Raw genomic sequence first — 101682 nt, 5'->3', positions numbered from 1 at the left:
TGCTTTAACCCTCAAATCCTGTTGTCTGACTGACACCAGTTCATCCATCTCGTCCTTGTGGAAAATCTCCAAACTTAGAAGCCCAAAACCAGATACAGTATTCTGGGTGTGTCTTAGAAGTACCAAATACTTCTACAGAACAGACAATAGGTCTTCTATTACACCGTTATGTTCTGTTATGCTCTGTAACACTCCAGAAGATGTAATAAGGATTATTGTCCTCTTGGGCTGTTTTTACATGCATCTCCTTGGTATTTTGAAATTTTTTCCTACTTATGTATGTGAGGCAGGAATTGATCTAAGATGAGGATGGTCCCTTTCTCCTTCACACCTCTATTGAGAGTGAGAAGAAGAGAGGAACTGATAAAAGAAACCAGCAGCAAAACCACATTGGCACAGTTCAGCAGAGAGATGTCCTCATATCAGTTTGGTAAAAAAACAGTTCTCCGTCTCCTGCACTGGATAGAAAGAGAAGCAGCATCGTGTTATCTCACATTATATGCTGGTTGGCTTCCTATCTTACCTTTTGAAGGTTGTCCATATCCACCACATAGCCCAAATAGATAATAGAGTTTTGTATTGATGTCAGAGTAAACCTGTTTGCTCACTGAGGTTTTCAGGATACTGTGGTGGTTTTACCCTGGCTGGGTGTCAGACACTCACCAAGTTCTTCTCCCCCTCCTAAACTGGACAGAGGAGAGAAAAATATAACAAGAGGTTTGTGAATCAAGATAGGGACAGGGAGATTGTTCAGCAGTTAACATCATGGGCAAAAAGAGACTCAACTTGGCAAGAAATGGTTTGATTTATTAATGAACAATAAGAACAGAGAAGGGAAATGAGAAATAAAACTGAATTTTAAAACACCACCCCTCCTTCTTCACAGGACTTTCCTTCCTTCCCCTTCAGTGGCACAAGAGACAGACAATGGGTGTTATGGTCCATTCGTTACAGACGGATTTTGCTGATGATGATTCTCAGGGGGAGGCCTCATCACACTTCCCACTGCTACAGTGTGGGGCCCCTCCCACAGGATGTAGTCCTCCATGAACTTCTCCAATGTAGGGCCTTTGCTTTTGCATGAACTGTGCCATCATGGGGCCTCTCATGGGGGCAGCTCCTCACATCCTGCCCCACCATGGGTCACCCACCGGGAGAACAGTCCTTCAGGTACCGACTGCTCCAGCCTGAGTCCCTCACAGGATCGCAAGTCCTAACAGCAAACCTGCTCTGGGGTGAGCTCCTCTCTCCCCATGGACTCCCAGGTCCTGCCAGGAACAGGCTCCAGTGTGGGCTACCCACAGAGTCACAGCCTCCTTCAGGCATCCACCCGCTCCGGCCTGGGGTCCTCCATGGGCTCAGGAGGATCTCTATTCCCCTGTGACCCCCATGGATGCAGGGGCAGAGCTGCCTCACCATGGGCTACACCATAGCTCACAGGGGAATCTCTGCTCTGGTGCCCAGGCACCTCTTCCCCCTCCTTTGCCACTGACCTTAGTGTCTGTGGAGATGTTCTTCTCACATTCTCACTCCCTGTTGTTGTTGCAGTTTAACATCTGCACAGCAACTTCCTTCCCCTTCTCAAATACATTATTCACAGAGGCATTGCCTCAGTCAGTAATTGGCCAGGCCTGGATCAGCTGTGGGGTCCAGCTTCAAAATGACTGGCATTAGCCCTGTCAGCTACAGGGGAAGCTTCTGGCAGCTCTTTGTTTAAAGAAGCCACCCCTGTAGTGCCCCCACTACCAAAACCCAGCCCAGGCAAAACTACTACAAGTGCCTATAAAATAAGATGCCACTAAAACATAACTCAACAGAAAGATAGTGCCTGTGCCTGAATGATACTTGGACCCCCTACCCTCCAAGTCTTAAGCATCATATTGAAGGTGGAGAGCAGAGCTAAAGAGAATGTACTAGTCTGTCCTGGATCAGATCCTGCACAGGGAAGCCTGAGAGATTAGGCATTTTGACGCTTACAGACCTTTTAAAATCATAACACACAGCCTTTTCACACAAATTAGGGTGGGTCCTGTTTGCATAATTTTGATTTCAGAGATGAGTTAATCTCACAGACAACTTGTTTCTGCTGCAGATTTTATCCGTTCAGCACATTCGATACAGGATCAGAGCTCAGGCTGCTGAAATTGTTGCAAGGTGAGTTTTGAGGGGAAGAAAGGAGGAAAAGGGAAGTGCAATTAGAAAGGTAGCTGGACTTTACTGTATAATTGCTCCTGTCTTGTTGGGTTTTGGTAGAGTTACGACAAAGCTTTATAACTTGAAGGGAATCTTCGCTTCTCACTGACCCTTCAGATCAGAGGATATTTAATAATTATTTGTTTTGCAAATAATACAATTAAACATCCCTCCCCCCTGCAACCCTCCTGTGCTTCTTGCCCCACAAAGCTTACAGCCTGACTACCTTCCTTACAAAAATGCACCCATTCATTATTTTCCCAACACTACACAGGATTAGAGCACCCATTTTCAAGTCTTCCTTTTGAAATGAAAAATCTATTCAGGACATCCACTGCTTCTTCACAAATTAATTAATTTTTAATTAAACTTCTCTAAGAAATTAAGTTTCCCTTTTTGCAGTTAAATGAAGGGCCGTGGGGCATTTTGACAAAGTTGCAGCTTTTCTCACCTTTCAAAGGGGAGAAATTATGCTGAGTCACTCATATTCAGCCCACTGAATAATGCATGGATGTTAATGACAATCCAAAGTCCCAAGAAAGAGACAGAATGTATTTCCACAACTGCTTTTATTTTGAGAGGAGTGGAGGGGGGGGGGTGGAAAATCCATTTCATTTCAAGAAGCCAAGATGCAAATCACAGTTTAGAAGACTCTGTGAGTTCCTGAAGAGGTATTTGGAGGTGGAGTGGTTTTTTTCTGGAATTTCAGAAACTGCTATCTAGACTGTCAGTCTGTTACTGAATTTTTCCTCCCATCTCTTACTGATGCAGAAGCACTAATACTCAAAAATAAGTTCCTAAACAGCTTGTGCTTTCACATAATTCCCCAAAACACAGGGACCAAAGAAGGAGGCAATCAGAGGTGTGGGCTACTGAGACAGAGGAAGCTATGGGTAATCAAAAGCAATGAGACTTCGAGAGTCGTAAGGCTCTGAAGGGGACTTGCTCTTACGTTACCTTTACAGCCTAGAAATTGTCACTTATTAAAAGAGGGTTTTTTAACATAACACCTGAGGCTCGTGGCTACAACCATAGCTTTGGTTAAATTGACATTTTAAGTCACCTTAAATTACTTTGTATTCAAAAAGTAGAAAGTCTCTTCCTGCCTTGCCCCAGCACAGGACCACTCCAGTGTGAGGGACCAGAGAGGCAAAGCCAATTGAAGCACAAAATGGTCTAAGCTTGGCAACAGACAATATCTAAATTAATTGGGATGAAAAAACCACTGAGTAGTGGAAACATAACCTTTCTGGCTCATTCCTTGACTTTTACTGTCTTTCTTCAAAGAAAAGGCAGCATAATATGTCTCTAGGATGAAGCTCATTTTAGCTGAGAGTTTGAAGGAAGAGGTGGAGATGTGGAGTTAGGAACAGACTATGTTCTCCCTCTCACCTTATGCTAAGCCTTGGGACCAGAAAATGGAAGTGGCGGCAAAACGGTGGGTGGTTAAATGGTGCAGAGTTGAGAATGGCCAGGTCGTGTATGGCCAGGACATCAAGGAAGAGAGAGTTTGTCCAAGACCCATAAAAGTCCAAAAGAGCCATTTGTCCTGGGACCAATAGATTGACGAGGAAACAGTGAGCTCAGATGTCTCCAACTAGTGAAATGTCTTTGGTGGAGAAGTACAGGAGTGACTGAGGAGAGCTTGGAGTGTGGGAGAGAAAAGGTACCAGCAAAAGGGACTTCCCAATGCCTGCACTTGAAATATGAGTCCTTTCCTCATCAGTAAACAGCAATTGTAATCTTTGGCAAAGTGTTTGGTCTGAGACATTTAACGCACCCCAACTAATTCCCAGGTGCAAGTCCGGAGTCAACATAGACCGAGAACCATTCCCAAGGGGAAGTTTGTGGTGGGGCCACCAGGCTTTGTAGGTTACATATGTAAAGGTATGGCCAAGATGATGCCCACTGCCGTGAGGGTGAGACAGTCAATGCAGTTTTGTTTCATAGCACTGGTGTAGCCACAGATGTGTCCCAGTCTGGGACACAGCCCACAGAGGAGCGTCCATGTTGCTCAGCTATTACTACAGCATCCAATAGCTCCCTGCAGCCTGTCCTTCCTCTTGACTCATTGCTGAAACAAAAAGACTGGCACTGGTTATCTCCACCGGGTTCTGGCTCTCCCTCATTACCATCTATCATTCAGCATTTTTTCAGTTTGGTTCTCTGAGGTTTCCTGCAATTCCTCACTCATCCTACAACTTCTATCCTGCATGGGGCTTCTTTATTAGCCACCTCCTTTCACACTGTGCTACAACCACTTCCCACACAACGTTGTACTGAACTATAAACCGTAAGCAGGTTTACCAGGGTCAGCTTCTCTCATCTTTTTTTCATAAGTAAGCAAGTTCATAATCTTTCATTCCCTCTGGGTTTACACAATTATATCAGGATCAGCCTGTCTAGTCCAAAGGCCAGACTCTTACCTTGGAAGTCCCAGAAGATGCCAGATCCTCAGCAGACTTGCAAGCATTTGTACAAGTGCAATAAAATGCATTAAACACAAGTCCTCCATGCTCTAAATGTATTAAAACCCAGTTCTTCATTTCCTTTGAAAGGTAAAGGATGTCACAGAGAATTTGACCTTAGCAGACCCATAGGCTGTGCTGCTGTGCTCCATCTTCTCAGCTATTTTTGCACAGGTATATAGACAAACTCAGGTCTCTTGCAGACAGCTACCAGTAAGTTGTGTGACCAAAGCCCAAAAACCCTAAACATTAAGTAATTTTAGCAGCTGCAAGTAGCTCAGGACTTTTACTATCAGTTTGAGATCCCTTTCCACTACAGCTGAGCTTTGATGTCTCTTCATCTGGTTTCTTCTCTGGATGTCTCAGGGTAGAAACCACAGCACCTCTTCCATTTTATGTAAACCCTGGGTACCTGTGCTTCGGTGGAGCTACTTCACATCAACGTGGGTGTGATTGGATGCTAAAAAATGCAAGGAAGGGGTGGAATAAGCTACATCTGGTGTGCCTGAGCTTACATGGAAGCAAATGAGAAGTAGTTGCACTCAAGCTTAGGGGGTTGCACTCGAAACCAGCATGCAGCAGGAGTGAGGACATATCCTGACATTAATATGTTAATAGTAGTTCCACTCCTTTCTGAAGTACTTGGGGTGAAGGACTTCTTTGTGGTTTTGTGTTTGTAGGGAAGCTGTCAGGGGGCATTGTGGGGCCCTGGTTGAAGTCCTCTGGTAGTTCAGAGGTGATAACATTACCTACATTGGCACTAAAACGTTGGTGGTGAATCTTGGTCTTGTCTACACTTCTCCAGGCTCTTCGTGTGGTGTTGGGAATCATTTAACTGCAGGAAACACACTGGAGCCAGCTAAATCCAACCTCATTGCTCTCGCCTCCCTTTATATCTTCTGGAGAATAGGGTAAGTAAGACCAAGTAAGACAAAGGACAAATGGTATTATTTTAAAATAAATAAAAATTAAAATAAACTGACTATATCTGGAGATTCTCAGACTTCTGCTTTGACTAGAGGAAACCTAAATAAATTAAGTCAGTCTTGGATTTTTAGACTGTGCCTCTTTTAGCAAACTAGGAAGCCCCAAGGCACCAGTACTGGAGCACTATTGTCTACCCTGATCAATAGTACGGGTACTGAGATGGGTTTTGCTTGTTCAAGCAGCACTGGCCAAGGTGATTCCTGTCTGTGTTTCAGGAGTTTGCACTGATCAGGATGATTCCCGGAAGGCAAAGTAGGTATGCTGTCCTATATAAGAAGTTTAATATTATTATTATTATTATTATTATTATTATTATTATTACTATTATTACTATTATTATTATTATTATTACTTGGGCAGAGAAGGGACATAGTAATAGTTACCTGATTAAGAGTTAAACTCTTGAGTGCCTAAATTTAGGTAGGATAGATAGCACCCTACATTTTTTTTTCTGTGATCCTAAGACAAATGCCAAGGTTTATCGTGTCATTTTCACTACAAGAGCATTCACCAGTACTGTGAATAGAGCTGTGCACAAATTAGAATCAGGAAGTGGATCTCTGCCCTTCAGTTCCCCAAAAATATTAGCAATAATGATGATAAGCAGTGGCGATGAATGATTCTCTCTCCTCTTGCCTCCCTGGATGTCATTGTGCCTGTTTCAGGGCTAAGCACTGCAGAACTGGTGTTGTACCAGTTCTAACCAGGACGAGGTACACACAGTCAATTCCTGGTTTCACTATTTCCATGACATGACTCATTTTTGGACGTCCAACCTGAAGAGTGGCCAGGACACGTGTCTCCAAGTGCAATCAGTGGGCATCAGGCTGCTATATCCTCAAGTAATTAAGATCTTTCAGATATTTCCCAGCAAAAAGCATCAAGAGAACACTGTACTTCGTCACCACATCAGTTTGTTAAGCACTGCTTTGCCTCAGTTCTCCAGTAAGCTTGGCTGTGCTTTTACCACGTGTTGCTGCGAATCTTCCTTCCTGGCCAAATGTCTTCATCTTAGCAATTTTATCTCCCAAGGCTCAGCCTATTCCTACAATTTCTCCCAAAAGAGGTCAATCTCGTGCTCACCAATGCTTTAGGATTCTGCAGAGAATAATGGACGTTCCCAGGACCTTTAAGAGAGGAATGATCATTCTGGTACTGCAGACAGGTTAGTCAGAGCTCACTGAGGTTAAGGGACTTGGCAAAGGGCAAGTGGTGATTTGGTGGCAGAAGCAACACTGTAATTGTGGAGTCCTGACTCACTCTATTCATAATGACCATCTGCCATAGACAATGCAGACTTTAGGGTGAGGAAGTGGATCCTGGTTTCCCTTCAGCCTCCAAACACATGTAACCCTGTTTTTTAGACATGTTGCCTAGTTGTGTAGATGTCATATTGCTTGGCTGAAAGGTACAGGCAAAATCAGAAATAAACAATTCAATTATCTGTATCGTTCTTGCAGTTTAGGTTTTCATCATTTGTTCTTCAACAAAAAGTTGCCTTTTTAGAAAAAAAAAAATATTGTAAAAACCTTCATTTTTTTAAATGAAAAATATGTATTTTCTAATGCAGTTTTGATTTTGAAGACAGTAATCTATCAATCATGTGTTTATTGAAAAAATCTCATACTTTTAGTAAAATAAAATTGTTCACCAGAATATAGTTAATGTTAAATAGCAAGGGCTTAAATCATAAAATCACAGAATGGTTTGGGTTGGAAGAGACCTTCAAAGTTCATCTAGTCCAATCCCACTACCCATGAGTAGTGACACTTTCCACTAGACCAGGTTGCTCCAAACCTCGTCCAACCTCCCATTGAACACTTGCAGGGATGGGGCAGCTACAGTCTTTCTGAGCAGCCTGTGCCAGGGCCTCACCATCCCCAACATAAATGTCCAACCTAAATCTACTCTCAGTTTAAAATCACTGTTTCTTGTCTTGTCACTATAGGCCTTGGTAAAAAGCCTCCCCCCATTTTCCTTACAAACCCCTTTATATTATGAAAGTCTGCAATAAGGTCTCCCCAGAGCCCTCTGATTATTTTTGCCTTCAGTTGCCTCTTCACAGTCTGGGAAGAAACCACAGCTCTTCCCAGCTCTGTTTCTGTGATCCTACATCTCTAAACACTGTTGGTTTTTAAGATTACAAGTATTTTTAATTTAATTTCCTCTCACCCTCCCTCAAATATTTCCCATTCACACAGGATATGGTAGGAACAGTCTTCAGCATTAGGAGATAATCCCATCAGAAATTCTGAGTGGGACTGATCATTTGATCTCAAACGTCCCAGTAATATCCTTTTCTCTACTGTATATAAATAGTGTCTCTCAAGCCAATGTATATTTTGTAGACATTAGAGGTGAGTTTTATCTCACCTACCTTTAGCTGTGTCTGCACTGAGATCCAAGGCCACTCCCAAACTTGGGGAGATAAATAACCTACTCACTCATGTTCTTTCCTTCCTTCCTTCCAAACAACTCCAATCTTTTAACCACGTAAACACCCTTCAGTGCAGAAAGGATAACCATTTTACAGGCTGAGAAACAAGGGTAAGAGGGATGCTATGATTTGCCCAGAGTCCTATAGCAGGTTGTGGCATGACAAGAAAGCTGCATGGGAGAGTCTGACCCATTCTGAGTAATTCTGTGTCATGCAGATATCATCCTTTGAAGAGATTACCTCAAAAGTTTTCTTGCATACCAGGCACTACTAATAGGTCTTGCCCAAGTGAATGCTCTTGAGTCCAGCAGTACAGCTGTGTGCATACTATGGCCATATCCTCAGAAAGAAAAAGCATTACAGTGTCTGAATCCAACAAATATCATCAAAATTATCTGACCTTCACATCTTTGGGACTTCTTCCATGCCCTCAGTTTAGATTAAAACTGACCAAAAGGCTTACAAGTAATGGGGAAACGGACAGCAGATGTGGATATAGTGATTGAAAAGATCACATTTCCATAGCTCTTTTAAAATTTTTGGTTTTTAAAATCTGAGAGTGTTTGCTAAACCAGAAAGTTTCAGTTGGGAGTTTTGTATTTTCATTATGTTCTCTCTAACATACAAAAACTAAATAGGTCTTCATAATGGTATAATAAGGCAAGGAGAATGAAGCCAAACTTGAACAAGAAACAGTTAATTGCAGATAACAGAAAGAAATACAGTACATGGGAAAATAAAAAAAAAGGTCACTTACAACCCTACCATTCTATGATTCTATGACATTTCTATTCTCTATGGATTTTCTAGGGCAGCTTGGATGATGCTATAAAACCAGATATTTTTTAAAAGAATATGCAACATGTCTAAAAAAAAAAAAAATCAAACCATTTCACTCTGACTAATCAGGCATCACTTTTATTTTTCCTTTATGCATTTGGGCCATTAAAGGGGAGAAAAAAGTGTAAAAGTTGTGCAAAATGCATTTTCTTTTTAAGTGTACTTAAGGGAAACTAAGCTAAACCTAGAGTTTCTTTGAGTTTCTTTTTTTTTTTTTCCTTAAAAGGATGTTTTCTGCAAGGAAATCATCAATGGAAAATGTTTGACCAGCTGTACTCTTATCTTTAGATCTGGAAACACATGCAATACATGGAAATCCCCACCTCACTTGAAGTTTCAAGGGGTTGACTGGTTTTTGTGCTCATACTTCTTTCAATATGAGTAAGTGTTCCAGTATTTGCTTTTGTTTGCTATCCATCCACCCCAGTTCAAGGGAAAATAGAGGAAAATTTCCCCTTTTGCCACTACAGTACATGATCACTGTGCAAGGATCTCTGAAGTCTGTCCTTGTTCCCTTTTTTGCAGTCCCCTGAACAAGGCCTCAGTCTTGGCTCCTGCTTTCCTCTTCAGGGAATTTTAATCTGGAGATTAACTTCCAGTATGCAGGAAATAACAGAGATGACTTGGATATATCTTGACACGGACTGGCCATCAGAGCTCAGACATTTGTACTGTTGTTAGTGTAGTCCTTAGCTTGGTTTTGGCCTATGCCTGTTGGTGTGAAACCAAAAGATCCCTGTTCCTAGATCGGGAGTTAGCATGGCCCAAGGACCCTTCCTGGCAGGTTGTTTAGATGCTCTGGAGAGAGTTTAATTGTATGGACTTTACTAGACCAAGTCAGTTGACCATCATGGCAGATCATGGACACTGGACCTGCTTAGACTGTCAGTAAGCAACTGTTTAGGTTCATCATGGAGTGGTCTTGGTCTTTTTTTTCCTGTGAGGTTAATGACTGACATGCATTTGTGTGCCACGGAGCAGAGTAGAAAAAGGTTCTTGACCTTTGGTGAATGTTGTCCTACCAAAATCCTTGTCCAGCTGCTTTACTTGTCAAAATCCTCCAGGCAGAAGTTTTTGATATCCAGGCTGTAAAGAGGATCTTTACACAAGAACTGGTTTAACAGGTCTTTGGAAACAACAGCCTCCCATCCTCTCTCCACCTCAGGTAGGAATTGCAGGAAATAATAACAAAGGGGAAGAGGAGATTAAGTTACTTTTTCCAGTTGAGTGAACATCAGTTGATGTCAACAGCTCTTTTTTTTTCCCCCTCAAACCAGAGTACCATAATAGTGTGCATTGCCAGCTGTAGGATTCTTGCACACTCATTTAGGCCTACATTCACTCACCTTTGGGCATACAGCTAAGGTCTCTAAAGGATTTTAACTGACTAGTCTCCCTCTGGAGTCCATGAGAAGAGCTAGCCACCTCTGAAGACCTAGGAAGAACTCAAAGCAAAAAGATCATCCTTAAAAGACCCTGAGGTCAGACCTATCCTAGCCTGGAGGTCTGCATATCTCCATATGCCCTCTCACTGGAAAATGGCATAGATGTACAGGCTGAAAAACATCATCACCACACTGCTCCCCTATAAGACCCAAAAAAGCATCCATGTGCTGCTTCTGCAAAAAGTAGTGAAGATGGAGAAGGATAGTGTCCTGGAGAAAGTATACAAAACACTGGAAGACCCAGAAAAAAAGATGAGTATAGTAGTATAACCTTCATGCATTGGTGCAGCACTTGAAGCAAACTGAAGGGACTGCAGGTGGCTCCAACCCTCTGCCATCAATTTGCTCACCTTTTTGTTTTTCACTTAGACTATAGGTGAGGATGAGATCACAGAATTGCAGAATCTTAAGGGTTGGAAGGGACCTCAAAAGATATGGGACTTAACTTTAATGTAAAGACATCTGGGTTTGTTTGCCATCCAAAAGTATTGAGTTGTGAACTCCTTGTGTGTCTCTGTTTTGTTGCCAAACCTCGATAGTGGGAACTAATCTATTTGAGGGGGACTTCTGATTCCTGATCACTGTACCTCCTGCCTATGTCCTGCTGTTGTCTCAAGAGAGTAGCCCTCTCAGGTGGAGCGGTGAGTGCAAAAAGCCTGTAAGATTTGTCTTTTCTTCATGTAGTCTGGACTCAATTTCCACTTCTGGTTTTATTCCATACCCCAGCCATGAAGTGTTGATAATGTTTAGGAAAAAAATCACGTGTGTAAATAATAATAAAAGAAAAAAGAAACCCAAAAACTCCAGACATACACACACACATACACACACATATATGCATGCAGACATGCTTCATCTTGCATTGCAGGTTCTAAGCCTGGGAGCAAATCACTTGGGAAATTTAATTAAACTTTAATGAGGTACTTTGATTTTTGGGCCGTATGCCTAGTGGAATTAATGTACAATGAAGGGGCGTCTCGTCATGCTGCTGGCAATATCTGGCAAGATTATGTAGAGCAGAGCATGTCATCCTACATCACCTTTTGAACTCTGGAGAAGAGCAGGGAAGAGCAACTAGGAAACTCTAATGGGTCATTTAATTACAACAGGTCCTTTGCGTGTGACTCCTGTACATTGAAGAAACTCCCTCTGAGTTGCTTTTGAGACTTTTCAGGAGGCTGGGGAAGACAGGCAGGGAGGTGGTGGTAGGCTGGGTGGTGAGTTTCCTTCTCTTTTTCCTTTGAGTAGACTGGAGCCTGGATTGAAGGGATCTCTGGCATGGGAGATCCTGGGAGTTCTAGCTGTGGAACAGGGACATTTGTGGGTCCTTCACAGGACTCTGGTACAGTTACCCACTAACCACAGAAAGGCACTATTTTGTTACTAGTGTAAATATGACTCCTGTTTCAAGTGAAGGATCTATTCAAGCCCTGTTAAGTCACCAGGGAAAGGCAGTTTTATAACGTAAAGCTAGGCCTCTGTTTCAGAAAGGATCTGTCATAGATCCCATATGGGATCTCCAGACATCCCTTACAACCTCAACATTTCTAAGAGGCTGCTGCACCAGGCTGAATTGGAGTATCACCCACCCCTGTCTTACAAGATCCCAAAGGGACTGAGACACTGCATCTTCACCAAAGTATGTTACCACACAAGACTCCATACAGAAAGGGCCTCTTCTGAAAGAGACAGCCCTCTCTAGGCAGGCAGGACCTAGGTGAGTCTCACATGCTGGGAGAGAAGAGTTGAATCAATTACAACGGAGAATCATAGGATCATTAAGGTTGGACGAGACCTGTGGAGATTTCCTGTCCAACACTTTCCCTGTTCAAAACAGGGTCAAGTAGATCATGTTACCCAGGACCACAATGAGTTCACTGTCTCCAGGATTAGAGATCCCATAGCTGTTATGGGATCATGTCCTCAGGCTTAACTACTTCCAGATTTTTCACCTGTTGCAGCACGTGTTCATTGCATTTTATACTTTTCTGCACACCTCTCAAGTGACTCTGTCTTCTCTACAGTTCTTCATTTGGTAGCCAAAAGTAGCAATGAGATGCCCTGAGCTTTGTCTTCTCCAATCTGAACAAACCCACATTTCAGGCTCTTCACTTCGTCTCAGACGTGTGTTTCAAGAGGATTAGCAGAAAAGATAACCCTCTTTTTGGATCTGTGGCAGTTTGTCAGCAAAAAGCAACTCTAAAAGGAGAAACCTTAATCTTCCTATGTTTCTTTTCCTCCTTTGGAGATTGGAGGATTCGAGAAAGATGTGGTCAGTGGTAAGGTAGAATTCATGCATGAGATTTTCCAAGCTTACATCCAAACCACTTTTGAGATCCTGGAGATGAGACTCCGGGAGAAGACATTAGCCTTGAAGCTATCTCTTTCAAGGTAACCCTAGAGATCCCAGTTTAGAAATACAGTCCTGCTCTGCACTCAGTCATGTCTGTGTTATAATCAACAGACATAAGACAGGAACTGGAAAGTATCTTCCTCAGAGGTGTAGAAGGGACAAATATTTTCAGTTCTAGGCATCACTTTTATCATTCATCACCAAGATGGACTCCTGGGAGGACAAGAGCGTTTATTTGGAAGCTTGAGTGTCAAAGACATGTCAATCCTTGCTGCGTCAGGACACTCCAGACACTCCAGCCTCTAGCCAGGGCTCTGGTTTTGCAGCAGGCATCGGAAAGTCAGAAGGTGAGTGAGCTCTGTCTCCTCGTGACTCTCAGCTACCACAGGGATTTGGGCATGTCTCAAGATGGCCAAACTGTAATGAAATGTCAGGCTGCTCTACAACCCCACCAGATCCTTCTGTGCACATTATTGTAGATCAACTCTCTATTGTAGAGCCACTCTCAATGAAAGATCTTTTACCTCCTCTGATCTTTTTACTCCATGTCAATGAACTGGAGCAGTGCTGGGAATGTCCCAGAAATACAAATGCTTAATGCAAAACACCAGGTGAGCTCTTGAAATCTAAATAAGATGGGACTAAAACAGAAAGTTACGTCTGTACATGCCAAAGGATCATGTACTGTGTTCTTGGAAATCTGGAGGCCACCGAGCCAGTAGCAGTATTTCCTGGCATTTCTGTAACACAATCTACCCAGTCTTGTAAAAGCAAGTTAACACTATTTTGTGCTCTTCACTTTTTTCAGCAAGGCCCATTCATTCCTGCTTCTCTTCTCAGCAAATAAAAACACTTCTGTGCCCTCCAGGCAGTTAAGGATTCTCTGTCATAGAATCACAGAATCGTTGAGATTGCAAAAGGCCTTTAAGCAATACCAGTTGGCCCTGGGCAGCCTGTGCCAGGGCTGGACAACCCTTTGGGGAAGAAATTTTTCCTCAACTCCAATCCCCTGGTTCAACTTGAGGCCATTTCCTCTCATCCTCTCACTTGTAGCTTGGGAGTAGACCAATCCACCCTCGGCCACAACCTCCTGTCAGTGAGTTGCTGAGAGTGAGATTTCCCCTCAGTCTCCTCCAGTCTACCATACTCCAGTATCTTGAGATCTGAATGGAGATTGATCAGTCAGCATGCAGTATCTCAAGCTGATAGGCAACTCCTCCATCTCTTCAGTTCCTTGCTTCACTGAGGTCCAAGGAAATGGCTGAGTTTGTGAAGAAAAGAAGGCTCAGATCTGGGCATCATGTGAAGAAGGAACAAATCCAGTACCTTCTCATGACTGAGGGCCTGTAGCCTAGGTTCAGCCATTTAAGTGATGCCTCTGTTGTAATGTTCAAGTTTGGAGCCTTGCTACCCTAGAATCTCAGTGGAGACAGCTGGGCACATCTGTGAAGTAAATCCCACCTTAAATCACCGATAAGACTTGCCCAGATCTGTCCAATCACTGAGGAGGGACCTGGCAGGCTCAGTTAAATGTTAAATGTTGAATGGATGCATGCAAATCTGCCTGTGAGCTGAAAGAGGCAGTGGTCCAAGGGAGGTAAACAAGTTCACGTGCGATCCTGCAATGTGATCATGCAACAAGTGCCTTTCACTGCATGACCACATCATGGGATCTCCTGCAACTACAAGGTCTCACATAATGCCTGGCACCTGAAAGGAGTAGGGAGATTGCATAAACATGCTTCCAGCCTGATATTTCCTAATCCCAAGGCACTTGACTATGCAACTGCAACACTTCTTCCACCCTCCTGTGCATGAGGGAGAGAAGTGGGAATGTTTTCTAATGTTGCAAGAGCTCAACAGACAGATCCATCCAAATCCCACTCTATCACTACATGAGACAGCAATGTGCCCTCATGGTCAAGAAGGCCAATGGCATCCTGGGGGGCATCAAGAAAAGTGTGGTGAGCAGGTCAAGGGGTGTTGTCCTCACCCTCTCCTCTGCCTTGGTGAGGCCTCATCTGGAGTCCTGTGTCCAGTTCTGGGCTCCCCAGTTCAAGAGCAACAGGGAACTGCTGGAGAGAGTCCAGCCCAGGGCTACCAAGATGCTGAGGTGACTGGAACAACTCTGTGAGGAGGAAAGGCTGCGGGACCTGGGGCTGTTCAGCCTGGAGAAGAGCAGACTATGGGACGATCTCATCCACACTTGTAAGTACCTAAAGCGTGGATGTCAGGAGGACAGGACAATGCTTTTTTCTGTAATCTCCAGTGACAGGACAAGGGGTAATGCATATAAATCTGGAACACAAAAACTTCCACTTACATACGAGGAAAAACTTGTTTGGTGTTGAGGTGAGGGAGCCCTGGCCCTGGCTGCCCAGGGAGGGTGTGGAGGCTCCTTCTCGGGAAGTTTCCAAACCCACCTGGACATGTTCCAGTACTGCTTAATCAAGGGGAACCTACTTTAGCAGGGGCTTGGGCCGGATGAGCTCTAGAGATCCCTTCCAACCCCCATCATTATATGATTCTATGACTGTCCAAGGGCCCCAGCATTCATTTGCACTCATAAATGCATAGGATCAGAATCAGGGGTACACACAGTTCTACAGTGACCCTCCAGTGATTTGTAGCATGCTCTGTGGTATGATTTTGGCATAGGTGAAGTGATACTGATACAATCAATGCCCAGGTAAGTTTCAAGGTGAGTAAAGGTCAGGGACCATTCAGAGTAGGCTGTTTGGATGCTGTTGTCCTCTTTTTGGAGGCTAAAAGTGTTTAGTAGGAAGGATGGAACAGTTGGGCTCAGAGTTGATTTGTTTATTTTCCTGCATAGGTTCATCCACTTGAGCTCTCAGGGCCTCTGGAACCACCAGGGCACAGTGGGAGTCTATGACCTCTTTTAGGTCAGCTCTGAAGAGGACACATATACTGCTGAGACTTTCACCCATTTGTGCTGACAGCTGTGGAAAAGGAGACCAGAGAGGCTGCTTTCTCCAAGCCATGGCTAGTCTGACCTCTGTACTCTGGCTTGGCCACTCACAGGCAGCCCTTGGGCTGTTGATCCCTCTTTTGTCTGTTTTCTATTAAGAGCCCTTGGCCCTACAGTATGGTCATCCCTACCTGGCTCAGCAAATCCTCTCTCCCTTTCCCAGTCCATTCTCCACTCTAGAAGGTTGCTTCCAATAGCCTGGTACTTTTCCCTTCCACTTTCTGGTTCCTCAGTCAATGTTTGTACTTCCAGTCATGCTCTGTTCCTTCGCAGCCCTATCCTTCCTTGACAGAGCATTGTTGTTCACACCCACATTCTCTTTCCTTTGGTGCTTTCCCCAGCCTCTTTCATCATTTAGTCCTGTCCCTAGCACCCCAATTCCTTGTCTCCATCTCACTTAGACCTAGTCCCACCCCCAGCCTCCCACTCACTGTTCACAGTGCATGCCACCATTCCCACACCCACCCAGCATCGCTCAGTGTTCCCTCCACCCAGTCTCCCCCTGTATAATGATAGTTTAAAGCTGTTGAAACTCCACAACACAGAAGTCTTCCTCTGCAGCACCCGTCCCCAGTGCTTGACAAATAGTCCTGAAATGAATAATCAGCAAATCAATGCTTGGCACTCCTGAGGTAGACAGATATCCAGAGAGGAAGACTGAGGTCTGCAGCCTGAGAAAGAGGTGGCTGAAGAGGTGGGATATGACATATGGTAACAAATTCATATGTGGCCTAGAGAGGGTAAAGCCGGGAATAACACAACTGGAGAAACAAGGCATCAGGAAAGGCTGCAAGACCTGGAGGTGTTCAGCCTGGGGAAGAGAGGACTAAGGAAGGACCTCATCAACACTTACAAGTACCTTATGGCTGAATATCAAGAGGATGGGGCAACACTTTTTTTCTGCTGTGTCCAGCAACAGGACAAGGGGTAATGAATGTAAGTTGAAACACAAGAAGTTCCACTTAAATCTAAGGAAAAATTTCTTTAGTGTTCAGGTGAGGGAGCCCTGGCACAGGCTGCCCAAGGAGATTGTGGAGTTGTCTTCTCTGGAGACTTTCAAAACCCACCTAAACTTGTCCCTGTATGACTTGAAAGCAGGGAGTCTGTTTTAGCAGGAAGTTGGACTGGATGATCTCTAGAAGTCCTTTCCAACCCTGACCATTCTATGATTCTATGAAATGAGCATGGCAGGTGTCAGAATCACAGCAACAGGAGGTGGTTCTTCATACAGAGCGGGGTCGTAAAGGATGCTAAAATTTTAAACCCACAACCGAGCAATTGTATGGAGGAAATCCCACTGAGTGTAAGTCAAGACAGAGAGATCGCAAAGTTTGGAGCTGCAGCTGGTCCAAAGAGAGAGAGGTGCTGGGGTGCATCATTACTCTTGCCTCATTCTTATCTTTAGATAGGCTTTCCTTACCCTGTCAGAAACATCATGCACACCAGGTTTGGCCAGATGTGGCCTATGTATATACATATGTGTCATATCCCCTCTCTGTGTGTATACATATCTATCTCTGTCTCTGTCTCTATCTCTATCTCTATCTCTATACCTATACCTATACCTATACCTATACCTATACCTATATCTATGTGTTTATCTTCCATCTTCTATCAATGAGAGGAGTAGGTTTGGGAATATTGGCCCCTCATGGTGCTCCTGAGGTCAGAGACAAATTAGACCTCAGGCTTTTGCTACTCTGGAGAGGTCTGAGTAGTGACTATCTTTGTGATATTGTGTGATGCTCAAGACAAGAAGTCTGTCTCCAACAGCAGAAGATCAAATAGCTGGTCCCAGGTCAGGGGTGCTGAGGAGACTGTTTTAAACTAAAGGTTTTCAGTATCCTCCCTGGATTTTGGCCGAGGCCCAGAAGGGCAGAGTGGAGACTTTTTTTCTTGCCAGGGAAGCAAATCCAGCCTTTCCAACTCAGGCTGCAGAAAAAGAAACCAAATCAAAAGGAGTGTTGTTTTTTCTCAAAACAAGAAAATAGGGGGGTAGTGATGGTAAAGAAGGATTTTTAGTGCCCAGCAGGGCAGTGGGATCTGCCATCCCTGCTCCCTGGGATGCCAGGAGGGAGCAGCAGGATCGTGACTCAGCCCCCATGTGAGTGGGTTTCCTTCCTGCACCACCAACCCAGGCTTCTGATGTTTTGTTTGCTGTGAAGCTCTAGGGGCCAAGCAGGAGCTCCTGGAAATCAAAGGGAAAGAACATCTTGGGCTTGCCGAGGCAGGGTGCGTCCCAGCTGGCAGGGGGGTGGGAGGGGACATTCAGGGTGCTGAGGGAAGAGAGATGAGAGAGCTGGAAGGTCTCTAGCTTGAACGTTCTTAACCCCAAACTCCTTGCACGCAGCAATGCTCCTCAGATGCCCTACAGCTACTGTCTGAGAGCCTCATGGACTCCCCAAGCTAGGAGGAGGAGGAAAAGAAGGGGCTTCCCCCTTTCTCTTTTCTTCTCGGGGTGTCCTCCAGTCCTGTCTCTGCCTCATTGGGTGAGAAATAGGACCCCCAGTAGCCCCTTTTGCATGAGAATAAATTGGAGTGAGGAGGCAGCTCAGGTCTTGTTAGCCACCCTGGATGAGAGATTGACAACAGATTTTCGTCTGTTATCAGACAGCTATTGATGCCAAAGACAAACAGTTCAATCAGAAGTTGTTTAATGATAGCAAAAAAACACCTATAGAGTTTCTGATAGTGCCCAGACTCAACTATTTGGCCCTGAGGTCCCTGTGTCAGTCTAACTGCATTCAAACCAGGTGGCCACATCCAAAACCTTCCCTAGGGATGTCCTTAGCTACCACTACCCCAGAGCTGGAGGAGGACTTCTTGGTCTGGGCACTGCTATGCTGGGGAGTATAGTGATTTCACAGTGTGGACAGTTGCTGTTTGAGAGCTGGGGATCTTCCTTGTCCTGTTTTCTTGACCAATGTGAGCCTAGTGCAGTCTTTCCATGTCCCTTCCCATGTCCAGAGATTACCCTGAAGAAATACCAGCCTTCGGGCACCATGAAGGTTTTGGATTGAGCCCTGTGGATGGTCCTAGAAAGTCTGCAAGAGCACCTAAGATGGAACTGAAAGAGGAGGATCCAGAGAGCACTGGATGTTATTGATATATTGACAAAAGATGGAAAATTATCCCTGGAAGAAGATCCTCCTTTTTCTCATTCCTTCCAAATCCACAGTACAACCTCTGCCTTCTGCCCATCTATCTGGGCACTGCTGGGCCGTTGGACCCAACTTTTCCACCTTTTTCCCTCTTATATAATTTCTGTCTCCCTGGATGACAGAGTGGGCAGGAGTCAACCCTGGATCTTCAGCCACAGGGGCTGATGGGGGTATTTTTGTCTTCTCCCTTGAAAGGGCTCGTCTGAGCAAGTCCCTGCTGGAGGCTGGATCCTTTCCAGGGGGGCACCAGGAGTGACATGGTGGACTCGGCCAAGTAGTTTGCCACCAAGGTGACTCTGGATTAATGCTAAGGTTTTCAGCATCCTCCCTGGATTTTGGTTGAGGCCCAAAAGGGCGGTGTGGAGACTTTGCTTGCCAGGGAAGAAAATCCAGCCTTTCTCACTCAAGCTGCAGAAAAAAGTCCCAAAGCCTACAGGGTCGAGTCTTCACTGTGCAGCCCTGGGGATCTTCTCCCCAGCTCCTCCTGCCTTTACCTTGGCACTCTCCCATCCCAGCCCGTCCAGTCTACCCACAGCCCTCCTGCTCTGGGGTCAAACCTTCCTCCCTTGTCTCCCACCTTCATCCCCTCACCCTTGTTTTCACAGAACCATAGAATCATAGAAACATTGCAGTTGGAAAAGACCTTTAAGATCATCAGATCCAACCTCTCCCCTCACAGGGCCAAGCCCACCACTAACCCACGTCCCTCAGCACCTCAGCTACACGGCTTTGCAATAGCTCCAGGGATGGGGACTCCACCACCTCCCTGGGCAGCCTGGGACAGCGTCTAACAGCCCTCTCAGGGAAAAAGTTCTTTCTCAGCTCCAATCTAAATCTCCCCCGAGGCAACTCGAGGCTGTTCCCTCTTGTCCTATCATTTGTTACCAGGCAGAATAGACTGAGCCCCACCTTGCTACAGCCTCCTATCAGGGAGTTGCCAAGAGTGATCATGTCTCCCCTCAGCCTCCTTTTCTCCAGACTAAATACTTCCATCTCCCTCATCTACTCCTCATCAGACTTGTGCTCCAGACCCTTCCCCAGCTTTGTTGCCTGTGTCTGGGCACACTCCAGAACCTCAATGTCCTTCTTGTACTCAGGGGCCTAAAACTGAACACAATATTTGAGCTGTGGCCTCACGAGCAGTGAGTACAGGGAGGCAATCAGTTCCCTGGTCCTGCTGCCACACTATTGCTGATACAAGCCAGCCTTTTCCCCTCCCATACGCAGCCCTGGGGGAGCCGAAGGATTGTACACAGAGGGAGAAGTTATTTTTCCTTGACATAAACATCCAAGCCTTTCCTCGGCCCCTTCGCTTGAAACGTGGAGGTAGGACCTGGACTCATAACATCCGGCAGCAGGGGCTGGCCTTATCTGCCAGGAAACACTCAGCTCCGGATACATCCTCCCCTGCTCCCGGCACCCCAAGCAGATCCCATTGGCAATGCCGGGCAGGAAACCACTCAGCAGCTTGTCTCATTCCCTCCTCTGGAGGAACGGGAGGGAGGGACAGATCCTGTCCTCCCCACAAGGTGCAGCAGGGTTGGGAGTCGGAGTAGGATGGGGGCAAAAAGAGATGGAGGGGGAAGGTGTTTGCTTGTGAGTAGAAAGGGTGTGATGGGGGCCAAAGGGGGTTTTTAGGGAGGTGACAGTGGTGAGGTGGTAAGCAGAGGCGATGGTGAGGGTCTCCCATAGGCTCTGCCACTGATCTGCAGGGCAAGATACCTTGGTCAAGTGCCCTCACTTCCTTCTCTGCCTCTACTTCCCTCCCCTTCTTCTGCTTTGAGAAGGAAGATTATCATCTCCCAGATAATTTAGTAGCAGCATCCAGAGCCTTCACATGAGGTAGAGACCCCTTGGTCCTGTTCAGACTCTGGATAAGAGACAACTCATGTCCCAACACCTGACAGGAAAAGAGTGGCAAGGAAGGGAGTATTAGCTCTGTTTTACGAACAGAACACGGAACAGCCACACAGCTGGTGGTCATCAGGGTCTGCCCCTGCTTGGTGGCACTAGGACAAGCAGAGGTGGCTAGTGGAGGCCTGTAGTCCTCCCCAAGGATGGAGAGGAGCCCACCACCTGTTTAAGGGATGCAAAGGAAATCAGCCATCGTGGGACAGCCAGAGCATGACACACTTCAGCTCCTGAACAGCCTGAATCCCAGAGCCATCCGGGAAGGTGACCTCATCATCCCTCCCAGTGCTCAGCACATGACCTGCACAGCCACAGGGGCCAAGGGTTGGCCAGGGCCACCGGACACCAGGGGCAGAGGACTCACACCCTGGTCACCTCCTGGCAAGGAGATACCCTTGTCCTAGCTCAACCTAACACCCCTGAGCAGGAGCCCAAATGTGATGTGAGGTCATTTTATCCCTTCCTGTTGCCCTGATTTGATTTTCCTGCTGGTTCCCAGCCCATCAAAGCAGCCCACAAACCACAGGCTCCTCAACCTGCACAGCGACAGCCTTGGGTTTGTGGATTTGGATGGGGAGGGAGAAGAAACATGCCTAGGACTGATAAGAGACCTGAGAGGACACCTCATCAACACAAGTACCTAAAGGGTGGATGTCAGGAGGACAGGGTGACACTTTTTTCTGTGGTGGTCAGTGCCAGGACAAGGGGTAATGGGCATAAGCTGAAATACAAAAAGTTCCACTTAAACACAGGGAGAAACTTGTTTGATGTTGAGGTGAGGAAATCCTGGCCCAGGCTGCCCAGAGAGGGTGTGGAGATCCCTTCTCAGGAGGTTTCCAAACCTGCCTGGACACGTTCCTGTGCCCCCTGATCGAGGGGAATCTGCTTGAGTAAGGGCTTGGGCTGGATGAGCTCTGCAGGGCCCTGCCAAACCCCACCATTCTGCGATTGTCCTGTTCAGTTTCCAAGCAAAAGAGGTTCCTTCTCACGTCTGTTAGCCACATATTTTCTGTCTGATCACTACAGCAATTCCCTGCATCCCAAAAATGTTCTGTGGGGTCAACCCATAGCCTGCATTTTTCATCCTGCCAGAGAAAGGGCAGACAGCTCCATTCCTGAATTTCACCCAGGGTGTCCTGGGAGGTGGAAGCTATCTGCTGCCAATGTTGGATGGATGCCTGGATCCATCCAGGGAGCCACACCTCACCTTGGCTGTGGCTCTCAACACCCTCGGGGGCCCCAGCTCCCGGTTGGGGCCTGTAGCTGTTCCTGACATGCCATGGGGACATGCTCCCACCTCTGCTCACGTGGCTTCAGGTTGAGCAAGTGGGGACAGGCTCTGCATCTCCATGCATCCCAATCTGGCGGGCTGCTTGGGAATGGGATGCACACAGAAACTCCTTTTCCTTGGGGAAGCCAGCCACCAGTTTCTCAACCAGCTCCTCTGTCCATCTCTGGACACGCTCCAGACTCTGTGTCCCCCTGGGAGTGAGTGGCCCAACACTGAACACAGCACTCAGAGTGAATAGCCTGTGTATTCACAGGGTTAAGTCCTTGGGGTTAAGTCAGGTGCACTTCCCAAAGCAGTGTCGCACCACTTGGGCCCACAAAGTGGAGGAATGGGTTTCCCAATGCACTCTGTGATGCCCACCTATGTGTGTTGGCTGGAGGGGGTCTCCAGAGGCCACTTAACCCAATCTAACCCAACCCAACTGGCTTGCCTTCCATAAGTTACTTCTCTCTGACTCAGGGACCCCATGCTCCCAGAAGGTGGGAGGCTACATGAGTATTTGGGGAAGCACCAATATACCCCTGTCTTGTGCTTCTGGTCCTCCTTCGTCCCCTACAGCTCTCTCATCATACACACTGCCTCTTCCTTTTTCTGTCACTCAGACATCCAAGCTCAGCCTTGGCCATGTGCTGGTTTCTGTTTTAGGGGGAACAAATGGATATGTTTTGGTGTCCTGCTGGCACTATGGACTCTGGTGGCTCTTCCACCAGCAGAGCACAATGGTATGATACTCAGCCAGGGCAATGTTGCTCTTTTAAGAAGCCTCCAATAGGGCTGGAGGGAGGAAGGAGTCACAAGTCTGTTTGGCCTCTCTGCCCGACAACCTTGACTCGTGTGGGATCAGGATCATGCCAACAGCACAAGCAGGGCTGGAGAAGTCCTGTTCCTCAAACCTCCTGCTCTGTCCATGATCCCTGTGGTATCCCAGGTGTGAGGGATGCTCTCAGCTCCCCAGCAGCACATACAAAACTTTTATGGTAGGAGTGCCCTGGGTGCATGTGTCCAAACCTGGATCCGTCTTTGAACCATCAAGTCCAGTGACCTGTATCCATCCAAAGAGGCTGTTAGAGGGCATCCACAACTCGGCACTCTGTGAATGTCCCTTCCTGCCAGATCTGCTGCAGGGGCAGCTGAGAATGGTGTAATAAGTTTTGAAGCTGCCTTGGTGAGGAGGCAGAGATCTCAGCTGTCCAGGCCCCTCAGTAAGATCGGTTTTCAGTATTGTCACCAACATACCTGATTTGGAGTTGCATTTATCCCCTCAACAGGATCCTCTTTCTGTTAGTCTCTTCTCCCTAGTAACGAGTGATAGGACGAGAGGAAATGGGCTCACATTGCCTCAGGGGAGGTTTAGACTGGAGCTGAGGAAGAACTTTACCCTTGAGAGAGTTGTTAGACATTGTCCCAGGCTGCCCAGGGAGTTGGTGGAGTCCCCATCCCTGGAGCTATTGCAAAGCCGTGTAGCTGAGGTGCTGAGGGCCATGGATTAGTGGTGGGCTTGGCACTGTGAGGGGAGGGGTTCGATTCAAGGAGCTCAAAGGTCTTTTCCAACCAAAATTATTCTATGTTTCTATGATTCTATAATTCTAATTTAATGTCTGGCAAGAGCAGGCTATGATGTTTATCCACGGACTGCAAGAACGATGACACTTCCCTCTTTGCTAGCAATGCCTGAAGGCCACTACTCAACATCGACCTACAAGAGAGGACTTGATGCACCTCCCCAAATTTGACCCACACTCCACTTCTGAGGCCTCATTGCCTCAATTTGCATTTGCACTGAGGACCTTTTACATAGCCCTCACACTGTGGAGCATCTTAAATTGTGCATCAGCATGAACTGTGAAAGACAGCCCTAAATACAAATAAAATCCATGCACCAGGCACTGGCACTCACTCTGTAACACACCAAAGACAAAGCTCTGCCTTCACTGTAACATCTGCATGGGATCTGGCATTAATAGGCCAGCTTCATAAGTTCATAAAATCAGGATCAAGGCCCTCAGGGTGCCTTGTTGCACTTGAGACCCATCAGAAACAGTGAAGGCATGCACACACCATGCCTCAAGATGGCTTGTTAGAAAGCAATCCACAGTTTATAAAGATAACCACAAGATCTTTTTTATTTAAAAAAAAAAAAACCCATGAAACAAAAACGGGAGTAGAAAAGTTTGGCTGAAAATACCACCAACAAAAAATAATCATCAAAAAAGAGCACTTGCACAGGAAATGTTTCTGGTTTGAAAACCTTGTCAATAGCTACAGCAATTTAAATCACATAACAATCATCATATCAAAACTTATTTATTTAAATTAAATATTTTATGCAAACTCATATCTACACTCATTCAAAATGCATAGAGTAACACACACACACACACACACACACACACACACACACACACACAAACATAAAAAAAGATGGAATGCATCAGCTTAAAAACCAGTGAAGTTGTGGGTTTGGGTTTTTTTAAAGTATTATTTGCAATTATTATTAATATATGTTCGGGACTGAAACCAGAAAATCATAGCCACACTACTAACTAATCATTACCAAGTGCCATACAGTAAACACTAAGATTAATCATGTCATATAACTGATTTAAAATAAAGCTTCATCTTTATGAAAAGGAAGAGAACTCGAGCAATACAAAATCCGAGGAGAGGAATAATAGAAGGAATAAATCATTGTACAGCTTTATTACAAGCAATAATATGCCAGAGTTAGAAGAGGCATTGGGCACTGCAAGCTCAAAACTGAAACGTTTGCCTTCAAAGGGTGTTTGATTTAAACCAAAAAAATGTGTCTGCTACATCATCACCTCTTTGCAAAAATGCTCATCCCAGGACCCGCTCCCAGCCATCCTCGCTTCAGGAATGCTTTAGCTGTGAGGCCAAGGGGAAGTCATGGAGGGGTGGATCCGGCCAGATCCTGCCTTTCCTGATCTCACCCTCCTCTGGAACGCGCACAGGCTGAACAGCCTTGGGGCTGGCTGCCCCCCTGCAGTCCCTCCATGCAGCACCAGGGCCAGCCTGGCAGCATCCCTAGTGACCCATCAGTGATATCCTATTCCTGGTGTCCCATCCATCCCCTCTGGATGTCCTGAGGGATGAAGCCCCCAGCTCGTGGTTTACAGGCAGGAGCATGGGGGAGTTTAATCCCCGTCGGGGTGCAGTCAGGTAAGCCACGGCAGCCACAGCAATGCCGACACCAAGAGCTGAGAGCGGGGCAGAGCACAATTGCAGACCATGTGCCCCTTCACCAAAATCTCCCCTCTTCCTCTCCATCCCTGCCTTTTCCCTTTCCAGGGAGTTTTTACGTTGCTGGGACTTAAGACCTGCCGTTTGTGGGATGCTGCCACCCTCCCAACTCCAAAGCAGAGCTGAGGGTGCCCCAAAATGGGAAGCAGCCTTCCCACGCTCCCAGGACCACCTCTGCTTTGGAAGAGGGACCTGGCCAAAGAGCTTTGGCATTGGGAAATCCCCCTCAGGCCCCGTTCAGAGCAGGGCATCTGAGGCTTTGCACCGGCTGTGAGCCGACGACCCAAAACCTTTACCTACGCCACCAAGGAGACTCCACGGCGCTCGCAGTTCAGACTTGGTCACTCTGAGGGGCGGTGAGCCATGTCCCCGGGGAGTAACACCTCGTAACACTGCGTTGGGCCCTTCCTCAGCCGGTCCAGGTGGCCCTGGACAAGGCTCTAGGAGACACTGTAGTTATTGTAGTAGGTGGCCGTGGCATCGGCGAGGACGGAGATGAGGCTGTTCTCAGAGGTGTGGGAGCTGCCAGAGGTTCCCGGGATGTGTCCGTTGACCAAACTCCCGCCATGGTGATCGCCATGGCCGGAGTTGTTGAGATACTGGTCGAACTCATTACGGTCCATCTCCCCCAGGAGCTCTGCTTGGCTCAGTTGGTCCAAGGTGTCAAAGCCATGGTGGTCAGGCGGTGGGGAGAGCTGGCCCAGGTGGGCATGGAGGCTAGGGGGGTGCAGAGAGGGGAAGGTGGGTGTGTAGTAACCGGGAGGAGGAGGGAGGGGAGGACAGCTGGAAGCTGTGGGAATCATGCAGGTGGCTGGCTGCGGTATGGGGCTGAGAGGGTGGTGGTTGCACGAGAGGGAGCTGCCTGCATACTCCGGGGAGTAAGTGGCTCCAGAGAGGTGGGAGCGATGATGCTCGTCAGGGCAGGGCGAGGAGAAGAAGCTCTGCTCGGGGTCTATGGCATCCAACGGAGACATCTCTGGGGGGGTGGGCAGCCCGTAGGGGTACGTGTCCATGCTGGTGCTGCTGCTGCTGCCTGGGGCCTCCCGGTACCCCCGGACGGGTGGCAGCCCCGGGCGAGGCGAGTACTCACCGGGCCCCTCCTTCTCCCCCCCAGCCCGGCCACACGCCTGCTTCTCCGGCATTGCATTCTGGTCCCTCGTCAGGCTACCCAGCAAAAACCCCGCGTCCACCCGCTTGCAGATCCGCTTCACCTGCTTCTTCCGCCGGGGACGGTATTTGTAGTTGGGGTAATCTTGCATGTGCTTCACCCTCAGCCGCTCGGCCTCCTCAACGTAGGGCCGCTTCTGCGAGAGGCTCAGAGCCTTCCAGGATTTGCCTGAAATGGAGAGCAAAACTCCCCTGAGTGCCCATGGAAGCCACATACGGCAAGGAGGAAAGGGAGGAAAGAAGGGAAAGAGGGTAAAGGGGGTTGCTTCTCAAAGCTTTGCAGGCACACAACCCAAGGGTGAGGTAAGGAGGTTCCCAACACACGCAGAGGACGCAGCCTGCAAACTCTGCAGAACAGGATTATAGAATCCCACAATGGTGGGGGTTGGAAGAGACCTCTAGAGCTCATCCAGCCCAAGCCCCTGCTAAAGCAGGTTCCCATCGATCAGGGGGCACAGGAACATGTCCAGGCGGGTTTGGAAACCTCCCGAGAAGGAGCCTCCACACCCTCCCTGGGCAGCCTGGCCCAGGGCACCTTCACCTCAACACCAAACAAGCTTCTCCTCCTGTGCCAGTGGCACTTGCTGTGTTTCAGCTTGTGCCTGGTACCCCTTGTCCTGGCACTGGAGGCTACAGAAAAATGTGCTGCCCCATCCTCCTGATGTTCAACATTTTAGATACTTCTAAGTGTTGATGAGATCCTCCCTCAGTCTCCTTCAGGCTGAACAGCCTCAGTTCCCACAGTCTTTCTTCATAAGAAAGATGCTCCAGTCCCCTGATCGTCTAGGTAGTCCTGCACTGAACTCCAGAAGTTCCCTGTCTCTCTTGAGATGGTAATGGGGAGGTGAAGAAGGGGAGTATTGAAGCCACTGTAGGTCCACTAACTGCTCCCATCCCAAGTGCCCAAACAGCATGGGGGTTCAGGGTTATCTGAGCCTCACTGCAAATAAACCAAGGCAAATAAAGTCCGCCAGCTCCCTGGCCTGATCTGGCAATGCCTCTCTGGGGTGGAGAGCCTGCCTGCTCAGCGGGGATGGTTGAGGCCATGCCTGGCTGAGCAGCAGGTCAGGACGTGGCGTGTCTGGATGTGTCCCAGCCTGTGCCCTGCTGGGACATGCACCGGAGTGTACGGAGACCTGGGCACCATGACCTGACTGCTCCCTGTTTAAGATACACAAAATGTCTCTGAGACCAGGACAGAGATGCAGTGCTGGGGCAGGGCAGGTTGTATCCCATGGTGAAGCTACCTCAGCCTGCTCCTCAGGGGAAGAAATAACGATACTGATCAAAGTGTTTGATGCCTTTCCATTGCCAAAGAGACAGCAGAAATAAAACTGATATAAAGCTGAGATGCTGCAAACCCAAACCACCAAAGAAAACACCACAAAACTGTCCAGGGAAACACAAACTTTGGGTAAGAGACTGGACAGCAAAGCTGTGTTGCAATTTGGGCAGCTCTTTCTCAGGCTGTCTGGGATGATTATTCCTGTTTGTCCCCTTGGTTTCACAGAAAAAAAAAAGGGAGGAGGGGATGGGGAGAAGTGGGACTTAGTGGGTGGGAAGTAGGAAACAAAATGTTTGTGTACTCAAAATGGGTTGTTACCCTAAAACAGCAGAAACACACACACACATCCCAGCCATGCAATATTGGGGTGGGCTAGAGAGTTTGGGGACAAAGTAGGATGGAAAAGACAGGACGGGAAAAATTTGGGGGTCCCTCCTTGCACAGCATCCAGGAATCTCTGGCACTAGGAGCATGAAGTTTGCAGCCCTGAGGGGTCTGCACCTGAGGGGTGTCAGGGTGTGTTCTGGGGTGTCTATGCCCTGGGGCCAGAGTTTGCACCCCACAAGGCAGCCCGATGGACAAGTACCTGGACAGGCTCTGCACCCTGTGGTGTGGCTGTGTAGGTGCTCATCCTGCCTGTACTCCATGCCGATGCACGCACCTCGGGATGCTAGCGCCAGACCCGGACAGGGCTTGTATCTCCCGGAGTGGCAGGAAGGGTGTAGGAGTCCCCACCTGGGTTTGCACCTCCAGGGACGGCCGATGTGTGCGCGGGCACTCACCCCGAGGGTATTGAATCCGGACAGGATTTGACCCCATGAGTGTCTGTGTGGGTGCACGGCTGCCCACCCCCAGGATATCGGATCCGGACAGGGTTTGCAACGCCGGAGACTGGCCCGATGTGATGCAAGGACGTCCACCCTCCTCCTCCCCAAACCCCTCACTCCTCCGCTCCTCACCGAGCATCTTGCTGAGCTCCGCGTTGTGCAGGTCGGGGTTTTGCACGGCCAGACGCTTCCTCTCGTCCTTCGCCCACACCATGAAAGCGTTCATCGGCCGACGGATGCGGCTTTCGGAGCCTTTTTCCCCCGGTGGACAACGCGAGGGGGGTCCCGGCGGTAACCCCTCGCCCATATCCCCTTCGAGCCGCTCCGGCCAGGGGTAGGTGCTCAGCAGCGCAGCCATGGCCCTGCACCCCCCGCCCCCCCCAACCCGGCCCCGTCCCCGCCTCTGCCCGCTGCGCTGCCCTCGGGGTCCCCGCGCAGTCCCAGCCTCCCGCCCGGCCTCCCCCGTATTTATGAGCTCCTTGGAAAAAAAAAAAAAGCCAACCACCTCCTCCAATGACACCGAAGGTACTCGCTGCTCCTCCTTGTTTGCAAACTCCTCAGCCCCGGCCAGGATGGCGCGAGGAGAAAACTTCTCCCCACCCTCTGTCCGGCACCCCCCAGGGGGAGGGGGGTCGGTTCCCCCCAATGTGTGTGTGTGTGTGTGTATGTCCTTCTTTTATTATTGTTCCTTTTCTTATTTTGACCATTGGAGGGAGGAAATGGCCCCTCACTCCCCCATTCCCGGAACAGCCTCAGCTGCCCCCAGCACCTCAGAGCCCCTAAAACTTAGAGGCTGGAGGGAAACGGCAGAAAGAGGAGATGAGGGCACCGACTGAAATATTTTCTTTGGAGTGGCCTGGAAAGAAAAGCGGCCCCCACAGGAAGGTCCCCATAGGGGTGTGGAAGGTGTCCCCATAGGCGTTCAAAAGGTGTCCTCTGCAGTCCCCTCCCCAGGCTTTGGCAAGCTGCAGCACGCATTTGCGAGGGAAAACCAAGGCAAGGGGCCTGGAGGCAGGTACCCCTTTCGCCCACACCCCCTGCTTTAACCACTAGTCCAGGCTATGCTTTGCCACCTCATGCAGGTTTTCACACAGTTATTCCAAATTCCCAGGTCCCTACATATGGGATGGAAAATGAGACACAGTGAAGACACCGGTAGGTGCTTGTGCAGCCTGGCTGGGCTCCTGAGTGAACTTAGCAGGCGCCAGACAGGGCAGGTGAAGGGGCTGGGCACAGCCCAGAGAGACTTACAACATCCCGGGTCGGGCCCCAGTGCCCACCCCTGGGACACCGGGAGATGAGGGTTTTCAGCCTTTATGTTGCTGCTGCGTTTTGTGGAGCTCTGCCCCATCCTGCAAAGCCACCGCGGCCCGGCTAGGATATAAGCACGGCTGCCATGCAACGGTATTTCCCACTAAACCTAGTTTGGTACTGAAGCGGGTAGAAAGTCACCCCCGAGAAGTGTTCCCCCCTCCCACCGCCTTTAGGACGGATCTCCGCGAAGGCAACGGGACCCACAGTCCCCAGCCGGACGCCCCCGCCCAGCTCATCCCTCCAACCTGCCCCCCGCCCCGGAATATATTTAGCCGCTGGATTCCTTTATGATTCTGACCCCCTGACATAGGCTGCGGAGCTGCAGCGGCTCCGCTTTGACGGATGGTGGATTTCCTCCCCGCGCTGCCGGCGGGACGGGCTGCGAGATGCGAAGGCATTTCCTCGAGCTGCCCGCCGCTGCCCCATCTCACCTCCAAACGAGGGAGAAGGCGGGGGAGGGAGGGAGGGAGGGAGGGGAAAAAACACCCCCGCGCGGATCCCAATCCGGGGTGTTTGTGCAGCGATTCACCACGTGCCTGGGTGTTCCTATTGACTCTTGTCAGATTACAAGTGATGGAGGGAGCAGTGTGTAAATGTAAACTGCAAGGGCTCAGAATCCGCCCGGGTTTCCTGGTCTCTCCCTTTTCTTTTGGACAGGAGTAGGATGGCTGCAGCTCTGGTTTGTCGTGGGGTACAGCAGTTTGGGGGTCTGGAAAGCTGGACGTTGCCAACTTCGCTCACAGCAGAAGCAGCAACTTTTCTGAGCTTTTTGCCGGGATCCGAATTAAAACCCCGCGGAAGCAACAACATTTTCCAAAGGAACTGATTAAATCTATTAAGCTATTTACAAGTGGGCTTGATCAGAGCTGCCGTTATCTGGGAATACAACAGGAAGGCAGCTTCTCTTAAATCTAAAAGGCGCAGGAGATTTCCTGGTCTCGGGACAGATTTATAAACCCTTTACACACACATACACGCCGGCAGGCACATAGCAACTGCCTTTCATCTGAGGTTTGGAGCTGTGCACGCTCCTGGGGACAGCCCAGGCAGTCCCAGGCTTTACAACAGCAGGCTCCAGCTCTCTCCCAAAGTCCTGTCGCACGCCTTGAAGTGCCAGGACGGGGCAGGGAGGGAGGATGCCAAGCCCTCCATCCTGCTCTGAACAGGTCTCCTGGGTGCATTTTGCAGATGGGAGTTGCCACAGAGGTTGGCAGCAAGAGGTGGGGAAGAAAGCCTATAATAAAACCCTTAATATCCTTCTTTACAAAATTAAATAAATTCCCTTTAGTGGAGGCTGAAGTACCTTGAAAAAAGAAGAGTGCCCAAAGTTGCAAGGTTTTATTTTCAGTAAGGTGTTACACCACTCAGTCTTATTTTTTAAGCTTCAGGATGCACAGGGTCTGGATGTCAACATTATTATAAAACCTAATGGTCTCTCCACTCAAAGCCCTGAAGGCCAGAAAAATTGTTAGCAGTCCTAGTACAACAGATGCCCTCAAGGGAAAAGGAACAGATGGATTCCCCTCTTTGACACAACCCGTGGCAGGCAGTGCCTCCATCCTGGACTGCTTTTCCAGGGTGTGGTGTGCAGGATGGGAGGAAGGGTCTGGGGGAAAGAATAAAGGAGATCCTGCAAAGCTGTGTAGCTGAGGTGCTGAGAGACATGGGCTAGTGGAGGGCTTGGCACTGTGAGGGGAGGGGGTGGACTCCATGAGCTTAAAGGTTTTTTCCAACTGAAATGATTCTGATTCTAAAGTGCTAAGGAGGGATGGAACCTCCAGCCACCTCCTGCCTCTCCCTGGAGCCTCTCAGAGCAACTCACCGGTTCCTCCTGGTCCTCGCTGTTCCCTCTGTGTCATGGAGGTGACAGCATTTGACCTCTGCTGGGGATCACAGGGACAAACCATCCCCTTCGAGATGTGTGCTGGGACTCCTGTGTGACTGCAGGACAAAGACACGCTGCAAAACACTTCTCATTTGGACTTTCTCCCACGCAGCAAGGCAGCACCTTCCAGGTGGCCCCCACACTTCATTTTGTGTGCAAATAATAATAATAAACACTTCTCTTTTTTTTCCCCTCCCCTACTCCTTTGGCACCTGGCATTCTGATTGCATTAGTAAGATGGGTTTCATTCTGCACCCTACCTAAAATGCTGGTTAAACCTGTCCTGGAGGAAGCTCTGCATTACATAAAGACAGCTGGGGCCATGTGAAAATGCCACCTTTTAATTGCAACCATATTGAGGTAATTAGCAGCAGGTTGGAAAAACTCATCTTTACTTTATTGATGCTTTACCTTCCCGATTCTGGTGCAACCTGTATCTGGGGCAGAGAAAGAAGCAGAGCTCTCCCAGGGCTTTGAGAGCAGGGAAATCACAAGGAGCTAAAATAGACTGAACAGACAAAGGGTGGAAGAAAGCTTTGTTCTCCCTGTTTCCACGGATGGGGAACAGTGGCAGCAGCTCCCCTGGGATGGGCAGAAAAGCTGTGGCTGAGCCTGGTTTTCATGCTGCAGACGAGAGACCACCCCCTCTCTTTGAAACATCCCCTTTTTGGCATAGATTTGCCATCTGGCATTTTACTCAGTGGGTTAATTTTCACCAATGCCCCCCCCCCCCCCCCCGAGACATTAAAATGTGTGAGAAAGTGTAAATCCTAAATTAGCTCAATATTCACATATTCCTTAATTATTAATGAAACTGTGGTCTCCAAGGGCAGGGTTTTTTTTTGCAGAGGCAGATGGGGGTTCCCAGCAGAAGAGCCATCTCTCAGCAGCGCAGCTCCCAGTTGTTTTGCCACTGAGGCAGAAGAGCCAACCCTGCCCACCTCCCTAGGTCCACCAGCCTTTCCCCAGGGACTGCTGCTGGGACCATTTATTTGCCAGGAGGAGACACTGGAGCTTTTATACAGACCACAGCAAAAAATGTAGACACACAAACACACAAAAAAGAAGCTAACATTTTCAACACACTCATGCTGCTGAATTCTGCTCTTACGATTGTTAAAATGCAGCTTTAACATGTACAAAATCAATATATAAATAAACATAGGTTAAAATGGACTTGTACAACTCCTCTCTTACATGTTAGAAATTGTAAAAATGGATTAAGGTGAGAAAAAAAAATAGCTTGGAGTGGCTCAGAAGCAGAACTTAATCTCTGACTTGCCAGGAAATCAAGCTTCAATTTGGGTTTGGAACAACCTCCCTGCTTCTACCACCATGAATGTTTGTTCTTTTTACCATATTCTCCAGTCCCACACCCCTAAAAGTTTCCCTTTTGGAAGCACAAGTTTGCTAATCCCTGCATGGGATCGGTTGCTGTCCAAGTGCTCTGTGAGGCTCAAATCCTTGGCCACTAAAACCCTTGGTGGCAGCAAACCTCACATGGCCCAGGAGCAGCATGAGAGAGGAGAAACTAAGAAGCAGGAGAAACTAAGCAAAGGGCTGCTTCAGGCACTACCAAGTCTCACTCCCTTTGAGGACACAGCACTTTAAGATGTTTTTTTAATGCCAGGCGCAACATTACACAGTGCTTCCAATAGGCCCTGCGTGGTTTTCCTCTCTTCTTGGAGCTTCCTTCCTCCCTTTAGCGCTGGCAGGTTTGGAGGTTTTGTGACGTGAATTGTGCCTTTTGAAGGTGGATGCCTCAAGAACTTCAAGAACTTCAATCGTGTGTGTTTAAACAGGAGAAAATAGTTTAATTATGTCAGTGCGTTCAGCTAATTTTCTTTGTCGCAAGCTGATTTGTTTGAAAGAAGGCAGCACCAGAATTGCTTCGAGGAAAACTGTGTTAATTGAACAGTAACTGTCCCCAAATGCATTTCTTAAACCTCAAAACTCATGCAACTCATTTCAACTCAAGAAATTTCCACAGACATAAGACTGGCAGCTCTGAAATCTTCATGGGTTGCCTTGAAAGCTGTTTTCAATAGCAATATGCAGCGATGCTTTAAATTAACCCTGGTTGTCACTACTTCTGCTTTACACTGGTTGTGGGTAAAGCACTACAGGTAATATGTTTTGGAAAGAAATTCAAGGCCCCGTGCCGGTTCCACACATCTCGGCAGCGTCCACCAGCACCATCTCCCACCCTTGGCTGGGAGGAAGGCTCTGCAGCATTGCCCACAGCCAGATCAAACCACCTGAAGCCCATAAAGCTCAAGCAGACTTTGGACCCATGCCGATAACAGACAAATTTTACATGGCCTCGACCTTCAAGGATGGAGTTTTGTGCTTGCAGGTATTCACAAGCACAAAAGTCAGCCTATAAATATTGCTGTTCCCAAAACTGCAAATGCAAATCCTGGTGCTTTGGCACCAAGAAACCCCTGCACTGACAGTTAATTCCGAGGCTCAAAAGTGAAGAGTGTACCTGCAAGGAACAGAAGTCACTCACCACAAACCATCACCTGCCGAGGCTCCCAAGGCAAAACGGAGAGTTTTCTTCTGTGTCACTGGTGACCGGGGATCACTAAAATCCCAGATGTGTGCACCATTCCCCATTTGGAAGTGAAAGCAAGAGTGGCAACTCGAATTTTGCTTTCATTTCCAGGTGATTACGCTCGGAGGTACCTCATTTTGTGCTGAGTAAAACAGACAAATCCATGACATGTTTTTAAGTCTCCTTTCCACAGAAACGAAACCAAGTGACTTTCTCAGTGCTGACATTCTGTTGATTTCACCAGCTGGGTAATGACACAATTATTTGTCTTACGCTTTCTAAAAAAAAAAAAAAAAAGACCTTCTTGTCAAATCAGAGTTTGGTTAAAACAGGACTCACAGCCCACTATAAATAAACAAACAAAGAATTATTATTTATTACTTTGAAACACGTTGTTTCAATCATCTGCCTCACTGGACAGCATCTGGTAAGAAGAGTTTCTCATTGAGCACCTCAAAATTGGTCGACCACTAATACACACAGAGCAGAGCACCTAAACAAACTGCTCGTTTCAAATACTCATCTGTTATGATTTCCACACCCCTAAACTCCATATTCTGCTCTTTCTCCTTCGAGCTTGAGGCACATGAAAATCCCACTTCCTGGGATACACTGAAATTTCCCCTGCTCCTTGTGCACAAATAGAGAATCTTCTACTTGCAGCTGACGCTTCAACCGGAGCCCGATTTCAATCTTAGGTACACTGTACTTAATTGTAGTAACACCATAAATTTAAAGATTTATTCCTGGTTTTATTCTTTCTGTAACTAACCCTGGAATTTGTCCAAACATTTGTAAGAATTAGCACACAGAAACTCATGGAAGATTAATAGAAGAGAACAAACAAACAAGTCCAGCAGTATTTGGAGAAGGAAACCTTACTCCTTGACTAGCACCTTTTTAGATTGAAATCCCAGAGAGACTCTAAAGTTTAGCTGCTTGGGAGTTTAAAAAAAAAAAAATCCACTTAAAACAAGTCAGACTTTTGGCTTCTACTAAGAAACCAAAATCTAAACTTGTGGTGAGTCAGAAATGAGATGGGCTGCTTTGCAGGGGACCCATAAAATTTAGGATGCTCCAACATAACATGAAAAACTCTTTTGCTGTCTTTTTCCACAGAGATTATTTTTTCACCTCAAGCATGGAGCTTACTGACATGCAGTTCTACAGCAATCTTGTCGTATTAAGTGGTGTTTCACTTAAGGAAGTCAGGGACCAAGCCCAGCCACAGCACACATCATAATGGCTAATATTTCTGACAGTGCCGAAAAGCAAATGCTGTAAGGGTTAAAAACTGCTGGCAGGACAGCTTGAAACACAGAGAAAGGCATCTTGTTCTCCCTTTACAAGAAGTAAAACACAGTAATTCTGCTGCAATGAATGAGAATGTCCTGAGGGCAAGAAAGGTGCCAGTTGCAAACCAGGGTGTCTTAAAAAAGAGAGCTCAGTTGCTACCAAAACATCTGAAGCCATGAGGGCTGTGTGAGGCAAAGCTTCTTCCACTGGACAATAAAGGCAAAGCTTCGGGAAATCTTTTCATATTAACATCTGCATCTTGACAATACTTTTCAAACCACATTCAGCAACTCAGCTGAGCTAAGACAATAAAAACCCCCCAAAGTACCCATTTTATTCAGCAGAGCAAGCCAATGGGATGTTTTGGATTTACAGTGATGAAACACGGCCAGCCCCAAACCCAAACAAGCAGCTAATGGACTTGGATTGTGGTCAGCTCCTCTGGATTATGCCATGACAACAGGCCGGCTCTTAGGGTTCTGCTGTCACTTTGTGGTGACCAAAGCAACATCAGAACCAGACTTCACCACAGTGAGTACTTCTTCCCATCCCACCACTTCGCTTCCAAGCTCACCTGTCTCTTCTGACAGCTCTTAGCTGAGCAAGATTAACATGACAAAATTCATGCTGAATGTTTTAAGACTACATATAAAACTGCTTATGGCAGTGCTGAGTCCCAGCATTACTTGTATCCAGGTTTACAATTAGAAATAAGCTGCAGGTTTTCAACGACTAAGTGGCAACACAAATTCATATGACCAGTTATGCTCTTAAAATCTATTTGGTCTCCCAATTACAGGAAAAAAACCCCTTGTTCTATCCAGGACAACTGTTTTAATGACAGGTGCATCACTGAAGGTACCCTGAATATCACCTGGGGACCAAAGATGTAGGTGTATTTAACAGAGGCGCGGCTCCTTCAGCTTTGCTGCAAAGTCACAATTGCTTGACAATAGTTAACAACTGGGTAGGAAACAAAGGGAGATATTTTTATTTAGTTCTTTAGTACTGACACTCAGGTGTAAACCTTTAATTAGAATAAGTATTTTGGCAAGAAACAATGTTCATTTCACATGGGAAAGGAGACCAATGGAAAAAGAAAAATTGGACACAATTTTCCAAGAGTCAGTGAAAAAAAATATACACAGCTTTGCAACATCCCTCCTGTTCCAAAAGCAGAGATGTGCTATCAAAAGTGAGAACAATGGTGGCTTTCATAATGTAAAGGCAGTAGTGGGGTGAGGTGGTTTTTTTTTTTAATTCCTGATTGAGAAAAACACAGTCAGTGTGAGGCAGCAGATAATAAATAAGTCACTGCCTTTCACAGTCTTAACCACAGTGGTTAAAACCAGGCCTGATTTTACTTGCTGTTATCCGACTTGGAGCTGCACCAGAGTGAACCTGGGCTGAAGGAGGCACAGGGTCTGCTGTGTTAAAACATAGCTCTTCCATACTGGAACAGGCAAAGTCTAATTGTTTTTTTATGAAAAAAGCATCCCTGGAAGTGTTCAAGGGCAGGCTAGATGGGGCTTCAAACAATCTAGTTTAGTGGAAGGTATCCCTGGTGGCCCATGGAAGGGTTTGGAATGAGATGAACTTTTAAGTCCCTTTCCCACTCAAACCATTCCATGACTCTAGGATTTTAAGTCCTGCTTTGCCTTGGCCCTACAACAGGTGGATACCCTTGAAACATGTTGGCCTGTCATCATGTTCTCCCTTAAAAGAGCTATACTTCAGCACAGTCTGGTTTCAGCTGGAGGCAGCACAGTCTGGTTTCAGCTGGAGGCAGCACCTTGTGCTCAAGACTGGATAACAATGGGATGTCTGGCTGGAGCATTTACGCAGACTTCTCTAACACACTAAAGTTCAAACCACCTCAGAGTCCCAGCTGGGCTCTGAAATGGTTAAACATGCTTGCAGTGCTTCTTTTTCTTTCTCTGCATTCCTTCCACACACTCATCTGTCTCCTCTTTCTGCTTTTTGTGTTTCTTCTTATGGCGTTTCTTTTGCTTTGTCTCACAGTCCGTTATGCCGAGATCTTCCTCATCAGTTCCTCCCCTATAAACTTCCCCGTTGCCCACATTTTGATCACAACTAATGTGTTCCTCTTTGTGTTTCCTTTTCTTTTTCCCTGAGTGATGTTCATTTAACGGAGCATCCAGTTCCTTGCCATTCAAGCTACCCATCTTATGTTGCTTCACTTTCAGTTTCTCACAATGCTCTGTACCCTCTACCTCATCTCTCTTCTGCTTCTTCTTTTTCTTTTTGACTTTGGTTTGCAGTTCTTCTGAAGGCTCCAAAGTTTCATCAGCTGTTGGGCAGGAACTGTCTACCTCTGCTTCTGTTTCCTTCTGAGGTCCCTTCAGTTTTGCCATGCGCTTGGCAAAATATTCCTGGACAGTGAGAACACTCTTCACTGTATTGTAACCATCTGCAGGCTCAGATGGACAGTGGTTTCTCTGCTTCTCTTCCTGAGACTCTGGATCCTTCTGCAAGTGAACAAAGAGGAGCAGGAGAAAAAGTCAGAAATAGTGGTTTTAAACACAACGGTATTTTGCTTTGGCGCACTGGTAAGAAAAAGTAAAGACTTGGGCAGAAGTGAGAGGCTGCCCTTGATGCAGACGGTAGAGTCGGTTTAGGGAGAAGAGAAGGCAGTATGGAAGGCAGTAAGAGAACACAGAACAGCAGATTCTCTGTTGTTTTGGATTTCTCCCCGTTTATCCACTCCCTTGCGACTCATGCAGAACATGTATAATACGATCACACTCGCCCTATTACAATCACTTTGCAAAGACACGTGTCTCTACAAGACAGAAAACAACATGAAAATAAGAATGCAGTGCCATCTACTAGCCTGTGGCATAAAGGAAATCCCATACCTGGAATATCTCTACAGCAAAGTGCAAGAACTTCTGATATAGGGAGCGATCAGGCACTGATGCATCTCTCCCATCTTATCTGATCTTTAGAAATGTTTGTTTCGTAGCTGGTTTGCTGTCACTGTGTCCTAGGTGTTGTTATTTAAACACACTCCATTTGATCGCACGTTATCAGATGGTAAAAAACAACATCGCAGGTTAGATCTTACAAGGCTGCTGCATACACAAAATAAACAGCTGCTGAATTCTTAGCTGCAGGTGAGCTTCTATAAAAGGCGATTACTACCTAGAAAGTAAATATAAACCAAAAAGGCAAGGGCAGCTACGGAGCTGGATGTTACGTACGGCACGAAGAGAATCAACTCTGAGAAGGCAACAAATGCAACAAGACAAAAACACATAATTTGTTAAATTATCTGTGACTTAACAAAATAAACCAGCCAAAAAGGCAGCTGCAATTCAGCCTCGTTTTCACGGATACCGAAGCACTCCAATATAACCTTGTGGCATAGCAAAAGGCACAAGTGACTCCTGGAAATGTCCCAAATTTTACTTGTATGAACTGCAGGAAACCAAGCACACCCCTCTTGATGGGAAAAGCTAGCCTACAACACACTTCTTGAGCGGGAGGTAATCCACAGCTATTACAGTCAAACGTGGTGAGTCTGACAGAGATACTTCACTGTTTTTCCATTCATAAACACACAGACAGACATGAGCATCCACTCTACCTAAGCATCTGAACTGACTACAAAATGCAACGAAATGAGAGCAGTAATATTTCACGCTCGCCTTCCATAAACTGATATGGAGGGAGAAGGGCAGCAGCAAACCGGGAGATATAAAGCCACTTATCTCACCGTTTTACAGTTGTTGCATGATGGTGTGTAGATAAGTGATCTGGCTCTCTCCAGGGCATCATTAAACTCGCTAGCTGAAGTGGGGCTTACGAGGAAGGTTTTGCAGGTCTGACTCCTTATGCACCCATAACCTTTGCTCACATGAGCAGGAATGCAAGAATTTGTGTCATTAGTGATGCATCACGAGAAGCGATTTCCTCATACATCTGCTTTCAAGAGAGCTGTTCCAGTGGAACGAAAGTAACCCTACACTTGAGATTCCAGTAACATTTGTGTGGGCACTCAAAAAACTAGGTACTTTTTTTTTTTGTAGGAATACCTTGTAGTGTACCTTTGGGTTAAGTTTGGGAAGTAGCTGAAACGATTTGAGTTCTGGCAAAGAAGTCTACAAAGAGATGTTGAACGTGGAGGGAGGGGAAAAAAAAGCACTCGGATCTATACACATCTTACACACAGAGGTTACGTTTGAAAGAGGAGTTGCAGCGGAAGTTTGATGAGATAGGATCCACAGAATAAATGAATTATGTTTGTAGTCGCTCTCTCCTTAGTAAGATACACCTCTCAACCCAAGCAAGCTGTGCTAGCGCAGATCAAAAATAGATGCCCTGCTTAAAGCAGAGTTAAACAGGTCACTTTCTTCTACTTCTACCCATTCAGGATTTTGACACCTTGCATTGCAAAATGACAAACAGTCTCCCAGGTTTTCTGCTGTAGATGGCAGCCAGAACAGTTTCCCTCCCCACCCCAATATGTAAAACGTACTTGCAACCAGAACACCAATTATCCCCTGGCCAACCAGGAAAGGATTTTCTCATTCCCTTGGTGACTTCAAGTCCTGACAACTTAATTACTGTAATTGAAGGCAAATATTACTTGAACTCTATACATTTATTTTATAAAACACATTAGGCATAAAAAAAAAATGTTCCTTAGGTTAAGCTGAGGAGTTCAGAAAGTATGCATGATCCCAGAAAACAGGAACCTTGCTCAGAAGCTCCTTTTTTGATAAGAATTTTAATAACCACGGGCCACTGAACACAGAACTAACAGGGCATGGAGACAAGCAAAGAGGTGCCAACCCTAGAAAACCTCTCAGTTTAGGAAAAGCTTATGTGAAACCATAAATCACCTGGAAAGGCTGTTAAATGCCAGAAGTGTTCCCCCTCCCATGATGTACCTGTCATAGTAGCCATGGGAACACCATTGAACTCCAAACATGGGTTTTCTCTAACCTGTCGACAGGAGACTCACAGTTTATGCAATTCCTCCGCTGCTTGCCCCAACACACCCATTTAAAAGTTTCAACCCACCCCCCCAGGTATACATAAATGTGTCCTGTGTTGCTGCAACTTTTGAAAAGCAATTTATTACACAAGATAAAAGACAAGAAAGAAACACTCCTGCTCCAAAGAACCGATCATCAGAAGAGGGAAAAGCACAATCATGCTGTAACTGGTGGGAGGACTGAAGTTTGGGCTTTGGAGGAAGTACGTTTGTCCACACCACGAGTTCCAAAACTGCCAACAAAATTGGGCTGAGAAGATGAAGTTAAAAGAAGCTGGGAATACTGGCCTCTAGAGAATTGAAGGGATGGTCCCAAGCAAGAGAAAAGGGCTGCTAGAAACACAGTGTGGAATGATTAAGAGGAAACAATAGGAAAATTCAAGAAGAGGCTGGGAAGTGTGCGGGAAAAAAAAGATGAAGGTCAATTAGAGCCAGAAGTCCTCTGTAAATATCATCTGTTTATGTAATTAAATGTATGGAAAATAATTTGAAACACATAAAGCACTGCAAGTACTACTGTGGCGCTTTTTTTTCCTGCTGCTTTCCTCGCCTGAGACACAAAATGCTGATTAATCATCAAGTTAGCACACTAAACTTAGAGTATAAAATCCTGGTTCCCTTCATTACTGCAGGATCAGGATTGCATCTCTCAGGCATCAGCCACAGGGTAGCTTTCAGTCACGGTTATTTAGTGAAGAAAAAACATAGGGAATTACAGTCAACTATATAGGCAATTCACATCGCATTATGAAAACAGTTGGTCAACAGTAGAAGTGGAAAGTATTTAGACACCTCATGAAATCAAATTAAATCAAACCCAAATATCTTTGGAGATTTAAGATCTTAGGTTGAAGAATTAAAATCAAAAAAGAAGAACTGCATTTACATGTTACTCTGGGAGGAAAAGTCAGATATCATCAAAGACAGAGGTTGCTTGAACATAAGCCACACAAGCAGGTTAGATTCATTCAGTGAAGCTTCTCTCCTCTTCAGAATGCTAGCATTTCTTTCTTAGCACTTAAAGATGAGAATAAGATTCTGTGATAAGGGAATAAAAAAAATTCTACTATCCAGACTCTATCACACACAAACCATGATTACTTAAGTCAATTTCACAGGTCTTTCCTTCTTCATTTGTAAATGAGTGGGTACTAATTCACAAGCAATTTTATTAGGTCAGAGTCACAAAAATGACAGAAGGGGTGAGCATAAAGGCAGAATAAAGTTAATTTCAGTGGATTCTCACTTTAATTAGAGAAAATGGGCTAGATGAAGTGAGTAGAGGCTAGACCTCTAGCTTTAGTTATGAAGCAATCACATGATCATTCAGAGCTTTCAAGTGCAACAGCTCCTTTCTGCAGCCTGGCTGAACTATAGTAACTAGCTACTTTCTTGTTGAGAAGGCATAACAATAAGATTAATATAATCCATTTCTGTTTCTACCACTTCAGATCCTCACTGCAGAGGTGTGTTGGTATGACCATCTTGCAGCGCACAAAACCTGACAGGCAAGAACTGAGGGCATCCCTGTATCTTTCTAAGCCAGGTCTAGCTGTGATGGGGAGAGGCACAGCAGCTTATTCATGAAGAGTCACTCTGGAGCTTTGCAGGCATGAAGGATGACAGAGTTTTGCTTTAAGGAGTTGACAATTTAAAGTTAAGTATGAGCATAAACATTTGGATTGGGATCAAACACACAAGAGAGTGAACAAAGTCTTGTAGCATGATGAGTTTAAGTAGGATTAAACCAAATACATGCATAAATAAGGCCATGTACTATCAGTTCTGAAGTCAACTCTGGCAGAAGAACAGGTACCCAGGAGGCGTTTATGTTTTCAGTTTACCTGATTAAGATTGGTATAGTGCAGACAGCATCTTACAAAAAACTAACAACAGACTTCCAGTACAGAATGGGCTGATGCAAAGAGAAAAGGGGACAATTTTCCCTGTGCTTATGAGGAAGAGGACAAGCAGCAGCAGATGCCAATTACTAAAAAGAAACTTTGCTAGCAGGAGAAATCTACCAGTACATATGTGAAGCCTCAAGAACTGGGAGCCTCAACCACTGGAAGCAACTCAAGACTACTATCAGGAAGGTGTTAGGAACAGAAGAGATGAACTCTGGAAGCATCTTCCAGCCCTGTGATGCTTAAAAACTTAAACAGGGATTTGACCCTCATAGTAATAAAGGGTTTAATGAAAGAGACGAAAAGCAGGAACACCAAACCTGGAAAAAAATTGTAAAAATTCAGGTCACCTACAATTTCCTTCTTTTGTTGACCCTGGAATTCACCAGGATACCTCACATAATGACAGCGAGGTTTAATTTTGCAACTATTTCTAGTGAGTGCCAATACAGCAAGAAATCCACTTATGGGAAATGGAATGCAAATCCTAAATGTCTAACACCTGGCTGGGCTGTATGACATGATAGTACTTTTTAAAAGGACACATTCCAATTACTACAGGGAAGCACTTTCCCATTTGACTCCATTAAAATAAATTCTGTGCTAGAATACACTGAAAAATCAGCTGCTATCTTGTAGTTGAGTATTAACTACTGAACTCCACCAGCTCTCTTACCCAGCAAGGACAAGGAGAGAGGAGGTTAGGAAGTAACTAATGGAAAGGGGACAAAGAAAAACCCTTAAAAAAAAAAAAAGCAACTGTATGGAATTATGAAGATCCATTTTTGCTACACCTGCCTCCATCTGCGACTACAAAGGAAAGAGCAGTCAGACTACTCCTCTTGCAATTAAAAGCAACAAGGAATTTTATTGTAGTAAATCTCTGCCTAGAATAATTTTGAGGTTAGTCACAAAACCCCTGATTGGCAATGATCTCTGGATGTCTTTAGCCCAACCTCCAGCCTGGAGAGCAGGACTATTGCCAACATCAGACCAGGTCAGCTTTCTGTAGTGGAGTCGTGGAAACCTCCAGGGGTGGAGGTTCCACAGCCTTGGATACCTGTTCTGACACAGCACTGTATCCTAGAGGGGGTTTTATTACCACATAACAGCACTCATTCATTCAACTTGATATATCTATACGTGCTTGGTTTTCAGGTACATTTACATCGTGTCTGATGACTCCATTTTTTACTTTAGTTTAAATTCTGTACAGATACATTTCTATTAAAACTCCCTTCAAATTCTCCCTGTTTTATAATTACTATTTTATATTTCTAGCCAAAAGCTCATCCCTCAGCAAGTGTCCAATTTTCACATTTTCATTTCTTCTTATAACTCACACATTACTATTGCTAAAACAGAAAGCCATCATCTCTCTTGCTGAATGTAAACTCTAGGTATCCAAAATGTCATTTGCTGGTCATACAAACCATATATTTTGACTACTGTACAAAGTACTGGATCCTAGCCTGTTTCCATCAACAAAACATATAATATGCCATAATACTCAGCCAGGTTTCGCCTTCAGTCTGAAAACAACAGCATAACAGAAAGCAACAGGGTTGCAAAAGTGCAAGGGATTAAGTTTTGGCCAGAGATTTGACTACAGTGATAGTCCTGGGGATTCATTCCAGCTGTCATTATCAGAACTTGGTCAGTCCTAGAGTACTTACAGTTACAATATTAGCAGTTACAACACCTATATGTCTAATGTCAGCTTGGGAACCCTGATACCACGTTGCACAGAGCATACAAACTTCCTCCTACTGTTCTTAACACTTTTAAGGGGGAAAAAAAAAAAAGGTATTCATTTAAGTTTTAGCAAACAAAGTCAGCAAGTAAAATCCACGAACACAACGCAGCCTGTGAGAGGCAAACGGGAGAATACAAACAGCAGAGATAACACACAAGAGGTGCAGAAGACTCAAGGCACATAAGGAAAGAGTTAAAAAATCAGCACACTGCAGAGAAGAAAAATCCTTTTCATATCTTGAAAGAGAAACACTTAGATATCCTTGTGACATCTCATTTTGCTCCAGCTACAGTGCTGAGGCCAGCAAAACCTCTTTTCCTTTGCGTTTCCTTGCAAATTACATCTGTGCGTTAGACTGAATATAAACAAAACTAAAGGAAGAAATTTCCCCTAGGATCTCTCTATTGGCACGACACAGAGATACAAACAGTGACTTCATCTTCCCAGAAGCACCTAAATCAATTCTACCCCTTCTGTTCTCACCTTGAAAAACAACGGAAGCAGGGTCCGGCAAAGCGAGCACAGGACTGGGAAGGTCACGTTTCCCAAGTTCTCTTCCCAGCTGGTGGGAAACCCTGAAGCTCCCTCCAGCTCTGGCACAGGCTATCAAACATGCCTTATCAACGACATGAAACTCACAGCAGAGCTAAGAGCTTCATTAAGTGTCTGTGAAGTGCTTTGTGATCCTTTAAGGAGGTACCACAGATGTGCAAGGCACTATGCAAGCACTGAAATAACCCCACTCACCTGACAATGCTACATGGACTATGACGCTCAACAGAAAACAGACACATCGCAATTTCTGTCCTGCAACACACCTGTATGTAACCAAACCATCGAGATACTCTCAAATAAGAGTATTTTAAAGGAGTGGTCGGGACGATAATCAACTCAGCGTGGACTGGGCTTTTTGTTCTGCACCCATACTCTACATAGAATCATAGAAGGGGTTGGAAGGGACCTTTAGAGATCATCTAGTCCAACCCCCCTGCAGAAGCAGGTTCACCTAGGATCAGGTCACATAGGAACATGTCCAGGCGGGTCTTGACGACCTCCAAGGAAGGAGACTCCACAACCCACCTGGGCAGCCTGTGCCAGGGCTCCCTCACCCTCACAGTGAAATAGTTTTTTCTTATGTTTAAGTGGAACTTTTGTGTTCCAGCTTCATCCCATTACCCCTTGTCCTGTTGCTATCTACAATAGAAAAAAGGGATGTCCCAACCTCCTGACACCCACCCTTTAGATATTTATAAATGTTAATAAGATCTTCCCTCTTCTCCAGACTAAACAGCCCCAGTTCCCGCAGCCTTTCCTCGTATGAAAGATGTTCCAGTCCCCCGATCATCTTGGTAGCCCTGTGCTGGACTCTCTCCAGAAGTTCTCTGTCCCTCTTGAGCTGAGGAGCCCAGAACTGGACACAGGACTCCAGATGAGGCCTCACCAGGGCAGAGTAGAGGGGGAGAAAATGTCAGTGCCTTCAAAAGCCCAGGACAGTCATCCCAGTAGCGTAGCTGTCACTCGTGGCAGTAGTACTGCAAGGCACACTCAGAAGCAATCCAAGTCCTGCCATTCCCTGAACACTCTTCATTATCCCTTTGTAATGTGTGTGGAATAGGCAACTGCTGTTAAACCTTTCTAATCAAGATTCAGATGATCAAAGTCTTCTTGATTACTGAGTTCAGGATTTCCTCCCATAACCCACAGGTACAGAAGAAACTGAACAGACTACATGAGAAGTAACAATAGTCAAATTGTGAACAGAAGTAAAAGTATTAACAAGGGCTCTGAAGATTTAAGATGCCAAGGCAAGCCTCTGAGATAAAAGATGCAACAAAAATCATTGGAAGTACCCAGAGGAGAGAAAGGAGTTCTGGTTATAAGGCTGACAGTAAGTCAGTCAGCGTCACGGTTTGGCTTCTGGTGGAGGAAATTATGTGTACTTTGAAATCCGAAAAAAACACCTGCTTATGCAAAAACATCATTTCTATCTCTTTTCTAATAACAAATGTAGAAAAGCGTATCAGTGTGTATGTAAACAAAGTGCTTCTAGGAGAATTGGAAGGAGATAATTTAAATGGTCAAACCTTCACTCCTTTCCCCTTCTCCTTAGAAAATGCTTCTCAAAAGGAAAACGCACACTTAAAACTCTTCCGTTTCTTGGTTCTGGGAGGGTAATATGCCAGAGGGCTGATCCACGTATGAAAATCAGACCTCTGTGCAAGGGTACAGACATTTCCTGTTTTTCAGCACAAGCAGCGGCCAAGGGGCTGCTGAGAAATAACTTGTGTTGCTTTTTAGTCACTTAAATGTGCCTTCATCATGACTTGGTTCCTTAGCTCAAAGCAGGTGCGAAGAAGTACTTGCAGCACAGGAAAATGAATCAGAATGTTACAATTTAGAGCAGCACAGACCATAAATACCAGCAGAGCCCTCCTGCCTGAAAGCATCCAGATGAAAATGCAGATGCAGAAAAACAAGACAAACACCAAGAATGAGAACTGAAAGCTGAAATACAACTGCATGGATGTGTACATACAGTTTTTTTCTTCTTTCCCATCTATAATGGTCTGAAGAATGGAGTTTCTCTGACAAAAAGGCATTATTTTTTAAGTTAATATGGATCTTATTCTTGTCTTCAAGAAGTCACACAGTATAGCCTTGCTAACCAAGTGACTAACTAGCCTGACTAACCAAGTCAGGCACAATCTCCTTGCAGCCTTCTTTCATATATTCCTGCATTTTGACCCATTGCTGCCCTTGGTTTCGATGCTTCCTTGCACAACTATTCTGACAAGTCAGCTCCTCAGATCAATTAAAACTAGCACTCCTCCTCTACCCCTACAGACTAAGACAACTCTTCTACATGCTGCTTCCTAATGCTACTCCATTTTCAAACACAGATGTGTTTAACCATATTGCCCATGTCCTACCTTACCCTTTTACTATCTGATATGTGTAACATCCTGCTCTTGTTCTGTCCATCATTTTACTGTAAGCTCTCTGGGGAAGCAATTAGCCCACATGTGTGCAGCATATAACATAATTAACAAATAATAACCACAGAGAAATGTAGGCCAAAAAAGCAAAGTTATCAGAGCAACATTTCTGCAGAGACTTGTATTGTTCTGTGCTCACTTGCAGCGTTAGCTTCCAAGTTCCTGGAGGCAAGTATTATACTCCAAGCAGCATAAAAGCAAAGGTGAACACCATGCTTAAAAGAAGACCTAAGACATTCTGACTTTATTTGGATTTTTCCACATTCATTAACATTACCAGTAGTAAGTATCTGCACAGAACACTAGAGTTCACAAATTTCAGAGTTTGAGGTGAAAAGCTTATAATGTCATTCCAAATGAGCTTTGGCAGCAAAAGTATCAAAGGAAGGAAACACAGGATGACTGTAACCACGAGCAAGATGCAACACAAACTTTGTAAGTGACATCATTTAGTATGGAAAATCTGCTTGAGGAGGCAAGGACAGAACCTCTGTTCTTGGGTAGTCATGTCCACAATCCACAACAGCTAGTAGGAAAGGGCAGCAGTTATTGCTGTCCTAAAAGGGGAAGCCTAGGAACTCCCCCTTCTTTCAGCAGGAAACTAAATAGATTTCTCATTCCTGAGGCTACCTGCTGTACGACAGGCATTTCAGCTTATTGCCCACTTGCTAGAAAAATTGAGTGTCCTCGGTATCCCTTCAATGCTGTCTCTATCCCCTTGATATTGACATACAAGTTTGGCTGTTAAGGTGCCAAAGCAATTAGACAAAGGTTTCTAGTAACACTAAAGTAGACATCCCACTTAATGAAGACCTGAGGAGACGAGGAAGCATAAGGAAGGATGCAAAGGGGAAGAAAGGAGAGGGGATCAGTTTGGAGTGGTTACTGGGTTGAAGAAAGATAACACTTCTGATGTACAGAGAAGGAATAATATTCAGGAAAGAAGAGAGTGAAAGTATGAGATTACATCCTCACATTTCTCAACCTTGACTATGTTTGCAACGGTGACTGTATTCTGAAGTACTGATTTTAGATCCAGCAAGAGTTCATCTTGTCTTGAAACAGCAAATTAAGGTGGTCCCTACTGAGAAAATGACAGAGAACAGAACATTTCAGCCACAAAACAGGTGGAAAACTTGTCATAAAGCAGTTGGCGCTACTTTATGGGTAATCCCTGGAGACTACAAGTGCCAGCACGACCTATGGAGCCTTGTAGCCTGAGCCAGACAGAGCACGTACGCTGTGACCTGTAACAAAGATGCCGGCTTTTCACGGTCAGTTTGTGAAATCTGCAGCCTTTGGAAGATCTTTGGCTCTATTAACCTGGAAAAACACCTCACCTGTTTCAACCTATGTAAGCAAGCCATTTGAGGAGAGAATAGCTTAGATAAGCACATACAGTACCTACATTACCTAGGTCTGCTTCAATGCCGAAGAAAATCTTAACTGTCCGAGTGAAGAAGACAAAACTTCTGATACAATACCCGTAGGACATGTAGAGAGTTTGTACAGTCAGGGTCTTACCTCAGCTCTTCTGCTCATAGACAATCCATCTCTGATCTCCCAAACATTAAAGGTGAAAACATTTAGTTTATTTGTGTTTCACATCCGTATCTATTCAGACTGCTCTTGGGTTTATATTACTTTCCTCTCCTGGGAGTAAAGAGCCTCACTCTCCACCTTCAGACCCCTCCTCAGACCTCATTTCCTTTGGCTTGCTTTCCATAGCTGACCTTTGTTTTCTGCTCTGCTTTTCTTGCCTCCCTCTGACTCCTGCACCTCGCAAACCATAGCCTTTATTTCACACCATTCTTTGCTGCTTCCCTTCCTACTTTCTTTTTGTGTGTGTGTGTGTGATGGTTGCTTCTGTAATTTTGACCTAGGTGAGCTTTAAAACCACACGTGTCTTTCATTATGCTAAGTATTACCTTTATGGTGCTGTACAAAGCTGTAAAAAATGTCAATGAGAAAATCCCCGTGCCTGTAATTCCAAATAAATTTCCTAGGATTTTATTATTAACACTCTGTGTCAAGCCCTGAGGGGAGTGAAGTGCTCCATGGTTGCCCAGTGAACCACACAAAAACACATAACCTGTGCCTCAAGGGACTTGCAGGATAAAGCTAGGAGTGGGTATAAAACACTACAAAGAACTGTCAGGTAGGCAATCCCACAGGCAGCGCGCATGTCCCAAGCCAGAATGTCTCCGGGCATGGGAGCTTTCAAAAAGGAGTGGGAATAGGATGCTTACCACAGATTAACAGCAAACTGCTCCAGGAATAAGCAGCAAAATTAAAGGGAGACCCAGGAGGCAATGTCGGATTAAAGGAAAGACCAATTTGTTCCCAAGTCTTATTTGCTTCTAATTCTCTGCTGTCTACAGGCAAGCAAAGGCAAACGGTGTAACACAACCACTGTCTCCAGTCCCGGAGCCGTGTGGTGGGCAGCTGTACTGTTGAGAGAGAAGTGACATTGGTTGGAGTCTCAAATCCTTAGTAGAAGGCTTGGAGTAGCTCAGGCAGCACAGAAACACTTGCTTTACATTGAGCACTAAAAAGGTAAATAAAGACCATTGCCCAACAGGCCTGAGTGGCCTAGCATTTAGGAAGAGCCCAGAAGCTTTAAGTTTTTTGTTCACTCTCAATTAGACTCTAACAATCCACTTTGCTTTACTTCCTTTCCATCAATCAATCATCAATCAATCATCCTGCTACCCTGTTCTCCTTTCAATAGGTGAGCCCTCTGCTAATCCCTTTCTGCTACCTGCCAGAGCTGGGTGGTCCCTCCATCTTGATCCGAACTCCATCAAGTGAGCCAGACTCAAGACTCAGTAGTGACTCAGCAATGCCAGCTCAGTTTTATTCCTTCCCTTCATTTCCCCACACTTAGCGCCATAAGAAAAGCAGGGGGGGTGGAGCCAGAGTTTTTAAAGAACTCATTCCGAGCACTGATGAAGGTCAGGGCTACTCCAAGATCTGTGCTACATGTTTCATGTTAGAAAAGGATAGTTGTAGTAACCCTAAGGCAAAGCAACTTGGCTTCCTGTGGCTTTGTATCTTGTGGCTGGATGACCCCATATCTAATAAAGTGCAAGTTCTGATAGAAACTGTTCCTGTGGTTATGGCATTCGTAACGGCTTTCCTCTCTGTGGATTCCCTGATGTCTAATAATACAGTTGAGCGCAGCTGGGAAAACAATTTTTCTTTCTTTTTTATGTGACAATTTATTTTCACAAAGAGAAGGAACATAGTATTTGTAAGGCTGCTGTTTGCCTATGTAATGTGGTTGCAATCAGTGGTAAGGGTTGGAATAGACAAACAGAATGATCACATACACATAACTGACCTGGAAACCAGGCTAAAATTCAGGTAGCAGTTAATGTAGTTGAAATGATAGTAAAAGAAATTCACTGTTGATAAAGTCATGCACTTGGGTGAAAGATAACCTAACATTAAATTGTATAAAACTTAGGAAGTCAGGACACGTTCCAGCAGTCCATCAAACCTGCTAGTGACTGTTCCGCACATCTAGAATGTAGTAAACATTTGTAGTTGCGCAACTTTTAAAAGCAGAATACCCCACAGATAGAGGATAAAAAGAAAGTTCATGTAATGCTGATTAGGTAAGTCCAAAGTCTCCAAGAGTGAAGTCGAGTCTGCCAGGGCATACCATTAATGCACATTCACCCTACCTTTACACCGGTTTCTCAGATGTATCTCCTTCATGAGAACATGACTTGTGTTAAAAGGTAGGCATTGATTTAAGATGGAAGTGAGGCTCAGTGAGAAATGAGAAAACAATGACAGCATAGACCGCTACTAAAGGTTTAGAATAACTGTCTGATTTTGTGCTGAAGCAGATAAGCGGTCACGGAGTATGTTCCACCACCTCTGCAGCACAGGAAGTCACCTCTGGAAAAAGAGCAGTAACATACAAATGGAAGCAGTGAGGGTAAGGTGCAAGTGGCAACCATTAACACAACCATTTTTGCAGCAATCAACACCTCTTGAAGAAAAAAAAGAATCCACGCTAAGTCATAGGTGGGAAGCAGCCAAACCCGTCACTAAAAAGGAGGAATTGTTCAATTATTATTCTGGATATGAGTATTGCAAATGCAGGCACTTACATCCATGTTACAACCTGTTATCAACCACAGCATGCTGAAGGGATTAAAAGCTAACGTTGCACCACCATTCCTCTTAAAACTCCTGTGCCAGGCCAAGGCCTTCCGATTTCTCAGCTTAAATCTTCATACAGTTGCAGCATCAGACTGACTTCTCTTGTTCCTAATGAAAGAGGTGATTTCGCTTCCTTTCAAGGAGCTACACTGTAAAATACTGATTAAAGTGCAAACTGCCCACAAAATTTAAAGGAGAGGGAAAAAGAATACAAAGTGGAGTACAGAAGAAGATGTGGCTCAAGGGGAAAATCAAAGCAGAGAATTCACCAGGAGGTAGAGATGTTATCCAAATGGTTAGTTCATTAGGCAGAAAATTTGACAGTGTATGAAAGCTGTACAGTAGCACTTTTCGTCAGTGTGTTCTTCAGGGCAGACCTTTGTCTTTATATTTGTAAAACACCAATTAATATCTTGGGCAGAGTACGAACATTAAAACAAAGCAGCAAAATAGAACCATTTGTATATCCTGTTACGCCTGGAGTCACCAGGACAGATTCAACTCTCTGGAGAGAGCCTATATTCTTGTTTCTCTAATAGTCTTGCCCGTGTGTGCAGCACGTCTGTAGCAGCTAAAAAAGCACAAACTTTGATTTATCTTTGTGCTTCGGTTCAGAAGGAGTTCACCACAGGATGCCACGCTGGGAATTCATGTTATGCTTTTTGTGTATGTGTGTTCAAGCTAGCTTTAAATTAGTAACAGTATAACTGCAGGAGCAGAGTTCTCTGCAAGCTGCAAATCCCACCTAAGGCCCTGCTAAACATTGCACAAAGCCAGTCATCCCTCCTTTCCTCAAGTGAAACTGAGGGGACCTGTTACACATCCTCTGGGAATGTTTGGGAGTTGAAAGACTGCTAGAATGGTACTGAAGTGGAAGGAGCCAGGCTTTTCCATCTGGTTGGATTGAGAAGAGTTCCTGGCACAAACTATCTCCAGAAGTGCTAAGTGAGGTTTGTCTTGGAGAGAAACAGCTCATTCACCTCGAAGCAGAGTTTCGGGGGGAATTTCCTTATGTGGATGACTGGTCACCAGCATCCATCCATGAAGGAAAAGGAGGACCAAGTTATATCAGCAAATGCATACACAGTAACTCAACAGAGCTTAATCTGAAGCCATCACAAGCTTCCCTTTCAACCTGCGCTATCCAATACAGCATCTTCCCCTGCTTTTCCCTTCCCATGCATACTTTTTAAACCAGAAAAGCACTTCAATATTATTTAACTCCCTGAAATACGTTCAGAGGAAAGATCAGACACAGCAAATATCTGTTGGTTTGGGGTCATGGTATTGGTTAAAATGCCATACTACAGATTCAGAGTCTGAGCCTTTCCCTGATTCACACTAAGGGCTCGTCAGGTTGTATGTGCTCTAAGTAGAAAAATGTCAAGTTAGACTCAGGATAGAAAAAAACCCTGAAAATATGCCATCTCTGTCTGGCATGCCAGAACTCATTAAAACTCAAATCAAAACTATAAGTAGGAATGCATGATTTGGGGGTTACGATTCCTATAGCAAATGTCAAAGATTGGAAGAAAACAAGTCTTACCTCCATATTCTACTCCCGATGGTAAAGAAACAATGATCTCAAATATAAGCCATAGAGATACATTTTTTAAGAGTTAGAAAAACCTTCCCATGTTTAGTCAAGAACACAACAGACTGCACAGAACCTGTGGAGTTCACGTACAAGAGGCACCTATTTAGTGTTTCTTTTTTAAACATACCCATTGAGACTCAGACAAGCAGAGCTGATTCTTCTTAGAGAAAAGATGATGGACTCAATGAGCCCTTGAGGTCTCTCCCAAACTTACCTCCTATGAAATTAAATCTAACACACAGAAACAGGGAAAAGATAATTGAGTGAGTGAGAAATGGTCCCAGATCATCTTGCACCTTGTCCTGACCAGCTCTGGTGGACAGCAGCTTGGCAACAGGAAAGGGTGAGATTTTATAGGTCTCATGAAAGAGTTAAATATTCCAACAGGTAATACCTGAATTTTGAAAGAATTTGGCCACCAGAACTACTTCCCTGCAACAGTTCAAGAAGCTGCTGCCAATGTTAACATCAGAAGGCAGATACTGACAGGTTTTTTTTGCCCAGTCAGATGCTGGTATTGACACTCATTTAGAAGAGCCAGTTCAAACACGCACCAAAGGACATTTCCTATAGCAACAGCTTCTCAAGTAACTAAGGAATTTACCGACAGTCATGAAATCTCTGGCAGGAGGGGGGAAGGTGTTGGGGTTAGCTTCCTAAATGTCCCGGGGCACGGAAAAGCTGATGCGACTCATGTAACAACGGTTCCTACCACACCGTTGGAAGCCTGGGTAGTTTGGGATATGAGTGACAGCCTCTCCAAGCTGTGCAATAGGCAACAGGAATTACTGAAACTTGGTAAAGTGTCCTTTCGGACTGTGGCCAACTGATGTGGAGGATAGGTGATAAATTACAGTTACAAGTCAGGCTCCTGGTGAGAGGACAGATACTTCTCACTGAACCAACAGCTACTTGATTTTTTTCTTTAGAACTGAAGGCAAACAGTAACTTTCTTTACATAGGAGTTACTGACCAGTTGTTACCACTCTAAGCAACAAGAAGTATCAATTCTATGATACTTCAAGTAACAAAGGTGCAGGTAAGGAAGGGTGGGTAGAACTATGATCCAAACTTCTGGCTCTGCATTTTATACACACCATCTAAACAGTGACAGTGTAACTCTGTGCTAGTGCACAAGGTAAAATTGATTCAGAGCGAGGAAGTTGCTTTAATTTTGTCAGGTCTAATGGAAGGGTGAGCTATGTGTGGTATGTTCCCTTGCAGACTGGGATCTTCACGCTCACTGCTCAGACCAGTTCCCAGCTTTTCAGTCTTTAAGAAAAGGGGATTTGGATGTAAGGGGATTTGGGTATAAGCTTGCAGCTGAAATCTCAGCTCGGGCAGCTCTGCTTCTCAGAAGACCCACATCAGCATCTCTGTGTTCAGATTTTGCATCCAAAACTACCAAAATTTATGCCTTCAATCCATCACTCGTTTTAAGGCTGAAGAAAAACCTTAGTCTCAACAAATTTAATTTTGTCTCAGATTCACAGCACTTTAGGAAAAGATTTTGCAACTTTCACCAGCAGTCCTGCTTTTGTCTTTAAATCAGAGCTGGAAATAACATCAATCCTGGAGAGCTGGTGGCCATGTAGGAAAGACAAAGTAAAAGGCTCCAAGATGATTTTTTTTAAATACCAGAAGAGAAGGTCTGGATAGATAGTTGAAAATCTGCTGTCAATGACAGATTAGCCAACTCTACAGGGTACAATTTGCATCTGATTCATGGGGACTGGAAGAGAACTAGAAAGTTGAGATTATAATGAGATTAATCATCCAACCCTAGGGATCCTATTCATCCTGCTGCTGAAGGGTCCTAGAACGGCTTTGTACTATCTAAGCTGTATTTAGGAAGTAATTTGGGGTTCGCTGGGACAGCAACATATCTGGCTGGAAGGAGGGAAGAGATAAAAGTTTGCTGGTTTTCCAATCAAAGCCAGCCCGTATCAAAGTTATGTGACCACGAGCTGAGATTAAGGACTGTAGTAAACCTCAAATTCCAGACTAGAGCTGAAAAGCTTTGAGATTTAATGCTAATAATTCATACAGCTCTCACATTTACCAGGAGTGACTGTTAAAAAAAATAATACTACAAAACAATCAATCTGGAGGAACCGTTCTGCATCCTGAAACAAAGGGAAAGGATGAGATCATGCCTATTTCTTCAGCCTTGGTGAAGTCTCAAAGTTAACATATGAAACAGATGAGGAGACTTGTATTAACAAGGCATGCCAATGTCACAGCAATAAATAAATGTTCAAATAATAAGGCTGCACCTTCAGCTGATGTGGCAGTACACTACATTGCTGTCAAACCTGGGCTAACTCCATTTGTCCCAGGATCTTTTGGGTAATTGAAGATCTGGCGCCACATTTCCCTGAAGGTAGACTTCAGAGCACAGCCACTACATTAAGCACTAGGTTGCCAGGCAGGCAGTTAATTAGAAATACTGTGCACTTCCAAAGTCTCTTTCCTCACTGTGATCTTCTGTGTTGAACTTGGCATTATCATGGAGTTCTTGGGTTTTTCTACCAATAGGGACACCAAGGCCCAGAAAGCAGTGAAGCAGTTTGCCCTAACCTGTATAAGCATCAACTGCAATGATTCTATAATTCCTGTCTGTTTTTCTGGATTTCTCTTCCTGGACTTTGACACTGAGATATTTCCACATGTGGCCAGAATAAGAGCTGTAAGGTGGGACTTCTCGTGCCTATTTTAATGACAAAAGTTAGGAATGAAGCCTAATTAGTAAGTGTAACAGAACTGAGCTGGTCTAATCAATTCATAACTGTGTATTTTTCTGAGGATCTGTTACTAACCCAGTCACAGCATAGACCCTGGCTAAGAACCCGAGGTCCAGTCGCATTGAGGCTCAGGCTGTCCTGGTGCAAAGTTCTCTTCACATTCCCTTTGACACGTCATTTCTAGGTCACATAAAGACAATACATAAAAGAAAACCTCTGATGTTCATCTATAAAGACACTCAATGCCCAAATAACCCCATCTTCAAGGACAATTTTTGTCTGACCTTTGTTACAAATCTGATAGCATAACACTCCTTTTCTTAAAGCTCTCTTAGAAAAAACAGTTAAATCTTTTTTGTTGCTGGGTTCTCTTTTTTTTTTGTTTTAAACTTAATTCACTTTCTGGTTGAAGTCTAAACAATTAGGAGTCACGCTGAATTTATGCCCTTTGAGAGAAAAAACAAACCAGAAAACACTACAATGTCTACAGAGATGTCTATTGACCCAGCAGTTATCAGAAAAGTGTTTCGGTTGATTGTTTTGGGTTGTTTTGTTTTTTTTTTTCTGGCACAAAAACAGCTTTCTAAACAGCCAGTGACCCACTTTCACCTAGCTGGCCTCTGAAGTTGAGAGAAGATTCATACCCTCTAGACGTTAGAGGCTCTGTTTGAAGTCACTGCTGTCAGGAGATGGTCAGTTTACGTCTCCTGTCCTAGGACAGGAAAAGGATGCACTCTCAGCTCCATGTGCTGCAGTGAGATAAGCACTAAGATTTCTGTCCTATGCCCTTATCAGCTTTTCCTGCTACTCTCCAGAACAGACACCACCAAGACTGGCAGTAAAAATTAAACTTGCTTAAGCAAAAAGGAAAAAAAAACCCAAATCAAAAACACTCACGTATTTCTCGTAACTGTAATCTAAAAGGTTTAAGTTTGGGGAAAAACATCAAATTAAGATTTTTGGGAGCACTGAAAACTACCTGAAATCTTCTGTAGTGTAAACTGATCTCCTCCTCTGACACACCCAGGATGACTTTACATTTTAAAACACATGCCCCAATTAAACAGCAGTCTTTACTACACGAAAGACAGAAATATTCTCCTTGCAAATAAAACCAATTAGTTGGCAAAAAAGGACATTCCTCTTATATGGAAATTATGTTGATAGATTAACCTTTTTTTTCCTCCCATGGTTTTAATTTCTCCAGAGGACCTTGGTTTATCCCCTATCTTTCCATCGTCTGCCCATGTAAGATTTAATTTATGGGTGCTTCAGTCTCCACCCTGGATAAAACTGGTGTTACTTCCTGGTAAAACACTACCATCTACAAGCAAGGTGGATTGAACATCACAGTAAAACAGTATCGGTCCAATAAAGGGATTTTACAAAGGTTAAAATTTCTTTCTAATCTTGTGGAAGATACTGTTATGCTTCCCAGAGTCTCCTCAAGTACCACTCTGGTGGGTAAGCAGCTCTGTCATGATCCATGCCTATACAGGTATGTCGTATTTTTTATATCAGTTTTACCTTTAAGGGATGATGCAAACTGCTGGGCAGGGCAAGTCCAGGAATCAGACCCCACCACTCCCGGCTTTACACCAGCTATCCAAGTGATAGCAAATAGCATAGACATTCAACACTCTAACAAGACAGACAGACATCCAAAGTGCCCCTTTAACACATTAGCATCACTTCCTCAACTAAGACTTGAACATTTAGTTGATAAATAAACCTTCCAGATAGAATCAAAGTTCCCAGTCTCTCTAGAAAGCCCCACTTTGACTCAACAATGTATACAAACCTGAATATTGTTTAGCATACATCCAGATATCATTGCCAAATATATCAGGAAAATCAGCAATTGCTCTTTTGTTCCTCCCCAGCCCTTAATATACGTCATTATTAAAATCATGACTGCTGACCATCTTTTACTGCCTTTCTGAAATACCAAAACCCAATAGAAAGGAAATAAAATGGCATGGTCATTTATACATCTACATAGAATATACAACATATTTAATTGCAGCAGCTATTAAACAGACATCACAGAAGTCACAGAGTGCCATAAAAACAGGAGGAGGAAATTCATTAATGTGCAAGGTATCACTGAAAGACATGCCACAGGAAAGCCCTTGCGTAGTTCGAGGCTCCTGACTATTCTATAATGCCGCTACTGATTTCTTCTAGGACAAGGTATTTTGGGCAAAGATTAAAAGAATAGTCCAATTTAATTTGTAAAAGCACAAGAGATCCTCAAACATATTAACTTTCCAGGTGACTTAGAAACATGTTAACCTTAGGTGACTTAGAAGACCTACCTACATATCCACACATCTAGACATCTAAAGTGAACACAAGCCACTGAAGCTGTAATCCATGTATTGGTTCTTTAGACTAAGCAGGACTTTCCTGTTAGGAGAACAAAGAAGCTTCTAAAATTTTGCTTTTAAAAACAATGACATATTGTACCCTTAAACCTGACTCAGTATCCTCATTAAAGTAACAAAAAACCCAAACCAAACTTCCCTACATCCACAGAAACCCAAAACTGAGCTTGTAACTCTTACTTCTATTGAGTAAAGTTTTCAAAAGGAAGATACTGACATATCAGTGTTTCTCTAAGTCACTCTGTCATTTCTCTTTAAGTTCTACCATAACAGAGAAAAATTTAGTCACTCAAATCCCCTACAATAATACAAGAACATGGAAAAGACTGATGATGAAATTCCTCGGGCAAGACAGGAATTATGGTGATGGCATCAAAAATGTCAAATAGTCCCTCAAAATCAAACTGGAATGAAACAGGTATTTTTAGGAGCCCAATCACATGAATCCAACAACAGCATTATGCACAGCATCCTGGATAAAACAGCATGTGTGTGTATGTGCATATGTCCGGGTGTGTTTTTCCCTAGATATCAGACAGAACAGGAAAGGAAGAGCTGAAACGCTTGTCCAGAAAATGCTCAAAAAGAAAACACAGCCAGGACAAATTTAGAAACTTTACTTAGCTGTAATATCAAAGGCTGACTTGTCTGTAAAAGCAACCAGCTCTCAAGAATGGCAAAATAAACTTATGCAAGTCTCAGGAGGAAAACACTGATCAGAGACTGGATATTGTTAACTGCTGCTGTTTTGGTTATGCGAGGTCCTTTTTGACACTACTAAGATAGCCTTGTCAAAGAACAACAAAACTGAAAAGCAAGAAAAAAAAAGAAAAGACCAAGACAGACAAGACACATTTCAGAGGGAATCTGTTTGGCAAAGCCTCGCTTTGAGCTGGTGTCTGAAGAAACAAAACTTGGAATGAACTTCCTATAACACTTTTTCATTTTTTTTTTCTGGTCTCCTTTGGAAAAGCAGCATCGAGCCTTCTGCAAATTTCAGTAGTCTGACTGGCAACTTGTTCCTTGATCAAAGCAGAAGTCTGAAAGACATCTGAAAAAAGATTTTCTGAAAAAAGGAAAAAAAACCACAAACCAACCCCACCAAAACCATTTCATGCTTAATTCAGAAGAAAATTCCTCTAGGAGAAACTAGGCTCTTTGATTTTTTTTTTTAAATATTAAAAAAAGAAGTTTCATCAAATAAAATGAGCCAAAAGTGACAACGTTTTAATAACTTCTATTTTGAAGACATGCAGTTTACCTAGACCTATATCTGTTACCTGGATGTGATAGCAGTGCACTGAAATCATGGTTTGAAACTGTACGACTTTCTTTTCAGTGGAGATTAATTTGCTTACATTACACAGAAGAGGATTTACCTCAGACTCTGAAAAACATCTGGATCTCTTCTCTTACAGTAACCACAATCACAAAGTCACGCTCAGAAATAGTGCACATTTGGACAGGAGTGTGGCAGCTGCCCATCTCTGCCAAAAAGTAAAGGCAAAAAAAAAAAAAAAAGAGAAATAAAGAAAATCCTGGATTTGGTTAGTAGCATGTCTTGAAATTGGTGCGACTTCACCTAGGGAAGCCTATCCTGAGGATTTAGTAAAAGCAATAAAGCATGTGTGTCAACATGATCTATACCATCCAATGGATAAAACTGGCTTCAGAATTCACCCTCAGAGTGCCAAACTCCCGCTGTCTAGATATTCAGAAATGTAAGTGATGTCAAGCAATTTCCCCTGGCTCAAAGTAATGCCAGTAGACAGACACTCTGACGCCAAGAGAGGATGATGGTGAGATAGTACGTCCCTCTCATTTTCACAAGAACTCGAGGGAACTGCTCCCATATCTTTTACAGAATTAATCAAGATAAGTTAATGTGTGATAACATGTATCTGAAGTACTCTGAAGGGAAGAAAACCTGAGCAGCTTCTGGCTCTCCAGGATTAACTTTAACAGCTCTCCAAGAAACACAAAGTTTTCCTTTACTGCCCCGATCCACTCCTAAAACAGAGTTCAAAACTTTAGTCAGAAATGTTGAAGACGAAAATAGGTGGTTTGTCACAAGAATGTGATATGATGAAGCATCATCTCGTAACACAGAGGCACTTACATACTATTGATGCTTTTACACCCTGGCAGTGTTTCTGAGATGTTTTTGCCTGACCTGCAACTACTCCTACTGTTACTCTTAAAATACTTCACAGTAGCAACAGCTAAATGGTTTCTGTGGATACCAGCATGGACACTGAGGTACTTCAGAAGTCTAAACTACATCCTACGTTACGTTAATCCTACGTTACAAATGTGACATGTTTTACATGAAATGCAAAAGTCAGAAGCTATTGGAACATCTGACTTGTGGGGAAGGTAGGAAACTAGAAGGAGGTTTTGGTTGTAATCATGTAAATTGTAGTACAAAGAGACTACTTCTTCTACACACAGACATGCACTTTACTCTGCAACCAGAGTGCCACAAGCAATCTGTTGCCTTCCCAACCAGTTTTGCCTTTTATATGATAATGCTTTTTATTCTTCTAAAAGCTGTTTTCATGAAAACAGAATGAAAAAATGAACTTGACTTCTTACTTGATCTGTAACCAAGACGTTAGCATGCTGGTTTGGGAGACATCAGACAGTGGGCCATCGGGTGATTGCAAAACCCTCACATGCAATCCCTTTGCATTCAGCTGACGGGGACGAGTCACTGCATGCAGGCAGACACACACAGGCAAGAACCAATTCCCCACAGCAGCCAGTACCTAATTAAAAAGCTAACTGAAACAATAAAATGAGGGTTTTGTAAGATAATCAGCTTTTGCTTACTTCAATATAAACTACTTTGGTACCTCTCTTGCCCCTAGCTGCCAAACACTCGGAGGGAGGCACGGTAGTCTACAGGATGTTTCTCTCAAAGGGGGTATGGTCCTTTGATTAAGAGCTTGAGAAGCACTGTCTTCCCCAGTGTAACACAGCAATTAACACAGTTCTCAACCAGCTATCAGTGTCTAAAGATTCTGGGATCTGTACAGCTTTATTCATCACAAATGAGGCATTTTGCAGATTCAAGAAGTCTTCTAGCCACATGACAGTAACTAACGCACCAGGAATCACACGCTAGCAAGCAAATATCAGCATCGAGTGCTTTGAAGTGTTCACAGGGAATTCCCAATGAGTGCAATGAATTAGATCTAATTAATAAACCATGCTAGCAAGACATGGTCTTGTCTATTTGTTGTGCTCCTGATCACTTCTAAGCACATACAGGCACAGATGTGGTGGCAGGTAAGCACCAGGCACATGTACATTATACACAAGGACATCATAAATAAAAGAGTTAGATAGCCAAAGGCATCTAAAAATATCACCCGGTATTTTTTTTACAGAAAACACAATTTGAATGGAAAGCTCTCATGCTCCATTTTCTCACCTGCACTGTTCACAAGGTGACATACATAAGAAGCATCCCTGATGGCATGGATTAATAGAGCAACTTCAGAGGATGAGTTTCTAGCCAGGTATTTATATCACCTCCCATTGTGAGCGAGCTGACTGCACTTACGTAAGAAACTGTAACCCCAAAAAGGCAGAAGTGTCAATGTATCAAAAAATGAAATCAAATAGGAGAAAAATTCCAAATTTGTCTATTTTCTATGCAGGCATGTTGGATACAGAAGAGCCTTCTAAATGAACGGGTGATTTGGCCAGTATATTTCCCTGAGGCATAATTTGCCTCTCTAATAAAACAGTAACTCCCCACTGTGCAGTCATGAAAAATATCACCTGAAATAATGCATACTTCTTTAATCTAGGAATATATGGAAGGATGAAAAAAACCATTCTTTTGTATAACAAATGAACAACAAAGCAGCAGGATTGACATAAAAAACTCTCTCTTCCTTAGTACTTCAGAGTTGTTCTTGACAGAGACTAATAGTGAAAAACTAAAATTTTTCAGCTCCACAGGTGCGAACCTGAGTTTTGAAACCTGTCGTACACTGAGAGACAAAATTCAGACCTAAATCTTTAAACAGTCACAGAAGTCTGTGGATGCTGGAGAGATTAGTATAACCCACGAGAATCTCAATCTGAAAAATTCAGAGCTCTTATTATGTCAAGAGTACTAATACTGTGAATATATGCAACTGTATGACTTGAAGCATCATGAAAACAAAGAAAGCTGAGGTCTGAGGTATCTCAACTCTAGACCTAACATCAGTAGACATCTATACTGCATTACACAAGATGGGGCAGCTGCTCCCAAATTACTTCCTAAGCAGAGAACCTGGTATGTGCTAGTTTCTTAGAACAGGCCAGAAAATTGTGTTCAACTGTCTGTCATTTGGCCAGGTACTGTGTTTCCAATTTAACAGCACTGAGAGCTACAGACCAGTAAACAGGCTGGTATCCTTGCCTTTTCAGTTTACCATTAAAAATACAGGTTTTGAGCTTTGTTGCCCATCAGAAGGTTCAGACTGTATCCTCTCCACCTCATAGCAACATTGTGAGGGCTCAGACACCTGAGGGGGGAATTCTCCTTGCTCAGATTTCTCCAGATTTTGACTCATTCTACTTCAAATTGTCCTCTACAAGTACCTTATCTCTTCCCCAAACCATACAGGAAACACTGTAAAGAAAGATTCTTGATACTATTACAGCAAACTATGTAGAAAGCCAACAAGAATATTCTTAATTTTGTCTTCTGAGCAGCATTTGAATTGTTTGTAGTAAATAAAGACCAAGGCTACACCCTAAATGAAAACAAATTACTGAATAGTTCCTCATTATGTGACTGCTATTACCAGAGAAATGAACAGTACATAATTATGTAATTAATGATTATGATTGTCTAAATAATCCCATTGTCAAACTGGAGTGAGTCAAGTTACATGATCAATCTTAGCAGTTCTAGTTTTTGCAGTACTTAAACTAGTATTTGAACTAGGTACAGTCTCATATATTCTGTATTGAGAAATGATATTGTGTAGTACAGAAAAAGGATGAAAGAAAGACCAAATTTCTAACTGTACAAGAAGTGCATTACATAAAGGTCTAGGAGACACAGCACAATGCACTTCAACCCACATAGGCTACAAGCACAGGCAACTCACATCCACACTCAGCAGCCAGTCCAAACTGTCTGTGAGTACATGCAATCCCGCATTTATGTAAATACATGCATGAAATTTGGTTGACAGCTTCAGTCTTCCTTGTGTGACATTCACATGTGTCCCATGTAGGGAAAAAAAAAAATCACACAACAATGTCAATGGATTTTTTTTCATTCAAGTACAGTCAAGACATCCAAATGAAGTACAAGTAAACTTTTTAAAGATAAACTTCTTCAATATCTTGTTGTGAGAAAACCAAGAGCAACATCCTCTCCCCCAAACAGCTAGTTTTCCAAAATTGTGCTTATGCCACCAGGCAGTAATTGTGAATATATTAGAATTTTGAGTACGACTAAAACTGAAACATACATATCACTAAAAAACTAACTGAAAAAATTGCATTGGAATGTTTGACTCTTTCCACTGTTCCCTTATTTCAAATACACAGAATCTAAGAGTGCTCTGTTAAATATCAATCCTGTATGTCAGACTCCATTGGAACTGAAAAAGTCACATATGTTATGTTAAAGCAGCAATAGTGTTTACAAGCAAATATTTCACTGTTTGCCTTGTGAACAGATTCTTTTTGTTTAATGCCCTTTCAAGAATTTTCTGAAGACACTGATGTTTTCAAGTGTTACGGTTTCCACTTCAGAATGGACAAACCCCAATTTCTCTTTCAAATCAAGCCAGCTATTCCTCCAGGCAATGACATTACCACTGAACCATCCAGACAGGTGCTGAAATCAGTGTTGCAGGGCTTGCAAAACAGAAAGTCACTTCCCACTCAGATGGTTAAAACCTGTCTGTGGCCTGTTGGACTCCTTGGAGCAACTGGATGCTCCAATAGTTTTGGCAATACATGTTCCCATTTTCACTGGGGTTAGTGAGAACAAGATTAGACCACATTCCTGTTAGCCAGCTCTGGCCGTGGCAATTGACACTTGTGTAACCTCAGGTACAAAGGTAGAAGTTTCTCTCCACACTTGCTTTGCAAAACCACCTGCAGTGAAAAGAGCAGTTCAATGAATAGATCTCCCAAGAATGGCAGGCCACTGCAAAGAGAGTTCAAGGTCACTGACTTGATACTCAATACCTTTCCTTAGTATCAGACAAACATTTGAAATTACTTCCACTATCAAGCATTTGTGGCAGCTAGTCTCTGCTGCAGCAGGGAAAATCTTAGCTGCTACATGGAAGCTTCTGAGACACAAGGTCTTTACTGCAGTAAGATCCTGGCAATGGAATTCAACGTCAAGGAAAATGTGACTTGTTGCAGCTGCAAGAAAACCACTTGCATCTTCAAACTGCTCAGTGGCTTGTTTGTACATCACCAAATAAAATACGTGAAGCAGGAGAATAAGTCATGTATTTTCATTTAAGGAGGACGAATGAAAACTAGATTAAAATGCTTTAGAAGTAGTTAAAGAATGGTTTTAACAAGAATCAGGGGAAACTCTCCAACTTTTGGAAGGTGATCTGCCCTTCAACCAAAGGACAAGTGCCTGGGAGCTATCAGACCTAGTAATCTCCTGAACAAAAAGTTAACCAATAATACTAGAGTAAGTTTTATCAAACTCTATCAATGCTTTTAAATGCATTTAGAAGCCACAGTTTTGTGTTATGAGCTCTGAATCTGTCTCACATCTATATTTTCTTAAACACTTGCTGTTCAGGCCATCCTTGGGGGGAAGCCTAGGAAATTAAAGCAGCATGTCTCAGTTTACCTGAGCAGAGAGAACTAGCAAATCTAGTACAGTGATACTAAAGAGTTAATTAAGTAGTCCTTTATGCATCACAGCTTCACTGTTTCAGCAGGTCTCCAGTAACATCTAATTAACAAATCTCCAATGAGCTTTTTCTTAGAGAGCTCAGCATTGGTGGTCCATGCAAATCTTTTTTAACGTGCCAGCTATGATGCCCCTGCTGCCCCTCAGGGAAAGTATATACTGATTCTTCTGGCAGGCTTTAAGCTGTCATTCATGCTCTTTCCCTCCCCCCCCCCCACCGCCCCCTCCCCTCCAAGTTTATTTACTAAACTTTGGAGCAGTTGATACAAAGCAAAAACCAGCAAGCTACATCAAAGCCTCCCTATTATCACTCCCTAGTGAACTGTGAAAGTATAAATTCAAAGCTGACAAGCTAGTTAGACTTTTAACTAAAATGTGAGTGCAATTAACTTTAACCATGCCACTCTGCTACTATACTTCTGGCACCAACTTTGAGAAGTGGCCCAAATTCTTCTGAGGAACAGAAAGACCATTTATCTACTATATTTATTCAGGGCAAACCTCCTCCTTCGTGTCAAGTAGGGAATGTAGCGTTGCTGACTGTGACTGACAGTGATAAAGGAGCTGGTATGATTTTCAAACGAGTAGCATGTCCTGCTTTCACAACTGTTAAGAGAAAACTGAATAATATGCCCTCCTAAGAACTGGGTAGAGATGCACAGTGGGGAAAAAGTGCCTATAAATTGTAGGGCATATAAAGCTCCTGCCTTAAGAAGGCTTTCTGCTTGGATCTCCTACTTGGAAGTACTTTCATTTGCAAAAGCTAAAACAAGTGATTCAGAAAGAGGGAGAGAAGTATCATTTGTCCATGGTAAAGTTAGGAAATGGTATTAATTTACAGAAACATTTTTTTACACATGGTTCCTTCTTGAGTTCCCTAAAGTCTTGTGTAAACCAAGAGCTTAGTACCCAAAGCTTGAACCATTCCAAACATTTATATTTAGAGGAAGCTTTAAATCTGGGGGCCAAAATCATCATATTCAAGGGAGAGAGGTGACCCTCAAATGCACAGGTCATACCTTAAGTGGGTTAAATGGTCCTTCACTAGTGCTTTTGTCTTGTCCTGCTTCTTAAGATGTTACATCACTATATTTAACCTCTCAGCTAGGATTAATCTCCCTCTACTTTCAGGCATCTAGCTTAACTCTGAAACAATTGGAGAATATTTTCTTGAATCCATCATTACCAGCAAATCTCCACAGCAACACAAAATCCTGAAGGACAAAACAAGAAAGTTAAGTGGGCACCTCTTGCATGACATCCTGAAGATGACTGTATGTCAGGGCCCCTTAAGTGTTATTAAACTCCACGATTCTCTCTTGAGAGCAATCTCATGTTTTCTTTCAAGGACTTCAGACCCAGGAGGACAGAGAATTCTCCTAACACTGTGACCATATAGGTTCCAGAAAAATTGGTTACTAATTAGGACAAAAAAATTTTGTAGCTTTTGTTTCAAAACTTTCAGCCATAAAAGAAATCCTTCTTGAAAAAATAAGTACAATAAGTACTTTACAGATGTCACAGTAAAATTGTAGTATTTTTTTTTCCTGACACCAGCTCGAGATAATCCTTCCTAGTTACCAACCTTGCCATCCTTCTCTGACAGTGCCACCAGTTCCCACCCCTTCAGCCATCCTTCACACGTTCCCATGCTCAGTTGTTCAAGGACATCACTTGTATTTTTCAACTTTGCCTCACAATGGTCTGGGCTCAGTGATAGTCCAAGAGCTTTGTCAGGTGAACACTGGCAAATCTTGCAGTTGAAGATGTCAGGGTAACCCAGCTCTGCACATCTCTGATTTACAGGTATATGTTCTCTTCACTGCTGATTTTGCTATATAACAACAATAACCTTCAGCAATCCTAGTGCAAAGCCACCTTGCTGATATGTTAAGCCAAGAAGCCACACTGTATACACTAGTGGCTGAGGCACATGTATGCTGTATTTCTGCAGTAGGGTAGGTTCCTGGGAACAGAAACATCTTAAATTCCCATAAATTTACCCAGCCTCTTCTGTGCCCAGGTGAAGGGCATTTTGTTCCACTACTACTTAAGAGGAAATTAAGAAGTTCCAAGACAAAATGAACTTGAATTCTGTGGTTTTAAAAAGTATCTGCAATAGCCCTGCCAGGCTTCAGATATTATCAAGCCTGTGGAGGTGTCAGACTTTGACATATAGAGGGCCACTTTGGACCAGATTGGCTCTACAAACCAAGTTGTGAGTTTTGCCATCCGAGGACAACTCTGTGGGCTAAAGCAGAAGTACGGCATCACCACTACAGTGGACGATTCCCAGAAAGCAAGCACAAACCAGGACTGGGCACAAAGCCCTTTATTGTTATCAGTGTTTTTGCGAAGTCAGTTGCCAGGACTAACAAACTTCTGTTTTCTAGTAGCAAGTGTTAAAATCAGAACACCCAGACTTTTGTTGCTGAAGAGCAAGGGCTACACCGATGGGCGTCACTTGGAGACACCCACTTCCCTACGACGATGGAGGAAAAAGGAACAGGCCGTATTTTGTGCCTCTGGATGCGATCCATTGCAGTTGCTACACACAGCATTCCTTTGCCATTTGGTAACTGAGAAACACTAGGCTTATTAAAAAGAAAAAAAAACCACAAAGAGAACCAAGCCTGCAGTGCCTCTGGTTGGTAAGCACTGGTCAGAGGAGGTCTGCTGTAATGAATGGATGTCAGAGGATCAGCAGCCCAAATGATACATTAAGTACTAGCTGTCAAAACAAGAGCTGCTACTTCACTTGACCAGAAGCAACCATTTATACAAACACTCCTGCAGGTAGATACTTTTGCGCTTCTTGCTTGACCTCAGCTTTCCAAGATTCTCAAATCTGTAGGGTTATAAACCCTTGAACCTCAGTGGTACAAGTAACGTGATGCTCTGGAGCACACTCTCTCCTCCCATCCAGATTTTATGTAAACAGCCTTGCTTTCGCAGGGATTGCAGTAAAGCCAGAGACAGTCACGCCTCAGGAATCTCTGAAAGTTTAATTAAGTCACAATGTCCTAAAACCACAATATAGTTTTTACAGGCACTATGGCTATAAAGTTCAAAAGGTAAACAGGTAAGCACACACAGGACACTTCAAACACAAATAACCAACATAAGAAACTGAACATTTATGATATACTTTGCGCTTAAACTTTCTCACTTATCATCTAAATATTTCAATGCACTTCATAAGGAACTACACACTTAACATAAATCAGGCTAATACCACCTACAAAGGGCATGTGAGTCATTCCCTAGATCTAGTGATTGTGAAATTGGGATGCAGAGAAGTAACTTCACCCAAGGCTGCAGAGCATGTGAGTAGGGTAGCGGTGAACATGAACGAGAGAGTCCTCACTACAGGCTTGCTGTGCCTCCCATGAGCCCCATTCTTGGGATCTACTGCAGCATAATGTCCTCCACAGATAAATCACATGCTCAAACTCAAAGAGGCTGGGAGAGAGGAGTTTGAAAGGACCGATTAATAGAAGGCTCAACAAGGCACGAATTTTGCCTTCTAACTTCTTAGCGTGCAAGTTACAACAAAAAACTTCCAGTCACTTGCTGACGTCTAAGATTACACAATTTTCTCTCATCACCTCGAAGTTTGGCCCAGCATTCTCACTGCATTTAAGATGAAATGTAAATGAATGCCTAAGCTCTCAGCATTAGCATAGTCACAGATATTAAGAGGCTGAAATTAGGTCACCTTGGCGAACACCGTATTGCTCCCCACAGAACATTCATTCTTCAATTCAGGAGGAGAAACATTTTTAGGTAGAAGCAAACTTGAGAAGTGGATAACCCAACAGACATGTGTTTCCTTATGTCACTGCCCCAGATCCAAGCTGAATAGCACCAAAAGGTTAATATAAGCAGACTGTTATGGCGGTGCTCATGAACAATTCTGAGTTTTGAACTGATGCCATTACTGGACAGACTGAGAACATGGAAAAGGAAGATATTTAGAAAACTTAATAACCCATTGGGCTAAATATCCTATTTACTAACTGACTGAGGACCTGATACTGGGACAAGCTGAGCCAGGTAAGTAAATAAAGATTTGAAGCTCTAAGATAATGTGAGAATTGTTGGAGGAAATGGCTTTTGCTTCAATGTGACAACAGTGGTGCATACAGTTAGTAGCCCCTGATATGCTTGTGCATCAAAACAACATTCAAGGAGTTGTCTTTGCTGCTTGCTATGACACTTTCCATAACAAATGCCTTAGCGTCTTAATAGAACTGCAAAGAAATTTCACATCTACTGCTATCCAGATGACTTTACGGTTATTTTACCGAGTAACAGATAAACCTAGGAAGTGTTCCAAACACCTTGAAGTCTTTGGTACAGACTGAAGTGCTTTTTTGAATACAGTTAAGCATTTAAGATAGAGGAGAAGTGGGGAGTATCAACAAAAACCTCCTGCTTAATTACTTACACGATTCCCCTTTTTCTCCAAGAAATATATGAACCATATTCATATTAATGAGACATCAAACAAATATATATACACCAAGGGTTACCTGAAATAATAACTAACTAAAATTGGGTGATTTTTTTTTTTCCTTCACCTAATATTTTTCCTCCATTATGAGATCTAGTGGCCTAATGAATAATAATTGAGCAGGAGCTGCACTTATGAGCAACAAGACATTTGTGGTAATTCCCATTTCTCTAACTGCAAATATTCATTACAAAACATATGAGTTGACTATTTGAAGTGAAAAAGTTTTAAAATAAATTTTCCAAAGAAAATTTATCATATTTTCTGTGAACTCGAATGCATTTCCTAATTAGCATGAGCCTTTGATTAACTCACTGTACTTCAGTAACTTTCTTCTACTCCCAAGCTTACAGAAATTTCTTTGTAAAGAAGTATTGAGAATAAATAATTTTCTTTCAAGTATTGAAGTGCTGAGTGACATTTAAATTCTTCAATATTCTGAAAAACAAGATTTTAGGGCAGACAATATTTTTGATCTTCTCTTCATTTGTTAAAAAAAACCAACCTGTAACACACAGGTGACATAGGATCTAGTTAGCCTGAGCTGGGTTTGGCTCTGCTGCTGTCAACATGTCCCAGCGCTTGGAACAAATCAGCTCATGGCGAGAACAGAGTAGATTTAAAATAAACCTCAGTAAACCAGAAAAAAATAAGAAAGAGGTAAATTATCAGAACTCTTCAACCCTGTGGACAGACACACTTCTATCTCTATCCTCTCTACTGCCCCTGGTCAAAAAAAAAGCCTGGTTTTGTCCTATTCACAGGACAAACCTTATTCATAGTTAGGGCCACGCAACAAAGTTATTAGTGCTTAACTTCAGCTGAGGGAAGTGTAAGCTGGTCACCAAAACAGCTTTGGTGATTCCAGATCCTGAGGGGCATGAGCACTTTCTACCAGTATGTTAAAACTCATCTCTGCACAATCTTTTAGAGATCTGTAGGAGACTGTGCAACAAACTTCCACGGAAACTAATTATCATAAACAGCATCATCTTCTGCTCCAAAGCCAGAGCACACTTCAAACTCATCTTCACTAATACTCACTGGGTTCATATTACTGAGAGTCTGCCAAATCCTAATACTTGAATGCACAACCAATTTCCCCCAAGGAGGGGAAGAACAAACTTACGCGCAACAGACAGACGTCACATCCCTTAATCCAGTGCAGGGAAGAGTTCAGATACAGGTATGTGCAGTGAAACTTCAGAATCTGTATAGTACAGTACGCAAAGGCTTTCCAGCTAAGCAAAACTCAGGTTTGCTCGAGCTCCTCTCTGTTCTCTTTCCTGTTGCTTATTTCAGCTTTTAGACCCTTGCTTCCTCTCTCTGTCATGTCAACAACAATCTGGCTTAGCAATCAAACTTGGAAAATATTCATCCTTAACACCAAATCTGAGATATTTGCCCCAAAGTTTTCTGTAATGGAGAACAGTAAGCCAGCAGCATGAAGATACAGGGAACTGACATTATTTTAAAGATTATAGTAAAGCAAACAGAGTATGGAAGGTATCTACTATCCCATTGCATGAACACCATCTCTATCATATTCCTCCTCTTTTCCTAACTGAGGGATACATGTGGTTACCATGCAAACAGTCAAATTAGTGACATTAGTCAGCAGGTCACATTTGCATATCTATATCTATCTATCTATCTATATGTATATATGGCAACACCACAATTACTCAAAGGAAACAAACTGGGACTGATGTTAGTTTCCAGAGCAAGGCTGTAGATGTAGGGAAAACAGAGACAATGGATTTCTTGACCTTGTCTTATCACTTTGAGAAAACTCAAATGAATCTAAATTAACTTTAAATTGCCAAACTTTTCAAACACATCAGGCAGCTGAAGTGAGGCCAGAGAGAGAAGGGAGTTCCTCATCTGCTCTCAAGGTTACCCTGATGAGGAATTTACCATGAAGTCACACTCTAGCACTAGATATTCCTCCTGATTGGAAAGGAAAAAATGCAAATGCTCACAGTTGAAAAATAGAAAAATTCTGTAGACAAGCAAAAATACTGAACTAGAAGTGAAAAATCCTGCTTCTTTGACTTTAAGCACTTTCTTAGGCTGAATCATTTATTTCCCTCTAACTTCTGGTTTGTTTAACCTGTTTGAATCAATCACTATTTCATAATCAGTCTGAGAGGAGCCAAAATCACAAGACACCCTTAGAGAAAGGTTGGACAGCTTTAATAAGTAGAAGTCAGCAAAACCAAGACAGTGCTATGAACATCCAATCCTTCTGCAGGATATTTGAGTGGATACAGCAGCCTTCTTGGAGGGTAATAAAATGTATTCTATGTCTCAATTTTTGAAACAGAACACATGCTGCCATTTCTCTATTATTCCCACAAGGTACCAATACCAAATGCCATCTCACCCTAACCCTATTCCTCGTGGAGAGAGGAATAAACTCCTTTTTGCAAAGGGCCATCGTCTTGGCTCTGTGCTACACCAGCAGAAGGAAGAGCATGCAGTACACTCTTGGACCAGGACACTAGAGAAGGCAGGGCAGGTAGCAGCCTGTGACATCAACTTGTTGTCAAGATCTTCCCCACCTGGCTTGAAAATCAACAGGAAGCCACCTGCTTAGTTCACACTTCCATATACAAATCCTGTTATGATAGGATCAAAAATGTATCTTCCCTTGTTTTGAACTACTGCAGTGGAAATTTTTTTTTAAGAAAGCTCTTTGATCAGACAAATATTTTTAAAAGGAAAACCAAAACAAAGCCATCCTACAAAAGCACAAGACTATGACAAGGGCTGTTTGGGAGGAAAGATTTTACACATGACAAAAAGGAGGTTAGCTTTGTTCTCTGGTACCAGAGCCTATATTCCTAGGTACCGATTCTTTCTCACAGTACACACACAGAGTTAAAAACTCCCAAACAAACAACAACAAACAGAAAAAAAGGGCACAATTAGGATTTGTTTTGTGCACCCAGTAGCACTCATTTAAACAGTCATGTTTGGCACAGCTGCTTTATGGTTCCTTACATGGTTACATTGCTTTAATCCTATTTATACACCCCACATCTAAGAGTGCTTCTGAATCATATTTTAATGCAATTTCACTTAAAGCCGTAGTTCTCCTCTCTTTTTGTGTTTTTTTTAACTCTCAGTGAAAAATCCCACTGGAGAATCACTTCTTCAGGATAAGGCGTTGCACTGCACACAAATGACAAAATTCAGCAAATCGATGCCAAAAGCCTGAAACAGGTAAGATGGAGTCTTTTACCAACACACATCTGCACCTTGCTTCATATATTTTCCTCAATTATTCATTTATACCCACTTATGGATATCAGCTTTGTTGAAAAATCTGTCTGTTTAAATGACAAAAAGCTGTTTTGGTTAGAGACTGACTGAATGTCAGCACAAAGCCATGACGATTTTTTTTCTCCCCTCCTTCTTTAAATCTGAGGGTTTGCAGTTATTTTTTGGTTTGCAATTCAGGAAACAGAAGAACTACAATTGTAACAAAGTTCTGGTTGGGCTTTTCCTCTTGAAAATATTCACAACCTAAAAACTCCCACAATGCAAAAAGCAAGGGCAGCAAAAATACACCTCCAAAAATGCAGTGCAGCTTTCACACAAAGTGTAGTTAAAAAATGACTAAGTTTTCTTGATATATGAATTTGTGGGTAAACCATTTATCAATGACCCGTTTACCTGTGCAGCAGAGTCCCTCAAGCCGAGGGCCATGTCATTCCCCTTTGACTGATTAATTAGCCAATCAAGGGATATTTTTCACTGTGAGGCATGATGGTTTATTCCAGCTAATGCATGGTCTCTAATGGTAACACATTAAAGCCAACTCGGCTTTTTAAGCCTATCGAAGTGACCAAAAGGGAAGGAGAGAAGATAAATCAAAAGAGCTCCCCCCAGTTTTGTCTCTGTTCCTAACAACCCCCCCAAGGAACAAACGCTAGAGGCAAGATTCTTTTCCAATGAAGAGATAAGAAAAGGCACCACCTCTTCCAGATTGGGAGATGTCTCCTCCTCTCCCTCTCTACTGATATCTGAACAGCAATAATTTATCCTCGGTTGATTAACAAGGTGCTTATAGAATAGGCAACAAAACATCAATACTTTCCTCTTCCTCGTTTTATCAAAAGCTCTACTAAGACATCATGCTGGGTAAAGTAATTTTTACTAGTGCTCCTGAAACAATCTCATCTGTATGAAGAAGGATTAAAAATACAGCCCAAATTAACAGCCTGAGCCTAATTCACTGCTTTTCTGACTTGCTATATATGGTGTTACAAGTTACCAGCTCAAAGCAAGAGGCTTTCAGATCCACTTTACGCCACTCTGTGCTGCCACAAAATTTCCTCTACCTCTGCTACTCCTGTAAAGATGCATTCAGTTCTTCAGCTGTATTGTCATGCTGTCCTCCTCATGAGTTTGTGTCACTACCTGACCCTCAAAGCATGGACAAAGGCTTGTATTGCTAACAGAATATGGTTTAGGGGCTTTTTTCCTCTTATTTTTTTTCTGGGTACCATCCTTCTGACTGTTTGAGTCCATGGCATGTGGACATTTCTAGTGGGCAGCAAACTAAACATGAGCCAGCAATGTGCTCTTGTGGCCAATAAGGCCAATGAGCCAATGAGAGTGTGGCTAGAAGACTGAGGAAAGTTCTCTCCCTTCACTCAGACCTGGTGAGGCCCAATCTGAAGTCCAGCGTCCAGTTCTGGGCTCCCTAGCTTTGAGGAATAAAGCCTACGGGAGCTGGGGCTCTTCAGTCTGGAGAAGAAAGAGAATGCTCAGGAGGGTCCTCATTAACACAAGCATTCAAAGGTTGTTTGTCAAGAAGACTGGGCAGCACTTTTTTCTGTTGTTTCAAGTGACAGGACAAGGGGTAATGGACAAAACTTGGAACACAAAAAAGTTCCACTTAAACGTGTGACAGGGCACTGGCACAGGCTGCCCAGGGAGGGTGTTGAGTCTCCTTCCTTGGAGGTCTTCAAGACCTGCCTGGACATGTTCTATGCAACTTGATCTAGGTGGATTCGCTTCTGCAGGGGGGTTGGACTAGATGATCTCTAAAAGTCCCTTCCAACCCCTACCATTCTATGATTCTATGATAAGGAAAAACTACTTTTCTGTAAGCGTGAGGGAGCCCTGGCCCAGGCTGCCCAGGGAGGGTGTGGAGGCTCCTTCTCAGGAGTTTTTCAAAACCTCACCTGGACATGTTCCTGTGCCTCCTGATTGAGGGGAACCTGCTTTAGCAGGGGCTTGGGCTGGATGAGCTCTAGAGGTCCCTTCCAAACTCTACCATTCTGTGATTCTGTGACACCTTGTAGAGCAAAACTGAAGAGGCCAAAGAAGTAACTACAGTATTACAGATGCAGTGAGAAGTCCTTTCTAATGGTCATTTTAATATATTTCATTCTAATAGTCAGAAAGAAAAAAAACAAAACAAAACAGATGAACACACAAATACAAATCTAATGTTACTCTCCAACAGTGATGCTACAGAACACAGTGAGCTCACATCAAAGTCAGGAACTAAGCTGCTGTAAGCTGTGTTACTGTTTCTTAGATCATGAGTCTAAAAATCTGCACTGAGCCATGCTGGTCAAAGTAGCAGTGAACTAAAGGCTGAAAGAAATCTTTCTATTCAGAAGCAGGTTCCTGGGGATATGAAATGCATAAAAGCACCACTTAAAAAAAAAGTTCCACTTAAACATAAGAAAAAACTATTTTACCGTGAGAGTGAGGGAGCCCTGGAACAGGCTGCCCAGGGGGGTTGTGGAGTCTCCTTCCTTGGAGGTCTTCAAGACCCGCCTGGACGTGTTCCTATGCGACCTGATCTAGGTGAACCTGCTTCTCCAGGAGGCTGGACTAGAGGATCTCTAAAGGTCCCTTCCAATCTCTACCATTCTATGATTCTGTGTTCTACCAATAATGTCAAATGGCATTAAATCCCACTTTCTATTATCTATGTTTTCATTTGCCTTGATTTTTAGTAAAACATTATGTTCAGTCTTTCCAATGACACAGAATACATTACACATGTAAGGGTCAAGTGTGCTAAAACGGTCAAGTCATATATAAAAACAAGCACAGTGCAGTCCTAAATTTTAACCCCAAATTTGACAAACCTGGGCATAGTTATAACACCTACCTACAAGATAGTCAGTGCCTCTAAACATGCTATTACTCTCTCTGAGAATAAATGTATAACAAAAAAAGAAGGAAATATGTTAAAGACACTATCTCAGTGTTTTCCTACTGTCTTCCTCCGGAACATACTGACAGCAATTATGTTTTGACTCTGATTTCTTAAGGAAGCAAAGTTTCCATAATCATTCTGCTCAGACATCTGTGTACATCATACACTCTTTTCTCTCCCACACCTTTTTAATTCAACCTAGCAGAAGCTTAGATATTTCAAAGATAGCAGGACTCCAAAATACTTCATGTAAATAGGCAGCTGGACAGAGAAGGCAAACAGATCAGTGTGCACAAAGACAGGGGTTTCAGCAAGAGACTCATCTCCTTTAGTCGGGTACAACACAATCATAGGAAAGTGAGCTTCAATACCTGAGCCGCTCACAGAATGACTTGTTGGGAGATGTTTTTACTCAAACCAATTCTTTGCCCACTCCAATAGGTCTAAAAGTGTTAAATTCTTTTTTTTTCCTTGGTGTCACTTACTGAGGAGCTGGGATTTCCCTTAGGAGACTCCTCCACTGCCCCGCTGACATCACTGTGAGGAAGCCTGGTGAAGAGTAAGCTTGTGTCTTCCTTTTTCTAATTGAAGTTCTCACCCCCAGTACCATTCTTGGCTTGTGCCTACCCTGATTACTATCCCTTCCCTTCCTCTGTTCCTCCCTCCTCCTGACCCCCAGATATTTATAGGCAGAGAGGTCATCTTTTTCTGCCTCTCTTCTGAGATGAACGTATCCAGTTCCTCCACTCTCTCCTTCTAGGACATGCCCTCTAACCCTGTCGCCCATTTTACTAAATCCTTTTGGACTCTCTCCAGGTTTTTGATGTCCTTTTTCTGTTCTGCTTCTCAGTCCCAAACATCTCATATGTTAGCTGCTGGCTCCAAAGCAGAACGGTGAAAAACCTGCATTAATTTTTAACTGTTTTTTCTCTTCTGCAGTTGTTTTGTTCCCTGACGCTGCTGAAATAAGGAACAGGAAATTCATGTATCCATTACCTCTTCGACAGAGACTTTTGTCACAGGTTAAAAAATCCGACTTGCAACTTGCCTAAAAGTCACAAGCATGAAATCCCACAAACATCAGTGTCACGACTGGTATTTTGCAGAGAGAAGTAGGTGTAGGGAATTATACATCAGTTTATCCATTGCTTCAGAGAGCCCACGACAGAGACAGACTTTAATGGATTTTCAGTTATGTCCCTTAAGATTAGCCAACATGCTTTTCTGATAAATGCTGGGAAATGTAAGTCAGTTGAGGAAGTTCTGCAAAATGTGTCAGAAGACAATTTCCTGATTAAAAAAAAAAAAAAGAGAAAAAGCAACAGGGTGGATAGTTACATTTCTAATGACTAACATGGAAGAAATCACCACCAACTCGAGACTTTCGGGCTACTTGGATTAGGTGGTTTTAAGGGAACTTACGCAGATTGCCACCCAAGTTACACAGATTTGGAGGAAACAGATTATTCATCAAATGGCCTGAGACGTGGAAGTGAGATGGATGCAAAACATTCAGTTTTCTATGTATCTCAAACAGAGTTATTACAAATGCATCAGCAAATCAAAATTACTCCCCCAACCCCCAAAGCAAAATCAGTGCCAGGATCATGTTGTTCAGCAACCAAGTCAGGACTGTCTGTAATCCATTCCCAAATCCTCAGTTTCACTCGAGAGCATTTTCTCCAGTGATAAGGCTCCATCAGGAAACACAGCTGGATGGAGGAAGGAAATTCTGAGAAGCAAAAAAAAAAAAAAAAAAAATAGTGGGGGTTCCAGGAAGTTCAACCAGATAGGAACTAATGGAATTTGTTTTTCTGTCTCCCCAGCTCCCAGTGTTCCTAAGCAAGTGAGAAAATCAGAGGGAAAGCGGGGGCAAAAAAACGTCTGGCAGATCTTACCCTGCAAAACAGGTCCTTGCTGCAGGTCTCCAGAGAGCATCATAATTACAATTCAATATTTTCGATCATTTACTCTCTTTGGGAAAAACTGCAGACATTTTCAATTTAGGTCCACTCTGAAGCCCAGACATTGTTTTCTTCCCCTTGGTTTGGTAGCTTTTTTTTTCCTACTTGTACTTTATTTTTTTTCTTCAACAAAGGTCCCTGTGTAGTTTACTAAGGAGGTTTTAGTTGAACACATGATTTATCAAAAATAATTTTTAAAAGTACCGTTACGTTTAGCATTTGGGAGAACTAAAGGCTGCAAGTGCCCATGAGGAGTAGCACATATCCCAGATTCATCAAAACAATAGCTCAAACTAGTACCTCAGTTTTACTACTTTCAGAGAAACTCCTTTTGACCCTTAGGGGCAAACAGCACTTCCTTCCATATCCTTTGCAATTCCACTTTTGCAATCTTTACAGTCCTCTAGTCAACTCCCTCTTCCTTTGATAAGGTAGATAATTCAAATTTCAATATCCTCACTTATTGCAGTAGGGTCAGTGTGAAAGAAGAGAAAAGATTCATTAGTCAGACCAGTCCTAAGATACTGAGACAGTTACAAAGTCTGAGATCAGCCCTACAGTTCAAACAGCTCAGACTAACTTAGCACAAAACATCTTCTGCCAAACACTACTCCACAGGTCAAGATCATAAAATGATCTGATGACCATACCAGAAAAGACTTAACAGAATTAACTGGAGCAAAGTCTCAATGACATATCTGATTTGCTAAGACAACATTTATCACAGCAGCAGTTCAGAGGTGACATATTTTTGACAAGTACTTCAGAAGACACAGGATCATCTTGCTAGTCCAGAGACCATGTCACTTAGCCTTAAGCCCTTCCACTAGTTTCCATTCGACCATAAGAACAGATAGAGTTTCCTGGGCTTTGTCTTCCCCCACCTCCTTTTCCTGATCTCTCTAAAGAGTTTGGTAGAACCCCAGTCAAACGGCCAGACCTGGTAAGACACTGGTGATGAGCATCAATGTAATACCAGGATCTACTGCATGTCAGCCCATCTGTAGAAACAGAGAAGCTCAAAGGCTGCGGGTACATCAGCTCTTAGGAATAATAGAAGCCAAAAGCTTTCCAAAACTTTTCCAAACTTTCCAGAACTTCCACCATGTGTCTGATGCCTACAGAACTGCAAGTGATCGCTCAACTAAGTCTGTTTACAGTGTGTTTCATTATTCCAAAACATTCTCACCTTCTGCTCCTTAAGTGACCTCTCTCACACATCCACTGAATTTTGTTACAGGCCTAAATTGGAAGCGTTGAAGAAGGGAGACAGTCAAAATTCATTTGTACATAGTCCTGAGCAACTTTCTGTAGCTGACTCTGCTTTGAGCAGATCTAGAGGTCTCCTTCAATCTCAGTTAATTCTGCGATTCTATGAAAAGCAGTTCCTGTATCATTTCACGAAGTTACACCCAAAATGGTTCTGATTCTGGACTGAAACAACCAGAAATGTAGGAAAAATAATTACACTGAACACCTTTGTCAAAAGATCAATGGAATGCCAACTCTGCTGTGAGCTGGGGGTTGGCTATTCAGTCCAAATCAAATCTTTACTGAATGCTTCTCAAAATGCACCTCTGAAGAAAGAAGGAGAATCTAGTTCTTCAGAAAGAGCCTTAAAGATAGGACTCCAAGTTACAAGATCTATACATAACAGGTACTGCCACGTATCAACCTAGTTGCAACCACAGCTGATAACCTGCAATCAGATTTATTGATAGTAACAGTTTTGGCATTTCCAAGTATGGAAGCTGTCTTCATCGACTCTGAACAGGACAGTAGTATACAGCTGTTACTAATGGCTGCAGGAGTTGCAATTAAAAGGAGCTGCAGCCTATCTCTGCCTGAGGGCCCTGATGGACACCGGGACTCTTCCTACATTATCTCTACACAGAGAACAAGTAGGAAGAACTCAATTCCAGGAGAATGACAGCACTTTCCTGCTTGCTCCTGTAGTGTGCTCTCTGCCCCATCAGGGAAATGCCCAAAGCCTAGGGATTTCAAAAAAGAATGCAAACACACACAGAGAACACTACTGCAAATCTGTGCCACCTTAAGGACCAAGCTCTGGAACATGATGGAAAGGGATCATAAGAGTTCATGGGTGCAATGAAATGAAATTGGTCAGAGCTGGAGGGCCTAAGCAATGCATTTTTTATTCTGTACAAACTCCACAGATCTCTGATCCATGAAGAAAGAGGCGGGGGGAGGGAGAAAAGCAATTGTGCTGTCTCTGGCTCACTCTCCCTGTGGCTGCTTAGCAGCAGAGGGTAGCCAGAAGACAACAATGCAGCTCCAAATTACATTACCTCCTGCCTGTATATGCATGTGGAAATCTGGGTGCTTAGCAGAGAACAGTCTGTGACTCTTTGCCAGAACCTTGACCCATTAGCTGAGTGTTCAGCGAAGGCAAAAAGGAAATCAGCACACTAGTTGCCAGTCAATCACTCCACTAGTCAAGAAATTAGCAAAAGCATACACAAACATACACCCTTCACAAGCAGCCATGAACACACATGTGGTCTGTAGTGTTTATCAGCAAAAGAAAAAATACTCTGCAGGATTAAGTCCCAAAAGTAGCACCAGCACTCTCCAGGCTTATCTTTAGTTTCAAAAGATGTGGGACATGCAGAGAAAACAAGACTGCTTGGGACAACTCATGGGTAGGCAAATCTACTCCGTTAACCACAGCACCATGGATTTGCACTAAATGCCACTTTATCTTGCTTCCTATTGATCCAACAGCAAGGGAGCTAAGAAGTAATTCCATGGCATATTTAGGTGATCAGAAGTGTCAATCAGGGGAGCTTTGATGGCTCAAGCTTACCTAGAGCATTTGAGACCTCCAACAGCTCTCATGGATCTCAAGTCCTCAAACGTTTATTTCACGATAGTAATAAGTTAAGATGGGTTCTGTTGGCCTCCTCCCAAGCTCTTACCTTTCAAGCCAAACCATGTGACTGTTAACAAAGATTTATACTGTTTTTCACAGTGGTAGACAAGGTAAGACAGTTCTTAATTTGTTTAAACGTATTCTAACCTCCCAGATTAATTAACTGTAACTGTATTTTTGTAGTTTAGGAAGCAGTACTCAGAAAACAGCCTTGACATTTTTTCTCTGCCCTACCAGTAACTCTTAAACTGAAATTGTAACATTATATGAAATAATAGCAAGACCAAACTCTTCAAACTGTTCAAGACACGTCAATGAAGCATTGTTCATCTTGTAGTAAGTTTTCTTCCAGCAAAGAGTCCCCAGTGCATCACCATTTGTTCTTCAGAAGCTCCCCTGCCATTCCACCTAGCACTTACACAGTTACAAACTTTCTGTCACTGCTACCCAGGATCTCTTAGCACATTCTTCCCCCTATTCCTCTCCTCCCAAAGTTTACAGTGAAATTACAGAACAATTTTCAATAGCACTGCACAAGCAGCAAGGTGTCTAACAAAGAAATGGCGTTTCACAAATTTCCATTTTGTTTCAGGTTCCACCTTTCCCTCTAGACAAGAGACTTTGGAGACCTCTGAACCAACAGCGCAATTCTTGCAACATTTTCACTTGTGCTTTTCCAGATATTCTTTATTCCAAAGAATTTTTCTGAATACTTTAGTCATGTCGCAGTGTAGACCTCTTATTAGACACACTGATGAAGCAGGCCTATTCTCTGCAAGTGCAAAATGCTAGTGAATACATAAATAAAAGAAATGCTAGTACAAACCTTGATCTCATTACACAAAGTTGGGGGAAAAAAGTCTTCTTGTTAGGTTTTTACGCACCCTAGAGTGCTGAGGGAGCTGGCTGATGTGATTACTAATCCTCTCTCCACCATTTTTGAATATTCATGGAGGACAGGTGAGGTGCCTGAGGAGTAGAGAAAGGCCAGTGTCAGGCCAGTCTGCAAAAAGGGCAGGAAGGATCACCCAGGAAACTACAGGTTGGTCAGCCTCACCTCCATCCCTGGAAAGGTGATGGAACAACTCATCCTGACTGTTATCACTGAACATATGAAGGAAAAGATGGTTATCAGGGGGAGTCAACATGGATTCACCAAGGAGAAATCTTGTTTGACCAATCTGATAGTCTTCTATGAGTGCATAACCGGCTGGCTAGATGGGGGGAGAGCAGCAGATGTCATCTACCTTGACTTCAGCAAGGCTTTTGACACTGTCTCCCATGACATCCTCATCAGAAAGCTCAGGCAGTGTGGCTTGGATGAATGGATGATGAGGTGGATCGAGAGCTGGCTGAATGACAGAGCCCAGAGAGTGGTGATCAATGGCACAGAGTCGAGTTGGAGGCCTGTGGTCAGTGGAGTTCCACAGGGATTGGTTCTGGAGACAGTCTTGTTCAACATCTTCATCAATAACCTGGATGAGGGGACAGAGTGACCCTCAGCAAGTTCGCTGATGACACCAAACTGTGAGGACTGGCTGATTCCCCAGAGGCTGTGCTGCCATTCAGCGGGATCTCAACCAGCTTGAGAGTTGGGCAGAGAGGGACATCAGGAGGTTCAACAGGACAAGTGCAGAGTCCTGCATCTGGGAAGGAACAACCCCATGCACCAGGACAGGCTGGGGGTTTAACTGCCGAAAAGTAGCTCTGCAGAGACAGATCTGGGAGTCCTGATTGATAATAAACTGAACATGAGGGAGCAATGTGCCCTTGTGGTCAAGAAGGCCAATGGCATCCAGGGATGCATCAAGAAGAGTGTGGCCAGCAGGTCAAGGGAGATTCGTCTCCCTCTCTGCTCTGCCCCGGTGAGGCATCATCTGGAGTCCTGTGTCCAGTTCTGGGCTCGTCAGCTCAAGAGGGACAGGGAACTGCTGGAGAGAATCCAGCGCAGGGCCACCAAGATGATCAGGGGACTGGAGGATCTTTCGTATGAGGAAAGGCTGTGGGAACTGGGGCTGTTTAGTGTACAGAAGAGGAGATTGAGGGGAGATCTTATAAACATTTATAAATATGTAAAGGGTGGTTGTCAGGAGGTTGGGACATCCTTTTTTTCTATTGTAGGTAGTAACAGGACAAGGGGTAATGGGATGAAGCTGGAACACAAAGAGTTCCACTTAAACATAAGAAAAAACTATTTCACTGTTCAGGTGAGGGAGCCCTGGCAGAGGCTGTCCAGGTGGCTTGTGGAGTCTCCTTCCTTGGAGGTCTTCAAGACCCGTCTGGACATGTTCCTATGCGACCTGATCTAGGTGACCCTGCTTCTGCAGGGGGGTTGGACTAGATGATGTCTAAAGTTCCTTTCCAACCACTACCACTCTATGATTCTATTTATTAGTGTTCATGCAATTACTGAATCTTTTGTTTAAAGATGAGCAAGGGTTTGCAGCTGCATAGTCGTTCCCAGTTCTTGTGAAAATAAAGGAAGTTTGCTGAGACTGGCCAGTTGCTACAGAATGTCAAATTTTTTTTTTGGATACTTATGCAACTTTGAGATCAAACAAAATTGACCTACTTTGTGATGTACGTTGCCTAACAAGTGTAAAATTAAAATAATGAAGATTCCTAACTCCAAAGAAACTACATTACAATAACTCAGACACATATGTACTAAACCCATTCTTATTTCCTAATGGTCCAGAGCAGCCATCCACCTGCAGCCTTCACACACAACCAACAGCAGCAATCTCACTTGTAGAAGACCCATGGCTTTTAATGGCCATGTGGTATCTCATTAGCAAAAAAATATTTAAATATGGTTTTCTCAGAAGAGAAAATACAAGAGGAACATTAAACAGGTGAAGTCTCTTGTTTACCTGTGTCTTCATATTCTTCTGTCGCTTCCCAAATATGCAGGACAGATCATCTTCACTGCGTGAAGAGAGATCCTTACCTGGAAGGGGAAAAAGAAAGGAAAAAAACCCCAAAACTTTCACATCTGGCAATGACATGTACATTTGCATAACACAAACTGTGACCCATGGAAGCAGAGAAATTGGTTTTGGAGATAAACAAAAATCTGTAGGAGAACATTAAAGACACTACATGAAGGCTGACAATGACTCCTGCATAGAGTAGGAAACGCGTGTGTGTAGAAAAGGCTGGTGAGGAGACAACAGCAGCATGCTAGTGTATGTCCACAGGGAAACATGTTAACAGCAGCTTGTTTCCCCCAGCTTGACACTGTAATTGGTATAGCAATGAGGGAAGCAGCCTGCACTATGCTAAAGCAAAAAAGAGCTGTAACCTACGCAGAGAAAAGTTCAAGGAGAAACTGCACATCTTTGGATTCTCATGAGAATTCCCCATCTCTGATAGAGAGTTTTAGCTCTTCCATACAGCAAAAAAACCTGCCACCTTTACTCAGTGAGGACTTGTCTTTGATTCATGGTTTCTGAAAAGCAAAACCTCCATTTCTACAACTGGATTATTTCAACTAAAACCAATTTCAAGGGTGAAGCAAAGATTTCTCTGAGTTCTATCAGGAACATTACTTCCGTATGACTGTTGTGTGGTTAGTTGAACATCAGACACGGAGCAGGGGATGGGAAGCAAAAGGGCATGATGTCAAATTCTGAGATACTGGCAAAAGTTTAGGCAATTCCATAGGCCAAGAACCGTTATATATTGAGCTGTCCACAGCTCGTCTCAGGAAGTTCTTTAAAAAAAGCCAGCAAAAGTTAAAGAAACAATATTAGCCCAGACATGCCAACTTATTGGGGGTCTGCTGGAGTTTTATTCCACTTAATTTTCTGATTCCAAAATCACTGACCTCAAAATGAATCTAAGCACTTGTAATGGACAAAAAAAACCCTCATAAATCAGACTATTCCACCTGTTTCTTCTTCTCAGGATCCCTAGCCGCCCACAGAGAGTAACAGGAAACATCGACCTAAATGAGAAATTGTAACCCAGCTTGCTGATGTCTCACTGTGTAGCCTCTAGACATTCTTACCCAAGCAAACAGGATTAGACTGGTGGCTGGCTTCAGCTTTGTCTTGGCCAAGGCTGGATCGTGACACTTAAAATCCTGTTGCTCCTCCTCTCATCCTATAACTTTCTTTCCACTACTTTCCCTCATCTCACCCCACAATATATTCCTCCTCTCAGCATTCCCTAATAGAAAACCAACTTTGCTGACAGTCAAAATGTTTTTACAGCATCAGAGTGGCTCAGCTACTAGTAATGCAATTTCAGTCACTGCCTTCATCTCAAATTGGTGTGGCTGCTAAAGCTGTATGTGGTGCCTATGTTCCTCCAGCAGTGAGGTTACAAAACAGCAACAGAAACGGAAGCTGCAATTTCTGTCGTTGCAATTCCTTTCTCTCGCTTTTGTGTGAGCTCCTCTTGTTTAGTCTGAAAGGAAGCAGGATTGGATATGAACAACAGGGCCAAAGCACTAGCCTTTCTCAAATAACTTTTCCTCTTTTCTTGAAAAAGGACTATTTCCCTGGTTTAGACCTCAGAAGGCACAATCAAACAGGGGCTTACCTTACAGAAACACTGCAGCCAAACAAACAAGGGATGTTGTTAATACGAAAGCCTTGCTCCCTATTGCACATGCTCAAAAGATACTTCTTTTTTTCCTCTATATTTAGTAAAAGGTTAAACCAAAATCAAAATAAATCCTCTTTGCTGCTACCTCAAACAGGCCACGGTCTCCCTGAACCAATGTATTTCCTTAATGTTGTGAAGTGGCAGGGTCATATTACTATGTTTGACTTCAAGGACAAATTACTTAATCAAAAATCCCAAACTCTGATATCAGAAGATGATCAGGGGACTGGAACATCTTTCATATGAGGAAAGGCTGCGGGAACTGGGGCTGTTTAGTCTGGAGAAGAGGAAACTGAGGGGAGATCTTATTAAATTTATAAATATCTAAAGGGTGAGTGTCAGGAGATTGGGACATCACTTTTTTCTATAGTAGCTAGTAACAGGACAGGGGTAATGGGATGAAGCTGGAACACAAAAAGTTCCACTTAAATATAAGAAAAAACTATTTCACTGTTCAGGTGAGGTAGCCCTGGCACAGGCTGCCCAGAGGGATTGTGGAGTCTCCTTCCTTGGAGGTCTTCAAGACCCGTCTGGACATGTTCCTATGCGACCTGATCTAGGTGAACCTGCTTCAGCAGGGGAATTGGACTAGATGATCTCTAAAGGTCCCTTCCAACCCCTACCATTCTATGATTCTACGACCTCCCTTCAGACATCCACTATGTCTGTTTTAGCAGAGGCATTTGCTATAAGAAAACACTACATGGAGTTTTAAGTTTAATAAATTCCCCGTTAGCTGAAACTGATTGTATCCACACATTGAAATGTGTATACACACACACCATAGGCACACAGGTATGTGAAAGTGGAACACAATCAAGAGAGAAAGAGAGCAAAAGATTAAATAACTGTCAAGAACCAAAATGAGGGATGGTTGAAATAATGTCATCACTCTAAAGGAATAAAGAAATTGCTAAATTCCACACATTCTTGATATAGTTTTTCTGGCCAACAACCACTGTCCTAATTTATCCAATAAATTATCTGGTAGATGTAAGAGGGCTTTCCTCTTCCTGCGTTCAGGTTTAATCTGATCACTTATCTTATCCACATGATCTCTTAACAGGGGTTATGGGAGATTGCAGAGGATAGCAGTGTGCAGATGTCCAAGTAATTCTGTGACCACCTTTGCTTCCCCCTCCCATGCCCTGCCTACTCACAGATAACTGAAAATATTCACTGCTCCTTTATGCAGCTGATGGCTCCTTCAGACAGAATTTTTTTTTTTTTTACAGCAATAGTAGCCTAAAGCCATCCCAAGTTGTCCAAAATAAATAGGAGCAGTGTATTATACCTTTAAATTAAGTTGCTGCAGGGAGTATTTCCAAACCAAGATTTTACTTGCCAAATTTAGACCCCAGAAGGCAACAGATCACCTTGACACATGCTTTTCTTACTAATCTTGGCTACAGCTTATGAAACAACAAAACTCCTCTTACCTTTTGCAAACTTCATATAATGGACACGTTTCTTGGAAGATTTGGATTTTTCCTCAAGATTGAATGTCTTCTTCTGAGTTTCCACTAAGGACTCTAAAAAACCAAACCAAACAGGTTCCAACCCTATTAGATGCACTCTTAACCACCAAATTCAAACATCAGTGTATTTAACTTTCTCTGCCAAAATCAAGTCTCAACAATATATCACAATATATTACTGAAGGAAGCACGGAAAGTTTTGTCCAAGACATGTTAGTGCTTGTTTGGGTTTTTTTTTGCCACATCCCCTTCCCTTCTCTTTTCTAATCTAATGTAATTTGAAAAGGCAGATACAGGTACTCAAGGTCAAAGGCAAAGTCTAATTTAACATCATTTTTATGGTAAGAAAAGAATAATAGGTCAGGGTTTATTGTGCTGTTTGTCATAAAATATCTCCAGTGCCAAAGTCTGAGAAAGATGTAGGAAATAGTACAAAATAAACCACTGAATCTGACTGAGGAAAAAGAAAAAGCAAAAAAAAACCTCCCACACAGACAGGCTTTCCACTTGTGACACTACATGAAGAGTATCTATCTCATACAGCCTGATACATCTGTGTAAGAAAATTAAACAGTGGCAGAGTTTTTCTGTCGCTGAGGCCAGCTACAACAAATTGCCATATCCATATCATTTAATTTCCCTAGCTTCCAGAACAGGGGCTGCATCTAAACTGCCCACTGGGTATGGGCTCTGGGGTTGGCTTAGACCCAAATTCACTCAGGAGTTGTTTGGGAGACTGTTAGCTTGTGCAGGTCAAAACCATGTGAAGAATTAGTCTAACTACTTAACAGAAGATATATCAAGTTCCTGAGCTGTGACAGGTTATTTTACTGGTTCAGATACACTCTTTGCATTTGCAGAGCCTGTTAATTTATGAGAAATTCACAGGAGGTGGTAACTTGCTGTCCAGTTAATATCTACTTAGTTCTGTCCTGAAAAGAAACAGGCACCACAGGATTCTCTGCTCTCTAAAGGCTACTCTGGTGAGATTTACTTTTCCACCCTGTGGCAATTGGGATGGGTAGGGAAATCAACCCATACCCTGAGGGCCAAGTTGAGTCACCTTTTTCATATGATCCCACCCCTGAAAGCTCTGCAGACCAAGCTTTGCTGACATTGGGATTACAGCACTTCATTCTTTGACAGGTAATGACATCTGATGATGGAGTCAGTGACCTAAAATTGAAACTTGCAGCCCGGAGTGGGAGAGCTGGCTACCAGAATGCAGTCTGAGATACGCTCTTCCACAGACACACTAAGCCCTAATGAGAAGAGGAAGGCCTGGCTAACACAATGTTAGGTAGAGTTTGCAGTTTACTTGAAAATCCTTAATAAAAAGGGTCTATGGGGAAAGTAAGCATCACAACTAAAAATTCCTAACAGTGATGAGTCTGCTCTCTGATCCCCTTGTACTAAAGGGAACATTACACAGCAAAGGATTTCCACTGGGCTTCCTCCTCCACTTTACTCTTACAGCTAAAGAGACAGCAGCACCGCCTTGTGCCTTCAAGGAGGAATTTCACTACTGAAAACGTGCTGACACTTGCAACAGATGGGTAGGTACATCCCCGTGTCTTCTGGTGACTGATAAATCCTCTGACAAACCGAGCAAGCACTGCAGGAACATTAATGTGCTTTTTAAGAGCAATTTAGTCATGGCAACGAAGCCACATGTCATTTCTATAACAAATCCAATACAGATTGCCTGTAATGTTCCAAAGAACATTGTTGCCTCATTTTATGATAGGGACATAGTCATCATCACTTAGTATCCCACCAAAAGAGCCAGGAATCAAAACTCCTCACTAGGTGCTCAGCTAGGGAAGACAAAAAAAAAAAAAAGAAACCTAAAATTAGGTACATGAAGGGTATCTGAATGTTGGCATCCTCATCACCATGGGGCCCTTCCTTTCCGATCTCTAATTGCAATCCAACTCTGGCAATTACACCAGTTATTTAAGAACAATGAAGTATTTCAGCTGACTTTTAATGCAATTTGAAACTGGATGATGGCCAACAACGTAACATTTGATCCTATAGAACAGCTGCAGGCAGAGTTATCTGGACGAGTTTTGCCAGCTTAAACAATTGCCAAAAAAACAAGTTTCAGAGCAGTGCTTGCAGTCTGAAAATCACCAAACATGATTCTGACCAGGAATTTTCAACATGCACTCACATTTGTCCTCAATGATTAAAAACTCATCCTAGGTCCTAAAAAGATCAAGGAAAAATAGCTGTTTAAAACTGGGAGAAATATGGTTTCATGGGGCCACTTTGCATCAGTACAGATGACCCAGGGAATACTGCAGAGATTTAGGAAGAAGGCAGCCTTGCTCAATGAACCTGCCTCTGTGTTGACTCACTGTGTCCTTTGGCAAGTCATTTCAGCTCTCTGCTCATCAGTTTGCAGCCTTCCCACCAGTTACACCTAACTCATCTTCCCATGGCTCAAGCTCGAACTTGGGTAGGATCTAGTTATAAAGGTAGAAAGGAACTTTAGGAATTTCCTTACAGTATGCCATTCTACCTCTTGAGGACTTCAACTACAGCACCCTACCACTGTGCGGCCTCAGACCATGATTAGAGCTCCAATGCACAAGGACACCTTACATAGCAATTTAAAGAAGTGTTTTTCAAGCATCAAGTTCAAATTTTAATTCTAGTTCTCCAGAAACCAAGTTTGATCCTCCTTGCTAACTGATTTTCCTCCTTTCTACCTCTTCTCTCCTAGAAAGCCTTCTGTGCTCTAACATAATGAATGAATGAGTTGCTATGTTCACTAAGCTGGTAACTCCACCACTAGCAGCATGCTGACAGGCTGCTATGTCTAAACAGAAGCCTTTGGTTTAACAATACTCCACAATTAGGAAAATGATGAGAGTTTAAACTTGAGTCTAACTAAAGGAGTGATTATTAAATCACTCAATATGTCAAATTCACACCCACCAGTTTTACATAACTTCATTTTTACAAACCAAGGTCAAACTTGTACAAAGCTTTTCAAACTGAAAAGAGTTTATTTGCCCTTTTGGGAAAGTTGTGTAGTTCCCTCGCTCTGTGCTCTCTACATCAGGGCTACAAAATCCACATTATACCACAACCAAAACAAGAGATGCATAACTCTGAGTCAAAAGCTCTGAGTTCAAAAGTAGCAGTTCTCTGAGGACTGGAAAAGTAGGTATTTGAGAAACCACAAGAGCATGGAAGCCAGGTGTGACAGTTCATTAGTAAAACGAAGGCAAATTTCACTGCCGACTATTTGTGTTGTGAGCCTTCCTACTATCTCTAGCTGCTTTAGAAAGAAAGAAACAAGTGCTCCTGTAGTACTTCCCAGCAAAATGTCTTCCATGTTGTGGTGCTGGATAAAATGAACAAGTTCAAAATGTTATGTTTGCTTTCCCCAACAAAAAGCCTTTAATAGATGCTCAATGGCAGGAGTGCCCAAGAGAGGTGGTTGATTTTCAAGCACTACTTCCTCCAAGCCCAAGATCGGTGTGTCCCCACAAGAAGAAAATCAAGAAAAGGAGGCACAAGGTCTGCATGGATGAAAAAACAACTACTGGAACTACTCAAAAAGAAGACAGAAATCTATGTAAGGTGGGAAAAGGGCCTGGTTGCTTGGGAAGAGTATAAGAACATCACCAGAGTATACAGGGACAAAGCCAGGAAGCCCTTTTGGAATTAAACCTGGCAAAGGAAGTAAAGGAAAACAAAAAGGGCTTTTTCAAATACATCAGCAGTACAAGGAAGATTAGGGAGAATGTGAACCTACTGATGAACAAGATGGGTGTCCTGGTGACAGATGATGAAGAGAAGGCTCAACTACTGAATGTCTTCTTTGCTCCAGTCTTCACCACCAAGACCGGCCCATGGGAAGACCAGTCCAGCAAGGATAGTAGGATGGTCTGGAGAACAGAAGACTTTCCCTTGGTGGACAAGGATGGGGTTACAGACCTGTTGGGCAAGCTCAACACTCATAAATCTATGGGACCTGATGGGATGCACCCATGAGTGCTGAGGGAGGTGGCTGATGTTATTGCTAAGCCACTCTCTATCATTTTTGAACAATCATGGAGGACAGGTGAGGTGCCTGAGGACTGGAGAAAGGTCAATGTCAGGCCAGTCTGCAAAAAGGGCAGGAAGGATGACCCAGGAAACTACAGGCCAATCAGCCTCACCTCCATCCCTGGAAAGGTGATGGAATGACTTATCCTGGATCCCATCTCAATACACATGAAGGAGAAGATGGTTATCAGGAGGACTCGAACACAGATTCACCAAGGGGAAATCCTGCTTGACTAACACGATGATATGACTGGCTGATTCACCAGAGACTGTGCTGCCATTCAGACAGATCTAGACAGGCTGAGAATGGGGCAGAGAGAAATCTTCCGAGGTTCACCAAGGGCAAGTGCAGAGCCCTGCACCTGGGTAGGAACAGCCCCCCTGCACCAGGACAGGCTGGGGGTAACCTGCTGGAGAGCAGCTGTGCAGAGAGGGACCTGGGAGTTCTGGTGGGCAGCAAATAAACATGAGCTAGCAATATGCCCTCATGAGCAAGAAAGCCAATGGCATTCTGGGATGCATTAAGAAGAGTGTGGGATGCATTAAAGTCGAGGGAGGTTCTCACTCTCCTCTGCCCTGGTGAGGCCACATCTGGAGTCTTGTGTCCAGTTCTGGGCTGCCCAGCTCAAGAGACAGGGAACTGCTGGAGAGAGGCCAGCACAGGGTTACCAAGACGATCAGGGGACTGGAATATCTCTGTGAGGAGGAAAAGCTGCAGGACCTGGGGCTGTTCAGCTTGGAAGAGACTTGAGGGGGAATCTCCTTAACACAAGTATTTGAAAGTATATTAAGGGCATCACTTTTTTTGTGTAGTGTCCAGTGATAGGACAAGGGATAACAGACAAAAGCTGAAACACAGAAAGTTCCACTTGAGGAAAAACTTCTTTATGTAAGCGTGAAAGAGCCCTGGCCCAGGCTGACCAGGGAGGGTGTGGAGTCTCCTTCTTGGGATGTTTCCAAACCTGCCTGGACACGTTCCTGTGCCCCCTGATTGAGGTGAACCTGCTTCTGCAGGGAGGTTGGACTAGATGATCTTTAGACGTCCCTTCCAACCCCTACCATTCTGTGATGCCTGAGAGCAAAACTGATCCACTGAAATCTACCTATCCAGGCAGAAAATCTCATGCATGGTCACGGATGGCAACACATCCTTTTGCTCCCACTGATTTTGGGGTAGAAGGGGGAGTTGTCAATCTCAGAAAGAGCAGCCCAAAGATTGGGCCTCAGCTACACTTTTAAGATAAAGAATGGAATCTCTGCTAAGCTTCCAGCATCTGACTGAGCAAAGCATGAACCTACCTGTTTCACCCTGTCCATGGCAGTTATTCAGTTCAGCCAGAAGCTGGTTGAAGTCATCCTGATGAGCAATCCAGTTGTCCTGTAAATATCACCCACATGAATACTAGAAAAAAGTATTTAGAACTAATAGAAGTTTTGCTAAAGCATATGTTAAGACTCTGCACTCTAAGAAGTAACTTAAATGTAGATACTTAATCCTTGTTGGTGTGAGAAGCTCCGCAAGTGGCAATGCTCGCTACAGTCACTCCTAAGCCCAGAAATGATACAGGATGTGTCCTCAAACAACACTGAGCTGCTGTGGGTTTGCCGTCTGCACAAGATGTTTTCAAAATCAGGCAGGAAATACCAGTGTGATTTTTTTTCCAGCCACAAAGTTACTTATCATGTTGATTACGAGACAAGCACCTTTGGAACCATGTTCTGCTCTGTTTATGTACCTGAACTTTAGTCAGAAAGGTGACTGTATCAGACATGGGACAGAAGGCACCAAGCTAAGCGGAGCAGGAGACACGGGCAGAAAGAAAGTATTTCAATGGTTTGCTTGGAAGCAAAAAAAAATATCTGAACAGCCTGCTCTCAGAATTCGGAATTCAGTAAGTATCTTTCCAAACAGGTACTTACTCCTAAAACACTCAATAAAGCAGAAATAAATTCCAGGTCAAGAATTTCTGCAGACATGCCTGCATAGGTACATGCTGCTACCAGATGTGACAACAGATTTCACTAATGTCCCACTACAAAGACTGTGTTTTAGCTGAAATGGGAGCCATTTCCTTACCCAGGTCTAGAACTCACCTCATAATTCATGGTTGCTCCTAACCCCAGCGTATTGTTTTTCACCTGAACCTTGATATGTTCTGTATTTCCTTGCTCCTGAGCCCCAAGACCCTAAGGAGGAATTAAGGGTAAAAAAGTAAGGATTTTACAGCAGTGACTAAGCAATTAGAGCTTTTGTACTGTAAGATAGCTTGCAATGAAATACAGCAAGAAATCACAACTTATTATTTATCTGTTTGCCTGTAACTGAATTCATTCGCAGGCATTAGCACACATGAGGTACTAAGTTTCTTTAATTTACTACTTAAGCCTCCAGCAAAGTATTATTAAGTACTAAAATAGCAACAATATTAAGTCATTGGGTGATTAATTAGGAAGCCACCTGACATTCCTAGGCAAGTCCAAAGTGTTTACAATTTTAAAACAAGATACTATATAAAAAGAACATGCCTCTCACCAAAAATGCCTGTCAATGGGGAGGCAGCTGTGTAACGGCTGTGAGACAGAGGCCACGTAGAAGGTACAACACTGAAGGAAGTTATATGGGAGCAAAGCAGAGGAGAAGAGGTTAGACTGGAGCTAGCAGGATATTAAGAACTTCCAGCTCACTCACACTAACAAGCTGATGATGATATTGGAGCAAATATTGGGTCTATCCTAAAAAAACCATAACCATTCAAATCCTGGGAGCAATCTTTTGGCCTAGTGTTATCCTTCTTAATTGTATTGACTGGGAGGGGAAAAAAAAGACAAAGCATCTTGGTATCTGCTTCCTTTTTTTCCTAATCCGTCACCAGTAACAAACCAGCTACGTGTACAGCTGTAATAAACGTGTGGTGGAGAGAAGCCCTGTGGACAGATCGTGAGCATATCTAATGTCTGAAGCAGTGAGGCATATTTGAAAAAGGATGTTGCTATAATGAATCCAGATGAATCCTTCTCATACAGCTACGGGTATTGTAAAGGAAGATTTAGTGGCTCAAATAGGAAACTTATTCTTGTGTAGAAGGTTAGAGGTGTGCAGAGAGGTGATAGACAGAAAACAACATTTCACATCCTGACACAGTGTTCAGAATGGTAAAGGTATTAGCTATGGTCAAATCTGGCTGCCTAAAATACATTCAGAACATTTAACAGCATTTTTCTTCTACTCTGGTTTACGTATCTATTTTAATCTTACATACATAAAACACTTCTGCATACAATGTACATAAGGAGAGAGCACTCAGATGCATACTCATAACAGCCTGGTCTAAAGTCTACCCAAGCCAATGCCAGTTCCCTGACTTCAGTAGCCTCTGAATCAGGTATCATTTACCGTTTGGTCGTGAAATGAGAGGCAGTTAGAAGCCAGATTTATACAAGAAAAGTGTGAGACAATTGAGGTAACGTTAGGCTACGCTAAGAAATCCTAAGTTTTAAAGCATTCACAGAACTGAGAAATTGTCAGGACTTTGTTGCATTCCTTTCATTAAACATACTTACATGCAGGCCCAAACCTCAGCTTTGCTGAGGAAGTTAAAACTGCTTTTAGGGGGTATGTGAGAAGTCTGAAGTTGTCTACACTGATCTAGAGATCATTATTAGCACCAAAAACCAGTCTTCTCGTCCTACAGGTACAGACTGGAACTGGGAAAGAGTGCAGCTCACATAACACTGCATTTTGGCCATTCAAGGAACAGAAATAACCTTTAAAAACAGGTAAAAGGTTGAAGTATATCCTAGAGGTGTTCTAAACAGTACTAAAAAACAGAGAAAGAGATGAGGACATAAAAGCAACTTAAAGTCTTTAACCATCACTTGACTTAAGGTGCCAACTCTTGCTCTTATTTGAAGGACAGTAGTTTGTCAAAGAGAGAAGATGAAAACCGGAGAGCAGGACAGGCACAAGAAAGCATGGACTTTTGTAACAAACTGTACAAACTTAGTATTGCTCAAATTCTCTGCATCCACTTAAAAAGACCATAGGATCATAGAATCATGGAATGGTAGGGGTTGGAAGGGACCTTTAGAGATCATCTATTCCAATCTCCCTGCAGAAGCATGTCCACCTTGATCAGGTTGCACAGGAACAGGTCCAGGTGGAATCAAATTGAACAGAAAGAACATGGCTGTTTCAAACACAGAGATCAAGAGTCCCCAAGCAGTCTTCCCCTTTTCAGTCAGACAACCATCCTTTAGATCATACCTTTCCCTTGGACCAGCCCATTTTTTCCAGCATCTTCTGGCCAAATTTAGAATCATCTTTACTCCAAGCGCTATTTTGTGGATCCACAGACCACTTCTGCTTTCTACGGGCTAGAGGAGAAAGGAAAAAATCAAACATTCCCACAGTGTTCTTAGTATTTCATCAGTATAAGAAAAGCTTTTTACTGAAAAAAAAACCCTCCAGAACCTGTACTAGAACCTCTGTTCAGGAGGGTTTATTTTACAAAACTTTACATTGCAAAGAAAGCCCAGTTAAAATTTGCATTATTAATGTGAAGAATGCCAAGGCAAAACTGCAACAGAAGCTGTCTTTCCTAAGGATGGGCTGCAATTCAGGAAACACTTTAAGGATTACCATCTAGGGGTAACAGGCCTAAATTCCATATTTATTCCAACTCTGGTTTTCAACATGAAATCTATAGAAGAATGAGACCTCGGTGCTGGCTTTCCTTGTTCTGGACAATACTCACTGGCCAGTGTTCCTTTAACCAAACCCAGAAGTTTTAATATTTGCCTTCATAACAAAAGTAAAGTAAAAAAATCAAACGATGCAACCAGAGAAACTGAATTACAGAACATAAACCAGTGGGACTTCAGCTTTTGATTTGTCACAAAATGGTTTGTTCTGAAACTGAAAAGTCACCGGAAATTATTGCAGTTGTTAAGGGATCCAAAGGAGAATTGTGGCTCCTTTGTCCTATGCAGACTACTAAAGAAACTACAGTCCCCCAGGGCCACGTGCGTGCGCTTGCCTCTGCCATCACGAATAGCTTCATTGAAATCAAGGAAGAAAAGCTTGCACAGTTAACTAGTCCCTTCAAGTGTGCACCTAAACATATGCAGGAAGGCAACCTAAATAAACAAGACAAACAAAGAATGGGAGACAGGAAGATTACAAACTTCATTAAACACGATGGGAAACGGTGGATCAAAACTGACCGATTAACCCAAGGCCGTACAAAGCCAGTGAGAAGCCAAGTCTATCGAGGTGCTTTCAACATAGTCCGGAAATCATCTTTCCCTAAAATGCAACACTTAGGATTTAGGCCAGAGGGACAGAATATCACAGGAGTGTTTGATTCATTTTTTGCCCAGTTTTGTTTTGTTCTTAAAGAAGAAGCAATACTGTCAGAATGTGCGATGGTGGCTTTTTTAAACACGCTTCCGAAGCTTTGAAGCTCAAAATAGGTGCTGTGTGACAGCCCCATAAAAAGTAACAGTCTGGTAAAGAACTTAATAAAACCCCAAGTATAGCCCATAAAAAAGATCTTACAGTAGGTTAAATGACTGAGTGCTGCTAGAGAGATCCACACAGCACTGGCTGGTTCGCTTCCCTACAGGAAAACTTTAGTTTCAACAGGTAGCCTTCAGAAAAGCATCTACCCCCAGCCCTGCCTATGCTGCTAATGAAAGCTGGAAAAGTGCCGTCGTGGACTGTGATTTTAAACCTGTCCAAGCAAATTAGGCTTCCCTGCTGCCTCACTGACAAGAAAACCTCTGTCTCTCTCAGTGATATGGCTCACTTCACTCATTCATGGCAGCCTTTGAAGCACTGATCCAAGATTAAGGTGCTGCATCATCTTCCTTCACCCAAGATGCAAACGCCCTCTTAAGCACTTGAGCTTCCAGTGGTTTGTGGGGGGAATTAATTAAAACAACAAGCTGGCAGCAAAAGCTAAGACATATAAAAACTGAGAACACCTTTTGGCTGTTGCTTTTGTCTTTAGCTGATAGTGAAACAAACAACATGAAAGGAAAGACAATAAAAAGAAGTAATTTACTAGAGGTTATGCTACCCTGCCGAGAAGCAGCCCTTCCTCTCAATCACATCTTTTAACTTCTCCCTTTGTTTAAAATCTCTTGATTAACATCATCTTTCACTCAGTCACCAAGAGCTGCTCAATGCCTTTTTAAAATCTAACTATAACAACACCTTAAATACACCCATGTTCTGCTATGCTGTCTGCAACTGGCTCCCCAGGGGGTGACTTTGCAAATCCCAAGAAATTAAATTCAATGAAATTTTTAGTTGTAAAGCTATCCTATCTGTCTAAGGATTTGTCTACACAGTAGAGGTAATCCATGTCAACTGAATGTTTGAATTTAAATTAACTTCCAGACTGAATTGTTTGATGTAGTTCGACTAATCCACTTTAGAAGTTAATTTCTATTAAATTTCCTGAATATCTCCCTGTAGAGAAGTACTAAGATTTCACTCCCAGGACGACACTGGTAACAAAACACAAGGGCACCTAATAGAGAGATTTCTCAAGCTTGAAATTTTAAGAGATCTTCCCTTTCCCAGCACTTGCAATCCAAATATTTAAAACCTCTTAATTACCACTATGGGATTAATCCTCACATTTCTGCTATGTTAACACAGTCTTCAAATATGGAAAGCTAGATGCAGGAAAATAAACTTGTTTACCTCTTTAAAGAACTATTTAGGAAAGCCAGGAACTGCTTCATGCCACACACAAAACCCATGAAATCATCTCCCCTCTCCAAACAAACAACAAGAAAGACTGTTTAGACAACAATTTACCAGAAATGTTTGTCTTAAGAGCAAGGAAGGAAACAACATACTGTCTTCCAGCTAAAAAATTCCACTCAGAAGTTAACATCAATCTTCTGGGCTGCTCATAAAGCGATGCTACAGATGGTAACGCAACTCTGAGCAAGGAGCACCATCTCGTGGAGAAAAGCAGAATTTCTTTAGATACTTAAGACACCTCACGATTTAAAAAAGAAAAAGACCACTAAACCTTTTTACCAAAACTAATCCTGTGCCTGAAGTACATACTTAACTCTCATTTCTGGAAGTTCCCTATCAGTTCCCATCCAAATCCCTGCTGTATGCCCACATCTGGGGATAACACAGTAAACAATAAGCAGGTAAAATTTCTCCAAAGAATGGAAAAACATTACACTGCCTACACAAGGGATTTTGGTTTTAATTGAAGCTTTGAAACCCATCCATAAAATTTACATTTTTTTCCTAACAAGATAAGACAGTAAATTAAAGCCTATTAGAAGTTTTTAGAATACTTTAAAAATAAGTAAAAAATAAAAACTAACTCTTTGGCCATTTCTGCAATTGATAAGTTTCTTAAATTCAAACTACATAAACATGGAATGATCAAGTCTGTCCTTTCTCACTTTAGTTCACAGCATCATAGAAGTTGGAAGGTCTTCTTGAGATCCTCTTCTTCAATTCCCTGTTTACGTAGGTTGTCCAGGCCAGCATTCAGCTTGGTCCTGAATATCTTCACAGATACATACTCCACAGATGCCCTGAGCAATCCCTTCCACTGTTCAGCCACCCTCACAGTAAATTAAAAAACAAAGATGGAATTTCTTGTGTTTCAATTTGCACTCACTGCTTTTTTTCCAGTCACTGGGTACTTCTGAGAAGTTATTTTTAAGTCCCCAAAATGTTTGTGCTTTCACAGCTGTAGTAAAACCAATTAACACCCTGCAAACTCTTTTTTGTTTAGGTCAAATATCAATAAAAGCATCAGAGTTTGATCCAGAACCACAAACAGAACGCAGCTGTGTAATGTGGCTTCACCACTCTTAACTGCAGCTGGAAGTGATGAACAAAGGCCTATAAAAGTGGCCCTCAGCAACCAGATCTGGTTTTTTTTAAGACATTTGATTTTAGAATTCACTACAGATAGAACCTATATTAACACACTGGCAGGTGGTAGATGCCCCTGCCCTGGAAATATTCTGAGTCAGGATGGACAGGACTCTGAGCAATCTGAGCCAACGGAAGATGCCCCTGCTCATGGCAGGTGGGCTGGAATAGATGGCCTTTAAATGTTAAACTATTCTATGATTATTGATATGTGCAGTACCCAATTAAATAATTAACAAATAGTCTGAAAACAAAAAGATATCAACAAAGTTCATACACATTTGTCTTCCTCAATTCATACCTGTATTTCCCAATTCATACTTAAGGCCACTTTTCCTGCAGTTAATTCACAAGACTCAGTGCTCTCATGTTAAGGGTGTCTTGACACCAGTAAGCTGACCAAAACCACCTGAGGACAGTAACAATACTCAAACAGAAGTGTATTAGTCTTGTTATATAAAAACCTACAGTTGAGAAGTTTAGACTTTCTATTCCGTTGGAGTTTCACATTTACTAGAAAAGGCTGCTGTATAGGAATGCATCTGCAAAGAGAAGGCAGCAAAAGATTTTAATTCCCATTCTAGCCAGTCCTGAGAAAATTCTGTTTCCTGAAGAGCTTTACCTGAGAATTATCAGTCAGGGTATTCAGCCAATGTTTTAATCAGTTATTTTAGATATGAGAAGCCCAAGTCTTCAATCACCTGCCAGGTAAGAGTGAAGCTCTGTTCAAATCCATTATCAGAAAAAGGTTAAAGAAAACTCTGGTTTTTATTCGTTAATGAAAAGTTATGAATGAAATAAAAACCTTCTTCAAACTTTCAAAAATGATCTATGCAGCAACAAACTTATACAAAATGCATAAGACTGCTATGTGGTCTTACTCTAAGTTCCGTGAGTTCACGGGATTTACCTACCATCCCTGAAGCACCTGCCTAAAATCCCTCACATCTCATTCTCACTTTTCCCAGCCCAAGATCTAGCAGATCTCCAAAGCTCCCTGTACAGAGAAAAGGGCAAGCTACTATCAAATGCTAATCCTGCAACCAAAAGACCAATCACAGAATGGTGTTGGTTGGCAGGGCCCTCCAGAGCTCATCCAGCCCAAGCTCCTGCTAAAGCAGCTTCCCTTCGATCGGGGAGCCCAGGAACGTGTCCAGGCCAGTTTGGAAACCTCCTGAGGAGACTCCACACCCTCCCTGGGCAGCCTGGGACAGGGCTCCCTCACCTCAACACCAAACAAGTTTCTCCTTGTGTTTAAGTGGAACCTTTTGTGTTCCACCTTGTGTCTATCAACTCCTTGTCTTGTCACTGGAGACAACAGGAAAAAGTGTCACAGCTGTGCTGAGTCCTGCATGGCTGTCATCCAGCAGCCAGCTCCCTAGCGCTGCCCTGGCCCCCGTAACAGGGCACTCTGCCTAGTGAAAAGACACAAGCTGAAGGCCATGATGGTTTTTAGTGTGAAGGCTGTTACAGACCAGCCTGACTCAAATATCCCCAAGAGTAATTGTGGAGGATAAGAAAATTCCTGAACCAGCAGGCTGTGAAGCAAACATCTCTGAGATAATGTTGTTGCTAGAACCCAGATGTTCCTGCCAGTTCTGTGGAGATGCAAGTTCAGCAACAGACAACTGACAGTCAGTCACTTGATTCTACAAAAGCCCAGTCCCATTTCTGTGGTGTAGGGGATTTTTGCATACTCTTCTTTGGAATGTGTCTGTAAATCTCTCCCTCAAAGTTACCCTCTGGAGCTGAGTGAGAGTCACCCACTGTCATTGATATGGCCAAGTAATGTCATTCCCTACAGAACAAGTAATCTCTCTGGAATAAGTCATCATTAAGTTAGCTTTAATCTGTTATTTCAGTTAATAATAAGCAGTAGCTACAGTACTAACATTATGCAGTAAGGGTTCCTCTAACCCACTGCCTACTAAAACACAAAACCTGTATTTTTATCGTGACTGGAACATACATAAAACATATTTTCAATTCAACTCATAACGTTATTGTGGTAAAAAACAAAACAAAACCAAAAAAACCAAACCGAACCCAACCACCAAAATCCTGCCTCGCTGTACTTTCTCAGTTTGCCATCGTTACTGTGTGGGCCGGAGGCAGCACTGCCCCGGCCCCAAACCGTCAGGTGTGGAGGCTCCTTCTCAGGAGGTTTCCAAACCCGCCTGGACACGTTCCCGTGCCCTGGATCGAGGGGAACCTGCTTTAGCAGGTGCCTGGGCTGGATTGATTTGTTCTCTAATCTCTGCCGCACACATGGCACCGAGGCTCCCAAATGAAACGCCGACCCTACGAGTGCCCGAGGACATTCCCGCCGATCTTACACGTAGCCCCCAAGGCCGGGACGCCGCAAAGCCCCACAAACCCCTTTCCAGCCACAGCGGGGCCCCGCCAGCGTCCATCTCGCCGCCCCCGGGAGGAACAGCGTGGCCCTCGCCCCTTCAGAGAGGGCGGTGGGAAGGACATCGGGTCGCGCCCGGAACATCCTTCAGGATAACGGCTCTTTTAGCCCCTCCCCCGCTCCCGCTCCCCGTTCATCGCCCGGAGCTCAGCCGGCGCCGCTCCTCCCCGCCGGGAACGACACTCACGCTCCGCCAGCATCGCCATCTTGGGGGCCTTCCTCCTACGCGGCGCGCGGCGACGGACAAGCGCATGCCGGCCCGCCCCGAAGGGGACTTTTGTGACCTCGGCGCGGATGAAAGGCAGCGAAAGAAGTGCCTGATAGAAAAGGTCTCAAAGCAGGCGATTACAGTAGTTATCCTAGTGGAATCAGAGGGAGAAAGTGTGTTACAGCTTTAACAGGGATATAAAAAGACGTATTGGTTGTCTATCTGGTATCCATGCGCACTTCTCCGTAGAAATTGGA

At 43.6% G+C, this 101682-nt stretch overlaps 2 protein-coding genes across 8 annotated transcripts; both read right to left on the bottom strand.

The window, feature by feature from the left end:
* Window positions 1-24363: 24363 nt before the first annotated feature.
* On the bottom strand, window positions 24364-29011 carry SOX7 (SRY-box transcription factor 7). Its single transcript, XM_010209159.2, has 2 exons — window positions 28748-29011; window positions 24364-26672 (listed from the first exon to the last, which is right to left on the bottom strand). Exons 1-2 carry the CDS (start codon window positions 28971-28973, stop codon window positions 25777-25779), a joined length of 1122 nt encoding a protein of 373 aa, XP_010207461.2. The 5' UTR covers window positions 28974-29011; the 3' UTR covers window positions 24364-25776.
* A 3985-nt stretch (window positions 29012-32996) lies between these two features.
* PINX1 (PIN2 (TERF1) interacting telomerase inhibitor 1) lies at window positions 32997-101435 on the bottom strand. Of its 7 annotated transcripts, XR_009818189.1 has the most exons (8): window positions 101141-101301; window positions 95145-95254; window positions 92975-93067; window positions 92180-92258; window positions 86777-86869; window positions 83597-83673; window positions 81781-82198; window positions 81421-81692 (listed from the first exon to the last, which is right to left on the bottom strand). XR_009818189.1 is itself a non-coding variant. In XM_061990129.1 (7 exons), exons 1-7 carry the CDS (start codon window positions 101421-101423, stop codon window positions 37572-37574), a joined length of 1056 nt encoding a protein of 351 aa, XP_061846113.1. In that variant the 5' UTR covers window positions 101424-101435; the 3' UTR covers window positions 32997-37571. The 7 variants fall into 7 exon arrangements, 6 of the variants coding, with proteins under 6 accessions (XP_061846113.1, XP_061846112.1, XP_061846115.1 ...); XM_061990129.1 differs by lacking the exons at window positions 81421-81692; window positions 81781-82198; window positions 101141-101301 and adding exons at window positions 32997-38156; window positions 101405-101435; XM_061990128.1 differs by lacking the exons at window positions 81421-81692; window positions 81781-82198 and adding an exon at window positions 32997-38156.
* Between the last annotated feature and the right edge of the window lie 247 nt (window positions 101436-101682).

The sequence above is a fragment of the Colius striatus genome, chromosome 2, assembly GCF_028858725.1.
Source record: "Colius striatus isolate bColStr4 chromosome 2, bColStr4.1.hap1, whole genome shotgun sequence".
Classification (NCBI taxonomy): domain Eukaryota; kingdom Metazoa; phylum Chordata; class Aves; order Coliiformes; family Coliidae; genus Colius; species Colius striatus.
This window is presented reverse-complemented; position numbering and strand designations above follow the sequence as displayed.

Excerpts from the sequence above, each read along its gene's own strand:
- PINX1 (XM_061990128.1), bottom strand. The coding sequence starts at position 101,282 with ATGTCCTTCCCACCGCCCTCTCTGAAGGGGCGAGGGCCACGCTGTTCC. Across the intron at positions 93,068-95,144 it reads TGGGCTGGTCCAAGGGAAAG|GGTCTTGGGGCTCAGGAGCA; the intron begins GTATGATCTAAA and ends ATTCCTCCTTAG. Across the intron at positions 83,674-86,776 it reads TTATATGAAGTTTGCAAAAG|GTAAGGATCTCTCTTCACGC; the intron begins GTAAGAGGAGTT and ends TTCCCCTTCCAG.
- SOX7 (XM_010209159.2), bottom strand. The coding sequence starts at position 28,973 with ATGGCTGCGCTGCTGAGCACCTACCCCTGGCCGGAGCGGCTCGAAGGG. Across the intron at positions 26,673-28,747 it reads GGAGCTCAGCAAGATGCTCG|GCAAATCCTGGAAGGCTCTG; the intron begins GTGAGGAGCGGA and ends TCTCCATTTCAG.